This window comes from Sorex araneus, chromosome 3 (assembly GCF_027595985.1).
Source record: "Sorex araneus isolate mSorAra2 chromosome 3, mSorAra2.pri, whole genome shotgun sequence".
NCBI classification, from domain to species: domain Eukaryota; kingdom Metazoa; phylum Chordata; class Mammalia; order Eulipotyphla; family Soricidae; genus Sorex; species Sorex araneus.
In genome coordinates this window covers 95,351,225-95,480,049 of record NC_073304.1, presented here as the reverse complement: position 1 = coordinate 95,480,049, position 128,825 = coordinate 95,351,225, and the positions used below count along the sequence as shown (strand labels likewise).

The 128,825-nt window shown below is 42.8% G+C and overlaps 1 protein-coding gene across 1 annotated transcript; it reads right to left on the bottom strand.

Moving 5' to 3' along the window:
- Positions 1-25,214: 25,214 nt before the first annotated feature.
- AP4E1 (adaptor related protein complex 4 subunit epsilon 1) lies at positions 25,215-100,699 on the bottom strand. The gene is made up of 21 exons (XM_004611772.2): positions 100,481-100,699; positions 98,481-98,552; positions 93,703-93,826; positions 88,438-88,511; positions 84,215-84,336; positions 78,221-78,380; positions 76,359-76,525; positions 71,055-71,128; positions 67,919-68,041; positions 67,714-67,823; positions 63,672-63,811; positions 61,699-61,811; positions 61,472-61,590; positions 58,941-59,243; positions 55,006-55,120; positions 50,232-50,355; positions 46,352-46,604; positions 38,030-38,587; positions 32,252-32,442; positions 29,075-29,232; positions 25,215-27,557 (listed from the first exon to the last, which is right to left on the bottom strand). Exons 1-21 carry the CDS (start codon positions 100,628-100,630, stop codon positions 27,397-27,399), a joined length of 3,411 nt encoding a protein of 1,136 aa, XP_004611829.2. The 5' UTR covers positions 100,631-100,699; the 3' UTR covers positions 25,215-27,396.
- Between the last annotated feature and the right edge of the window lie 28,126 nt (positions 100,700-128,825).

Sequence of the window (128,825 nt, the reverse complement as noted above, 5' to 3'; positions counted from 1 at the left end):
AATTTGCTCGACTGGGCATCAGTAATGTCTCCATTGTGAGACTTGTTGTTACTGTTTTTGGCATATCGAATATGCCACAGGGAGCTTGCCAGGCTCTGCCGTGTGGGTGGGATACTCTTGGTAGCTTGCCGGGCTCTCCAAGAGGGGTGGAGGAATCAAACCCAGGTCCCAGGTCGGTCACATGCAAGGCAAATGCCCTACCCGCTGTGCTATCGCTCCAGTCCAAACTATCAGAATTACTGTAAAACATAGACTCAACACATGGAACATTTAATGACATTCTCAGAACCCCACTTCTCCCCTCCCCCCATCAGTCACTGTGTGTAACGTGATTCATACATGCATGCCCCTTTACCTCGGGCATTCCGTTCATCTCAGTGTGAACACAGACTCACTGGAACCGCATCACCCCCAAGCACTGTACACTAGCAGGCTTTAAAAAAGCTTCTCAGGGGGCTGGAGCGATAGCACAGTGGGTAGGGCGTTTGCCTTGCACACGGCCAACCCGAGTTTGTATTCCTAGTATCCCACATGGTCCCCCGAGCACCGCCAGGAGTAATTCCTGAGTGCAGAGCCAGGAGTAACCCCTGTGCATCGCCAGGTGTGACCCAAAAAGAAAAAAAAAATAAAAACAGCTTCTAAGTTGAATGTTGTTTTCTGAGTATCCCAGAGTTGTGAACTGACCTTTCCTCTTAAAACAAACAAGTTTTGAGGTAAAATTTCATATATAAAGAGAAAATAAAGTGAATTTTATCAGCTACACAGGCGGAGTGGGGGGCTGGGGGGTGGAGGCGTGGGGGGAGGTTTACTGTGGTTCTTGGTGGTGGAATATGTGCACTGGTGAAGGGATGGTTGTTCAAACATTGTGTAACTGAGACTTAAGCCTGAAAGCTTTGTAACTTTCCACATGGTGATTCAATAAAAGAAAAAAAAAGTATAAATTTGATAGATCTGGTACATATACAACAAGGACCACAATAATAATTTTTTTAGCTTTTTTTTTTTTTTTTGCAATGCTCAGGCACTCCTGGCATGGCACTCAGGAATTACTCCTGGCAGTGCTTCGGGAACCATATGGGATGCTAGGAATCAAACTTGGGTCGGCCACATGCAAGGCAAATGCCCTACCCACTGTACTATCCCTCTGGCCCAACAATAAATGTTAGAACATTGTCATCACCTGGTATTCTTTAGCTATTGATCTCCCTGCCCTCACTCACACTCAGCAGCAATAAAGAAGCTGTTCCTTGGGCTCCAATAGCTCAGGGATCCAGGCACGTGGCTGCATGCAGGTGGTGCCAGGCCCAACGCCAGCACCGCACACCCCACCCTAGTCTTTCAAATGTAGCCCCAGAGGCACCAACCTCTTTTTGAAAAACCAACTACTTTTTGAAGAATCCAGCCTGGTTGGCTGAATATCCCATGAAGTGACTCCCTCGGGCACTTGGGAGTCCCCCTCCCACAAAAAACAAATATGTACTAGAACTGCACACCAGCAAGGAAATGCCAGAGACATGAGTGTACCAGGCTGAGCCTGAGTTGTTCCAGCAAGGAGAGGAGGAGACACCTGAGCAGCCTCTGGGGCTTTTGAGTTTGACAGCTCCTTCATGACGCTGTTGTCCTGTCCCAGGCTGCAGTGAAAGGCCCTGCACCAGGGTGCCACCGCAGGAGTCCAGATTCCCTCCAAGGAACACAGGGCTCCAACCCTGCAGGGAATTCCCAGGGGTGGGGAATTCCCAGGGGCAGGGGATGGGTCTGTTCAAAATGCAGAATCTGGGGTTAGGCCCCAAACAATCTGACCTAATCTCTAGAGATAATGCTTGGGAATCTGCACGATAAAAAAGCTGATTGGTAAACTTTAGACAAGGTAATTTTTTTTTGAAAATTTAAAATTTTTGCTGATTTGAAATATTTGGCATCTTTAGTTCTGCACTTCTCAGATGATTTAAATCCCTTAGATCCCTTGTCAATCGATTTATTTTCCTACCTTTTCCAAATGTGCAGTGAAATAATCCAGAGTTGAAACCAAGTCCAGAACACACAGACATACACACACACACACACCCTCAGGAATATATTTCATCGCATGCACAGTAGAAACACACACACACACACACACACACACACACACACACCTCAGGAATATATTTTATCACATGCACAGTAGAAACACACACACACAAACACATACACAACCTCAGGAATATATTTCATTGCATGCACAGTAGAAACTCACACACACACATCCTCAGGAATATATTTTGTCACTTGCACAGTAGAAATTCACACACACACACACACACACACACACACACCCTTCAGGAATATATTTCATCACATGCACAGTAGAAACTCACACATACACACAAACACACACACACACACCCTCAGGAATATATCCCACCATATGCACAGTTGAAATTGAATCCAACACGCACACACCCTGTCCTCAGGAATGTATCCCATCACCTGGGGTTGTCACAGCCCTGTCTGTGGGATTCTGAGCACAGGGCAGGACTTATGACTTTCGCATATAGGCCCTTCTTGACACCAGTGAGGAAGATTCTGCTAAGTGGGGAACTGGGTCCCACTTCCACTCTAATCTCACAATGGCAGCTGTTTTCTGGTGAGAGTAGCTCATGGTTCAGGATATGAAGTCATACCATCGATCATCATAGTTGTGCCATCTAACCCCTTTCATTGTGTAAAACTGACTCTATGCCCACTGAACAATAACCACGTACAGCCTATCCCCATAGCGCCCAAGAGCCATTACTCCATTTTGTCTCTACAGTGCCGATGTATTCTTAGGGGGAATCACAGGATTTGTCTTTTGTGACATTTCACATATAATAATATCCTCAATAGTCATCCAGGCTGGAGAATTTCCATGTATCAGAATTTTCCTCTTTTTTAAGGTTCAATAATATTCCACTGTATGCAGAGACCACACTTTCTTACTCATTGGTCAGTGTGCACTTGGGTTGCTTCTATGTTAGTTATTGTGAATGACACTGAACACTCCAAGGTAATGCAGGGATTTCAGGTCTTTGAGGTATATGTCCAGATGGAACTGTTGAATTGTAAGGTAATTACATTACAAAAAAAATTAATATTGTTACTGAATTTTGAAAATTACCCTTCAAATTAAAACAAAAATTTTAAATACTGTTTTCTACAGCAGCTGTTCCATTTTACAACCCACCAACAGTGCACATGGACTCTGATGTTACCATCCTTGCCAATATTTGTATTTTCTGGATTGTGATGGTAGTACTCATACTACGGGTGTGAGATAGTCGCATTGTGGTTCTGACGTACTTCTCTTGATGATTTGGGATGCTGGGTCTCTTCTCATGTCTCATAGGCCATCTTCTTGGAGATGTGTATATCTTCTTGGAGAAATGTCTATTCAAGTCCCTTGTCCAGATTTTAAGCTTCGTTTGTTGTTTATTGTTGCTATGTTTTAGAAATTATATATTCTGAATTTAATCCTGAGTAGAAAACCTGTAATTGGAGAATGTTCTCCAATTCTGTGAGTTGCCTTTTTACTCGGATAGTCTTTTGATGCACATCTAAGGCCAATTTTTCTATCTCTGTTGTTGCCAGCGGGTAGGGCGTTTGTCTTGCACGCAGCCTACCCGGGTTCAATTCCTCTGCCCCTCTCAGAGAGCCTGGCAAGCTACCAAGAGTATCCTGCTGGCACGGCAGAGCCTGGCAAGCTACCCGTGGCATATTTGATATGCAAAAAACAGTAACAAGTCTCACAATGGAGGCGTTATAGGTGCCCGCTCGAGCAAATTGATGAACAACAGGATGACAGTGCTACAGTTGTTGCCTGTGATGTTGATGTTATATCAAGAAATTGTTGCCAAGACCTGTCATGAAGGTTTTTATTTAATCATTTGCTCTTTATGATCTTTACCTTTAGTTCTTTGAATCATGAATTTATTTTGCTAGCTGTAGTTTTCATGTGACAAGACACTCATCTCTTTGATTTCTAATTACTTATACTTTTCGATGCTATGAGGAACTGTTTTTTATAATTTCATATGGTATAAATATACAACTGATTTTTATGTGTTCACTTGGAATTTTATAACTACTGCACTCATCTACAAGTTCTAACAGGTTATGCAATTGCTAGGATTCTCTGCACATAAATCATACTTGTACTTTTTCTTATTTTAGACATCTTCTATTTGTCTGGTATAAGGATTTGCAGCAGTAAGGCTGGAGTGATAGCACAGCGGGTAAGGTGTTTGCCTTGCACATGGCCGACCCGGGTTCGATTCCCAGCATCCCATATGGTCCCCTGAGCACCACCAGGAGTAATTCCTGAGTACAGAGCTGGGAGTAACCCCTGTGCATTGCTGGGTATAACCCAAAAAGAAAAGGGGGGAAAAAAAGAATGTCCAGCACTATGCTGATTAGAAGTGGCAAGATCAGACATTTCTGACTTCATCTTCAGTTCTTCATCTTAAACTAAAAAAAAAAAAAAATCTTTCAGGTGTTCACCTGTGACTATAATATTTGTTTTGTGGTGCCAAAGGTTGGGCCTCACACATGAAAGGCAAGAATGCCACTTCCCAGCTTCTGTGGCCTTTGCTAAGCATTGTTTTCTTTTGCTTTTGTTTTTGTTGTTCTTTCATGGGCATGGGGCCACACTCAGTGCTCAGAAGTGACCCCAAGCAGTGCTCAGGGTCTAGTACCCTTATGATTATATTGTTAACTCTGAGTTTATCAGATTTTTTGTTTGGGTTTGGGTTTGGGCCACACCCAGCAGTGCTCAATCCTGGTGGTACTTGTGGGGTCAGATGTAGTGCTGGGGGTCAAATGAGAGTCGGCTGCACACAAGGGAAGCATTCCATTCCCTGTGTACAGCTCACCCTCCTCACAGATTATTTATGTTGAAATAGTTTCCTTCTATTCCTCGTTTGTAAAGTGTTTCTACTATGAAAGTCTCAAGTTTGGCCAATGCTTTTTCTGCATCAGTTAAGGTGATGGGTGTGTCCGTTGCTTTATTCTGTTAATGCAGTCCATTACAATGATTTTCATGTTGGACTATTCCTGCATTCCAGGAATAAGGCAACCTACTTAGTCGTGATGTATAATCCTTTTAGTATGCTACTGTGAAATTCAGTTTGCAAGTATTATTTTGGAGAATTTTTTTACACTGACTTCATGCGGTACATTGGCCGGCCATTCTTTAGTTTTCCTTTCCTTGTAGAGTCATTATGTATGCATGTATGGACGGATTCTAAACAGTGATGATTTTGCTTCTTCATTTTCCATCTAAATTATTTTTCTGACTCAATTGTTCTGGCTAGATTTCTAAAACTATGTTGAAAAGTAGAGTGTGGGCGGGGTTCTAAGTGTGACTCCCTTAGCTGGATCAACACAGTGGAGGTGAGGATGGTGGTAAGAATGAACATCCTGAAAATGAATCTCGGAAGAGAGCAACTCACTGCAGAGATGTCTCTGGACCTTGCACCAGGCTGATTTCACGGGGGCATTTCAGATGGGAGCGGCTATTGTCCTTCCATCCACCCCTAATGAACCTCAGTAGTGGCAAACCTCCAGAACTCAATCACCGCCACCTTCACAGCCGATCTTCACAGCCTCATCCTGAGCCCCACTCCCATAAGAATGAATCCACTGAAAAGCCCAGGAATGCGGGGCCAGTGACTGAAAACTCCAGGCCTCATGGGATCAGGAATGAGCCACCTCTTCCCATCTCCCCACCTACTACTGGGTCCTGACGCTCACACCCCGAGCTGCCTCCAGGCGCCATTTAAATGCATTAATGGCCATGATCCAGAGGCTCACAAATGAATCTCAGAAGAGAGCAGCTTGCTGCAAAGATGTCTCCGGACCCCAATTACTTAAAATTTTAGAATTCCAGGAGCGTGCAGCCGCTTTTGCGGCCACGTGACTGACATCTCATACTATTCATAACAAGCAATACAAAATAAATTATTTTGCATCTGCCTATGGGTTAGGCTTCAGTGGTTGTGAGAAAATTCAAAATAATGGTGGTTGGAAGGTGTCTTGGTGGTGGGATTGGTGTTGAAATAGTGAATATAATCAATTATTGTAAACAAACTTTATGAAAATAAAATTTAAATTTAAAAAAAAAGAACATCCTTGCCTTTTTCCAGAATTTATGGGAAAAGCTTTCAGTTTTTACAACTGAATATAAAGTTAATTGTGGTTTGGTGCACACGTGTGCACGCACACACACACACAGACACATATGTAATATGCTGAAGAATGTTCCTCCTATCTATTCCTAATTTACTGAGCATTGTTACAGTAGATATAGAATACTGTCAAATGCTTTCTCAGCATCAATTGATTTTTCCCCCTTCATTTCCCCTTCAGAATCTGGACCACATCCTGGCAGTGCTCAGGCTTACTTCTGGCTCCTATGCCAAGAGATCACTCCTGAAGATGCTCAAGGGCTCAAACAAGTTTGGCCATATGCCAGGCAAGAACCTTAACCTCTATACTATCTCTTTGTACTATCTCTCCTTGATATGATCTTTTTTTCAAAAAAATCCTCTCCCTTCCTTTTTGTTACTGTACTTGTTCTAATAGTGAGGGGTAGCATACTTGGCCATGGTGTTCACTGGAGGTGACACTGCATTTGAAATCTGAGTGTTCTATCCACCTCCTGGATATGTAGATCTTCCCTTAGATTTGGAAGTTCTCAATGCTTATTTCTTTGGTTATTTGCCTGTTCCCTTCTCCACTTCTAGTATTCCCGATAATATTCCCAATATTCTCTCTTCTAATGGAGTCCAATCATTTCTCAAAGGGTGTCTTCATTGTCCTAAATCTTATTTCTGTGTCAGAGATAGTCCAGTGGGTTACGTGCTTGTCCTGTCAGGCCTATGTTCAATCCCCAGAACCCCATGTTATTGCTCAAGCCCCCCTGAGCACAGAGCCAGGAGTAATCCCTGAGCACCACTGGCTGTGGCCTCCCCTTGGCCCCCCTAAACACCCCCACCAAATCTAAATCTTATTTCTCCTTTTTCAATTTATTACTGGAATTTAAAATTCAGTTCCTGTGTGTGTGTGTGTGTGTGTGTGTGTGTGTGTGCTTTCCACGAAGTTTTCATTTCATTGTGCTTCTCATACCCAGCATCTGGTTGAAATGTTTTTATAGTTTCAATCTCTTAGAAGAACTACCCCTGCAGCCACATATCCTTACTTCACGAGTTTCCCAACTCGGTATTAGTACGTACTAGTCAGCAAATATTCAGTGTATTTCAGGTTTTCTTCATAAATGTTATTTCAGGGAGAAGTAAGCCAGTAGTATTTGGGGGTCACTCTCAATGATGCTCCAGGGCCCATGTGGGGCTGAGGAATAAAACTTGGGCTTCCACATGCAAATCACTCAGGCTCTTTGAGTCATCTCCCCGAGAGCTCATAATTATTACTTTTAATTCTTTATCTGTAAGACACCCGTTTCCATGACAATGATTGATTTCTCAAGAAATTTCTTTCTCATTCATTGAATTTAATCTTTTCTGCTTTTTCTTTTGCAATGAAGCAAGCACTGTGCCCTAGTTTGAAGATGCTTTGTTTTTCCAAGATTTCTGGAAAAAATCTGGAAAAAAAAATTGTATGTGGAGAGGAATCAGTCTGTCAGGGTTGCCCTTCAACCACTGTCCTGGCTGGATATGAAAAGACAGCCTGGGTATGAAATCCATTCTCGTTCCCTGTCCTTGTGTGACTAGACCAGTTCTGTCTGAGCTCAACAGAGCCTCCCTCTAGACCCAGCTGAGGGTGTCTCCAGACCCTGTGAAATACTCTGGTGACAGACTTACATGAATTCTAATAAAGGAGGTGCAGGGCTCAGCTTTCTAAACCAAGCCAGATCTTCTCTGTGGGACCTGAGTTACAGGATGTTTTTTTTTGTCAATACGGTTCCAGGAACCGAAGTGGTTAGTCACCTGCAGGGCAAGTGCCTTACCCATTTTATTCTCTCTGGCCCTGTAATGTTGATTTTGTTTTTAACATTGCAATTTTTGTGTGTTTGTAAACATGACCCCGTAATTTAAAAAAAAAATTTTATTAGTGAATCACCATGAGGTACAGTTACAGACTTACAAACTTTCGTGCTTGCATTTTAGTCATACAATGCTCAGTACCCATCCCTCCACCAGTGCCCATTCTCCACCACCAATGATCCCAGTGTGCCTCCCCTCACCCCCACCTCATTCCTCCCACCCCGCCCCACTTCTGTAGCAGGGCCTACCCTTTTGTGCTCTCTCTCTCTCTCTCTCTCTCTCTCTCTCTCTCTCTCTCTCTCTCTCTCTCTCTCTCTCTCTCTCATTTAGGGTGTTGTGGTTTGCAATAGAGGTATTGAGTGGCGATCATGTTCGGACATGACCCCATAATTTTAAAACTGGCTTTTTCTGTATATGATTTCTGGAGAGCGTAATAGAAATAAACCACCACACTTCTTCACTGAATGATGCTAATATGAATATAAAACCAAAGCCCAACCTGCTACTAAGCAAGAACTCTTACTAGAGTTGAGCATTTTAGAGTACCTGATGGTCGTAGAGGGTTATTAGTGATATGGAGGGGGAAAGGAGCCTTGTCCTGCCATGCAATGTCAATGAAAACATTGATTTTTTTTCCAGTGTATCTCAACAGTCACATGTACCCTCCTCATCTCTGCGGAGGAGCCCGAGGTATCCCAGACAGCTTGCATTTTCCCATGCCCAGGCAGTTTTTACTCCTTGAATTAAAACTCATAGTCAAGATTCCCACTCTGGGATGGCAGGAGGGAAACTGGGGACAATGGTGTTGGGAAATGAATATTGGTAAAGGAACAAGTGTTGGAACATTGTATGACTGAAACCCAATCATGAACAACTTTATAACCATGTATCTTATGATGATTCACTTAAAAAAAGAAAATTGGCCTTGACTTACTGTTACTTGCAAACCACAGTGGGGGGGGAGGGGGGGAGAGGGAGAGAGAGAGGAAGGGAGGGAGGTAGAGAGATGGAGACAGGAGGGTCGGGGAGAGAGGGAGAGAGAGAGAGAGAGCGTGCCTCTGCTATAGGGTCAGGCTGGGAAGGGGAGTTGGGGGGACAGGGAAACAGGAAACACTAGTGCTGGGAAATGTTCACTGGTGGGGAAATGGGTGTTGGAACACTGCATGGCTGAAACCTGATCAGGAACAGCTTTGTAATGGTCCATCTCAAATGGTCCATCTTAAATTTTCTTTAATTAAAAAAAAAAAAGATTCCCCCTCTGCTGGACTCTGACTTGTAGGGTCAGCACTGATGATGTAATGATGTGGTGAGAAGTCCTCGGCCTGTCTGGCACCGAGAGACCAATCTCAGCATCCATCCTGGGACAGCTGAATGGCCCATCCCTTCTTAGGATCCCACTGGGTTCAAGAGCACAGGGGAGATGGTCACCCAAAGTCTTGCCCCTCCCCCTGCTTGGTCCTCTACATCACATCACATGACTTTATTTTTTCAGGCAGCAACAAAAGTTCAGACCTTCCTCTTCCTCTTCTACAAGAGAAGCTATTAGCTATTCCCCCACAAAAATGCAGACACACCGATCAACCCAATGTTCTCTGTAGTGATGAGTTGTTCAACGTAGTTGATCTGAAGTGTTTCTCAAAGGGATTTGCTCCTGAGATCTATTCCTCCAAGTTCTGTGGGAATCCATTTTTAACAATGATTTTAACTTTCTTAATAGTTACAAGTCTAATCAGATTTTCTATTTCTTCTTGATTTAGTCTTGGTAGGCTTAGTATTTCTAGGAACTTCTCCATTTCACCTAAACTATCCACTTTTTTTTAATTTAATAGTTTATTTTTAATTAGTGAGTCAACGTGAGGGTACAGTTACAGATTTATACATTTTTGTGCTCATGTTTCTCCCTTACAAAGTTTGATAACCCATCCCTTCACCAGTGCCCATTCTCCACCACCAGTAAACCCAACATCCCTCCCCAGTCCTGTCTCCCCCCACCCCACACTGCCACTATGTCAGAGTATTCCCTTTTGTTCACTCTTTCTGATTAGGTGTTGTGGTTTGCAATAAAGGTGTTGAGTGGCCATTGTGTTCAGTCTCTAGTCTATATTGGGCCCGCATCATCTTTCCCCCACATGACCTCCAATCACATTTTACTTGGTGTTCCCTTCTCTGAGTTGCCCAGAATGAGAGACCAGCCTCCAAGTCATGGAGACAACCTCCTGGTACTTATTTCTACTATTCTTGGGTGTTAGTCTTATAGTCTGTTATTCTATACTCCACAGATGAGTGCAATCTTCCTATGTCTGTCTCTTTCTGACTCATTTCACTTAGCATAATACTTTCCATGCTGATCCACTTATATGCAAACGTCATGACCTCATTCTTTCTAACAGCTGCATAGTATTCCATTGTATAGATGTACCAGAGTTTCTTCAACCAGTCATCTGTTCTAGGGCACTCGGGTTTTTTCCAGATTCTGGCTATTGTAAACAGTGCTGCGGTGAACATATAAGTGCATATGTCACTTCGACTATACTTTTTGGCTTTTCTGGGATATATTCCCAGCAGTGGTATTGCTGGGTCAAATGGGAGCTCAACCTCTAGTTTTTTGAGAATCGTCCATACTGTTTTCCAAAAGGGCTGAACTAGCCGGCATTCCCACCAGCAGTGTAGAAGGGTCCCTTTCTCCCCACATCCTCTCCAACAGCGGTTGCTTTTGTTCTTTTGGATGTGTGCTAGCCTCTGTGGTGTGAGGTGGTATCTCATGGTTGTTTTGATCTGCATCTCTCTGATGATTAGTGATGTAGAGCAGTTTTTCATGTGCCTTTTGGCCATTCGTATCTCTTCCTTGGTAAAGTTTCTGTTCATTTCTTCGCCCCATTTTTTGATGGGGTTGGATGTTTTCTTCTTGTAGAGTTCAACCAGTGCTTTATATACCCTTGATATCAACCCCTTATCTGATGGGTATTGTTAAACTATCCAATTTTTAAATGATTAGCTTTCATAGTACTTTTATAATTCTTTATATTTCTACAGAATTGGTAATGTTCTCCATTTTCATTTGATTTTAGTGGTGTCATTTTTTAAATATAAAAGACTTGTCAATTTTATTGATATCTTCAAGTAAAGTTTTTGTTTCATTGGCTTTCCCTATTACTTATCTACACTCTTATTTCTGCTTTGATTTTGATTGTTCTTTTCCTTTTGCAAGTTTTGGGTTTTGCTTTTTTTTTTCCTTTTTCTAGTTCCTTGGATTGTAAAGTTAGGTTGTATTTTTTGTTTGTTTTAATGTAAGCATTTGTAGCTATACCTTTCTCTCTTAGCACTATTTTTGCTGCACCTCATAAATCTTGTCATGCTGCTTTTGTTTTCATCATTTTTAGGTATCTTCTAGTTTCCTTTGTGAGTTTGTTGATCCATTGGTTGGTGACTGTGTGCTGCCTATTTTTGAGGACTTGTCCACTGTCCTATTTTCAAGTTCACTGATACTTTTGCCCTCTTCATGATGCTTTTGAATCACTCTGATGAATCTGGAATTTCAGTTACTGAACTTTGCAGCTCTAGAAATTCTTTTGGGTTTACATTTAGATTTTCCTATCTACTTGGTAAGTAGGTAGTTCCATTTTGCCCATGCATCATTTTCTTGACTTTCTTTACATCTTCCTTTAGTCCTCTGAACTTTTTCGGGGAAATTTTCTTTGAATTTATTGTTTTTTTCCCCCTCCTTTAATATAGTCATGCAACATTTACCACCAGTGGCAAATACTTGGATGTGGCTCAATTAACACAAATTGCAGCACCCAAGTCAATGTGTTAAATGGGCCATACTGAAGACAGTTGCTTTGAAGACATGAGTTTGCCATCTTCCAACTACCCGGTTTTTGCCAATGAAGCTTTCTTAACCCATCAAAAATATTATAATGGGCCACACCTTTCTGTTTCATTATATGCCCTGTGATTTTTTAGATGAAACCCAGACATTTCAATCTCCTAATGTAGTCACTCTGGCTGCCAGGTTCTCTCCATCCCCACAGCTGTCTGGTTTTGTTCTTATTTTTATTGCTTTTTTAAATTTCATCATTGTTACAGGCTGTCTCTGTGCCAAAGATCAGCCCAAGTCATTGGGTCTTTCCAGGTCTCCTCTTTCCCAGTTATACACAGTCACTTATTCTCCATGAAAAATGCTTTTTCATATGAATGTTGTACTTTTTCATATGAATTCTCAAGAGGAAAAAGGTATGTGAAGGGAGGAATGCAGACCCTTTCGGTACCCCAGGAGTCAATGGTGTGAAAAGGGAGGCGACAATGATCAGGTTGGATCATGAGTCTCTTTATCAGAACCAGGATGACCAGATGCAGCAATGGGTGATCTGAGCAGAGGTTCCTCCCACTGCTTGGATGGGGTACTTTTTGCCCCCTGCTTCATGCTAGCTTGCACAAGCCGCTTCAGAACACACGCACAGCTGACTGACATGCGGCTGGGAATGGGCACTGGGTAGTTGCTACTATGCTCAGAAATAAAATTGACCCAAATTAACCACTCAGACCTCCCCTGGAAATGATAGCCTTAGTCAACAGATGACAATATTTTTAAAATAGTTGTATCTGACAGATTCTGCTAGTGGAGTGGTTTTTTTTTCCTAGCTGGGGAGACAGAGAGAATCCTGGTACTTCCTACTCCGTCCGTCTTCTCAAGAGTTCTCTCTGGTACATCATTCAATCTTGGGTGTCTGCCTATGTCTTATCATGCTTACTTAGGTAGGACATCCAGCTTTCCTGCGTGCATGAGAGAGAGAGAGAGAGAGGTGGGGGGGGGGCACTGACAGGCTGTAAATGCTGCTCAGAAACAGGTAGGCCTGAAGCCAGGATTTATCAGTCTAGAATTAGGGGTTTACCTTTTTAATACCCCCTCATCTTTTCACAATAAAGTACTCTATCACATTTTTTTTTAACCCAAATTTTCTAAATATGTGACGAAAATCCCAGAGAAAGCAGAGGGGGCCTTCGTGCTGTGTGTATATCTAAGCAAGGGTGTGTATGTTCAACCACACTTCTTTTCTAATTCTCCTAATTACCAGCTCTATTTCTTTCCTTTTTTAAGATCAAATCTAGTTAACAATTCCCCGAACTTTCTTAGTGTGGTAGCAACAACAAACAAGAGGTTCGCAGGAGTCTTGGTAAAACTGAACATCTCCAAGAACTGCAGCAGGGAAAACCAGCCCATGAGCTCGCATGAGTGCTGTGCTGACCCTGGGTGGGTCCTCCACCATCAGCAGAGAATGGAGAAGTGCTAGTATTTGGCCTCCCTCTCCTTCTCGCTCCCCTTCTCATCCTCTGAGTGATGTCGATCTCCTCTGTGGACTAATTAATGCTGGGGGATGTGAGGTGTGAGTGTATGCCCCTTCACCCAGAAAAGAACTGCAACTGGATTGAGCTGCTGAACTAGGCCTTTTCAGGGCACAAGTTTTCCGTTTTCTTCCCCCACCTTATAAATACTCGGGGAATAAAGGCCCACGGGGAGAGGGTGACCCTCACAGTTGTGCTGGCCAACTCTTCACTTGCTGTGGGTTCCCAGAGGAAATGCAAACAAATCAGACCACTCTTGGCTGCTGGCCAATGCATCTTTGAACTTCTTCAATAAAAAGTCTTTAAAACTTTGGTTCTGACCCCAATCTTTTGCTCCAGCATAAAAACTGCTGGGCCTCCAGTTTCTCTGTTTAGGGAAACAGTGTGTCTGCGGCATTTGAATAAGGGTGTTTATCTCAGAAATGGTTGAGTTCCAAGCAGGTTCTATAATAAGCTCACTGTGCCTCACCTTCAGAGTCCAACCCCCCAGAAAATGCAGCGTGTCTGCCCACATCCCTTTGAGCGCTATTGGATGTACTTTTTTTGTGAATATTTCTAACTCTTGTCTTCTTTCTTTGTTAGTCCAATTGTGCATTATAAAAGGGCCCAGAAATTGCTCAGTTTCAACTGGTACTGGGACGAGAGGAAAAATCTTCCCAGAAAAGGCATTTAAAAGATGTTGGTCACGGGTATTCACTACCCAAAGTGGTCCTGGAGCTATTACCACTGGGGGTGGAGGGGTAGGAGTGTGGGGAAAAAGGAACATGTTTTAAGGTTTAAGAAACAGATAAGATATAAGGGATATATATATATAGGTTTTGTTTTGTTTGATTTTTTTTTTTTTAAAGATTAAATGTTGGGGCCGGAGCGATAGCACAGCGGGTAGGGCGTTTGCCTTGCACGTGGCTGACCCGGGTTCGATTCCCACATCCCATGTGGTCCCCCAAGCACCACCAGGAGTAATTCCTGAGTGTAGAGCCAGGAGTGACCCCTGAGCATCGCTGGGTTGTGACCCAAAAAGCAAAAAAAAAAAAAAAAAAAAAATTAAATGTCACAGAGCCTGGGGATGTAGCTCAGCAGTAGAGTACTTGCCTTTTATGTCTGAGGCCCTGGCTTCAGTTCCTGGCACCACAACACACACACACACAGCAACGCACGCACGCACACATGCACATACAGAGTATCACAGATAAAATGGTACATTAGATTAGACTTATTAGAAAAATATCTAAAACGTCTCACAGGGTTAGAGAGATTGAACAGTGGGTAAGGCGTTTGTCCCGTACGCCACTGACCCCAGCTCGATTCCCAGTACCACATAGGGGACCCCCCCAAGCACCACAGAGCCAAGAGCAGCTCCTGATCAGCTCTGAATGTGAACCAAATCTTGTCCCTACCCCCCCAATGTGCTAGAGACCCAGGGAGACGGCACAAGGTGCACAGAGGGTGTGTTCCCCTTACCCACCAACCCCTAACACAAGTGAAGTTCCCCCAGAGAATCCCAAATAGTTGAAAAAATTCCTGGAGGCCATATGGGAAAGATTTCAGACTCAGCGAAAGAGAAAAATCACAGAAAACACCCTGTCATATTTTTGATGGGGTTACACCTGGCACAATGAACGGGATCATTCCCAATGGTGCTCTGGGAACAATGTGCCCCCGAGGGTCAAACCTGGACCCCCCAGGAACAGAATGAATTCCAGTCCTTTGAGCTATCTCTCCAGCCCGTAGGCAGATTTTTTTTTTCTTCCCCAAATGAAATGGGAGGGAAGAGCAACTGTTAACTTATTTCCATAAATAGGTCATTTACACCTTCACTGAACCAGAGCCAAACCTCTTATTTTTACAGAAATGACTTTCAGTGACAGTAGGAGGAACAACACCACAGCAGAATTAATTTCTTTTATGGCACAGGCCTAAAAGTGTCACTGGGGACTGAGTGTTGGGAAATGCCATATTTTTATTAGTCTTAAAGTGCCAGTATAAATCTGCATTATTTATAAATGTGCCTGGTCTAGTATTTCAGGATGCCAACCTAATCATTTATAAAAACAGACGCCATTAACTAGAGGCGTAAAGAAGTTCTAACTCTGTCTGCTCCTGGCATTCCATCTTTAGGCACCCTTTCTTTTTCAGACTGGTGACAATAAAGACATCATCATACTCACAAAGGGTTCGCTCTGGCCACTCATTAAAATTTCATATACTATCATAATATTTGTGGAATAAATGTTAATACTTGACCTCATTTTGTTCTGTTTCCATTTTTCTCTACAAATATATTCATGTATTTACATGAGAACTTCTAAAATTGGGCAGATGTCTGTTGGAAGAGACAACCAGAAGAGCAGATAAAATAACATTTATAGATATTTATGATGTTGCAAGTTTCTAAGACTCAAACAACTCCCCATCCGAAGATAATATTACTGGAGCCGGTATTTATGGCAAGTCATAAATGAACATGTTGGATACCTATTTTGGGTAATAGCTGCTTTTAGAGCTTTGGAAGAATCCTTCATTGTAAGTCACTTTGTGTGCCATTACTCTTCCTCTTGGGAGCTTCTGTCTAAAAGAGAAGGTTTAAAAAGAAAAGGGAACAGCTGTTTTACAAAGAGGATGCTCCTGGCTGGAAACAGCCCAGGCTGCGTGTAAAGGGGTATGTTACTGTCACCTGCAGGTAGAGTGGTCCCAGGTATCCTAGCACAGACTTCCTGGAGACACCCGCAGACTCACACCATCAAGCCTAAGCCTTTTTTTCCTTCCTCACCTGTCTCATCCAGGCTTAGCCTTCCCTATGCCTTAGGGATCAAACACACTTACCTGCATTATCTCTCTGGCCTCTATAAATTCTGTTTTAGTAAAAAAAATACTAAAAGTTGTAAGATATATTATGGTCGGGCTGTCTGGAGTGATAGCGCAGCGGGTAGGGCGTTTGCCTTGCACGTGGCCGACCCGGGTTCGATTCCTCCACCCCTCTCGGAGAGCCCGGTAAGCTACCGAGAGTATCTCGCCCACACGGCAGAGTCTGGCAAGCTACCCATGGCGTATTTGATATGCCAAAAACAGTAACAATGAATCTTATAATGGAGACATTACTGGTGCCTGCTCGAGCAAATCGGTGAGCAATGCGATGGCAGTGCTACAGTGATGGTCGGGGCTGGAGCAATAGCACAGCGGGTAGGGCATTTTCCTTGCACGCGGCTGACTGGGGTTCAGTTCCCAGCATCCCATATGGTCCCCTGAGCACTGCCAGGAGTAATTCCTGAGTGCAGAGCCAGGAGTAACCCCTGTGCATCGCCGGGTGTTACCCAAAAAGAAAAAAAAAAAGATATATTATGGTCTTCATAGATTAATATCAATGATTTCTTTCTTTTTTTTTTTTTTTTTTTTTGCTTTTTGGGTCACACCCAGCAATGCTCAGGGGTTACTCCTGGCTTTGCACTCAGGAATTACTCCTGGCGGTGCTCAGGGGACCATATGGGATGCCGGGGATCGAACCCGGGTCGGCCGTGTGCAAGGCAAACGCCCTACCCGCTGTGCTATCACTCCGGCCCCTGATTTCTAATTAATTAACTATAAAATGCAACTTTAAAGAATGCAGGTAATTTTAAGGAAAAAAATTAAACTTTTGAACGCATTCTTCAGGGAACAAAACCACTTGTGATGTATTTGAATACAGAAAATATGTAACAGATGTGAATGAGTCAAGAAAAAATAATCATGCTTCTGTTTTTTTTTCAATGATCAGATAATCCATATAACAATGTTATTTTTTGCTTTGGGGTATATGGATTTGATTTTTCCTCAAACTTGCTAGAAATAGCCTTTTACAACAGCAAGTTATTAATCCATCAAAATAGAAAGGCAATCTATTGGTCAATATGTGAGCACTTTTTAAGGTAAAGGATTCATATTATATTTAAATCTCTTTTAACTTCCAAAAGTCTTTAATTTCTTATGGAGGCTGTAATCATATAATGCATACAGCCACCCCATGAAGAAACAGCCCTGAGTAGCAGGTAACAGCCAGCTCCCTGCACCCAGCGGAAGCAGAGTCAAGCACACCCTGATGAGAACAGCCCCTCTAAACGCTGGGCCAGCAGCCAAGGCCACCTGTGTCTCCACTTCGAGGTACTCTGCCATCCTGTGCTGCCGCCTGACAGCACTGGCCCTGGCACTGCCCGTGCTGTCAGAAAGCTACGTAAATGACCGAAGGGACGAAATAGGGAGGAAGAGATCAATCCCATTTGGTGCTCTGATGCTCCACTTCTGTAGCTCGGTCTCTCTCAGGGCTCCTGAAACTGGCGACGTGCACCACCTTCAACAGCATAACCTCACGAAGAGAGCGGGCCCTGCCCTGGGGAGAGACATGCATGCCCTCGGCTCTCTGCCAAGCAACTGCCCCAATGGTTTCACACCAGGTCTCGCTGGGAACTGGCATGGCACACTGGGTGAGAAATTCAAAGACTATATTTAAAGGGTCTCAAGTTAGTGCTGTTAAAAGAACTCACTAGGAAAATATTTCACCTGTTTAAGTTCATCATTTCAAACTTATTAATATGACCATATTAATTAAACAATTATATAGGTACCATATGAATATGTGTAGCTGTGTATATGCTGGATTAATCTATTCCTAATTTTCTATGATGACTGTTCTCTAGTACAAAGCAACAAAAATACCAGTGAATCAATATCATCAATTAGCTTGAAAATAGTTTTCCTCTGGCTTCACAATTACCTGCTTCAATCAAGTAAAATAATCACATTTCATTTTCTGACCCAACTACCAAATTAATCTAAAATGAAAAGCAAGCCATTGTAACCTCTCAATTTTCTACAGACTCACTGGATTTTTGGCATTCAGAGTGCTTCAAATCTGAAAGCAATCAAGAGAAGAAAAAGCAAAATGTGCCTCTCTCCAGTAGAAAAAGAAAACCTCCACTGACAGGCCTGCCAATCTGCGCACAGAAGTGATGGCACCCCTAGCTGGCAGGACGCCCAAAGGGCCAGCTGCTCCGCGCCAAAGCCAAGAGGTGTGGAAAGAAAAGAATACAAAGAGGAAATAATTGGCAAAGGATATTCAAGGATAATCATAAAATCTCCATCTACTGCTAGGTGACTGTATGATCTCAGGCAAAGCACCTTTATCTCTGAGCCTCAATTTCTTTATCAATGAAGTTGGAAAATCCTATCTGAATTCAGGGGTGTAGGGAAACTAAGCACGTGACAGCGTGCTTTGGAACAGCTTCTGGCCCAGTGCCATCAGGAAATGCTTCCTTGTGTCATAGTGACAATTACTTCTCCTTGGAGCTCTTTTGGGGTTAATTAGTGACAACGGTCACTGTAAACAGTCAGAGAATATGTACAGAGAGGTAAGGCTGAAAGGTACTTGCCATTTACAAGTCAGAAACCCCTGAACATGGGGGCTGCTGAGTATAAGCCAATTATATGCTACGTAAGGCAGATAGGACCAAGAAGTTCCATTGTGAGCGGCACGGAAGACTCACGGTGAGCAGACGCCTGGATGTGATGGTAGGAAGGATTCTGACGCCAAGTCCTGAATCACAGCAGCAAGGAAATGAGAGATTAGGAAGAGATTAGGAAGAGGAGGAGGAAGTGATTCTTCCATGCCTGACTGTCTATACACAAAGGACAACCTACAAATGAGTTTCTTTATCAGCCAGTTTCACAAGGGAAATGTAGGAAAAAAATCCTTTGGAAAGCCAGAGACATGGCACAGAGGTGAAGGCACATGCCTTGCACGTGGTTGTTGCTGCAGTAGTTCAAATCCTGCCACTGCACATGGCGTCCCAAACACCTCCAGGTGTAGCTCCTGAGCAACACCAGGTATGCCCTCTGCCCCCAAATAAAGAGTTCTTCAGTTATTTTGGTGTGTGTGTGGGGGGGGGGAGGGTCCGTAATCAGGGTCACACAGCATGTTTGGCATATTATACTCTACCACTTGAACCACATTCCAGCCCCCAAACTACCCAAAATGTACTTAGAATCACTTCTTTAAAAATATGTATATAATATGTATTTTTAAATGTTAGTCATGGTTAAAGTCCACACCATCTTAGGGCCAATGCTTCAGGGATATCCTACTTTACTAACTCAAGCTCTTAAAACCTAAGAGTGAGAGTCTGTTGGATAATCCAGGAGCAGATAATATTTTCAACAAGTCTGATGTCCACGGAAGGATACTATTTAAGGACACTGTTTAATAATCATCGCCATGGACCACTGACCAGTTCCCTGCCCCCGTCAAGCAAACAAACAAAGTGACTTTGTGTATGTACAAATAAATCAGTGCTACATTCCCAAATACCATTCCCAATACTGGGGAGATGTCAGCTTGGACTAGCCCACAGGGTTCTTATTCTACTTCTATTTCCGTCCCAAATTTTAGCCATCCTGGCTTCTGAGTACCCTTGGGAGTCTTTGTCTCTCTTCCTCTGTCCCCCAAAAACTGTGTCCAGGCAGTAAACTGGGGCAGTCCCAGGGGGACTATAAAATGAGAACTTAGTTAAAAAATAAATCCAATCTAGCACTACCCAATAGAAACATAATATAGTCACATCTATAAGCTTAGCTTTACTGGAAGTCACGATAAAGAGGGCCTGGGGCACTGCAGTGACTAAAAGTACCTGCCCTGCAAGCATGAGGCCCTGAGTTTGACCCCCAGTGCCACTCACACGTATCAACTGTGATTCCAGCAACACTGCTGTGTGGGACCCTGGAATAGCAACAGAGTGTGCAATCCTCAACACATAACCAGATGTGTGCAAGCACCACGACTGAAAATGGGAGAGCAGGGACCAGAGCGAGAGTACAGCATCCCTGGCATCCCATATGGTCCCCTGAGCTCTACCAGGAGTCATTCCTGAGTGCAGAACCAGAAATGAACCCTGAGCATTTCCTAGTATGGCCAAAAAAAAAAAGAAAAAAGAAAAAGGACAGGAGAGTGCTCTGGCCAGACGTGCAACCCCCAGGGAGCCCAACGAGAATGTGCACAAGCTCCATGACTAAAAAAATGCCACCCCCAGTGAGCACGGGGTGCTAAAACACTAAATCTACAGTATGTGAGCCCCACAAATACTGTGGGTGAATGTAGAAGCACCACAACTAGGTGTGTGACCTCCCCCAGCAAGTACCACAACCAAACCTGTGACCTCTGATCATCACAACAGCAGCAGGTGGGGGGGGGGGACGCGTAGAGGAGAATAAAATCATGATGAGAAGTTTGTAATATATATAAACAATGTCTAAAATGCAAAATTTACTAGTATTTTACTCTTTTGTACTGTCTATGAAGGACTGGAGTGATAATGTAGCGGATAGGGTGTTTGCCTTGCATGCAGCCAACCCAGGTTCAATTTCTCCGCCCCTCTCAGAGAGCCTGGCAAGCTACCCGTGGCATATTCAATATGCCAAAATCAGTAACAACAAGTCTCACAATGGAGACGTTACTGGTGCCGCTCGAACAAATCGATGAACAACGGGTGACAGTGCTACTGTCTATGAAATCCCACGTTTATTTGATACTAAATATTCAACCTGACTACCCCATTTCAAGAGCAATGATGTATATGAGAGCAACGTCTGGAAGGGCCTCAAACTCAGGAACTTCTGTTGTTCCCTTGCAACCATGTCACTGCCTCACCTCTAAGCCTCCCTTTCCTTTTCCCTTTTTCCAGAGGTCAGTAGGTGAAAAATCCCAATCTGCTAGTCACTTGGTCTTTATGTCCCCAGAGCTATCCAAGGCTCTACAGGGCTTCTACTCTAAGTTTCCCTCACTTGAATATGCCCTCGGGGTACTCTGTGAAGTTTACAAGACACTCATCACTTCTGTGTCTGAAAGCTGAGCTCAGTATGTGATTCTGATCCTTTCCTTTGGGGAACAGTTCAACAGGCCGGAGCACTTATTTTGCTCAGATTTGATCCCCAGCACTGCATGGGCTCCAAGCACCACCAGGAGACACCCCCCTCCCCCACACCCCCACAGCCAGGACTGAACTTGCAGGAATCCTTCAGCATTGCTGAGTGTGGCCCCCAAACCAAAGCATTTCATCTTTACCACAGCTCACAGTTAACTCTTCAAGTCTATTAATCAGTCAACCAAGATAAAAAAAAAATTAAATCCTCATACCTTGATATCTCTCATCAGCGTGGACCAGCTTATTCTAGTCATCACTTCCTTTCATTAAATGATGTGGTAGCAATTCAAAGTAGATTCCCCTCTCCCATCCAAGAATATAAACCCCTGGCCTCTGTTTGCCATGTAAAGGATGGAGATAGGGAGTCAGCACTGAATCCCGGAAGACAGCAGATTTCTCCAGATTCGCCAGATTTCTCCAGATCCCTTGCCAAACCAATTTCACTGGGGCACCTCAGATGGAGCGAGTGTCCTCTCTCCGCCCACTCTAAATGAACCCCCAAGGGCCACAAACTTCCAGAAAAAAAACCAAGGTACATGAAACCAGGGACTGAAGACTCCAGGCCACAGGGTAGCAGTGGGGATGGGCGGTCCCTTCTCTCTCCCTGCCGCTTTGGGGTCCTCGCTGTCATGAACTGCCTCAAGGTGCCTTCTAAGCCCATTACTTGCCTTAACCCAGAGACTCCCAAATGAATCTCAGAATGGATTGGCTCCCTACAGAGATGTCTCCGGACCCCAATCATTTACAGTTTTAGAATTCGGCCTATGACCTCTCATGACATTCACAGTAAGCAACAGAAAATAAATTATCTAGCATCAGCCTGTGGCAGGCAGGCTTGAGTGGTGGTGGAAAAATTCAAAATTATGGTGGTGGGAAGGTGTGATGGTGGTGGGATTGGTGTTGAAATACTGAATGTAATAAATTAATGTGAACAACCTAGTGAAAATAAAATTTAAAAATTAAATTAAAAAAGGATGGAAATATGTACTAGAACACATTTCTTAGTACTTTTCTTACTGAACTATAAATGATACTTGGGCTCGTGCCTCTACCATTCGGCCTATGGCCTGCCTGCTCCATCAGGGAAAAACTCTCTCGGGTCAGCCACTTAGTGGTACTGCCAATTTAATATTGTGAGGAAGGAAAAGTACCCATCCACTTAGGAAAGTGGTTTAAAATAACCAAAGGAAATTGATTTTTCTCCTTGGAAAGACGCCCACAGTCTAGCCATAACCATTTAAGCTTCATAGCTGCTCCAGGAAACTCCTGCTGTTTGGGATCATCTGACTTTACCCACTCCAAGGTCAATCTTCTCTGAACCCAGTTCTCAGATGGGGATGGGGCAGAGAGGGTGGGCAATACCACTCTGTGCTCAAGGAATATATGTGGTGCCAGGGATCCAACTGAGGTTGGCCCCTCGAAAGAAAATCACCTTACCCCTGTCCTATCTCTCCAGGCTCCCAGGCCGCATTTTAAAGTACACAGGGTTTTCCGGACTTTCTTTGGGTGCCCTCCTATCATGAGTCAAACTCCTACCACAGAATTTCTGCATGATGCATACGAGATACATTTCCTCTTAAATAACTCCTTTTCCTGCTGCTGCACTGAAGAGGATGTTCTCCAACACTTCTGATGCTGCTGAGTTTATTAATGCCCCTCATTATCACAGGAATCACTTTTTTTAAAAAAAAAGAAAGAGGTGTGGTTAACTTAACATATAAATCTTAACAGACTTGATAAACTACTTACCTTTAACTTACCTTAATAGATGCCCACTGCTTCTTTCTAAGAACAATAACTTTTATTTTTATTATTGCTTTTTGGGTCACATCCGGCGATATACAAGTGTTGCTCCTGGCACATGCACTCAGGAATTACTTCTGGCAGTGCTCGGAGGACCATATGGGATGCTGGGAATCAAACTTGGGTCGCGGCGTGCAAGGCAAACACCCTACCCGCAGTGCTATTGCTCCAGCCCTGAGAACAAGGGCTTTTAGATCGATAAATTTTATTAACTTCTGCCATAATATAAAAAGGTGCCCCACCTCCAAGTTGTCATTTCTATCTGGAACCACTCTGCATTTGCAGAGATCTCAAGTACCTGGGCAAGTTCCCAGAGGCTAACAAGAGTCACATCAAGCTCTTATGCGTCATCTCTCCCACATTTTGTCAAGTAAAAGCTGACAAAAGCTATTTAAAAAAAAAAATTCAGAATCCTACTCTGCTGATCTATATTTACAAATCAGATCAGATCACTTTTCAATACTTCTGGGGGAGTCACAAGGTTGCTAAACTCAATCCTTGGAGAGCACCTGGCCTCAGGTTACAAGTTTAAGAAGTCGGGTATGCTTAACCATCCATTCAGTAAACCAGGCAACTGCTGCTGAGTGCCAAGCAGAACGACTATAAAATATGCACAGGGTTCCAGACAGCACAAGTCCATGCTCTCCAGTTAGGCACACATAAACATGGAACTTTCACACAACCACAGCCCCTCCCCTTTTGGCTACAGGTCACCCCTCCTTTAAGGAGGCCACTTCTTTTTAATTACTCCAGTGGGAGTGATGCATTTAATCCCCCCTTTTATTCATAACCTCAAAGATGAAGCTTCCTTCATGTCTCAGAACACTTGTCTTCTATACGTTATAGTGAACAAGTGGTATAAATCAGGAAGATTAAACCATTTCTGATATGTGCTTTAAGATAGTAACACAGATGGAGATGTAGTCACTAAGCCTCTAATTGACTTATCGTGTTGTCACCAGACAACTGTATGAGGGAGGGATTATAGAAACATCACATTATGCCGTGTGTGCTCCGGCCAAGTAGGAATGAAGGAGGGTCAATTCAGACACCAACCTGCCTGAAATCCATAGTTCCCTCTGAGGTTCAAGCGGAAATACCAGTATGTACTTACCAATCAGACCAGATTCTTTAGGGCTGTAAAGACCAAAGTGCTATTCGTCCCATTCTAATTTGTCTTGCTCTTTTTAGCAAAAACCTACAAGATTACTAAGGGTACCAATCATTCTTCAACTATTTTGGTAATAAAGAATATATAGACCAAAGAACAATAAAGATCACTTTGTGTTTATTACATATTTAACCATTTTTTTAAATTACAGAACTGCAAAATAAGGTGATTAATGCCCGATGTTATTCACTTGCAACTCTCTCTCCTAAAATTTCAATACAGCAAAAACATTGAAGAACAGGTTCAGTGCACTTTCAGTAACTCACAATCAGGAGACAAAGATCACATTTATCCATAAAACCTTAAGACAAAAAAGCTCAACGTTTTAAAATACTACCAACAAAAAATGAAAAAGAAATACTGCACTTAAAGTACAATGGCCTCCACAGCTAACAGCGGAACATTGTTTAAAACAATGCCGCTCTGTGGAGCATCTGTGCGTGGCTGGTGTGGCACTTTAGGACTCCGTGACTGCTTGGTTCTCTTAGAGAGGGACCTGACTCTGAGCCCGCTGCTCCTGGGCCTGTGCTGCCGGGAGCCTGCCTTCTCCCTCCGCCTGCCCCGAGGGCAGTCCTCTCATCCCTTTCCTCTCCCCCACAAGCATACTTGCTACTACCTCCACCCTCAGGCAGGCGCCTGGCCCACTACTCACATGGCGAGTATGCCCTGCACATCTCTCACTCCAGATGTTGCTCCTTCAGTTGACTAAGTTATGGCTATAATGTAAAATCACTCTCCAACTTTATTTTATTTATTTTTTTTTTTTTGCTTTTTGGGTCACACCTGGCGATGCACAGGGGTTACTCCTGGCTCTGCACTCAGGAATTACCCCTGGCCATGCTCAGGGGACCATATGGGATGCTGGGATTTGAACCCGGGTCGGCCGCGTGCAAGGCAAACGCCCTACCCGCTGTGCTATCTCTCCAGCCCCACTCTCCAACTTTAAAGCCGCATCTCCGACAATGCAAAAAAAAAGAGTTGGTGATGCCTGATTTAGAACTTAAAGCACTGCATTGTCTGAGCAGAATAATACTACCCCAAAGTTAGTAAAATCTACTTTCTTCTTATTATTCTGTGTTCTTAAAATCATAAAAATATAAAAGTTGTAAACACTCTACTAAACATTTCAGTAGAAACGCTGTTAATGTACTTTGTAATGTGTCCAGAAAGAGCAGAAGTGACACCAGGTTCCCTTAGGCAGACCCAAAAATCATGCATCCACATCTACAAGTCGCCCACGAACACCAGCTCTGCGGGTCAAGCTTGTCTCTGAGGAGAACTGCTACTGCCCCTTCTGAACACCCTGAGGACAACGCAGAACAGCTCACCACAAGCTCTCCCGGACAGCTGTGCATCTACACGCTGGGCACCTCACTCAACCCCGTCTGTGTGGCCATGCAAACACAGGCAAGTGAGCCCACCCCAAACTCGAGAAGTTCCTCTGCTCTCATTAGGCTGCACTCCTTTGCAAAGTAAGAGGGCACATGCTATTCCTTTGTCAGAGTAGCAGCAGAATCAGGTGGGTGGGTGGAGCTGCTGACAGAGGTAGGAATAAAGAGGAAGCTGATAAGGCTAGCCACCAGTGTCCACCACTGCCACCGAGAAAGCACATTCCCGTCATCAGGACACTGCTGGGAACTTGAGGATGGAGTCTTCCAAACAAGAGGAAACAGTCACTACCTCGCTCTTATGGCAAGTTTTACTGTGTGTTATTTAGAAGCATGACATTAACAAGGCATTATATATCTTGCAATGAGTAACTTAAAAAAATTAGTTTTTTAAATACTGCTTTTGTTTTTACAGATGAACAGTCTAAACACATATTACCAGAGAAATCTATCAGCTCCAGAGGACTTCCTTTGCATCTTGATGAGTGGTAATTAATGAGACCACCTAAAACTAGAACCCCACACCTGCATTATTAACTGTACCAATGATCCACAGCACTAACTGCAATGACTAAAAACGGTATTACCTGAATAGTCTCCAAGGTGAGGTTTCAGAAAAAGTGAAATAATAAATATTTTTCCACAGCACCATTAAGGTTTTATAAAATACTATCTTCAGATTTTAACACTAATGTATAATTTCAAAATTATGGTCCATCATTCATAATTAATTTAACCTCTTCTTTTACTGATAACAATTTTAATAGAGCCACAGAAGCACTACCATGAGAGTATCTTTCACTGCAGAACCTCTCTGGTATGCATCAACAGTTACTGCTTCAGCTGTAGCTGGGTACTGCTACCAAGGCCAAGAAAGATGGTTTGCCATTTATACTCTATTCAGAACTTGAATTTTCCAAAATCAGTGGCAACTGACTAAAAGATCTCCCAGAATTAAAAAGATCCCTTCTACCTGTTTTTAGTACTGTGTGCTTTTAAGGGTTTTGTTTCTCTATGACAATATTTGTAAATGGCTCTGAGCTTCTAAAATAACTTCTACAGTAACTCACTTTGAATTTTAAAATAAATGCAAAGAGAAAATGGTCAATTTTGGGGGCCAAATTATCTGCAGTGGTATTACAAGTTAGAGTAAAAACTGTATCATAGATTGGACCCCCCCGCCCGTCCCACCCCTGCCAATATACAACATGCTTAGAGATTCGCTTAACTCTTAGTGTGTACTCCACAATGATCTAAGCAAAACATAATTGAAAGTAATGATTTGCCTAGCAAAAAACATTCCAAAACCAAACATGAATTAGGTTTGGGATTATCAACTCCACGTCTCTCCTCCTTTAATGTAGAGAATTGAGACTAGGTTTTAAGACAAATTCAACTAGCACTAGAGTACATTTGCTATAAAATTATTTATAACAAAATAAATATTTTCAGTCACTCTACACTAAGAGATATATAAATCATTAGCAGTTTATAACATTAGCTCAGGTCACTTTTGGGGGACCCAAACAAACTGTACAATCCTGAGTAAAAGATAAGAGATATAGCTTCTTGGGGATCATTCTTGATCAGAAATCAAAGACACATAAAATCAGAACTTATACTTATCCCCATTTTAATTACAAGTACCATGAGTTCTTTTTACTTTGGTAAATAAGTTTATCTGTGTAAACCATTTACTTGGACAGAATAAAACCCAAGCCGAGCTTGTGCTAGGATCCCTCCATCACCTTCTGACACTGATACAGTAGGTAGTCGGGGAGAGCCGAGCAGGAGGATCTGAACCACAGAGTCATCGTCTCAGCATGAACTCGAAAGTGCAACAAGCAGGGGACGGATGGGAGCAGTTGACAGGCCAAAAGTCCTTCACTGCCTACAACAAAACAGATTTTATATGTCATAATACAAAAGGGCGGCAACACACATTCCTTGGAAGATACAAGAGGCACAGACAGGCATATTCCCCATCACTGATGATCAAGGAAATGCAAATCAAAAGCATCGTGAAATCCTCCCTCTGCATCCATTAGGGTGGCAATTATCTACACACCTGAACAAGTACTGGTGGCCTTACACAGAAACTGGAACCCCTGTGCATTGCTAGCAGGATGGTAAATGGGATAGCTTTTTTGTTTTGTTTTGTTTTGTTTTGCTTTTTGGGTCACACCCGGCAATGCACAGAAGTTACTCCTGGCTCTGCACTCAGGAATCACCCCTGGTGGTGCTCAGGGGACCATATGGGATGCTGGGAATCAAACCTGGGTCGGCCACATGCAAGGCAAACGCCCTACCCGCTGTGCTATTGCTCCAGCCCCGGTAAATGGGATAGTTGCTTTGGAAAACAACATAACAGCGTCTCAAAAATTTAAATATCAAATTACCAGATGATCTGGCAATTCTACTTCTGGATTTATAATAAAAGAATGTTTGTACACCTACAAGATAGTCAAAACCTACAGAATAGTCAAAAGGTGGAAGCTACCAAGTGTCCACTGTGAGACAATCAGATAAAAGTCAGTATGTTCATATGTTTATTTAAGTAGTATTTGGACTTAAAAAAGAAGAAAATTCTAACACAATACAATATAGGTGATGCAGATATATATATATATATATATATATATATACTAAGTGAAATAAGCTAGTTACAAAAGAACAAGTACTGGGAACCGGAGCTATAATAGGACAGTGGGTAGGGCATTTATTTGCCTTGCAAACAACCAAACTAGATTTGATCTCCAAAACCCCAAATGGTCCCCCCTGCACCACCAGGAGTGACCCCTGAGCACAAAGCCAGGAATAAGCCTTTATTCCTGCCTTTATTCCTTTATTCCTGCCCAAGCCCCCCTTCCCCCCAAAAGAACAATTACTGTATGATTCCACTTATACTAGGTACCTGAGTAGCCAAACTGATAGAAAAAATGAAGAGCAATGGTCAAGGACTAGAATAGGAGAGGTCATGGGGAGGAAGTATTTAATAGATACAGTTTCAGCTAGAAATGATGAAAAAGTTTTGAAGATGACACAGTGATGCCAACACAACATTAATGTACTTAATGCCACTAAACTTTACATTTAAAAATGATTAAAGCATTCCACTCAGTAACAGCCTATATCCCATGTTGGGGTTACAATTCTTCTCTTTTACGGTATGGATTTCCCTCTCTCTCTTCTCTATTTCCTAAGTAAAACTATTTTACTACCCCCAAAGAATGTTCTAAAAGGTAAACTTTGTTCTACTTACCACCAAAACATTTTTGGTAATACAAGTCTCAACAACTCTCATCTGAAATACACTTATAACAAAATATAGCTCTCAGACATTTGCAAGAGCCAATTGTGAGAAAGCCCTATCAACACACAGTATTGCCTTTTCGTAACTTTACGGACCTATAACTTCAACAACATGAAGTCTCAGCTTCTGTTGCAGGGTCTTTAGGGCAGAAGGCAGAGCAGCTTGAGATTCTGACATTTTTATATTTTGCTTCACGTCATTTGCAAAGGATAACCAGAGTTTGCCAAAGTCTTCTGTTGAGATTTGTAAAGGTCTGAAAAGAATTTTTAAAGTTAGATTTAGTCCAAGAAAATGAAATTATTATAAATGAATACAAAGGATTTCAAGTTATATATGAGAATCAACATAATTATCTGAAGTCCCAGAAAATTTATGTTTTTAAACTCAATGTCATTAGACTGCATCATTCACCAACCCCAAAATACCGAAAGCATAAAATATTATTAAACTGCAAATGTCTTATTTACATAGCTGGAAATAACCGAAGTGCCTCTCACTGGATGACTGAATAAAGATTTATATAATGGAGAACTATGCAGCCAAAAAAAAAAATGTAGTGAAGTTTTGGTATCCAAAATAAGTGAAGCAAGACAGTTAGAATAAAAACATAGGTATTGGATGATTTTTTACTTATGTAAGTGATCTAAGGATATGAAACTGATAACAGACAAGACAAAAAGACAAGCGAGTTGACATAACAGAATTTAAGTTTATCTGAGGACAATTGAGGGAGACAGAAATAAGATGGGAAAAATGAGAGAAAAAATGTTTTTAATTGCAAAAAAAACAATTGCAAAAAAAACCTGATTTATCTTTTCAGTAAATCAGTTCCCTCTCTCTTCTTGAGTATCAGTCATTTCAGTACAATTTCACCAAGTAATTCATGAGTAAAATGTACCATTTTTTCTTTCATGTACAGCTCAGATTTGGGGATAAGGAAACACTCGCTACCCACATCATATACAATTAAGTGCTCTCTAATGCCACCTCATTAAGCTCCTGAAAAAGGGCAATATTAATCAAAACAGTTAATGAAAGCAGAATGATACAATTTGAATAACATCATTTCTTTCAACATCAGCAGGGATTTTTTTCCTTCTCAATGGTATATAGAACACTACTGAATAAAACTTTACTCAAGGACCTATAACACACACACAAAAAAACCCAAACCATAAGAGCTTAAAAATGCATGCACTGGTATTGGGATAAAAACAGACCTGTAGACCAATGGAACAGAGTTGAATATCCTGTCACACACCCCCAAATATATGGCCACTTAATCTTTGACAAAGGAGCAAGAAATGCAAAGTGGAACAAGGAAAGCCTCTTCAACAAGTGGGGCTGGGAAAACCTGCAAAAACCTGAACTCTGACCTCTGTCTATTGCCAGGCACAAAAGTCAGATCAAAGTGGATTAAAGACCGCAATATCAGACATGAATCTATAAGGCACATAGAAGAAAATGTAGGCAGAACTCCCTATGACATTGAAGCTAAAAGCATCTTTAAAAATGAAACAGCACTGACCATGCAAGTGGAAGCAAACATAAACAAATGGGACTACATCAAACTAAGAAGCTTCTGCACTTCAAAAGAAACAGTGACCAAAATACAGAAAGAGCCCACAGAATGGGAAAGAATATTTACCCAATACCCATCTGATAATTAATATCCAGAATATACAAGATACTTGTAGAACTGTATAAGAAAAAAACCTCCAACCCCATCAAAAAATGGGGAAAAGAAATGAACAGAAGTTTCCTCAAAAAAGAAATACAGGGGCTGGAGCGATAGCACAGCGGGTAGGGCATTTGCCTTGCACGCGGCCAACCCGGGTTCGATTCCCAGCAACCCATATGGTCCCCTGAGCACCGCCCGGAGTGATTCCTGAGTGCAGAGCCAGGAGTAACCCCTGTGCATCACCAGGTGTGACCCAAAATGCAAAAAAAAAAAAAAAAAAGAAATACAAATGGCCAAAAGACACATGAAAAAATGTTCCACATTGCTAGTCATCAGGGAGATGCAAATCAAAACAACAATGAGATATCATCTCACACCACAGAAACTGGCACACATTCAAAAGAACAAAAGCAACCAATGCTGGCGTGGATGTGGGGAAAAAGGGACGCTCCTTCACTGTTGGTGGGAATGCCGACTGTCCAGCCTTTCTGGAAAACAATATGGACAGTCCTTCAAAAACTAGAAACTGAGCTTCCATATGACTCCGCAATACCACTTCTGGGAATATATCCCGAGGATTCCAAAGAGCACAGTAGAAATGTACTACATATTCAGCACTGTTCACAATAGTCAAAATTCTGGAAACAATCTGAGTGTCTTAAAACAGATGACTGGTTAAAGAAACTTTGGTACATCTACACAATGGAATACTATGCAGCTGTTAGGAGGGATGAACTCATGAAATTTGCTTATAAATGGATAAACATGGAGAGTATCATGCTAAGTGAAATGAGTCAGAAAGAGAGGGACAGACATAGAGGGACTGCACTCATTTGTGGAGTGTGAGGTAGCATCACATGAGGCTGACACCCAAGGACGGTAGATACAATGGCCAAGGGGATTGCCCCATAGCTGGAAGACTGCTTCATGAGCGGAGGGGAGAAGGCAGATGGAATAGAGAAGGGATCACTAAGAAAATGATGGCTGGAGGAACCAGATGGGATGGGAGATGCATGCCGAAAGTAGATAATGGACCAAACATGATGACCTCTCAGTGTCTGTGTTGTAAGCATTATATAATGCCCAAAAGTAGAGAGTATAGGGAATATTGTCTGCCTTAGAGGCAGGGGGAGAGTGGGAAAGGGGGGGTATACCCGGGATATTGGTGGTGGGGAATGTGCACTGGTGGAGGGATGGGTGTTTGATCATTGTGAGACTGTAATCCAAACATGAACGCTTATAACTATCTCACGGTGATACAATAAAATTTTTTAAAAAATGCATGCACAATCTCTGAAGTTATTTCAGTTTTTCAAGATCAGTTACCAACTCCAACTCAAATGGGGTCCTGTATTATAACCCATATATTGTAGCCTCTCATTGCATCTTTTACTTTTGCTTCATAGCACAATTGTGTAGCACTTATGTGATTATTTAAAGTTTTCTATTAGAAAAGAGATTCTTAGAGGTAGGAACTGTGTCTAGTTTTGAACCATTATATCCCTAGCACACAGCACCATGACTCTGTTCAGAGGCCTAATAAATATTTGCTGAATGAATAACTTGAATTAAAATTTCAGAAAATATTTACCTAATAAAATCTAGCATTAATAAGTTTAATGAAAATTCAAGCTGAACAGGATCAGTATCCGTCATCTGGTAATTTATGAAGCCAGAAAGGTTCTCATCTGTAAAAGCCTTTTCCATTTGTATACTATATTGGAAGCTTGTGATACTTTCTGTCTCTCTTACGGGCAAGCAGCATCCAGGTTGTTCAGTGATCTGCAAATAAAAGAAAAGAATCGAAGAAGGACATTAATACAGACTATCCTATGAAATCCAACACTTCATTTTTTAAATTTTTATGAAGTAGTTCACAATATTTGATTACATTTAATATTCAAATACCATTCCCACCACCCTAACACCTTCCCACCACCATATTTGGTATATTTCCATCCCGAGCCCTAACCCCTACCCTAAAGCAGAACAGAAGTAATTTATTTCGTATTGTTTGTTATGAATGAACCACTAAAAGTGATCAAAAAAAGTTCCTTTAGAGGAATGTGTGTGAAGATGAAATCCAACATTTCATTTAATTGAAGGATACAGAAACAAACTATTGTGATGTGTTAATAACAAACCCCATTATGAAGGTGACTTTCCTTGAGAAAAATTCTCTAGCACAAATAATGAGGAAATAATAGTACAGGGATCAAAAGTTTAAAAATTAATTAAATTTTAAATGTTGAAGTATGGACAAGTGATATTATAATAAAATCTCTGTAAAGTGAAGAATAATGAAAAAGGATAATTAATTTTTTTTTTTTTTTTTTTTTGCTTTTTGGGTCACACCCAGCGATGCTCAGGGGTTACTCCTGGCTTTGCACTCAGGAATTACTCCTGGCGGTGCTTGGGGGACCATATGGGATGCCGGGGATCGAACCCGGGTTGGCCGCGTGCAAGGCAAACGCCCTACCCGCTGTGCTATGACTCCGGCCCCCCCCAAACTCCCTAAAGCATTATACAGATTCAATGCGATCCCTATAAGTATACCCATGACATTCTTCAAAGAAATGGATCAAGCAATCCTAAAATTCATATGGAATAACAAACGTCCAAGGATAGCTAAAACAATTCTTGGGAAAAAGATGATGGGAGGCATCACCCTCCACAACCTCAATCTTTACTACAAAGCAGTAACAATTAAAACAGCATGGTACTGGAACAAAGGCAGAGCCGTAGACCAATGGAACAGGGTGGAATATCCCTACACACAACCCCAAATGTATGATCATCTAATCTTTGATAAGGGAGCAAGAGATGTGAAGTGGAGCAAGGAAAGCCTCTTTAACAGATGGTGCTGGCACAACTGGGCAACCACATGCAAAAAAATGGGTTTAGACCTTGACCTGACACCATGCACAAAAGTCAGATCAAAATGGATTAAAGACCTCAACATTCGACCACAAACCATAAGGTACATTGAAGACAAGGTCGGCAAAACCCTCCACGATATTGAAGATAAAGGTATCTTCAAACGTGACACGGAACTAAGCAATCTAGTAAAAACAGAGATCAACAAATGGGACTACATTAAACTAAAAAGCTTCTGCACCGCAAGATATACAGTGACCAGAATACAAAGACTATCCACAGAATGGGAAAGGATATTTACACAATACCCATCAGATAAGGGGTTGATATCAATGGTATATAAAGCACTGGTTGAACTCTACAAGAAGAAAACATCCAACCCCATCAAAAAATGGGGCGAAGAAATGAACAGAAACTTTACCAAGGAAGAAATACGAATGGCCAAAAGGCACATGAAAAAGTGCTCTGCATCACTAATCATCAGAGAGATGCAGATCAAAACAACCATGAGATACCACCTCACACCACAGAGACTAGCACACATCCAAAAGAACAAAAGCAACCGCTGTTGGAGAGGATGTGGGGAGAAAGGGACCCTTCTTCACTGCTGGTGGGAATGCCGACTGGTTCAGCCCTTCTGGAAAACAATTTGGACGACTCTCAAAAAATTAGATATTGAATTCCCATTTGACCCAGCAATACCACTGCTGGGAATATATCCCAGAGAGGCAAAAAAGTACAATCGAAACAACATCTGCTCATGTATGTTCATCACAGCACTGTTTACAATAGCCAGAATCTGGAAAAAACCCGAATGCCCCAAAACGGATGACTGGTTGAGGAAACTTTGGTACATCTATACAATGGAATACTATGCAGCTGTTAGAAAAAAGGAAGTCAAGAATTTTGTAGTTAAGTGGATGGGCATGAAAAGTTTCATGCTGAGTGAAATGAGTCAGAAAGAGAGAGACAGACATAGAAAGACTGCACTCATCTATGGTATATAGAATATCAGAGTGGGAGACTAATACCCAAGAACTGTAGAAATAAGTACCAGGAGGTTGACCCCATGGCTTCGAGGCTGGCCTCATGTTCCGGGGAAAGGGCAACTCAGAGAAGCGATCACCAACTACATTGTAGTTGAAGGCCATGTGGGGGAAGGGAGTTGCGGGCTGAATGAGGGCTAGAGACTGAGCACAGAGGCCACTCAACACCTTTATTGCAAACCACAACAGCTAATTAGAGAGAGAACAGAAGGGAATGCCCTGCCACAGTGGCAGGGTGGGGTGGGGGGTAGATGGGATTGGGGAGGGTGGGAGGGACGCCGGGTTTACGGGTGGTGGAGAATGGGCACTGGTGAAGGGATGGGTTCCCGAACTTTGTATGAGGGAAGTATAAGCACAAAAGTGTATAAATCTGTAACTATACCCTCACGGTGATTCTCTAATTAAAAATAAATAAATTATAAAAAAAAATAAAATAAAATAAAATAAAATAAATTCCTGTCACTACAGTATCCTGAAATCATAAACTCTAACATTTTTATCATTTAAATTAATTATTAATAGTAATTGTTATATAATGAAAATACTTTTATTATACATTTAAAAAAAAAAAAAGGATAATTAAATTTTTAACTCTCAACATTGGAAAGCACCAGACTTTTAAAGCTAGAAGAGTTAAAAAAATAAATACAGGCATCCTCCCTTTGTTTTCCACCTTGACTTTAATTAACTCTAGTGATAGAGCTCAAAAACTGGGCAAGGTCTTGTGTTGTTTTGTAAGTTCCACAATGATTTTAATGGATATCTGAGCAGAGATTCCCACACTTCGTCTATCTCCCCCTTCTGAGAGAAAAAAAAATCACAAGATGTCCCCTTGGAAATCTATCTTCCTTTAAATAATCAAATCGAAAGTTTCCTCTCCCACTGTATCTACCTCCACTGGGTCATTTTATTTTGACCAACCCCACTGATCATTCCAGCATCCCATGGGGTGCAGTATCTTCCACTCTGGGGAATGCTAATTTAGAATAAGGAAATTCTTCCCAGCTCAGAGGCCCAGGTAATACAATAACTAACACATTATTTCCCACAGAAAAAAAAGGATCAATTTTGTGGAATACTGATCTACTGGTCAAGTCTCATTATAAATTCATCTAGGACCTTCATACAATAATTCAACTAAATATGCTTTCAGAAATCACAAAAGCAAGCTCTTAAAATGGAAAGAAAAACCTAGAATTTGTTTTACCACAATATAGAATGACAAGTCAATGAAAGAAAAGGGAAGTACAGAACACACACATTTATCTTTCAATCTTCTTACTCCCTCATGTTCTGCTTTGTTAAGTTTTGGTCTCAGTGTTTGTGACAGCCTGAATGAGACATTTAAAGGGTGCAGAAAAAGAGATCACAAAATACACACTGAAAATAATAACACCATAACATTTACCATATGCCATGCACTGCACTATTTTAAAGATACTAACTTGGTACAGCAACACATACACTACACTTTTCATTTTAACATGAAGCAATAGTCATAAACCAGTTATGTAACTTGACCTTATTAAATTTTTGTTTCTTTTTTTTTTGTGGTGGTGGTGGTGGCACCAAAAACTGAATCCAGAGACTCATGCAATGCAAACACTCTACCCAAGTAACATCTCTAGTCCACCTTTTATAAATAAAAAAAACAATAATAATAAATAAAATTGGAGGCCATACCCATTAGTGCTCAGGAGCTACTCCTGGCTCCATGGCCAGATTTTACTTATGGTGGTGCTTTTGGGACCCGCAGTGTCGGGGATCAAACCCTGACCTCCTGCATGTAAAGCATCTACTCTTGTCCACTGAACTCTCTCTAGACTTGTTATGGACTGGGGAAAGGTTTTGTTTCGGTTTCAGAGCCACACCCAGCAGTGCTCAGGTATTATTCTTGGCTCTGCACTCAGAGATCACATACGGGAATCATTTGTGGTGCCAAGGATCAAATCCAGGTCAGCCATGTACAAGGAAGCACCCTACTCGCTACTACTTCTTTTGGCCAAAGAAGGGTTTGTTTGTTTGTTTGTTTGTTTGTTTGTTTGTTTGTTTGCATTGCTGGAGATTGAACCCAAGGTCTCACATGTGTTTTGCTAAGCTCCATCCCTGCCCTTTATAAGGTGACCCTGCCATAAAATGAGTAAGCTGCAGAAGCAAGATTCAAAGCCCAGCGTCTGAGTCAAGAGCCTACATACAATCTTGGGACAGGCTCCAGTCTTGCATGGAAGCCAACCCCAGTTCAATCCTCTGGAATCATACAGGGTCCCCTGAGTACCTCCAGGAATGATGCCTGAAAACAGAGCCAGGAGTAAGCCCTGAACACTACAGGGTGTGGGCCCCCCACAATGGGGAAGACAGAGAAAGCAAGTCTGCACTCTTCCCCAGACCCCCAGTGCTGGGGATTGAACCCAGGACCTCACACATGCAAAGCAATTACTTAACCACTGAGTCATATCTCCAGGCCCAAAGCCTACATTCTTTTTTTTTTTAATTAAAAATTTTTTTTTATTAGAGAATCACTGTGATGTACAGTTACAAACTTATGAACTTTTTTGTTTGCATTTCACTAATACAGTGATCATTTACCCATCCCTCCATCAGTGCCCATTCACCTCCGCCAATGATCCCAGTATCCCTCTCACCACCCCCACCTCATCCCCCACACACACCCTGCCTCTGCAGCAGGGCATTCGCTTTTGTTCTCTCTCCTTTTGGGTGTTGCAGTTTGCAATTGAGGTATTGAGTGGCCTTCATGTTTGGTCTATAATCTATTTTCAGTTCACATCTTCCAACCTGAATGGGTCCTCCCAACATCCACCCAACATCTACTTCCTGTTCCCTTCTCTATCTGAGCTGCCTTTTCCCCCAGCATGTGAGACCACTTTCCAAGCTGTGGGGCAGACCTCCTGGTCCTTATCTCTACTACTCTTGGGTATTAGTCTCCCACTCTGTTATTTTATACTCCACAGATGAGTGCAATCTTTCTATGTCTGTCTCTCTCTCTCTCTGACTCATTTCACATGGTACTTTCCATGTTGATCCACTTATATGCAAATTTCATGACTTCAACTTTTCTAACAGCTGCATAATATTCCATTGTGTAGATGTACCAAAGTTTCTTTAAACAGTCATCTGGTTTTGGGCACTCCGGTTTTTTCCAGATTTTGCAAAGCCTGTGTTCTTAACTAGCATGATCTACAGAAACTCATTTTATATTTTTAGCTTTCTCCAACTCAACCTTTGTTACATTTCCTTGTAACAAAGGTTCAATGATTCTGCCCCACTCAAAATAATAAAATTCTGTCATAACTTTTACCTTCTGATGGTGTTGTTTAACAAGAAAGAATATGAAAGAAATGTATAAAACATCAGAAGATCCAACAGCAGAAACATTCAATAACCATTGTTCACTTACGGTAGGAATAATGAAGCATTCATTGTCTTACCTTGAAATTTTCAGCAGGAGCAATTTCTAAGTTAGCACTTTCCAATTCCAAATCACTCTTATTAGAAACTGTCCAAATTACCAATAAACAATCATCTTTCCAAATTTTGTAAGAAGACACTGATATGGTTTCATTACTACAGACCTCCGTAAGATCTGAATACATGACATCAGTTGTTTCTTCCAACAAAGAAGACACTAAAGAGGTTTCATTGGCACCCACGGACACAGTGGATTCAGGGGTGTGAAAGACTTCCATGTTGCTATCGGCAAACAAAGAAGGTGCAGAGAGCCTGCAGTCGGAGAGTTTCTCAACCAAGGGGAGTTCTGCAAGTGAGTCAGAATCCAGAAGTTCTGAACTGAGAGATAATTTTTTTATATCTTTGTCTCCTGTACCAGGCAAGGCATCCAAATAATAATCTTCTTCGTAAGTCACATTTGATGAAGAACTAAAGGAAGAACAGGTCATATCCTGAGCACTGGTGCTTTCTCCACTTCTGGGGTCCTTGGCCTTTGGTTTCCTTCTGAATTTGTGAGAGACAGTATCTGCTTTTCCTAGCTGTAAAAATAAAATACAATAATATGAAAGGGCTGGAGCGATAGCACAGCAGTAGGGCGTTCGCCTTTCACGCGTCCAACCTCTGTTAGATTCCTCCGCCCCTCTCGGAGAGCCCGGCAAGCTACCGAGAGTATCGCGCCCACACGTCAGAGCCTTGCAAGCTACCCATGGCGTATTGGATATGCCAAAAACAGTAACAATAAGTCTCACAATGAGAGATGTTACTGGTGCCCGCTCGAGCAAATCAATAAGCAACGGGATGACAGTTGACTCCAGTGAATGATATGAAAAGAAACTATTGTACTCATCATGTTTCAAACACATTGCCGTAATCTCAAATGAGCACATTATCTACATATTAACATTTTATCTATAGAGTATAGGTTAACAAGAATCAGAGCTGAATAAAATGCTAAGCCATCAGAATCTAACAGCTACAGAACTTTGAACTCTTACCTACATCTTTATTTCTCATTAAAAAAACATAAAACTGGAAAAAAGATACAAGGTTGGAAAAGTTAATTATGAACAATTCTAAAAACTTGTGGTATATCAGAATACAAGAGGACAGAACTGCTTCATGAACCTAGCCATTTATTTTGTTTGCGTCCAGAGTTATGCGTAGATACTAAGCAAACCTCCAATACAGAAATGGCCCGCTCTGGGCCAGTAATCTGTAACTATCATTACTTTGTAACCAAGAAGGAAAACTTTTACCTCAAGTCAACTGATAGTGGCTAATTAGAACACTCAGTAGGAAAAACCTCTGGCTGATGTTAGCTCCTGTCAGGAGACAAGAGGCAATTCTTAAGTGAACTTCTCTGAGGAACAGTCCGTTAATCTATGTAGGAAGAGGTCCCTCAGAGTTTCACCTGGAAGCAGTGCACCACAGTAGCACTAGTCTCAGTTCACGCCTCCATCCACATGGCGGTTTCAATGCTCTGACCCCCACATGGTCCCAGTAACCAGAATTCTAATTCTCCTTTCATGCCACCTCCATTCCCTCAAGCAAGACTCTTCATCCAACTCTCCATAGCTGAGTTTCAGTTTCAGAACTACCTCACAATTCGGAACTCATCAAACAAGAGCATTCTATTAACATTTAAAAAAAAAAAAACGGGAAAAAGGTAGGAGTGCAAAGAATTTCCATTCCCAGCAGTCATGGAATTTGAAGTAGGCACATGATGCACTGCTCAGTATTGTCTCCAGGTCACTGAGGCTCTGGGTTGGCCTTGTTTTGTTTTGTTTTAATGCCCTTGTCCTTTTCTTAATGCTCTTGTCATTATCTTCAAGTTGAATGATCTCTCCGATACGGTCTAATTATCTGTCAATCAGGTACTACATTAGACTGGAGACACTTTTATGACATTTCTGTTAAAATACTTAAGAGTACAGCCAACTAATAATTCACTATGTAGAGAAAATGGTCTTTGAAAAATGAGAGCAAAATTAAAAGCAAAGTAGGAAGTAAAAAAAAATTTTTAACATAGTTTGAGCTATGTAAAATGGACACAAACCTAAAAATAAATACAAATGGACAACAAACCTAAAAATAAATACATCGGTATAGTCTTAATCTATGTGAGATCTTGAACATTAGAAAAATCAGGAAGAAAATGGCTAGAGAAAAGAAGCCACTCAAAGCTAGCCATGAGCACAAATGAAACATAACTAGTCAGTACCAACCCTTCTTGCTTCACTCTCATATCAGAGGAGAGGCTGGGATCAAGGGTGAGAGAATATATTCGAATGTCATCTTAGTTACCATTTAGCCGAATCCAGAGTACTGTAAAACAAGGAAATACACACTTTTTCCTTTGGACTATTCTGAGGGGGTAAAGAAAATATAAAGAGTAACCTGGAAAGGATTTAGCATAACTTGAATTTCTGATTCCTCAGCTAATTATAATCTGAGTGCAAATTTCTGATTTAAAAAAAAATTCCTTCTCCTGAGTATGATTAACTGAAAATGAACTAAACATGCCCAGTGATAAGAACAACACTGGGCTCATGTAGGGCTCCTTAGCCTGACTGCACTTGGACCTGAGAGTTTCCCACTGGTGACAGAGCACTCACTGGTACTTGCACCACAGCCTACGCCTCAGATTAGTCACTTTGCTTCTAATGCACGTTTTAACCGACAACATTAAGTTCCATTTCTTATTGACACTTTTAGGTTATATTTGCTTCTTCCTAGGACAAAATGTCAAATCTGACAGAATTGGGTCTGGGAGAGGGAGAATGTAGTACAGAGTATGGAGAATGTAGCAAGGTGCACCATTTAGCCTAGTGTCGACAGGGAAAAGTCAATCAATGGAAGAGAATGAAAGAACTGCATGCCACAGAACTGGGAAAAAAAAAATGTAGGCCTCATTGTAGTTTCACACTAGGTAAATTCACCAGCCCACAAAATGACAGGTTACAAGGAATTTCAAGAAGCTCCAAAACTGTGCCTCACATTGATTTTTTTTTTTCTATAAAAATACACCACTATTACTGTAACACTGTCATCTCATTGATCACTGATTTGCTTGAGCAGGCCCAGTAACGTCTCCATTCACCCTACCCCTGAGATTTAAGCAGCCTCTCTTTACTCATCCGTCCCAATGGTGCCGCATTAGAGGCTTTTCAGGGTCAGGGGAATGAGGCCCATTATTGTTGCCGTATTTGGCATATAAATACTCCACCGGGAGCTTGCCAGGCTCTCCCCCATGTGGGCAGTAAACTCTTGGTAGCTTGCCAGGTTCTCCAAGAGGGAGAACTAGGCTATCAGATGTCGTGCGGCCGGGAGCTTGTTTTTATAGTCTCTGGATGTTGGCTACTGATGGGATTACATGGTGCCAGGAGCAGTTTGTGGGTGTGACTACATAGCTACTGGAAAATGGGGAATCTGGGAGGAAGAGGTCCAGTCCTGATTCAAGCAACCTTGGAGATCTTGGCCCCAGGTCCCGCACACCTGGGTTCCTCTACCAGTTCCTTCATGCGTGAGGCTCATCCGAACATGAGGAGAGGGGCCTTGAGCATGGCTGTGGCTGGGTTCAGAGGTCTTCAACTGCTGGGGCTCTGCTCGGGGTGGGGAGGGAAACTCAACCCACCCAATCCGAGGGGCCCCGGTGAAAACAGCCAGGCGTGGGGGCAAGAGACTGCACTGCTCTCTTCCGGGAGCTTGGTTTTACAGTCTCTGGATGTTGGCTGTTGATGGAGTGTGACCGCACTGGGGGCAGTTTCTGGGTGTGACCGCCTAGCTACTGGAAATGGGGAATCTGGGCAAAAGAGGCTCAGTCCTGATCCGAGCAGGCTTGGAGATCTTGGCCATGGATCCCGCACACCTGGGTTCCTTTGCTGGTTCCTTCATGCGTGAGGCTTTTCCGAATGTTGAAAGTGGCCATGAGCATGTCTGTAGCTGGGTTTCGGAGGTCTTCACCAGCATAGGATTCTAAAAATCATCTCATGGGCTGGGAAGATATTATAGTGGGTAGGACATTTGCTTTGCGTGCAGCTGATCCAAGTTCGATCCCTGGCACCCCATGTGATCTCCCAAGCCCTGCCAGGAGTGATCCCTGAGCACAGAGTCAGAGCCAGGCATTAGCCCTGAACACAGCAAAGAGTGGTCTAAAACCAGGGGGGAAAACACTTTTATTTTTGTATATATTCCTTTTTGTTTCAATATATTTTTATGCTTTTTTAAAAAATGTAATCATATATGCCATAGATGTGCTTCCAGACTCTGCGCCAGGCTGTTTCACTTGGGGCAACCCGGTAGGGGGCGGGTAAGTTCCCCTTCTCACCCCAACAGAGCCACCCCTCGCAGCCGAAAACCTCCAGAACTCAACCGCCACCATACTCATGGCTGCTCTCCACACGCTCAGACGAGCCTCAGCCACTCGGCTGCGACGCTTTACATCTCATACTTTACACCACTGATATACCAAGAGTAGCAAACCACATTTGACGGGATGTAAAGTAGAAGGCAAGCAATCTTAGGGGGAATTATACATATACATATACATGTGTGTGTGTGTGTGTGTGTGTGTGTGTGTGTGTGTGTGTGTGTGTGTATGCTCACTAGGCTCAACCTTTAACATGTTACTAATTTCTTATAGAAAAGCTTAATGGCTCCTGGATGATACAAAACAATCTTCACACTCTTTCCTCTAAGAATTTTTTTTGGATCATTTTTAGCAGATTATTCATTACAAGAATTATTCATTACAGAGAATCTCTTGCCTACACGCCTGGCTGTCTTCCCCGGGGCCCCTCGGGGGGGATGGGCTCCAGTTTCCCTCCCTACCCCGAGGAGAGCTTCCGACCGCCAAAGACCACCGGAACCTAGCTACAGCTATGTTGGAGGCCCCCTCCACACGTTCGGACAGGCCTCATGCATGAAGGTACCGGCAGAGGAACCCAGGTGTGTGTAATCCCATCAATGGCCAACAACCAGAGAGAGACTTAAAAGCAAGCTCCCAGAAGAGCTTGTAGCCTGCTTCCCCCTCTGGGAGAAACTGGCAATCTTCTGAGAGTTTCCTACCCACACTGGACAGCCTTGCAAGCTTCCCATGGTGTATTCATATGCTAAATCCAGTAACAAGCTGGACCTCATTCCCCTGACCCTGAAAGAGCCCCCAGTGCGACATCATTGGGAAGGCCCATGTCGAGTCAAGATAGCCTTCTAAGATCTCGGGGAAAGGACGAAATGAGAGGTTATTGAGCCCGCCTGAGAAATTGGTGATTAACGGGATTTTCGTGATTTGTGATTCATTACAAGCAATACAAAATAAATTATTTTGGTTCTGCTTTGGAGGCAGAGTTTGGGGTTTAGGATGGAAACACTTGAAATATGCTGAAGTGGGAAGTGGGAAGGTATAATGGTGGTGGGACTGGTGTTTGAATATTAAATGTAATTAAATATTGTGAACAACTTCAAAAAAATAAAATTATTTTTTAAAAATGTAATCATATTGGGCTGGAGCAATAGCACAGCGGGTAGGGCGTTTGCCTTACACGTGGCCAACCCAGGTTCGATTCCCAGCATACCATATGGTCCCCTGAGCACTGCCAGGAGTAATTCCTGAGTGCAGAGCCAGGAGTAACCCCTGTGCATCGCCAGGTGTGACCCAAAAAGAAAAAAAAAATGTAATCATAGACTTTGCTGGCAGAGAAACAGCTCATCATTGTATCTTCAAAAGAACATGATTTCACTAAATCTTCCCAAGTAGACTGGTCTGGGCTGAGAACACTGGGGGTCTTCTCAAAATGGGGGCAGGCACACGCCCCTTCTGTGTGCAAGCACAGCAGCCCACAGCTAGCCACGCCTGACATCTTCTGACATAGAAATGGCCTCGATCCACAACTGACCCTCATCAAACTGCCAAGACAGTAAACAGGCCAGCTTTCTAGCTCCTGGACCATGTGAAAAGGTACCTCTACATTTCACAGTACTGTCAGCACTGAAGGACAGAGCAAATCTGATAAATGCTCTACAGAAAACCACCAGGATAACTGAGCCTAAACAGTAACACAGAAGCCTCAATTAGCACCAATCAGATCCTCAGACAATGACTTTAAAAACATCACTGTGGGATATAACAATTATCACAAATTGACTCATATGGATCTATTCTATTTGCCTTTGGGTTGTAACAAACAATATGAAGTAAGTTTGATTGTGCCTGATAGGGGGCAAGTTGGGGTGGAGGGTGGGAAGGGACACTGGTGAAGGGAAGGGTACACTAATGGTGGGATTGTTGGTGTTGGAACATTTAATGCCACAACGACTGTATTATGAACTTGGTATATCAGGGATTTATCACTGTCATCCCGTTGCTCATCAATTTGCTCAAGTGGGCACCAGTAACATCTCCATTGTGAGACTTGTTGTTACTGTTTTTGGCATATCGAATACGCCACAAGGAGCTTGCCAGGCTCTGCTGTGCAGGCGGGATGCTCTTGGTAGCTTGCCAGGCTCTCTGAGAGGGCCGGAGGAATCGAACCCAGGTCAGCAGCATGCAAGGCAAATGCCCTACCCGCTGTGCTATGGCTCCAGCCCTCACGGACTTATAATTTAATTTTTTTAATAAAATACAATTATAATATTTTTATAAAAACCTCACATGATGGTTCTCTGGGCGATCAGGTAATACCCAACAATGTTAGGAGTGTGTGTGAGGGGGGCGTAGGCATGAGGAGGGGATTTGGTGTAGAAAGTTAAACCCAGGGCGTCCCACAGGAGAGGCATATGCTCTGCCACTTCCTGATTCCCATATGTATCTTCTTAAAACAAGTTGCAACTTCTGCATTTTTGGTTAAGTTTAAGTTTTAAACTTTACAGTGCAAGTTTTTATTTGCAATGGTTAAGAAATATTCTGAATTAATATTCCTCTATTAGACCTCTAAACTCATTCCTAATTTTACTTTCTAAAAATGTCATTTTAAGAAGTAATTTTTCTGGGGGTATGGTGCCATCAACAGGTCACCTTGTACCCATGGGGAAGTGCATCAGCAGCCTGATGGTGCCTTCAGGCTTTTTGACACCCCAAAATTTCTGCTGTGCCTTTGTCCGGGCCCCAACAACTTGGGACCAAGTTTACCAAGAAATTAAACAGTCAAAAGTTAGGTATGTGGGAGCCACACCCACAAACCACCTCCAGTTCAGCTATACAAGCTCATTTATTGACCTTTTCTCAGAGACCCATAGATAAATCTTGAAAGAGATAAAAAAAAAAAAACGCAGTTAATCTCGGACCTGAGCATGGCAGAACAGACTGGGGTAAATCGGAGGGGGGGTGGGCAGGTTGGCCTGGTGGCCTGCCCAAGCAGAGCCCCCAGCAGCCGCTTGCTTCCACAATCCAAAATCACCGCCATACCCACGGCCTGACTCCATGGTCTCAGGACGGACCTCACCAAGATATAATCTGCTGAAAATTCTGATATGCAGGTTTTGTGACTGAAATCTCCAGGCTTTCACAGAGTCGGGGTGGGCTACCCCCCCCCCCACCTCCCTGTACTTCCAGAAGCTTCGGCAGTCACATCCACACCCCAAAGTGGCCACCCAATTGAAAAGCTACTCCAGCCTTACTGTCCTGATAAAAATACCGAATGCCCTGAACAAACACCAGGACCTCTTAGCACCTGTATTGCAAACCACAATGCAGAAAAGGAAAAGGAGCAGGAGAGCAAGAAGGAAAGTGCCTCCCATAGAGGGAGGCTGGGGGTAGAGGTGGGGGCTTGGGGGATGGTGGTGGGAAGATGGGGGACATTGGTGGTAGGAAATGTGCACTGGTGAAGGGATGGGTGCTGGATCATTGTATGACTGAAATCCAATTATGAATAGCTTTGTAGTGGTCTATCTCAAGGTATCCAATTAAAAAAATTTCAAAAGAAAAGTGGAGTTCAGGCCCAGCTCAATCAGTTTAATCAATGGCTGAATAAATAGCAATACATTTTTTAAAAAAGTAACTTCCATAATAACATAAATATTATGAACTATGGGCAGTATTTCTTTCAAGCCCTTTCAAACCATTAAGGTCTGTCCTTTCTGTTCACGGAGGCAATACTCAGATGGCCTTTGTCACTGTATGTGAGCCCTGATCTTTGCCCCAGCTGACTGGCCTACAGAGAACACCAGACTGAGCTAAGACGAGGCATATGCAATATTTCAGGAATTTTGTAAAACGTGGCTTTGGTGCTGAGGCAGCCACTTCCTACTATACAGAGCCTTCGTGGAGCCAGTTTTAAAACAGGAAATAAGGGGTACAGGATACTTACCAGATTGACTGTACTTTCTGACCCTAACCCAACAAATAATGATGATGCCAGTAGCTGCTTTTCTTTCTCCTCTTTAGACTGGGTAAGGTCTTGAGTCTTCTTGGTTCCAGTTTGGTCTATGTTTTCCATTATTATACCCTCTTGAGAAATAGGTGGAGTGTCAATTTCATCACCAGATTTGCTTTCTTTCTTGGGAAGATAGCCCTCCTTCCCCCACAATTTCTTTATACCTTCCATCTTCAAGCTATTTGTCCTAAGAAGATTAATAATGAAATAAAGGCAATTAACGTACTTCTCAATAGATACATTCTTGAGGCATTTTTAAAAACACATCATTGCCAGAACCTTTTAGGAAAGTTTTCATGTCAGAGTCAATCTGCAAGAAGCAAAGAGCAGATCTGTAGATTTTACTTAGCTACAGCAACTTTTGACCACCCTACAGCCAAAGATTTAGGCAACAAACTCTAGACTTAAAACTTAAAACAAGGGGGCTGGAGCAATAGCACAGTGGGTAGGGCGTTTGCCTTGCACGCGGCCGAGCCGGGTTCGATTCCCAGCATACCATATGATCCCCCGAGCACTGCCAGGAGTAATTCCTGAATGCATGAGCCAGGAGGAACCCCTGTGCATTGCCAGGTGTGACCCAAAAACCAAAAACCAAAAAAAAAAAAAAAACCTTAAAACAAAACTCTATAGACATAAATTTTGGATCATTTCATTTTCATGTAATTGCCTGAGTAACTTGAACAAATGTATTTTATAGTAGAGAAGTATTATAAAATTAGTTTCCCGATTCAAAAAAATCTTACATTCTGATTAGACATCAAAAATTATTCTCTACAATCAGTTTTATCTTTTTTCTACACTTTTATTTAGTTTTAGGGCCACACCCAGTGTTGCTCAGGGCTTACTCCTGGCTCTACACTCAGAGATTACTCCTGGCAAGGCTCAGGGGACCATATGGGATGCCAAGATTAAATCCTGAGCAGCTGTGTGCAAGGCAAGCACCTTACCACTGCACTATCACTCAACCCTACATCAGTTTTTCATATTTATTGGTTTTAGAACCATGCTCAGAAGGACTTAGGGCTTACTCCTGGCTCTGTGCTCAGGGATCATTCCTGTAGGTACTCAGAAGACCACATGCAATGTTGGGGATTGACCTTGGGTTGGCTACGTGCAAAGCAAAGAGTCTCCAGTCCCAGAAATGATTTAGTTTATTACTTACAGTCAATCAAAGGAAGAGTTAACCCTACATAAATTTGCAAATTAAAATTCTGTTGGAAGTAAAAAATGCAATCACTCAAGTCCACTTTCATTTGTAAACTAAGCTTTAATCCAAAAGGTTTTCTGATAGTGAACACTATCTACATTGTCCACAATTTTATTTTATTTTATTTTATTTTGCTTTTTGGGTCACACCCGGCAATGCACAGGGGTTACTCCTGGTTCTACACTCAGGAATTACTCCTAGCGGTGCTCAGGGGACCATATGGGATGCTGGGATTCGAACTCGGGTCAGCCCTGTGCAAGGCAAACGCCCTACCCGCTGTGCTATCGCTCCCAGCCCATTGTCCACAATTTTAAAGATAACTTTATTTAAAAAACAAAATAAAATATGAGTTTATCTCTAAAACAAAAAAGCATAATTTTTTGAAAAAATATTAATGATAGCTGCTGTTAATACCTGAGTTGAAGAAGACTTAAAGTAATGATACAAGTCAAATGGCTATCCCAGAAAGCCAACCATAATGTATCTACATAAAAAAGTCCTGGGCCAAGTTAAGAATTTGGACTCACCCACTATTGTTCCCAAAGTTACAGTTATGAATCTTGACAGACTAATAAAATCACAAAAGAAGACTGATACACCCTTTACTGTTTTCATACAAGAACTATGTGTACTTGGCACTGGCTTATTTGAATATCCCTGTCATGGTCTAAAAGAACATTTTAAAAAATTGTACTGCTATGTGCTAGCGAGACAGTACAGTGGGTAGGGCATTTGCCTTGCTGACAGGAGACCTGGGTTCAATCCCTGTCACCACATATAGTTCCCCAAGCACCACAGGAGTGATCCCACAGCAATGCTAGGCATGGCCACCAAACCCAAATAAATGGATAAATAAATAAAAGAGCAACTACTGGGACCAGTATGTAATCAGTGATATGATACATGTTTCATATGTATGAAGCCTTGTGTTAGAATATCAATACCAAAAAAAGTATGCTTTGCTTTTTTTCTACATCTTACATTTTAAAATGATTTAAATAATACTTTAACAAGAATGTCAATAGAATAAGGGGAAAAAGTATAAGAAAGGGAATTTGAATCTATGCAATTTCATTCAGCATACCATTCTATATTCCTATAATCCATGTGTCATTCTTCTGATTGTTCCTATAACAATCTCACTGGAAGACTGACAAATGCAAAGATGAACACAAAATGACTGACTTCCTAATGAATATAAAAACTCAAAATTCAAATGTCATCTTTCAAAGCCTTCACCTTCAAGATTTTATCATTGATTCCAACAGTGCTATCATTATTCAAAAAGCATTTTAACTTTTGACAACACTCTCTCACAGACAAGAAGTCCATTTTTTTTCACTTTATATCACATCAGTATATTGACCGAAATTATTCAAAATAATGACTAATTTGGTAAACTCAGCTTTTAGATCATGATAATGGCAATGATAATTGCTATTAATAATAGCAGTTATGATTTATCAACCACCGACTATGCCCTGAGTTATACAAGGTACTTTATACATCATTTTACTAACTTAATCATACTCTAAAAGTAATTTATTTCTAAAATCAAATGCTACCAACAAAAGACAAAGATCCCACTCTATGTAAGACATTTAGAAAGAGGCAGCACCAATTTTTGAGGCCACTTTGAGCAAAGCATACAACTCTTGTCAAATGAAATTGGCTACCTTATTTTATGTTCATCTGTCAATTTTCTAGTGAGATGGTATAAGAGGTATCCATTAGAAGAATGACACGAACATATTATAATATTGAAACTCATGCTGAATATGCACATGGATAAGTTCTGATGTGCTTCTTTAAAGTGTATATTAATTTATAAATATATAGGGGGAGGCTAGAGAGATAGTACAGTGTGTAGGGCACTTACTTGCCTTGCACAAGGCCAACCCAAATTTGATCTCCAGCATCCCACATGGTCCCTGGTGCACCAACAGGAGTAATTCCTGAGTGCAGAGCCAGAACTAATCCCTGAGCATCTCCAGGTATGGCCCCAAAATTAAATCTCTCCCTCTCTCTCTCTCCCTCCCCCACTCCCTCCCTCCCTCTCCTATTTCTCTTTCTCCCTCCCTCTCTCTCTTTCTCTTTAAATATATGTATCTATAATGTATAGCAGTAACACACTATTACTGTGTGTACAGCTATATATATATCCTATATTTTGCTTTTCTCAGACCTGCTGGTGTTTAATTTTTATACACCAGGGACTGCTCCCTTCTCAGTCTATGGGGCCACTCCTGACAGTGCTCAGTGGAACATGTGATCCTGGAATCAAACCTGGGGCTTTCACATGCAAAGCATGTGCTTCAGTCCTTGGAGGCATCTCCCTAGCTTCTATCCTATATTTGAAGGTAAATAAGCTCTGAAATAAAAGGACATTACTAAACTAACCGTCCATGGAGAATTTAGCTAAGGCATTATACTAAAATAAATTGTGACAAATATGCCTCTCTCTTTGAAAATTATTTAAAGACAACTGAAACAATAAAATTCTTGAAAGTCATGTTAAAACAAGAAAATTATCATAATGGTTTCAAATGGAAAATTAAAGACATTTAAACACCCATATTGTCAATTTTTATAAGGAAAGGAACTTACTCTTTCAGTCCTGTCTCTGCACTGTTGCCAGAGATATCCGAACCAAGAGACACGCCAGCAGGAGACTCCCGTCCAGTCATGCCGGATGAAGAAAATGAGGGTCCATATGGTTCAAAATTAAGAACTGAAATTTTAACACAGTTAACAAAGGATGAAATTTAAAGCAAAGCAAAAATTATGAAAAAAGTTATCAAAGTTACTGAAATAACTGAAAACTGGAGTTCAGTAATGATTGTCAAGTTTGGAAATGATGTAACTAAATATTTATAGGGATAATGATAAAGCAGCTACAATTTACTAAAGTCTACCGTAAGTCTTAGTACTACCAACTGATCATAGACAAATCATCCCTGATTTTAATATTTTCGCTCTCATTTGAAACTAAAAAAGGATTCAATTAGGAAAGATAACTGATAAATGAGTTCTAATAAAAACTTGCTACTCTAATGCAAAAATGTATAAAGACCCATCAGTGAGAAGACGACAGTGTTTTCTCTTAATAAGACATCTTGGGCATATTCCAGTGCAAAAAGGTCTGATGGAGTCCGCAATGTGAAATCTTTCTCACTGGCAAAGAACAAGGTTTATTTGGGTTCAGATTCCTTAGAGTCTGCATAACCCAGAGTCATGAAAACGAACACTGGCACTATGGTAGAGCAAATGCCAAAAGACATTCTCCTTCCTTCAGAACAGAATCCCTGACCGTTAGCTACAGAAGTGACCACTCAGAAAAGAGATGACATTTCTAGACACCTCTGTCGTATGACTGAATTCCAGTCAATAAAATCATGCATACATTTTCTGGGCAACTTCTGGCAGAAACTCTCCCAAAAGAAAAAAACGAAAGGGGGAAGCCACGGTCAATGGACGGGCAGTGGGAGTGCGGCACATGCACATGCTTGGTGGGCCCTGGGTTCCAGGCCCAGGGGTCCAGTGTGGCCCGAGTGGAACCCACAACCGCCGGGTCTGAGTGACACCCCTTGCCTCAGTGGACTCTCAGGCCAGGGACCAGGCAAGGAACCTCTGGAAGTGGTCCCATGCCTCTGTGTATTGCTTGGGGACCCAAAGTAGAAAATGGGGGAAAAAGGAAAATGCCAACTTTCTGCTCTACGTTCCCCTTCCACCTTCCGGAAGCTACCATCCATCTGCATTTCTCTGATGGGAAGGAGCAGAAGCCCCAATTTGTTTATTCGTTTGCCAATGTGCTATTTCGTTAAGTCACATAGTCACATTTCCCTTTTAGGAACCTGAGTTATAATACAAAGGTCTTTATTAAATAATAAAATGAATCTTAAAAATATATGAAGTTCCACAACTATTATTCTAATTTTACAGCAGAAGAAACTGGCAAAAAAATGTTCCTTGAGTAGGAACTAGTAATAAACTCTCTTCCCACCATTATTATTTTTGCCAATTCTTGTCATCTTCTATTTCCTAAGGCTTATTCTTATAAATTTGGCATCTTTCTATCCAAGCAGGTTAAATATAAGTCATACAAGTGACATATAAACACTACTCTTGGCAAATCATTTACAAAAATCTCAAAATCATCAGCAGAATTGATACCTGAAAGATTCAGAATTAACAACCTTTAGGCAAAAGTTTCCCCCTATGGTTTTCTACTTTACATCCAGGCCACGTCTAAAATACATAATTTTGTAAGTTATTCTTCAAGTATTTTTTAAGCACTTCTATCTCCTAACTCCTAACCTTTTTCTTTCCATGCTATTACAGTCTGAGGCCTTCACCTGGGCAGTCGTTGGGGGTATGACTGGTGGATGCTTTCTTTTTGTTCACTTAAAGCAGCCAGATTTCCAAGAAGAAATTAAGTAAAAAAAAAAAAAAAATTTCCTGACAAGGGAGCAGTAAGTCAAGTAAATCTGGGATCTAAGATCAATGACATTTCAATTTAACTTTAGAAAACTTTTGAAAAATAGATGAGAGGAAGAACCTAATTCGAGAGCTTAACCCCATTATAGTCATAGTTCTAAGGGAGTGAGGGGATACACTGGGCAAAGGATTTCATTAACACGAGGAATCCTGGAACTGTCTATTTTGTTTTTGTCAATCATTTAACATATTTTAAGAAAGAAGACATGCCAGACCAGGAATTAGGCTCCTCATCCTATATTCTCTGCTCTTCCCCAGCCCTGAATCACAGGAAAGGTAACTAATAATCCCCAAACATGTTAAAATAAGGAAATATGGCAAGTGGGCTGTGTCTCTCACTGTGAACTTCAATCTTCATTCCATGCCCAGTCATAATGTCTCTATATGTACTAGAGTCTCAGATACACAAACTATGATTTAAAACATAATCCTCCCTTCTCCTCAATACTCTACCAATACACATGAGCTGAATGGGAAAGAAACATTATCTTTTGAAAGTGAATTGAATTTTCTATCATTAGTTATCATGGTGCTAAATAATGTACCTAAAGTCTTAACAAAGCAAATACTTCTGCATAAAAAGATAATTTAGGCCTATAACTAGAGTCATAGTTTATGATCATTTAGTTCCACTGTGAACTGTACTGAGATTTCTCAAGACAGAAATATTCAACTAAATCATTAAATGATCAAGAGGGGGAAAGACCTTTTAGCACTGAACTTTTCAATATTGACATTCTGAACTTTATAAAAATAACCTCAAAAATGTAATCTCATCAACCGCCAAGATCCAGAGACTATAAAGCAAAACTCTTGGAATCTCCTGCCCACTGTGCCAGGCTGTCTTTGGGGCCCCCTGGAGGGGGACAGGTTGAATCTCCCTTCCCTGCCCCAAGCAGAAGCCCGGCAGCCGAAAACCTCTAGAACCCAATCACAGCCATGCTCAAAGCCTCTCTCCACACGGTCAGACAAACCTCACGCATGAAGGAACTAGCAGAGGAACCCAGGTATGCGGGACCCGTGGCTGAGATCTTCAAGCCTGCTTGAATGAGGAGTGGGCCTCCTCCACCCAGATCCCCAGTTTTCCAGTAGCTTGGCACTCACACCCACAAACTGCCCCCAGCGCCATGTAATCTCATGAACGGCCAAGATCCAGAGACTATAAAACAAAGCTCCCGAAAGAGAGCGATGCAGAATCTCACATGGCAGAGCCTGGCAAGCTACCCATGGTATATCTGATATGCCAAAAACAGTAACAATAATGGGCCTCATTCCCCTGACCCTGAACGAGACAGGGATGAATGGAGATGTCACTGGCGCCTGCTCGAGCAAATCAATGAGCAACGAAATGACAGTGATAGAGTGATAAAAAATAACCAGGGGGTGTGTGCTTCCTTTTTTTTACTTCGTGGGAATCTTTCCTCTCTGGAGAAACCTGTCCTTTATCTCCACGTGTTAACTTTTCTTTCCTCTCCTTTAATAATTTTCTTACTTCAAAATAAAGAAGGTAATGTTTAGTATTTTTCCTTTATTAATACTGCCCATCTATTATCTGAGTAATTTAAAGATTTCCCCATTAACCCCCCCCCCAAAAAAAGGGGCAGAAATCTATCCCTGGTGAGCTACATTTCTTAAATCTAAAGTTATTTTTTTCATTTTTCCACTATTCTAATTTTCTTGCCAGATATTTCGCTGGAGGAAGCAATCCAAAACACAGCCATAATAAGACTGCTCAGAATTAAAATGAGGCTCACTAGGGTGGTCTCTTATGGTGCGTAGGGCTCTTGCCTTGCATGTGGCAGATCTTGGCTCGGATCCCCAGCATCCCATCCCGGAATAATTCCTGAGTACAGAGCCAGGGGTAAACTGTGAGCATCGGGGATGTGGCCCCAACACGAACAAGCATACAGTGAAACTCACTGGTCCACGGTGGCTACAGTGTTTACTGGAACTTTTCTCCAAGTGCATTCGTGTCCAGCCTCCAGCACACTGAGCAACTCTAATTCCGACCCTCGAGTTTTTTCAAATTTCCAGGACAGATGGCATATCTTAGGCTCTAACGTTCACGGAGGTTTGTTTTTCTTCACATTTCTTTAAATTTAAGCACCGTGATTTATAAAGTTATTCACAGCTGAGTTTTTAAATACAATACTGAGGCACGAGCCCACCTCCAGTGTCACCTCCCCTCTGCCAGTGTCCCCAGGTTCCCGCCCATAGTCACTCCCTACCACCAGGCAGACTGCCCTTGTGACAGACCCTTACTAATTTTTTAAAAATTTTATTTTCATAATGTTGTTCACATTAATTGATTACATTAAATATTTCAACACCAAACTTACCACCATGATTTCGAATTTTCCACCACCATTCAAGTCTGGGTGACAGGCTCCTTGCTAAGTTCGACTGTCAAAATTTTGGGTTCCTTGACTTCAGTGTTGTTGACTGTGGTTTGGATACTTGGCTCTATCTTTTTTTTTTTCTTTTTGGGTCACACCCGGCAATGCACAGGGGTTACTCTCCTGGCTCATGCACTCAGGAATCACCCTTGGCGGTGCTCAGGGGACCATATGGGATGCTGGGAATCGAACCAAGGTCGACCGCGTGCAAGGCAAATACCCTACCCGCTGTGCTATCGATCCAGTCCCAGGCTCTATCATTTCTTAATACCACCTTTGTACCTGACCCTCCTGACCTGGCCCTGGGAATAACTGCAGGCTAACATTTTTCCTGGATTCCAAAATCTTAGAGTAAACAAATTACAAGCAGATATAAGGAAAGGCAACATAAAGTACATATTCTCAATTATTTATTTACAAACTGATACTCATTGCATAAAAATATTATATCCCTATGATTTAAATTCCTACAAACCAAGAAAAATTACCTTTCTCTTGAGAAAACTTTTCTTCCTGTCTCTGGTGGTGAGGTTTATAAGGCAATGCCCCCTGACTCAGTTCTTCAGCCACAAAACCATCCAGAAAAGATAAGGAAGCATCTACCTATATTAAAATGAAGCAACATTTAGAATTACAAAAACCGTATTCTAAACTGGAAGCAGAGCCAAAGAAATAACTTCATTGCATACATCCTGAAAATAAAGTTTAAGTGCAAAAAATAACACTTCAGGGATACCCTTGACATTCTTCAAAGAAATGGAGCAAGCGCTCCTGAAATTCATATGGAACAATAAGCCCCCACGAATAGCTAAAGCAATCCTTGGGAAAAAGAAAATGGGAGGAATCAACCTCCCCAACTTCCAACTCTACTACAAAGCGGTAGTCATTAAAACAGCATGGTACTGGAACAAAGGCAGAGCGGCAGACCAATGGAACAGGGTTGAATACTCTGACATACACCCCCAAATATATGATCATCTAATCTTTGATAAGGGAGCAAGAAATGTGAAGTGGAGCAAGGAAAGCATGTTTAACAAATTGTGCTGGCAAAACTGGACGGCTACATGCAAAAAAATGGGCTTAGACCTCCATCTATCACCATGTACAAAAATCAGATCAAAATGGATTAAAGACCTCAACATCAGACCAGAATCCCTAAGGTACATTGAAGATAAGGTCGGCAAAACCCTCCACGACATTGAAGCCAAAGGTATCTTCAAAGCTGACATGCCACTGGCTAAGCTAGTGAAAACAAAGATAAATAAATGGGACTATCTCAAACTAAGAAGCTTCTGCAACTCAAAAGAAACAGTGACCAAAATACAAAGACAGTCTACAGAATGGGAAAGGATATTTATGCAGTACCCATCCGATAAAGGGTTGATAACAAGGATATACAATGCACTGGTTGAACTCCACAAGAAGAAAACTGCCAACCCGATCAAAAAATGGGCTGATGAAATGAACAGAAACTTTTCCAAAGAAGAAATCCAAATGGCTAAGAGGCACATGAGAAAATGTTCAACATCACTAATCATCAGGGAGATGCAGATCAAAACAACAATGAGATATCATCTCACACCACAGAGACTGGCCCACATCCCCAAAAACAAAAGCAACCGGTGTTGGCGTGGATGTGGGGAGAAAGGGACTCTCCTTCACTGTTGGTGGGAATGCCGACTGGTTCAGCCCTTTTGGAAAACAATATGGACGATTCTCAAAAAGTTAGAAATTGAGCTCCCATTTGACCCAGCAATACCACTCCTGGGAATATATCCCGGAGAGGCAAAAAGGTGTAGTAGAGATGACATCTGCATTTCCATGTTCATTGCCGCTCTGTTCACAATAGCCACAATATGGAAAAAACCAGAGTGCCCGAAAACAGATGATTGGCTAAAGAAACTCTGGTATATTTACACAATGGAATACTATGTAGCTGTCAGGAAACATGAAGTCATGAAATTTGCATATAAGTGGATCAACATGGAAAGTATCATGTTGAGTGAAATGAGTCAGAAAGAAAGAGACAGACATAGAAAGATTGCACTCATATGTGGAATATAATGTAACTGAGAAGTACAAGTTGGCAACGATGCAACTTCTGGCAGATATCTCTCTGGACTTAGTTACTAAAATACTAAATTACAGAAACCCAAAACTGAGAGTCCGCTAAGTGTGGTCACTCGACCTCATACTTCTTCATCCTCAGCAATGGAAAACAAATTATCTAATGCTTCCTTTTCAGCAGGTCTGACTTTAGGGGAGAGACTCTCCAAACAATAATAGTGAGTTTTGTTGAAATATTGTATGCAATCAAAGTGAAAGTAAAGTGAAATTTATTAGTTACACAGGCGGGGGTGGGGGCTAAGGGTGGGGGGGCTAGGGGCGAGGGGGGGGTTGGGGTGTGAGGGGGCGGGGTGGAGCTATACTGGGATACTTGGTGGTGGAATATGAGCACTGGTGAAGGGATGGGTATTCGAGCATTGTATAACTGAGATTTAAACCTGAAAACTTTGTAACTTTGTAACTTTCCACAATAAAAAATTAAAAAAAAAATAACACTTCAGTCCTAAAAGTGCTACCTAGTGTCCAGTTTTCTGAAATTTCTATAAACAACAAACAACTGACCTAACATAGACTTACAGCAACTGCTACTTAAGTACACTGTATTGTTGAGTAATCTTTTTAGCAACCAATAGGCTCGGGCATCATGTTAGATGACATAGCTAAGACAAAGATCGTTCATGCTACCAAAACCCCTGTAAGCTCCCAGAGAAGAAGACACACAGACCAGAGTAGTATCTATAGTATCTGTATTAGTTTCTTACTGCAGGGGGAGAAAATCAAGGTGTTGGTAAGGCCCAACAAAACCTGTAACTGAATCACATGTCAGAGGTCTCTTTACCTGTTTCAGGGGCTAAGACATCTTTGGAAGACCATTACTCATCCTTCCATAGTGCCTTTGATTTAACTACTCCTTTCTAACTAAAAATACTTTTTCAGAAATGAATAGAAAATTACTCAGCTTCAATAGGAATAAATACAGAAGAACAATTAAATGAAGAAATAAGGGGCTGAGGCGATAGCACAGCAGTTAGGGCGTTTGCCTCACACGAGGCCAACCCAGGTTCGATTCCCAGAATCCCTGATGGTCCCCCGAGCACCGCCAGGAGTAATTCCTGAGTTGCATGAGCCAGGAGTAACCCCTGTGCATCGCTGGGTGTGACCCAAACAGCAAAAAAAGTAAATAAATAAGATATAAAGGAAGTATAAAGGATTAGATAGGAAAAAGTGAGGTGAAAAAGAAAAATACACGTGAGCATATGTAATAGTATCCTCAGAAACCACAGACCAGCTTCTCTTGATTTAGCTGGCATATGCACACAGCTCAACATTTAGAACAATAGGTAATTCTGAAATGTTTAACTGGTATTTCACAAAAGAGTTAGAAAGGTTTAATTCATTTGGTTTTGAAAAAGATTCAATTTTGGTTTTGCTTTGGGGTCACACCAAGTGGTGCTCAGGGCTTACGCTGCCTCGGAGCTAAGGGATCACTCCTGGAAGTGGCTGGGGGGGAACAATACACAGTGCCAGAAATCAAACCCAGGTCAGCTATGTGGAACACAAGCGCCTTATCAACCGTATGTCTCCAACTCCCTCCTCTATTCCTATAAAATCACTAACCAGAAACTCTTGGCTTTCAGGGCTGAAGTGATAATACAGTAGGTAGGGCTCTTACCTTGCTCACGGCTGACCCGGATACGATGCCCCACATTCCATACTGACCCCCCCCCCCACCAAAGCCCTACCAGGAGTGATACCTGGGCACAGAGCCAGAAGTAACCTCTGAGCGCTGATAGGTATGGCCAGAAAAATAAAATAAATAAATTCTTAGGGCCAAAGTGACAGCAGGTAGGTACTAGCCTTGCACAAGACTGACCCATTCTGATCCCTGGCCCCCCATGCAGCCCCCGAACCCACCAGGAGTGATCCCTGTGTGCAGAGCTAGGAGTCAGCCCTGAGCACAGCTGGGTGTAGCCCAAATCACCCCCATCCACCAAGAAAAAGAGAGAAAGAAAGAAAAGAAATTCTCAACCTCTCTCATACTAATGTGAGAAAAATTCCAACTTAGGCAATTAAAAAAAAAAACCCGGTATTTTTATATATTCCAGTGTTATTGCAAATGTTAGAATTATTTTGTTTTAAAACAATGCAATTTTCAGCCTAAGAGATAGCACAAGGAGGTACTTGTCTTGCAAGGAGAAGACTTGGAATTAAAACCTAGTACCACACATATTGAACCCGACCGAGCACTGCAAGGAGTGATTCCTGAGCACAGAAACACAGCACTGCCAGAGGTGGCCCAAAAACTAGTTAAATGAAACAATACCATTTCTCAAAAGATGGAGCACAGATTTCTTACCACCATGTCTTCATAACTCTTATCAGTTGGAAGCAAGGTCTTCATAAGTTCCATATTTTCATGCATATGTTTCAATTCAAATGCATGCTGTCTCATGCACGTGTCTAAAGATACGGTGAATTCCTGGATTAACCTCTCAACTATATCAGAAGATTGTGCTTGGGATGCCAACTTGGTTACAGCAGCAATTAACCAGGCTTTTGTTTCTGAAGAAACGGAGTCGTTCACAAGTAATTTATATAGCTTGGCTATAATTTCCTCTGGTGTTTCTTTATCTAAGAGGTAGGAATATTCCCCTAATACCTGTGAATAAAATAAAGAGGTGTTTATAGACACATTATCAAGTTTTATGGCAAATTATACCTGAAAATGTAAACAGAGTGCACAGAGATGGAAGGTGGTTCTAGAAGAGGGAGTAACCTAAGTCCTATTTCAAAAATCCATGAATTAGAACTGCTTCTGGAAAAATGGCATCTGTATCTTTCCCTACTCTTCCAAAGTACAATCTAAAACCTCCCAGTAAAATAATTATTTTATTTTTATTGTTATTTTCTGTTATTTTTCTTTTTTATTATTTATATAATATATAATTGTTATATAAATAACAACTTATTATTGTTATTTTAAAGTAGCAATAAAAATTAATTAGTGTTATTTTATTATTATTAGATATTATTAAATGTTCCTTATTGTTATTAAATTATATATAATACTACATATATTATATACAGCATAATATATAATATATTATTGCATGTTAAATTATTATATTATTAAATATTTAAAATATGTAAAAAATACATATAACTCTGAGAAAAAAATTTTTTCAGTGTAACTCCCTCAGGCTCTTGGAGCCCATGGAATATCTCTAAGCCTGAAGCTGTACAGTGAGAGTCAACAATGGGACATGCACGCTAAAACGATAATAATGACAATAAAAAGCCCCAAGAAAAGCCTGCCCTCTAGCCAAAGAGCCATGAAAAAAGGAACAATATTCAGCCCCATCCAGCATGGCAAAGGCAGAATGGAGAGGAGAGCCAGGGCTGCCGCACCCAGCAGACGGGAGCAGAAGCCCAACTCTCCCCAAAGGTCTGCCAGAGAAGGCGGAGAGGAGAAGCATCCACCCCCGCAACGCTGGAAAGAGGCTAACTCGTCCAGCGTCAGTGAACATCAACACATTTACACTTAGGCTTAAAGGGCCACCCTGCCATGTGGAGGGTGCTGTGGAGAGCCTAATGGAGAGGGTCAGTGCTGGCCTCAGTGCTCAGCGCCAACGAGACCACCCCTCGACAGCGCTGGTGAGGCCAAGCGGAAGTCTCCACACCGCTGTCCCCAAAACTGCACAACATGGCAACGAATCCGGAGGCACACAAAGAACTCAACACCAGCACAGTCTACAGAGCATGAAGCATCCCCGACGGCAGGAGAACAGCCATTCCTTTCCTGGGCCAAGAAACCCATTGTGAAAGTCTAGGCAGAAGACAAGTCACCCTGCGGAAATTTGAGAAAACTACAAAATCGCAAAACTACTTGTGATGCAGTAAGTGCATGTCTCCAAATCGCCCCCTAAAGTAACACTCACCCATGTGCAAAAGAAGACATACACAAAGCTGATGGGGGTTCTGCAATTACACATCAATGTATCACTGTCATCCCATTGTTCATCGATTTACTCGAGTGGGCACCAGTAATGTCTCTATTACACTCAGCCCTGATATTTTTGCAGCCTCTCCTTACTCATCTTTCCCAACGATTGGAGGCCCGTATAGAGTCAGAGGAATGAGACCTACTGTTACTGTTTTTGGCATATTGAATACACCATGGGTAGCTTGCCAGGCTCTGCAATTACATATATCTGGAACAGATGAAATCGTAAGCTATTTGCAAAGAGATAGTCTCCAGGGTGCTGAACTGGACGTGGTAAGCAGCCAGCCAGGAGGCCTGCACCACGTGAAACTGGGGGCAGCCACAGAAGCTTCCAGGCCACCTACAGTCAACAGCATGAGACTCCAGCCCTCGGCCCAACAGCTGCAAGAAACTGAATTCTGCCAACAAGCACAAGTGAATTAAAAGTAGATTCTTGACCATCCCATCTGAGAGAGCAGCCCCAGAGACTCGGAGCCCTGGAGCAGGCACCAGCTACGCCACGCGGGGACCTCTTGCCCACAGGAAACAGGTAAGAAATATGTACTATTTTTAGCAGTGACTCTGAGGTAACACCATTATAGAACCATAGAAAAATAATGTAACAAAGATACAAATATTCACAGATTCAAGTGTTAGATTCACAGAGAAAAACACAATAAATATATCAGAAACACATCGAAGTGTCTCAGTGAGGACTCATGTTTGGAAGACTCGACAACCGAGATGGCAGAGGAGAAAGACAATCATTTAGGCCACAAAAGGGAGTCACTGAGAAAGAAAGAGGATAGCGGAAGGAGTTAGCTCAGGAGACCTGCAAGATTTCTGAAGGAAACATACTGCCACAATAATGCTACCAACTTTTGGATTCAATGTACTTTGCTCACCCAACTCATCACTTGAAGAAATCTCTGAGGATAGAATGCATTTTCTACATCCAACAAAGTAAGATAAGACTGAACTGCATAAAGTCTTAACTGCTGATTTTCTGTTTCATCATCAAAACCTACAAAAAAAAAGTTGACATATTATCTTAATTTCCAAAAAAATTTCTAAGGGCTCTAATAGTGAAAAACAAACTGCAAACACTTGACAGAATGCAAGCGTTACTCACCTTCTGCTAGTAGTCGTAGGAAGTTATTGGGGATATCAGGGTGCATGACATCCCCTCCCACTGAAAACACAGCATTCATGGTCTGAATGAACCACGCGTTATCCGGAGCATATGTGTCCACAGTGTTAAGAACAAGTACACTTCCAAGTGCTATTTATTATAACTGTCCTTTCTGCTTGAACCTTTTAAAGAGGAGAACCAGGACTGGAGAGATCATAAGGGGGCTAGGGTGCTTGCTGGGTGCTAGAGTTTGATCCCTAGCACCGTATGTTCCCCAGAGCACAGCTGAGATACCCAAGCAAAGGGCTGAGAGTAGCCCAAGCACCAGTGGGAGGTGGCACATAGTCCCAAGAAAAGCAATAATAAAAGTTTAAATAGCCTGAATTACTCTAATGTATTTTTACCCTTAATCTCAGCCAATATTGTCCTATGCTCCAGTTTTGTATAAAAATAGGTGCTCAACTGGGACTTGTGTAGGAAAGCAGGCAGAGCTTGTCTTGAATATAGCCAAACCAGGTTCAACCCTGGTTCCATATGATCCCCAAGCACTGCCAGGAGTAATTCCTGAGTGCAGAGCCAGGCAGAGCCCTGAGCATCTCCCCAAACCATAAAGGAATAAAGTGTTCAATGAAAGTTTATTTTAAAAAACTGAGCTCATATCATTCCACCCAACACAATACTTACACACATTCAATAAGAATATCCCAGTTAAGTAAAAACAAATAAATTCTAGGAAACCAAACATTCTTGAGAAAGGCTAATTGCTGTAGTGTCTCTACCTGAACAGGGTGATTGACCTCTTTTCTAGTCTGTTCCCTCTGTGGTTCTAAAATGCTCTCATTTTTCTGGCGTTAGCATGGTTAGGACAAAAGTCCCGTAAGGTTTCTGGGGGCAGAGAAGAATGCACGGGATCCAAAGTGCAAGAAATTACAGAAAGGCCCAGTCACCCTGCCTGTGGCCCCACAGAAGCACACAGGAGTGACCGGCAAAGCCCTCACTCTGTGAGATTTTTCCTGGTAGGAAGCTCAAAAAAGTAAAAAGTTTGAGCTTCACAGCCCACAGATGGAGGAGGAACAAAACAGATGCACAGAGAGTGGACGGAGAACACAGTGGGCTGGAAACCCACCCACAGCCTTCTGATCTCCGGCCACAGAGGGTCTGAGTGAAAGGCTGAACGTGGGCTTGGCAGGGTCACAGGCTGGTATTTAAGGCTCATCTGTGGTCATCTGCGGCCCCAAGCAAGAAGGCCACTCACCAACTGTCCAGGCTGATTTGTGGGCAGACAGCCCGCTGCAGGAGGTTAAGACAAGAAACTTTAACTCAGAAAAGAAACTGCGTAGGAAGGTCAAGTCAAAGACAAGGAGAGATGGAAAGAAAAAGCAGGCAGAAGTTTCTATATTTTCCTGCTTTTAATACCAAATGAAAAGAAAGAGAAAAAAACCCATCCCATAATACATAAATTCTTATTTTTGCTAAGAAACTTGAAGATCAGGAATAGATGGTCAGAGCAACAGGACAATGGATAGGGCACTTGCCTTGCAGGCAGGAGACCCGTGTACTGTCCCCAGTTACCCATTTGGTCCCCTGAGCCTCGCCAGGGATCCATCCCTGAGCACCGCTGGGTATGCCCAAAAGCCAAAATTTAAAAAAAAAAAAAAAAAATCAGGAATAGACACTATTACTGGATTACTAAACTCATCTTGCAAGTAACAATGTCTATAATCATTTTACTTTCTTTTTTTTTTTCTTTTTGGGTCACACCCAGCGATGCTCAGGGGTTACTCCTGGCTTTGCACTCAGGAATTACTCCTGGTGGTGCTTGGGGGACCATATGGGATGCCGGGGATCGAACCCGGGTCGGCCGCGTGCAAAGCAAACGCCCTACCCGCTGTGCTATCGATCCAGCCCCACTATAATCATTTTAAAGTCACTGTGAATTACAGGTATTTAATAACTCATGGTTCAAAGGATATTTCTCAGCCAGTTCAGCTATTTTGCCAACCAAATTGACGATAATATACTCTTCTTTGCTCTGCTGTAAATATTCAAGCATCTTCTGAACAATCACTGTTATATTCTGTTCATTAGTAATTCTGTAAAGAAGTTCCAGAGTCTATTTGAGAAAGAAAAAAAAAAGAATATAATACAAATGCGTAACAGTACATACTGCAACAATAGGTTTATAAGTTTGGTTCTTCCACTTTTATAATGATCTACTGGGAAATCAGTTAATAGGTGCTCTAGGAATCCATGTTTTTAAGTGAAATAGAACTTAAGGAAGTGAAACTACTATCAAAAAAATGTATTTCAATCAATGCTGAAGTCTAAAAGCCTTCAACTAATTTCGATAATTATAATCTGACATTTGTACATGACAGGGCATGCAAAGATAAAAATGTTAAAAGGTTTATAATCTAGATTCTCAAACTATGACAGCCTCTCCAGCCTATACTACTTACTACTGGGTATGCACGCACATGGTGTACATACAAATATGCATATGAAGGTTCAGCCCTGCAAACTGGATTTTCTATACTATGAAAACAACAGAAAACAAAAGTGAAGTGGATTTGTCAGCTAACAGTAAATGGACTCTAGCCAATGGCTAAGGTAAGTGGCTCAAGCACTCCAGGCCTACAGAACTTATGTTTGAAATCTCAGGTAAAGAGACACCTTACAGTTACTTTCTCAAGGCTGAGGAATACATCTCTTGTTACTTCAAGTATGGTAAGAAAGACTAGTACCAGAGAATGCAGCCATTTGGTTTGCACTGTAAGGCTACATTAAGGCTCTAAAAATAGAGCTCCCAGAAATCTATACAAGAGGAAGAGCCATACTGAGAACTGCTTACTGGTATTTTAGAATCAATAATATTAGGGAGTTTCCACAGATGCTGAGCTGGGGGAATAGCTCCGAAAGCTGGGATGCATGTTCTGTACTAAGGAACGCTGGGCTCCGTCCCAGGCACGGCATGGTCCCCAAGCACTCCTGAGAGTGACCCACTAACACCAAGCTGGGAAGAGCCACCAGTAAACTAGGATGTGCTCTCCATTTCAAAAAAAAGGGTTTTTTTTCCCCCTATATAGCCTATTTTTCAAACTGGCTCAAAGTATCTTTAGGGATCTTTCTAATTTTTCAAAATTTAAAGCCAGGACTAGAAGTAGAGATTGAAAAAGAAGTTTTTAAAACAAACAAACAAAAAACCTGCTTCAGTTAATCCTATTTCTCTTCAAAACCTATGGCTCCCCCATTAACAGCTTTCAATTTATGGGAGCTTCGTCAGATATGCTTCCTGAGGGCTCAAACTATATGCTATATAGATAGTACCATAGCACTGTAGCACTGTCATCCCATTGTTCACTGATTTGTTCAAGTGGGCACAGTAACATCTCCATTGTGGACTGGAGTGATAGCACATCAGGTAGGGTGTCTGCCTTGCACGCGGCAGACCCGGGTTCAATTCCTTCCTCCCTCCCTCTCGGAGAGCCTGGCAAGCTACCAAGAGTATCCCACCCGCATGGCAAAGCCTGGCAAGCTACCAACAAGTCTCGCTGTATAGATAATCTACACCAAATTTGTTACCTATACTAAGGCCATGAAGTTTCACATTTCCAGCATTCATTCATCCCACAAATAAAATGGTATTAGAAAATGCAAGCTGAGAGGTCTTCCCTGTTCATTTGGTTTTTGTTTCTTTCTCTTTTATTCTTTTTGGTCTGAGGACCAAAACCAAGTGGTTGTCTGGACTGACTTCTGGCTCTGTGCTCAGGAATCCCACCTGGTGGGGTTCAGGGGAATATATGCGATGCCAGGAATTGAGCCTAGTCAATGACACACAATGCAAGCACCCTACTCGTGGTACTAGGTTCCCTTATACCTTTTTATTTTATTTTTGGTAATGCCAGGATTCTAACCCAGGGCCCCAAATATTCAAGGCAAGTGCTCTACCACTGAGCTTTTACCTGATTTTTTTCTTCCAAAGAGGGAGGTTTTGTCACTTGGAGGGGCTGCAGGGAGAGAGGAGGGTCCTAACTGACAGTGCTGGGGCCATTCCTGTTGGTGTTTGGTGGACCAAACAAAGCAGTACCAGGGATCAAGCTCCACATGCAAAGCATGTACTCCAGCCCTTTGTGCTACCTCCCAGCCCCATAGATTAATTTAAATAAAAGTACCATACATATTTTTTACATAAGAATTAAGAGAAATATTTATATCCCAGCAGACACTAAAGCAATTTTACAAAAGGAAAAATTCAAACGAGATTAGGAAAGAGAGTAGAGCTGGTAAGGTGTTTCCTTGTATGGACTGACCGAGATCCCATCCCCGGCATCACATATGGACCCCCAAGCACCTCCAAAAGTGATCCCTGAGTGCAGAGCCAGGAGTAAGCCCTAAGCACTGCCTGGTGTGTGCCTCCCCCAAAAAGGATCACCAAGCCAGCAGTAGGCCCTGAGCATCACCAGGATGGTACAAACAAAAATAAAACAAAGAAATCAAGTAAATAAAACTTTTTTTTTAATGCCCAAAAAACAAAAGTGAGAACGGAGCAAAAAAAAATGGGATCAGAGAGTAAGCAATAGGCCCTGAGCATTGCAAGCTATGGTATAAAAACAAAAGTTAAAAAAAAGAAATTAAGTAAATAATAAATCTTTCCTTTTAAGAACTGCAAATCATTTAGATTCATCATCAATAATTCTTTCAACATTCCTACATATTTAATAAAAGATGTATTAGAATATTTTATAAGTAAAGACAATAAAAATTTATCACCATTAATTCCATCTTAAAACTATAGCAATAGTAAGCCCAGGGAAATAGTTTTTGTTTGTTTTTTGTCTTTTTGATGCTCAAGGGTTACTTCTGGCTCTGCACTCAGGAATTACTCCTGGGGCTGGAGCAATAGCACAGCGGGTAGGGCGTTTGTCTTGCTCTCGGCCAACCCAGGTTTAATTCCCAGATCCCATATGGTCCCCTGAGCACCGTCAGGGGTAATTCCTGAGTGCAGAGCCAGGAGTGACCCCTGTGCATTGCTGGGAGTGACCAAAAAAGAAAAAAAAAACAAACTAACTAAGGAATTGCTCCTAATGGTGCTCGGGAATCAACTCCGGGTTGGCCACGTGCAAGGCAAATGCCCTACCCATGGTACTATCACTCCAGCCCCAGGAAAGTAGATTTTTTTTTTCTTTTTGGGTCACACCCAGCAATGTACAGGGGTCACTCCTGGCTCATGCACTCAGGAATCACCCCTGGCGGTGCTCAGGGGACCATATGGGATGCTGGGATTTGAACCTGGGTCGGCCGCTTGCAAGGCAAACACCGTACCCGCTGTGCTATCACTCCAGCCCCAGGAAAGTAGATTTTTATTGATACAATTCTTTAGCCAAAAAGGACCTAACTCCTCCAGCCTCTACTTTAAACCATCCTTATAGATCACTATATTACTGTATCACTGTCATCCCATTGTTCATCAATTTGCTCTAGCCAGTAATGTCTCCATTCATCCTTGTCACGTGCTAGTGTAGCCCGATGGCGTACTGGGGCCTCTTTCAGGATCAGGGGAATGAGGACCGTCGTACTGGGGCGTACTGGGGCCTCTTTCAGGATCAGGGGAATGAGGACCGTTGTTACTATTTTGGGCATATCAAGTATGCCACGGGTAGCTTGCTAATGTCACAAATTCTTAAATTTAAAAAAAATTTTTTTTTCCTTTTTGGGCACACCCAGCGATGCTCAGGAGTTACTCCTGACTCTGCGCTCAGGAATTACTGGTGGTGCTCAGGGGACCATATGAGATGCTGGGAAATAAACCTGGGTTGGCCATGCGCAAGACTGTACTATCGCTTCGGCCCCAACAAATTCTTTTTAGAAAAGTTCCCTAAACTTTAGTAGAAAGAATAAAATGTTGTTAAAAGTCAGAATACACATGTGTGTACACATGTGATACCACAATACTGAAATTGTGGTTTAAAAATTGAATACTTCATTATACATTAATAAAAAATTAGAAGAGTTTACCTCTCTTTTAATAATGGGATCGGGATGGTCTAAGCATTCAATTATTGTCATCTGGTGCTGAAGGGCCAGAGTCGGATCCTGCTGGATAACATAGGTAAGAGCCTTCAGTCCTAGAAACAAAGATACATTTTACAAAGTAACTTGAAATGAATACCCAGAAAACTTCAAGTCTTGTCATTTCTGTTAAGAGAACCAATCATCTTACCTAAATATTTAAGGTTTATTTTAGGTGACAGAACAAATTTTCCAATGCACTTGGCAGCCTTCTCAAGTAATTCTGCTTTAGGATAAATAGAATATACTGTATGCACACATTCAAACAGAATAGCTAGAGAAAGAAAATATATGAAGGTCAGGGACTGTGTCCAGGCATAATAAACAGGCATATTTGTATAGAACACAATAAAACAACAAAACTAACTTGCCCCTGGCTTGTTATTCAGGAGGTGACTTCTGAGAACCCAGAGCCAGGGCCAAAATGGACTCAGGTAGTAGTCTCTAAGGATGGGCTGTGAAACTCGCTCCAGAATGGGCCATGCTAATTTCTGCACAGAGTAAGCTCTAAAAAGATGTAATGTGGGTGACCTGATAGATTTGCCCGTTGTGGTTAAAAACCAACGAATCAGTCCTGGACAGGGTATTTTGAAGAATGAGGTAACAAGTGAAGAAGTAGTAGTAAGAGCACAAGAAAGTATTCCCTTTGTGTTTTTTGGAGAAAAATACCCATTTTATAACCTGGGAGATCAGAGCCAAACCAGGAGAGGGGTCTGAGAAGTCATTTGGTAGAGTGCTGACGTAATGAAGATGATGTGAGAAACCTTGAATCAGATCATGAATTTTACTGTGCACTGGAGTTATTAGCCTGGGCAGTGCAACCTACAAATGTACAATGTACTGTCTAGAAAAGCCTGTGTAAGGGACTGAAGCGATAGCACAGCGGGTAGGGCGTTTGTCTTGCACGTGGCCAACCCGGGTTCGATTCCCAGCATCCCATATGGTCCCCTGAGCACCGCCAGGAGTAATTCCTGAGTGCAGAGCCAGGAGTAACCCCTGTGCAACGCCGGGTGTGACCCAAAGAGGCAAAAAAAAAAAAAAAAAAAGCCTGTGTGGACTGTCCTTTCCTTAGGAACCAATAAAGATCTACAAACCCTCTGAAAGAGAGGAATGTGGGAAAACCTGCAGCTGTGTTTCACAAGACACTCACATAGAAACTTGTTACAGAGAAACTTATGAAAGGCAGGGACTAGCTAAGTACCGTATTTCACCATGTAAGTGTCACAGATTTAATGTTCAATTTTTTGCAAAAATTATCAAATTCAACCATTATATAAAGCTTTTTATAAAAAAAACTGTGCAGCTGTAACTCGAAAAAAATAGTTCAATGATTATGTGGTAGCAATAGTTATACAATGAAATAGTGTCTAAGATACCCCTGAAAAACCTCAAAAGCAGGAAATTTAGTAATTTTAAGGTATGTGGAAAAATTCTGATCTGTCCTTTGTCCTCACGGGGCCATATGAGAGGAGCCTATGTAAATTTGGGGGCTGGCTTTAGTTTGGCAGTAGCGGGGGTCAAACACAGGAGAGCTCTACGACTCAGCCTCATCCCGGGCTGCTGAGAGATTACTGTGAACAAAAGTTCATGCCAGCAAACTACATGGGGAAACCTGCATGGATAACTAACACTTTATGAGTCATGTGAAAAAGTCACACTGATGAAGAGCTGTGCATGTGAGAAATGTGGCCGAGCCTTCAGTGATCCCAAATCCTCACAAGAAGATAGGAGAGTGCAGAGTGGAGGTAAACCTGTGAATGAAAGTGTTGACTTGAAGTTTCAGTCACACTGTGAGAATGTGGAAGAAGTGTAGCAAGGTCTACAGAATCCCCTCATTCCTGGGATGAGGACTGTAGCACTGTTGTTCCATTGTTCACCGATTTGCTCAAGCAGGCACCAGTAACATCTCCACTGTGAGGTGTTGTTACTGTTTTTGGCATTTCAAATACGCCACGGGTAGCTTGCCAGGCTCTCCGAGAAGGACAGAGGAATTGAACCGGGGTCAGCCACGTGCAAACGCCCTACCGCTGTGCTATCACTCCAGCCCACACAGAGGAAAGAAACCCTAGGAACATAAACAGTGTGGCAAAGGCCTCAGGTCCCCTGGGTCCCTGCAAAGACCACGAGACAGGCATTCATTCACTTGATGAATATAAGGAACGCCTGGCTACGCCTTCACGGATCCCACAAACGTACAAGATCAGGCAAGAATGCACAGTGGACAGAAACTGTGAAGCAGAGCTGTGTTTTTGTAAAGCCTTTAGTGTTTCCCCATCCCGGTGAGTCCACAGGAGTGCACAGTAAAAGGGAAACCCTACAAAAGTCAGCAGCATGGGTACCCCACGATCCTCTGAGTGCATGTAAGGACACATGCACTGAAGAGACACACTTTGGGAAAGTCTTAATGCTTCCCCAAAACCTATCAAAATTTCAGAGGACACATACTAGGGAAAAACTCTGAATCCAAGGAAGGCTGTTGAAAGCCTTCTTGCCTTAAAACCTTGCTGGAAATGTGAGTAAGACAGTGGAAAGAAAGTGTCTGGATGGAAATATGTGGAAATACCTTATATGATATAAAGACAACTTTGTTTTGTAGTGCTTTGCCCTAATTTTCTTAGGCATTCTGACCAAATAAACCCCTGTTCAAGTAGCTGATGTGATAATAAATATATCTCTACAATCTCTTAGTAATAAAAGGATCAGGAATGGGATTCACTGGTAGAACATATACCTTGCATGTGCAAGGCCCAGGGTTTGATCCCCAGCACAGCCAAAAGAAAGAAATTAATTTTAATAATAATAACAATAAATCATAAAGTCAGTTTTAGTCAGATCTTATTCATGGGCTAGAGAAATCAATTGGTAGGTAGGGCACTTGTCTTGCATGCAGCTGACCTGAGTTACATCCCCGGCACCCCATATGCTTCCCAAGCCCCACCGGGAAGGATCCCTGAGTACAGAGCCAAGAGCAAGCCCTTAGAAGAGCTAAGTATGGCCCTCCCCATCCAAAATGTCATTTATGGGAACTCCAATTTTATTAATTTTCAGGATTTTATTGTTATTAAGTGAGGCTATCACAACTTCAAGGTAATTATGTTTATCAACAGGTTAAGAATAGTAATTCATCCATACAGTATTTAATCAATAGCACAGATTCATTATCCTGAAAATGGCAATTTGAAGAACCGTCTTAAAAATAACATATAAATCTCAATTAAAATTTACAGCATTTTAACACAGATCAAGCTATAAAATATTGTTAGTTGTGAGAGTAATACATTACCTACCATATGTGACATTGTGATTTAACTCAGCTCTTCGTAAGGATTCGTCAAGAACATCATACATTAATTCACTTGTCCTGTTTAAAAAATATTTTATTTGCAGTAGAATTATAGTATATAACCCAACAAAACAGTTTTTCAAACTTCTGTCTGTAAAACTGAGGATCTACAGAAAAGAAGTGAAAGAAATTCATTTTATGAAGTTATGGAAATTTCACTTCTTCAAGATTCCATTTGCTCTTTTTTCATAAGTTTAACACCCCATTTTACCAAAGCTGACTACTCAATAAAAAGATACATATGTGCCAATTAACTCTTTCCTCAACCTGCCCCCTACTTTATTAATCTAGTTTTGCCAATTTACTCTGTTCTCAACCTGCTCCTAGTTTATAAATCTGGTTTTGGCGTGGTTAAAAACTATCTTTTATGATTTTCTTTGAAACAGCATATTTCCACATGTCTGAAAAAATTATAGTAACATCCTACAGATTCACATTATTCCAGACAATGTATTAGCTCTATTCTAACCACATATTTTTGAAAATCAAATACTAACCTTTTAGCAGCACTAAGGTTATTAAGAATAAAATTTCTGACTTTGTATTAATGTAGAGAAATAACATTTAATGGACATTAACAAATTTTGCATCATTCCTGTATCTTTATGTGCACTACTATACACAAACTGTATAGAATATCAACTATACTAACTACACAGTAAGGAAGCCGTACTGAGCAGGTACTGTAAAAACATGCAGTGCTTTCTAGGGACTTAGAATTCAGTCCCTAAGAGGAGAAAGGTCTCTCCAAGAAGCCTATGTGAAAACTATGGTTTCTGAGCTGGTATCTTTGAATGCTTTACAAATCAGCAAGTTTTAACACAGGAAACCACCAGCTATGAAGAGCACACACAGTAGTTTAGCAGAGAAACTGCACTATAAGAAAGGCAGAGTGATCTGCAGGAATACAAATTAGATTAGCAAATATCTCTCTTTCAGAAAAGACAATTTTCCCTATTCATTCAACTTGAAGTGCGCATACTTTTATTATGTTTCTTAGATTATAAATATCTAGTGAAGATCCAGAACTATTATTCCAAAACCCCTAACTTATTGTATAAGTATTTCTTCCAGAGAAAATAATCATTACAAAACAAAATAATAATAACCATTACAAATTCTCATCCCCTACCACCACAACCAAAATTCAGTAATACCACATCTAGATTATAGTCAGTTACTCAATTTTTAAACCAATGTCTAGCACAAAGAGTTATAATTAAACAACATAAAGTGTGGAAAGACTTGCAGACATTATGAGGCTAAATGTTAAGAACCTAAAATGTCAAATACTATAAAATGTAAGAAAATATTTAAATAAAATATACATGATATATTTAAACAAGATTAAATATAAAAGGGTTTTTTCCAGTAAATTCTTTCAACTATTATCAAATCCTTTTGTAAAATAGTATTTTTACTTTGTCACATTGAACTAATCATGGCTTAAGAAATATATTTTAGGGGCTGGAGTGATAGCACAGCGGGTAGGGCATTTGCCTTGCACGCGACCAACCTGGGTTCGATTCCCAGCATCCCATATGGTCCCCTGAGCACCGCCAGGGGTGATTTCTGAGTGCAGAACCAGAAATATCTCCTGTGCATCACCAGGTGTGACTCAAAAAAAAAAAAAAAAAGAAGAAGAAATACATTTTTGGGGGGCCTGAGAGATATTAGTGTCTCTGGCATCACATATGGTCCCCAAGTCCTGCCAGGAATGATCCCTGAGCACTACTAGGTATGACAAAAAAAATACGTTTTTTATATTAACATAAATATTAACATAAAATCTCACTAAAGCTGATACTACCAGAAAAAACTGTTCTAAAATTCTATAATGTGATGAGTTCCAAACTTTACTCAATGAGTTAAGCTTCATTATTGAACTCTATGAAGGAAGAACTATTTACTCATTTTCCATATTCTCCAAATTCATCTATGATGGACTGCAGAAAGACACTGAGCTAATAAAAGTAGTGAATCACTAAACCTCTCCAGTTAATTACTGACAACAAATAATGACGTTAAGTCCTTTCACACCAATGAGACTGGATGCACTACTATGAAATTTGTGTTGGTGCTTTTTGTTTGTTGTGGGGTCCATACCCAGCGGTACTCTGGCCCAAAATTAATTTTTTTTTTTTTTTTTTTTTGCTTTTTGGATCACACCTGGCGATGCACAGGCGTTACTCCTGGCTCTGCACTCAGGAATCTGGTGGTGCTCAGGAGACCATATGGGATGCTGGGAATTGAACCCAGGTCGGCAGCGTGCAAGGCAAACACCCTACCCGCTGTGCTATCGCTCCAGCTCCGCAAAATTAATTTTAAAACAAAATTTCAGCATAAAAAGTCAAACTAACAGTATGGTAAATCCTATAAAAAATAGTAAAACAAAACAGAAGAAAAAAGAAAACCTAATTTCAGTGAACTCCAGCTAGAGGTTCCAAACAAGAGAGAACGGGTTACATAAAACAGAAGCAATACAAACATTCCCAAAGCATGTGCAGTGTGTCTGCTCCACTGCCTCCAGAATTTTACCCATTCCAATCAGGGAACAAGTAACAGAGTATAACAGATAAATGCACACCAGGAAGTCTAGGTAGCTGGATGCTGACAGGATGCTGAGGAGGCATTTGAAAAGCCTAGAAGATAGTCCCTTTGTAAAGTGAGACTAAAGAATTGGGGTTAATGTACGACAAACCATGACACCCAAAAGGACAGAGAGAGGGGCCTGAGCAATAGTACAGTGGGTAGGGCATTTACCTTGCACGTGGAGGACCCAGGTTCGTTCCCTGGCATCCCATATGGTCCCCCAGCACCGCCAGGAGTAATTCCTGAGTGCAGAGCCAGGAGTAACCCCTGAGCATCGCTGGGTGTGACCCAAAAAGTAAAAAAAAAATAAAAATGAAAAAAGAGAGAGAGTGAAAGGGAATGTGCCTACCAAAGAGGCAGGGAAGCGGTGGAAGGGGGTGGCAGGACAGATACTGGGAACATTGGTGGTGGAGAATGGGCACTGGTGGAGGGACGGGCACTCGATCATTGTATGACTGAAATGTAATCATGAAAGTTTGTAAATCTGTAACTGTACCTCACGGTGATTCATTAAAAAAATTAGAAAAAAAGGGGCTAGAGAGATAGCACAGCGGGTAGGGTGTTTGCCTTGCACACAGCCAACCCAGGTTCAATTCCCAGCATCCCATATGGTCACGCAAGCACTGCCAGGAGTAATTCCTGAGTGTATGAGCCAGGAGTAACCCCTGTGCATCGCTGGGTGTGACCCAAAAAGCAAAAAAAAAAAAAAAAAAGAAAGAAAGAAAAAAAGATAATAGTAAAGAAAAAAAACTTTAAAAAAAAAAAAGAATTAGGGTTTAAAATGCATTAAAAAAAAAAAGAACCTCTTCTCATAAAGTCAGACCATTGATTAGCAAATATTTTCTTTTTTTCTTTTTGAGCAATAGCCAGCAATACTCAGGGCTTACTCCTAGCTCTGCACTTAGGAATCACTCCCAGCAGCCCTCGGGAGACTATATGAGATGCTGGGGATCAAAACTCAGTAGATCGCACACAAGGTAATCACCCTACCCACTGTACTACTTCTCCTGGCCCCTCGCAAATATTTCCTTAAGACAGGAAAATATCAGGGACTTGAGTCACTCAAGGGAAATAGAATCTAGCTGACCTGTCCTCTATTTTAAAACGTAATGTGTGTGTATAGTGACCTGTCCTCTAGTTTTAAAAAGTAATATGTGTATAGTGCCCCAAAAGAAAGAATTAGAAAATAAATGCAAATAACTGATGAACTGAGGTAATAGTATAAGGTAAACTACTTGTAGTATTTCTGAAACTTTCCTCTAAGTTAAGAAAAACTATGGCAAAATTTACAAGAAATAAAAAATGGCAGGAAAGATACCATGAAGCGTTTAATATATATGCTACTGGCAAAAAGATCAATCCAAGAAAAAAAATTAAGGCGATCAATTCATGTAAAAAAAATTAAGGTGACATATTACCATCCAGCATAAGGGTCCATGAACAGTAGTTAATGTGCCTAATCAGGCTGTGTATTCAGTCTGTTTTTTTGTGAGACTTCAGGCTAAGAATAATTTCTACGCTTTTTTGACTGGGGGGAAATTCGGTATTTCTATCTTTTCTTCTTCTCAGGGCTAATCTCTGAACCCAGTGCTTCATACATACAAGGCATATGGTTTCTGGGTTTTTTTGTTTTCTGTTTTTTGTTTTGTTTTGTGGGGTTTTTTTTTGTTGTTGTTGTTGTTGTTGTTTGCTTTTTGGGTCACACCCGGCGATGCACAGGAGTTACTTCTGGCTCATGCACTCAGGAATCACTCCTGGCAGTGCTTGAGGAACCATATGGGATGCTGGGAATCAAACGTGGGTCGGCTGCATGCAAGGCAAATGCCCTACCCGCTGTGCCCTCTCGCCAGCCCCAAGACATAAGTTTTACTGTTAAACCACATCCCAGATGCAAAGACCCTTGAGTATTCATAACGATTTTTTTGTGGGTTTTGGGGATATTGGGTGAAGTGTGGGAGGCGGGAGAGGCTGGCTGCCGAGATCACTCAATGGGATGGAGACGTGCTTTGCAAGCAGGCGTCCTGGAACAATCTTCAGCATTGCATGGCACTGGGCACTGCTGGGAGTGCCCCCAAGCCATGCCCACTGGGGTCCCAAAACAACGTTTTCTAAAAGTGACTATGCTAATTTAGTTATATACACGCATGGCTACTCTCCTATTCGGGGAGGCTGGGGTCAGGGGGAGTTGGGCCCCAATCTGCTGTGCTCCAGACTTACTCCTAGCTCTGTTATTTAGGGATGACTCCTGCCAGTGCTGCGAAGTACATGTGGTTCCACGAACTGAGAATCGAACCAAGGTCAGCCTTCTATGAGGCAAGTGAGGCTTCGAGCTTGAGTAGCAAAGTGCAAGTGAATGGCAGCAATGGACATAACATAGCCCACATATTCAAAACTATTTATCTGGACTTTACACACAAGTTTCCCAGTCCCTAAGCAAGAATGACTCAGAAAGCTCCACTTTAGAGAGAAACCGTCCACTAAGTGTAGGATTTAGATAAGCCAAAGGCCAGGATTATCTGAGCAACCTGGATTTATGTACCTCCTATAGTGTTTTTATCTATCACTATTAAGTTAATGAAACATTGGGAAAATTAGCTTAGCATAAAACCTAAGTGACTAAAACCTAAAACTATCAAACTTACTTAGGCTAGTTTACCTTTGATCGTCTTTCCCTAGAAGTCCTAGTATTCTCAAGAGCTGAATTTGTAACCATGGTGCTGGCACACTGTGGTAATTGAAATCTACTGGGAGCTTGCCTCCAACTACTTGCTTCAAAATTGTTACAAAACTCCCCGTCAAGTCTTTATATCCAGATGAATTCTCCTACATCCAAAAACAAAACAAAACAAAATAAAAAGCTTTCTATTAATAATCTTATCAAATACAAAATAGATCTGACTGAGATGCCACACAGGATCTAAGTTAACACACGCTCACTTAGATGTTTCAAGTTCACATTTGAATGAAACAGTACTATATATTATTTCCTTCACGATGAAGCTTCTTTGTCTATCCCATCCAAGGCTGAATCACTCCCTCTGCAAAGATCTACCACTCTCTACTTGTCCCTACAATTACTCACATTTCACAAACTCTTAAATGCCAATACTTTTTATTGCACTTCACCTACTGAACTTCACAGGTGAACTTCGCAGGTCTTTAAAAAAATGTTTTACGTCACCTATTTTACTACACTTCATTATAGTATATTACCATATTTTGTAGATTTCAAGTATACAGGCATTTTTATACAAACTGAAAATGTTTCCATTACTTAAATTACAGCAAACCTGGTGAATCTTTTGGCTTCACTTCTCCAATAACACCTACCTTAATTAAAATTAGTACATGTTTTTTACAAACAACATTACTGCATTCTAACAAAACATTACAACAATGTGTAAGTGTAGTTCTTACATGCACCGGACAACTAAAAAAACTGGTCAAGTGACACTCTTTATTGCAATATTGGCATTTTCTGTGATGGTCTGAAACTGAACCTGAAAAGTGAAGAGCCTCTGAGTTGCTCCAGCAATGAAAGGAAAAGGTGAAAAGAACTGAGATGCTTAAAAAGGACAGGAGTCCTTCAACTTCTGATGAAAACCAAAGACTGAATTTTGTTTGCAAGTAATCATCTTATGTAAATATAGAAGAGTAGAAGGGCAGAAACAAGATTACTCAAACACCCAACCTCTAAGATCAGTGAAACCTGTTAAGAATAATCCTGTAGTATTTAAATTCATCTGTGTTTCTGAACGGCTCTGCCTTGATTATCTGACTAAACTTGTAGACAAAGAAAATTAAATAAACATTCTTCAAAATGAATTTTAATTCTACACTGTAATTTTATGTGTCAAGAGCAAATTTGCAAAAAAGGAAACAAGCGCTTTTAAAGCTTATTAAGTATTAAAGAAAGTAAAATTTGACATTACATTTCAACTTATACCTCAGTATAAAAATGAAGACAACCTTCAGTCCTATAGGTCTGAACTGCAGTAACTTTTCTATCTTCTATTTCACTATGAGATACTCATAAATCTCCCACAAATATAATTACAGACACAAAGGGTTTCAGCAATACACTGGGAATGAATTAGTATAAATCCATCATCACCACTTAGAAAATTTTTTTGCACTATTCATCAACTGACACATCTCATCTGTCACTATTTGGAGCTGAAAATGTAGTCTCATCTTTGTACAATACCTAGTAACTCCATTTCTGTTTCTATAGTTAAGCATCCCCTGAAGTTGAATAAGAGTCACTACTTAAAAAACCACAAATCTGCTCCTTGAAATAGTCTCCCCTAGCTAGCAATTTTTCTATGCTCCTTAAATCACATGAGAAAGTACTTTAGTTAAAAGAAATATTAATACTGTACTGTATCTACAATTCACATTATAAATAACAAAAATTACTATTAAAAATAACAGGTTTTGAAATTTTATGGAAAAATCTGAATTTTAATTCCATAGTTACGTTTTTCTCATAATGTACTGATGAAATCTCCAACTTACCTTTATCATCCTTAGGTATATGTGCAAGGAAGCAGCCATGACGCCAACATCTCTGTCGCAAAGTGCTTTCCTAAATTTAATATGTATATGCTGTACTTGATTTGGAGCAATGAGTAGAAATTTATGTAATGCCAAAACAGCCTTTCTTCTTACAATCTCCCTAGAGGTAGAAAAAATAAAATCTGAATTGTCAGGCATTTTGATTGAGGATTAGAGAAGAGATGGTTTCAAAATAAGTATTTTTCCCCCATGGAGAATAATATTGCATATACAGATTTAATTTGTAAAGTTGTGCCCCTGAAGCCTATTATAAGAAGCAAATGTTTTTCAATAAAAAGCTATAAGTCAGCTATTTAGTCTAAAATAGATAATTATATATTATTAATTAATTGGCCAAACTATAAAAAGTAGGGTTCATGGGCCCAGAAGATGGCACAGTGGCTTAAAGCATTTTCTGGCAAACACAAAGCCTCAAGTTCAAAGCCCGGTGCTGTGTGCAAGTGCTGAGACTCTCCTGACAATTCCGCTGTTAGGGGCCTCTAGCATAAGGGACCTGGATATTGGCTCAGTAACTACACCCAAGACAAGTCACGGACCGTGAGTTCAATCCCTAGTACCACGCATGAGATGAGGCAATCCTGACCACCTCATAGTCTGGGGTCCTTGACAAGGGCAAATAAGGGCGGAAAAAAGGAGTTTTCTTTAAGAATAAGACTTCAACAGACTTTGCCCGTATTTTATGTTCTCTAGGTTAATTTTTTTTAATAAGCATTTATATTATTTTTGAAAATAAAACCCAAAAAAAACCCCAAAACTCTTAATTCCATTTGTGAAGGCCATAATCTCTTAAAACTTAAGAATCAATAAAATTATGAATCCATGGTAAGTTTAAATCAAATAGGGTTACAGATTTGTAATGTCAAGCTGTCAAAATTGCAAGTTTCAAACATTCTCACTCAAAAATATAATATTTTTCCGTATTTTATTTTTTTTAAAAGCATACTCAAATATACATTTGTGTACCAAGAAGACTGTACAGGGATAAGGTGCTTGCCTTGCTCACAGTTGGTCCTGATCCCCCCACTTCCCCGCCTCCCCCCAGCACTGCATCTGGTCCCCCAAGCATAACCAGGAGTGATACCTGAGCAGAGAGCAAGGTAGCCTTCAACACCTCCAGGTATGGCCCAACACCAGTAAATAAAACTGTTGGGAGGTGAAAGTGAACAGACTCAGGGCTGGAGCATTAGTATCATGGGTCGGGTGTTTGCCTTACATGTGGCTGACTGGAGTTTGATCCCCAGCATCCATAGGGTCCCCTGTGGACCAACAGGAGTAATTCTTGGATTGAAAGCCAGGAGTAACCCCTGAGCATTGCCAGTTATGACCCCCAAAAAAGCACCCCCCCAAAAAAGGAAATAAAGTAAATGACTCATATGGAACTAAAATGTTACTGCTCCTGAAATAAATAAATAAAAAACCCAAAATGTTACCACTTGCCCTGCTCATCTGTTCCAAAAAACTTATAAGAGGCCGGAGCGATAGTATGGCACGTAGGGTGTTTGCCTTGCACGCAGACGACCCGGGTTCAATTCCCTTCATCCCATTTGGTCCCAAATACCGCCAGGAGTAATTCCTGAGTGCAGAGCCAAGAATAACCCCTGAGTATTTCTGGGTGTGACTGACCCCAAAAGCCAAAAAAAAAAAAAAAGAAGAAGATGAAAGTACATAAAAATACTGCACTTCATTTCTAACGAACATCTATAATATCTATAATATTAGCAGCAAAATGAAGAATTAATGCTACTCTGATCATAATGTAGTTTCCAAGGAAGTGTATTCCATGCCATCCAATTCCTATGTAGTTCTTTTCTGTAGCCTACGATGACTTTGCTCACAGCAGCAAAAGTCACAAAAGTGAATTACTTTAAGAACTCTTTAATAGGTGCTGGAGCGATAGCACAGCAAGTAGGGTTTTTACCTTGCATGAGGCCGACCCAGGTTCAATTCCCAGCAACCCATATGTTCCCCTAAGCACCGCTAGGAGTAATTCCTGAGTGCAGAGCCAGATGTAACCCCTGTACATTGCCAGGTGTGACCCAAAAAGAAAAAAAAAAAAAACCTCTTTAATATACATTCGTTATCTAAAATTCAGTTGCTCAATAAAAGTCTTTATGATCTACTGAATGCGTGTATGAATTGCTAGGGATCAAACCAAGGGCCTGAAACATGCTCTATGACTAAGCTGTAAATCTTGGCCCTAAAAAAAAAAAAAAAAAAACCTTTATAAGATTACTAATGATGGGGCCAGAGTACAGCTGATAAGGTGCTTGCCTTGCACACAGCTGACCCTGGTTTCATTTTTCAGCACCACCAGGAGTAATCACTGAGAACAGCCAGGTGTGTCTCAACCCTCTCCGCCACCCACCCCACTTCCCAGCCCTCGGCGTCCCCCCTACACAAAGAAAAAAGAGATCACTACGGAATGGTCACTAGGCTTCTACTAAAGTCTTAACTCACTATCTTCAGATGCAAACTATGCCATAATGCAATTAATTTCCCACACATAAAGCAGCGTAACAGATCTGCAACTAGCATTAATAATACGGTGACTGCAAATTATAACCCAATATACAGTTCTTGAATCAGTATCAGATCCGAGTCAGTAAAGCAGTAAGTAAGATGAGGAAAACAAAACAAACTCTGAACAGGCTCAGAATTCCCTCTTACAAAATGACACTGAGAGAGACGCAGCAGTGAATACCAGAAGACAGCAGCTCACCACAGAGCCGTGCCACACCGATTTCACCAGGGCTCCTCCAATGGAGCAGGTGTCCCCTCTCTGCCCACTCCAGATGAACCACCAGTGGCCACAAACTCTCAGAAGAAAAACCCAGGTACGCGGGACCAGGGTCTGAAGACTCCAGGCCACGTGGCCACAGAGACAGTTTGTCCCCGTCTCCCAGCCCGCCCGGCCAGGGTCCTGGCTGTCACGCCCACATTTGTGAGTCCAGAGACTCACAAATGAATTTCAAAATGGATTTGCTCCCTACAGAGATGTCTCTGGACCCAAATCATTTACATATTTAGAATTCCAGGAGCACATGGCTCCACATGACCTCTCATGATATTCATAATAAGCAACAGAAAATAAATTATCTAGAATCTGCCTGTGGTGGGAAAATTCAAAATAATGGTGGTGGGAAAGTATAACGGTGGTAGGATTAGTGTTAAAATATTGAATGTAATCAATTATTAATGTGAACAACCTTATGAAAATAAAATTTTTAAATAAAATACATAATTTTTTTTTAAAAAAGATACTGAGAAACCCAGATTTAGGTTCTAACTCTGGCATGCTGAAATATAGCCAGAGACTAAAAAGCCAAGTTCAAGCCCTGTCTCATCTCTTCTTGACTATTAGCCTACCTGGAGCTCTCTCCCATAATCTTTACCTTTCTGCTTCACAACATGAAGTTAGGTATGGACATAAATGCAGAAGCAGAGTTTCAAAAACTCTGAATTTGAATTACAAGACAAAAGCAGCCAGATGTCAACTTAAAAGAAGATGAGAAGAGAGGCTGGAATGGTAGTATAATGGGTAGGGCACTTGCCTTGCACATGGCTGACCCAAGTCAGATCGCCAGCACTTGGATCCCCTGAGCACTGCTAAGAGCACAGAACCAGGAGTTATGTCCTGAGCATTGTTGAAAAAAAGCCAAAAGAGTCGAAAGGAAGTAATAAGAAAAATATACTCATTTATCCAAAGAATGATATATAAAAGTGTCAGTAAATATAATTAACATGAAATGTGTAATGAAAAGAATTATACAAAAATGCTGTTATGGAGCTGGAGCGATAGCACAGCTGGTAGGGCGTTTGCCTTGCATACAGCCAACCCGGGTTCGGCTCCCAGCATCCCATATGGTCCCCTGAACACCGCCAGGGGTAATTCCTGAGTGTAGAGCCAGGAGTAACCCCTGAGCATTGCCAGGTGTGACCCCCCAAAAAAAAATGCTGTTATGATTAAATCAACCTATAAATATGTAAGAAAAGCTTATATTTTTCCCAGTAATAAATTGTACATATCCATCATTTGCTCTGAGCAAATGTGACATTAATAAAACATTATAAAAAGACTAAAAAATTCTGAAGCAAATCTATGATTTTCAGTCAAGAAGATTCACAGTGCAAGATTTCTAAACAAATCATAAAGAAACATTATATGATCTTGGAATATTAAGGGGGGAGGGACTAGGGAGATAGAACAGCAGGTAAGGTGCTTGCTCACACATAACTGACCAGGGTTCTATCCTTGGCACCACATATGATCCCCAAGCCCCACCATGAATGATCCCTGAGTGCAGGGAGGAGTAACCCTTGAGCACCACAGGATGTAGCCCCCCAAACGAAACAGACTGCAGGAAGCAAGGAGACAGAGAGCTGGTACAGGCTGCTCGCCTTAAGAACAGCCCATTCCAATTCGATCCCCGGTATCACATGGTCCCCCAAGCAGTACCAGGAAAGACCCACAGTGCCAGCAGTGTAGCCACAGCAACACCAGGTGTAGCCCAAAGCAAATGAAACAAAAATAGAGAAAGACTTTAGTGAATGAAGTAAATATTGTAAGAAAATTTTTTTCATCAAGAATGACTATGTAGGGGCTGGAGCGATAGCACAGCGGGTAGAGCGTTTGCCTTGCACGCGGCCGACCCGGGTTCTAATCCCAGCATCCCATATGGTCCCCTGAGCACCGCCAGGGGTAATTCCTGAGTGAAGAGCCAGGAGTAACCCCTGTGCATGGCCGGGTGTGACCCAAAAACAACAACAAAAAAAAATGACTATGTATAAGATACTGTGATCACAATAAAATGAATGCAATTTTTCCCCTTAGCCTTAAAAATTATGAAGCTAAGGGCTAGGTCGAAAACGAATTAATTCTGAGTATAGTGAAAAAAGTTGTCAAGCTGATAAGGAGAGAAATAAGAAATCTGTAAAATCTGTAAGCAATGGAATACTACGATTGCAGCCACCAAGAAAAATGAAGTCATGAAATGTGCTTGTAAATGTATGGACATGCAGAGTATCATGCTGAGTGAAATGAGTTAAAGGGGTGAGATAGACATAGAATGATTGCACTCATCTGTGGCATATAAAAAAACATATTATTAGACTAATACCCACACACAGTAAAAACAAGGGCCAGGATGATTGGTCTAAAGCTTGCCGCAAGTGGAAGGGCCAGAGAGTGCAGCTAGGATAGAGAAGGGACCCGTAAGACAATGATAGTTGGAAATGATCACTCTGGATAAGAACTGAGTGCTGCAAGTAGGTAAAGGTATATACATGATAATTCTCATATATCAAATCATAATCCTGAAGGAAAGAAAGAGGGGGAGGGAGAAAGATGAAAAGTACCCACATTAGAGGCAGGATGGGGCCAGGGAGAGGGAGAAGCAAGGGGGAGGGTGGCAGGAGGGAAACTGGGGACACTGGTGGTGGGAAACGTGCAATAGTAAAGGGATGGGTACTTGAACATTGTATGATGGAAACCCAATGATGAACAACCTTGTAACTGTGTATCTCAAGGTGATCCAATTTAAAAAAAAAAAGTCTTGTTAGATTCCCAACTATTATAAGCTAAGGAGCTAAGGTTTATTTCAATATATCCTGCTATAAAATATTTCACTTTATCACCAAAACAACCTCATATCATGAAAGCCATGAAGCCAAAGGAAAGGTGTGAAAACTGCTGTTAGTGACATAGGAGGTAAGAGAAAAGTCCTGCCGGAGTCTCACTTTCCCTGTTTAACTTGAGAGAGTAGCCCAGCATTTTTTAAGTCCCACGTAAAAATAAAGGCATATCCTACTGGGGATGTTTGTGTAATATCTCACAAAGTGTAACTTCTACTCTGGTAGCACTGAGTTACAAGAAAGAGAGTAGTAGAAATTTCTGTTTTAAAATATACATGGCATGCACAGGAAGAATTTACTTACTTAGAATGTTGAAGCTTATCCTCTACCAATGGCAGCACAGCCGGGATCATCTCCCGAGGGAAGATCTGGCTGACGACAGTGAGTGCCATGCACACCTCCACCAGGTTGGTGCTCTGCAAGTCCTGCCCGAATTACAAGCCAAGGAAACAGGGCAAAGTGTTAAACAAAGGAGGCAAACTAAAACTGCAGTAGATCTGTATCACTTTCCTAATAAATTCTAATTAATTTGTATATTCAGCTACTAAGACTCCAGCCTCCCATCTGAACATTATTGATCCATGGAGACTAACTCCTGAGAAAGAAAAATAACAAAACTCCTGAGTCCAGAGACACCATTTAAACTTAGTCTGGGGCTGGAGCGATAGTACAGCGGGTGGGGCGTTTGCCTTGCACGTGGCTGACCCAGGTTCGATGCCCAGCATCCCATATGGTCCCCAAGCACCACCAGGAGTAATTCCTGAGTACATGAGCCAAGAGTAACCCCTGTGCATCGCCGGGTGTGACCCAAAAAGCCCCCCCCCAAAAAAAAATTTAAAAATTAAACAGTCTAAAATTGCAGGTGAATGGCCTCTTTTCTTGCTAGCCCCAATTGATAGAAGTAAACTTAATCTGCTACTATAATAATTGAGTAGCTCCTCAGTGAAGGTGGAGAAGAAGATTTATTTTAGTTAACATGTCTTTTGAGGGAACTCAGCTTCTGTTCTTGGCTTTTTTTAAATTTTGCCTGTAAGTTGGAATAAGTCGTAATTTCTCCCTCCCAATACCTGAACAAGTGTTAGACTAGCTGACCTGCACTTAAGAACAACTCAGACAGTCTTCTAAAGATGATGCAAGCTGGAGATGGAGAACTGGATACAAATGGCAGAGATGTTATCACAGTGACTGCCATCTTTCCTAAGTGCCAGAGGACATAGAGATCAAGTAAAACTAGGGAAACAGTCATCTGGAGATGTGGGAACTGAGATCTAGAACCTGCAGCTCTAAAGCTCTTGCCTGGGTTTCCAATTTACTTCCATGTTAATGTTCTGTTTTGTTTTTCCTTTGCCAAGGGCACAGACACAGCTCCTTACAAGGACTGATGGACTCTCAGGACTGAGGCTGACTAAAACAAAACAAATTCTGACTTACAGAACATCACAAGAAGTCCCAAAGACAGGATCACAAAACACCTAAACTCTGTCTCTCCAAAATAGGCTGTGGGTAAAAGGTTACTTTCACGGACAGGGCACTGAAAGTAGAATATAATTTGCTTTGTAGGAATATTTTTCCAACAGATCACTTTGTTCTATTCCACCTATCCTTCCACCCGCATGATGACACTATTGGAAAGAAATGGTTAGACCCAAGTGCAGAAGCCCATTACTTTTAAACTGACAGTGGGGACTCAAAGAACTATAATAAAAGGGAAGAATAATAAAAGCTATGGAGAATAGCTCCCCTTCATGTTAGAACCCTCAAGAAAAAGAATAAAGGGTTATTTCAGCAGAAAAGAGTCATGACTCAAGGTCCCAAATTCCACAGAAGTGGAAGAGATGGCAGTGGAATTGAAACCAGGACAAGGATCATATTAGACAAGGACAACTGTCTGCTCCAAAAAAGGGTAAGAACGGCTTATCCTCAGTTACCCTTTTCCCCAACAACCCAACCCTTACTTTCTCGAGATCTGTAGACAAGATGGAGTGTGCTTGGGGGACCAGACCACAGCAGAGCGTTATTACTCATCCTACCCCCCACTCATCTGCAGTCCACTCTTTCTCCCTGGTCTTTCCCTACAAAAAACTTCTCGTGACCATGCAGACAATTGCTCTGAGGACATAAGTCCCCCATCTTCAAGCTCAAATTATGTTGCCATAAAGCTTCCTGACCCACTCAAAAATAAATAATAAACTGGGGCCGGAGCGATAGCACAGCGGGTAGGGCGTTTGCCTTGCACGCGGCCGACCCGGGTTCGATCTCCGGCATCCCATATGGTCCTCCAAGCACCGCCAGGAGTAATTCCTGAGTGCAAAGCCAGGAGTAACCCCTGAGCATCACTGGGTGTGACCCAAAAAAAGCAAATAAATAAATAATAAACTGTATATTCAGCCTTATCTTTTACATGAATATCCCTATTTTGCCTTAATAGAATAAATAAGTAAATAAATACAAATCTAACCCTCCCTGTAGCACTGTGGTCCTGTTGTTCATCGATTTGCTTGAGCGGCACCAGTAACATCTCCCTTGTGAGACTTGTTGTTACTGTTTTTGGCATATCGAATACGCCACGGGCATATTGCCAGGCTCTGTCGTGCAGCTGGGATACTCTTGGTAGCTTGCCAGGCTCTCCGAGAGGGACAGAAGAATTGAACCCGGGTCAGCCGTGTGCAAGGCAAATGCCCTACTTGCTATACTATCGCTCCAATCCATCCCTCCCTAACTAAATTAATTAATAACCTATCCAAAGGAGTTTGTCTTCCCACTTTTTTTGGTTGGTATTTCTGTGGTGCCAGGAATTGAACCCAGAGTCTTGAGTGCAAGGCTCTGCTTCTGAGTCCTTTCCCAGGCCTGCATTTCTGTTCTGACCCATCCTTAGGATTGAGAAACTGACTATACCAGTTTGACTATACCAAAACAACTTCTAAGTTATACAACTTCTCAAGTTCCAAATACAGGATTATAAAATAGCAAGACTACTGCCTACAAACAGGTCATGGGTGAAAGGTTACTCTTATAGACAGGGATCTGAAAGCAGAACAGAGTTTAGTTTGTAGGAATATTTTTCCACCAGGTCAGTTTGTACTGGCCAAAGTAGTCTCCTTTATGGCAGCCTTTAACAGTTACAAGCCAATTTATAATTTTTATTGTTAATAACACTTATGGAAGTTTTGGGGGTCAGAGAGACAGTACAGCTGGTAGGGCTCTTTTGTCTAGCACATGGACAAGCAGGGTTTGATTCCCATACCCCACATGATCCCTTAAGCACTGCCAGAAGTAATTCCTGAGTGCAGAAAGAGAAGTAATCTGAGCATCACTGGGTTTGGCCCCAAAACTAAACAAACAACAAATTTCATATATAAATATATATATTACTGGAAGTTTTAAAGTCATTCTCCAATACATACAATAAAATATATACATATAATACATACATTGGTGTAAAGGTGGCCAACTGTTCTAATTAAACTTGAAATGTATTTTAAAGTTTAGAAAATTTTAAGCTATTGGTAACCTTTAGTAGAGTACATAACTAAAAATTCAGAAATTACTATACAAACATAAAATATTGACACAAGATAAAGATAAAGAGCTCAACCATTTGATTACATTTCATTAACAATTTTACTTAAAAGTTTAACAGGTGGGGGCTGGAGCGATAGCACAGTGGGTAGGGCGTTTGCTTTGCATGCGGCCGACCCAGGTTCAATTCCCAGCATCCCATATGGTCCCCTGAGCACCACCAGGAGTAGTTCCTGAATGCAGAGCCAGGAGTAACCCCTGTGCATCGCCGGGTGGGACCCAAAAAGAAAAAAAAAAGTTTAACAGGTGTGGCCAGAGAGATAATACAGGGGATAAAATGCTTGTTTTTTGAACAGCTGACACTGGTTCAATCCGGGCACCTCATATAATCCCCTGAGCACACAGCCAGGAATGATCCCTAAAGGTAGAGCCAAGAGTAAGCCCTGAGCACCACCAGTTGTGGCCCACTTCAAGTCAAGAATATTTATAATTCTTGGGGCTGGAGCAACAGCACAGCAGGTGGGGTGTTTGCCTTGCACATGGTAGACCCGGGTTCGATTCCCAGCATCCCATATGGTTCCCTGAGCACCACTCTGAGTGCAGCGTCAGGAGTAACCCCTGTGCATCCCTGGGTGTGACCCAAAAAGCAAATAAGAGAAAAAATCAGATTATTTATAATTCTAACTCCACACTTTTTAAAATAAAATAGGATGTGGCTCAATGGAAGAATGTACATCTCACATGTGTGAGGCCCTAGGTTTGATCCCCAGCACCAATGAATGAATGAATAACAGTAGCAGTAGCAACTACTGCTTTACTTAGTGTGTAATTAACCTTACAACTCAGTTAAGTTCTATTATCTTCATTTTACGGATGCAGAAAATGATCTGATTTTTATAAGCTCATTCTTAAGCCTACATTTTTCTAAAACTATCTACTTCAGTATGATGAAAATACTTGCAGGAATAATTTAAGATTTCAAATTAACCAACATTATAATATGATACCTTTACAACTGTATTCACAAGGAGAAGCAACAGTTCGTGACTTTCATGTAGAAATAAAGAAACAGCCAAATAACCTAAAAAAGTTAAGAGAGAAAAATCTCATTATTACCTTCTAAAAATTAATTTTTCCCTGGGCCAGGGATATAGCTCACTGGTAGAACACTTTAATCCCTGGGATACCATTCCTCAAAAACTGTTTTCCAAGAAATAATGCAAAAGAATAATACATACCAAAATTTAATTAGCAGAGATAACACTTAAAGGTAGAATTACAAACAAACTGCAAAATATAAGGCTCAACGTCTTTAGTTGGAAAGATTTCAGGTGGAATATTTTAATTTAATTTAAATAATTTAATGATTTAATCTAAATAATTTAATTTAGAATAATTTGATTTCTTTAAATCTTTCAGAATTACCTGTTTCACACGCTATGCCTACAATGGATAAAACTCCAGGTCAGACCTGAAAAGTGTCCAACAATGAGTTTTCAGGCCCTCAGAGAACCACTGTTCCCACAACCAAGATTCCCCGAGAAGGGTCCCCAGTCTCCTAAGCATTGTTTTTTCTCTCATGCCCCCAAAGAATTCTTTAAGCAACTTCCACTCCTCATACAAAGAATACCTGGTACCCACAGACAATATATCTCAAAAGAAGATGTGAGTGCCAATAAGTGATTGAGGACTCCTTTAAAGTAAGCCTCCGGAGCTGGGAGACTGCACAGCAGCTGAGCCGTGCTTCCCAGGCAGGAGACTTGATCTGCTCAATACCCAACCCCGTGAACCCCTGGGCACCTGCAGAAGTCCCTGGGCATTGCCCATATGCAGTCTAAAAACCAACCCCCAAAAACATAGGCCTTCACCATGACATTGGGTAACTTAAGTACAAGATTATTCACTATAACGTTATAATGTAGACTAAAACAAATCAAACGTGATCCTTTCCTCCCATCAATAAGGACTTAAATAATACGTATAACCATCTGAACAAATCCACAAAAGTAGGATGATGTCAAAAACTAAGTATAAAATCATCTATACAGGGGCTGGAGCAATAACACAGCAGGTACAGCGTTTGCCTCACACATGGCTGACCCGGGTTCAATTCCCACCATCCCATATGGTCCCCTGAGCACCACCAGGAGTAATTCCTGAGTGCAGAGTCAGGAGTAACCCCTGTGCATCGCCAGGTATGATCCAAAAAGCAAAAAATAAACAAATAAAATCATGTATACAGTACGCTATCTTTTGTGAAAGGAAATATAGTATGAGAAAGGATAGAGAATATGCTGCCTTGTGCATAAGCGAATGGTTGGCTTTTTAAAGAGAATAATGGAAAGAGTTGTCAGAACTAAAAACATGTTTGAACCATGTATCACTTTACATATTTTTAAAATAAATTTTTAAAAAGTTTTAATACATGAAAATCTAAGCAAAAGGCTGTAACAACATTTACAGAAGACTGCAACAACAATTATATATAATAATTATACCATAATCATTAAAATTTGTTGACAATCTTTTTTTCCTCATGTTTTCCTGCTTTTAGGAATCTGAGAATTAGTTCAGTAACTGAAACATGAATACATGAGAAGACAATCCCATGATGCTACAGATTATGCATGTCATGGATAATGACCAAGGTGTTAAATGGGATTTGGAATATGAAAGAGGGGAGATGGGATGCTAAAAGACAGTCTACCTGAGGAAAGAATACAGCACACAGAAGAGACTGGGGGCCCTGGAGACGTGACTAACTGGTTGAATACTCCCTTGTGTGGGTGAGGCCTAATTCAGTTCCCGGGCTGTAATCAAACATACAATACACATATACTCTTCAAAATAACAACAAAGAGGAGTGATTTTTGTTTGTTTGTTTTTAAAGAGTATTCTGAATGGAGTAAGCTTTAGTAAGTGGAGTATACTGGCCTTATCATCTCAGAATCCATACACCAAAACATTTCCTGCTCTACCCAAACTGACACTTTGGTCAATATGTATAGCACTATCAACTTCTTTGAATAAAACCATGTTTTTATTCACCACCAAGAGACAGCAGATAGCACAGCGGGTAGGGCATTTGCCTTGCACACGGCCGACCCAGATTCGATTCCTCTGTCCCTCTTGGAGAGGCTGGTAAGCTACCGAGAGTATCCCGCCCGCACAGCAGAGCCTGGCAAGCTACTCGTGGCATATTCGATATGCCAAAAACAGTAACAAGTCTCACAATGGAGACGTTACTGGTGCCCGCTCAAGCAAATTGATGAACAATGGGACGACAGTGCTACAGTGCTACCAAGAGACAACAGATAGGGCATGCAGATGCAGCTGACCCAAGTTCAATCCTCTAGTACCTCATATGGTCCCCGAGCGCTCCAGGAAGTAATCCCTGAGCACAGAGCTGGGAGTAAACCCTGAGCACCATCTGGTATGGGCCTCCTAACTCCCCACCCAAAAAAAGACCATATTCTCCATATTCCCTAATGGGCTTCCTTCTTGGGATTCTAATATAAGTTGAAACTAGAGAATTTAAGTCCTTGCAAGAATTTTTTTCCAAAAAACCCTGAAAGTTGATTTTAGGGGCAGTTTTGTTTTTTTTTTTCAAAAGTACCTTTAATTCTCAGGACTAATGCTTGTGTAACTTGAGTACAACCTTGTTTAAATTATTCAAGTCAATGTTAGTTCTACCAACATTTCTGATCACTGAGGTTAGACTGACTTTATAAGGGGACACAGTGGGAGAGAGAGTGCAGGAAGGAAGGCCTTGTGTTCGGTTGATCCCAGTTTAACCCAAGGCCTCGCCAAGAGCAACGCCCCAGCATGGAGCTGGAAGGAACCTCTAAGCAGAGCTGGAGGTTACTCGCTCAAACTCCCACCACCAATACCAAAAAAGAAAAGTCTGGAAATGGTAACACCCAGTGGTCCTGGGGTCACTCTCAGCAACGCTCAGCCCAGGCAGGATGGTCCAGCCTGATGGTCTGGTGCTCTGCCGGTGCTAGGGGAGTGTCGGGGGCATGTGCCATCAGAGCCAACTCACGACCCCGCATACACAGGCCGTTCGTTCTACAACCTCAGCCAGATTCCTGGTCCCAGTTGACCAGGGATCTGGCTTCACAGACTTGAAAATTCAGTGAAGGTGAGGGATAACAAAAATTTATTCAGTTTAAGTGAATACTGACAAATATATAGAATCATACCACCAATACAAAAATAGGCATGCTTTAATCTAGTAAAAACAGAGATCAACAAATGGGACTACATTAAACTAAAAAGCTTCTGCACCGCAAGAGATACAGTGACCAGAATACAAAGACTATCCACAGAATGGGAAAGGATATTTACACAATACCCATCAGATAAGGGGTTGATATCAATGGTATATAAAGCACTGGTTGAACTCTACAAGAAGAAAACATCCAACCCCATCAAAAAATGGGGCGAAGAAATGAACAGAAACTTTACCAAGGAAGAAATACGAATGGCCAAAAGGCACATGAAAAAGTGCTCTGCATCACTAATCATCAGAGAGATGCAGATCAAAACAACCATGAGATACCACCTCACACCACAGAGACTAGCACACATCCAAAAGAACAAAAGCAACCGCTGTTGGAGAGGATGTGGGGAGAAAGGGACCCTTCTTCACTGCTGGTGGGAATGCCGACTGGTTCAGCCCTTCTGGAAAACAATTTGGACGATTCTCAAAAAATTAGATATTGAATTCCCATTTGACCCAGCAATACCACTGCTGGGAATATATCCCAGAGAGGCAAAAAAGTACAATCGAAACAACATCTGCACATGTATGTTCATCGCAGCACTGTTTACAATAGCCAGAATCTGGAAAAAACCCGAATGCCCCAAAACGGATGACTGGTTGAGGAAACTTTGGTACATCTATACAATGGAATACTATGCAGCTGTTAGAAAAAAGGAAGTCAAGAATTTTGTAGTTAAGTGGATGGGCATGAAAAGTTTCATGCTGAGTAAAATGAGTCAGAAAGAGAGAGAGACAGACATAGAAAGATTGCACTCATCTATGGTATATAGAATATCAGAGTGGGAGACTAATACCCAAGAACTGTAGAAATAAGTACCAGGAGGTTGACCCCATGGCTTCGAGGCTGGCCTCACGTTCCGGGGAAAGGGCAACTCAGAGAAGCGATCACCAACTACATTGTAGTCGAAGGCCATGTGGGGGAAGGGAGTTGCGGGCTGAATGAGGGCTAGAGACTGAGCACAGCGGCCACTCAACACCTTTATTGCAAACCACAACAGCTAATTAGAGAGAGAGAACAGAAGGGAATGCCCTGCCACAGTGGCAGGGTGGGGTGGGGGGGAGATGGGATTGGGGAGGGTGGGAGGGACGCTGGGTTTACGGGTGGTGGAGAATGGGCACTGGTGAAGGGATGGGTTCCCGAACTTTGTATGAGGGAAGTATAAGCACAAAAGTATATAAATCTGTAACTGTACCCTCACGGTGATTCTCTAATTAAAAATAAATAAATTATTAAAAAAAAAAAAAGGCATGCTTTTTTGTTGTTTTTTCCTTTCACTTTTACTTTTTTTAAATTAAGATTTAATCAATTTTATCTTTGATTTACAAAACTATAAATTAAAATGTAAATTCCAGTGGTACACTTCACATCTCTCTGTGACTATAAGCCTTACTGAACCTACCACCAAAGTTCTAGTACCTCTCACCTCTATTGTAATTTTACATATGACGAGGCATAATGGAAGGTAATGCTTTCTTAGGCATATTGATTTACAAGAGAGTTAAAAATTGGGCTTGGGGCTGGAGCGATAGCACAGCGGGTAGGGCGTTTGCCTTGCACGCGGCCGACCTGGGTTCGATCCCCGGCATCCCATATGGTCCCCCAAGCACCGCCAGGAGTAATTCCTGAGTGCAAAGCCAGGAGCAACCCCTGAGCATCGCTGGGTGTGACCCAAAAAGCAAAAGAAATAATAATAAAATAAAATAAATAAAAATAAAAATTGGGCTTTATGCATACAATGATCCAATACCACATCCTCCACCAGAACATAAATTTTTTATCTTCTCTATAATTTCACACTATTACAAATCAGGAAAATTTATTTCCTCTATAGGCTTTTAACTTTTAAAGTGTAATCTTTTAAAGCTTTAAAAATTACAAGGCAGTATTCTAAAAACATACTACATACCTGCATTATTCATTTCATATGGTGGCTAGAATTTAAAGAATTTAAACATTTAAGTAAAAAAGTCTTAAACGTATACATACCTACTCTTTTTTCTAAAAGGTTTCCTTGTTGTGCCAATTTGATTGCATGTATATACCCAAAGGAAGCGTCATACCCAAGCATTTCACAATATATAAGTCTCACCATACATTCTTTCATCATTCTCTGAAATGCAAAATGCAAATATAATGGGTTAATTTTTTTTCTTATGTTGTAATCATTTTACAGGAAAATCATTTAATCTTGACATTGAAAAGATAACATGTAAATAAATTCTTAATTCTACATCACCCTAGCTATTTCTAATTCTCTGTGAGCCTAGTGTAAACTTTGGTTATAATGTAAGAAACATGTTCCTCAATAAAATTTCACCCATGAAAATCTTACATGACTTCTGAAATTTGGCACACGGTACTTTAATACTTTGCCATATGAAAACATTAATAAAATTCCTTCAAGTTGATAATTTCTGTAATGAAAATATCACAGTCAAAAACCAAACTGCACCTGGACTTCCTTTAGAATTACTATGCTGAATAAGCAAGTTTGCTTTATAGATATTTATTTCCAACAACTATAGTGATTATGATGACCTGAGGGAAACCTTCAAGAATAGTACAGCCATTCCTATATTTAAATAGGGGGAGGCTGTTCTGCACCACACCAAGCAGTGCTCAGGGCTTACTCCTGGTTCTGTGCTCCGGGATCACTCCTGGCAGTGCTCGGGGTGTGACATGCAGTGCTGGGATTAAACTAGGGTCAGTCTCGGTATGGTAAGCACCTTCACAAATGTAGTCTTTTCAGGCTCCCAATATTTAAATTTTAAGTGTCTTTTAATATTTATATCTGTCACTCTCACTGTCGTCCCATTGCTCATCGATTTGCTCGAGCGAGCGCCAGTTACGTCTCCATTGTGAGACTTGTTGTTACTGTTTTTGGCATATCGAATATGCCACGGGTAGCTTTCCAGGTTCTGCTGTGCAGGCAGGATACTCTTGGTAGCTTACTGGGCTCTCCAAGACAGATGGAGGAAATTGAACCTGGGTCGACTGCGTGCAAGGCAAACGTCCAACCCACTGTGCTATCACTTAATTTTTAGTCTGTTAAATTTCAAGGGTTGGAGTGATAGCATAGCACGTAGGGCGTTTGCCTTGCATGTGGCCAACTTGGGTTCGATTCCCAGCATCCCATATGGTCCCCTGAGCACCGCCAGTAGTGATTCCTGAGTGTAGAGCCAGGAGTAACCCCTGAGCATCACCTGGTGTGACCCAAAAAGCAAAATAAATAAATAAATAAATTTCAAAATAAGAAAAGGGGCCAGAGTAATTTAGGACAGTGGGTAGGATGCACACAGCTGACCCCAGTTTGATCCCTGGCATCCCATATAGTCCCCAGAACACCCTCAGAAGTGATTCCTGAGTGCAAAGCCAGAAGTAAGCCTGAGTATTGCTGAGTACGACCCCAAGCCCCACCAAAAAACCCAAAACTATTTTAAACTATTTTAATATGTACAACTTAACTATGGCTAGTATACTACAGAATTACCGTATCATAAAATGCCTGGCAAAAAAGTAAATTTTTATAACAATACTACTAGTTGGGCCGGGGAGAGAGAGTGAGTCTATCAAGGGTTCACAACCAACTCTGGGTCTATCCCTGACATCCCAGATGGTTCCCCACACACTGCCAGAAGTAACACCCCAGCATATTGCCAGGCGAGGCACTAAAATGGGGGAGGGGAAATTCCACACAGAGCTGGAGACAGAACTCAGGCACAACTCCGGGTGTTTGCACATGCCAGGAAAGTGTTCTTTACTATTCTCTACTATTTCCTTGCCCCGGGGAAGGGTTTTCTTTTGTTTTGTTTTTTCTTTTTTTAATTGAACAACTGTGAGATACAAGTTGTTCATGCCTGGGTTTCAGTCATACAATGTTTCAACATCCAGCCCTTCACCAGTGCAATTCCGCCCCCCACACACACACACACACCAGCCTACCTTCTCTTTCTTTCTCTCTCTCTCTCTCTCTCTCTCTCTCTCTCTCTCTCTCTCTCTCTCTCTCTTTCCCCTCCTCTCTCTTGCTTTCTCGCACTCTCTCGCTCTCTCTCACTTGCTCGCTCTCGCTCTCTCACTCTTGCTCTCGATCACGCTCTTTCGCTCTTGCTTGCTCTCGCTCTCACTCTCTCTTTCTTTTTGGGTATTATGGTATTTCACGTATATACCTTTACCACCTTTCAGCACCCAGTTCTTGCAAAATATTTTAAAGGACAGTAATGTTTAATGTTCAATAGATGCACACACATCCATACATCTATATTTATATACATGTAAATGTAAACAGTCTTAAGAGGCATTGGAAAATCTTAGGGGATTAAAATTTAATTCAGGTCACTTGTGTTTAAGGTAATACAGGTTAATTTATTAATGCATTAATTAAAGTTGCTAAATTCTGAGAACCTAAGTTTCAAAGATGCCAAACCTCCTCAGAGGTTTCTACCATTTGAGAAGAAAAGTGTTCCGTTAAGCCATTGAAGTAATAACCCCAAACAGTCTATCTCGAAATAGAACAAGGAAAAGGATTTTTGCAAGCCATTCTAAACTTTGAGTGAAACTGTATTGATTATATTATAGGGAGAAGGGGCTGTCTCCCAAGTGGTGTTCAAAAGATTCCTGAGCCCTACCAGCGACTCCCAGACAACCTGCCTAGTAGTGGCCTGTGTCACACAAGAACAGAGGATGCGGTGCTCCTCGGCCTTGTGGTGCCAGGGATTACCCAGGCCACCTTAGAGGGGTGGGCAAGGGCCTCCAGGCAGCACGTGCTAGGCATGTGTTCTCACCATTCAACTCTCCCCCAGCTCCAGGCCTCTCCTGCTCTACACTCTCTCTAACAAACTATCTTTGCACCTCTCCATGACCCTCTCAGGGAAAAACTACTCTGAGAGGTATACCCAGCACTCACAATGGCAAAGTCTTCCTTTCAACTCTAGCTCCTAAAGTCTATGTATTTTTCTTATAAGCCTACCCATACTAGGTTTATAGCAAGAAAAATTGTATTACTGATGCCAATGATAAAGAATAGAAACCTAAGAAAGAAGATAAATCAGATCTGCTGAACAGTCTATCAAGTATCAACAAGCACGATGATTTTATACACATACACAGACATATATCTAGACATGTAAACAGACACATGTAGATGAGTAGGTTAACTAGGCTTTGAGCTTCATCTGTCCTCATGCTATTACAATTATAAAAGGAAATACGTATTCTTTAAGACTTTAAAGTGTTACTCATATGTGGTCATTACGCCCGCCAAATGATCACCCTGATATTTTTATTAGAGGAGGAGGAAAAACATTCCCAAAGACTCACACACAGAAGACACGATTTGCTGAGCAAATGCTACTTGGAAAATACTCATAGATGAAACTTCACTTATTAATCCAAAAAATTCAAAATAAAACTAGGTTTAAATCTAGGTAGGGGCAGCCACACAGATATAGTACCCACACCTTAAACAGCTACTGAATGAATGGTGTTAGATCTGAGCTGACATGGAACTGAGTTTAAAACACTGACTTGGAGGTAGAGAGCTCAACAGTCCAAGCACAAGCTCTGCATGCCGTGGGCCCTTATTACACCCCCTGCACAGCACGGTCCCCCACATACCACAGGGAACAACTCCCAAGCATACAGCTGAGAGAGCAAGGTGTGACCCAAAAACAAAACAAAAAACACTAGACTTGTGCTTAACTTAGTTTAAAAGCAAAGTTTAAAAGCCTGATTGATAGTATAGCCTTGCAGGCAGCCAACCAGGGTTCGGTCCTAATTCCCGACATCCCATAAGGTCAAGCATCTGAGCACCGCCAGGAGTAATTCCTAAGTGCAGAGCCAGGACTCACCCATGAGCATCACTGGGTGTGATCCAAAAAGGCAAAAAAAAAAATTTTTTTTTTAAAAGCAAGAAAACCGCATTTCTATATTTCTCTATCTTATCTTGTAGGTCTAGAAGAATATGTGTAATAGTAAAATTATATGTAAAAAATTGTATCGGGGCTGAAACGATAGCACAGCAGGTAGAGCATTGCCTTGCATGCAGCTGACCCGGGTTCGATTCCCAGCATCCCATACAGTCTCCCAAGCACCTCCAGGAGTAATTCCTGAGTGCATGAGCCAGGAGTAACCCCTGTGCATCGCCGGGTGTGACCCCAAAAACAACAACAACAAAAATTGTATCGCAAGGGCCAGAGCAATAGTCCAGCGGGTAGGGTGCTTCCCTTGCCCACCACTGACCCAGGTTTCATCCCTGGCATCCCATATAGTTCTCCAGGCCCCACTGGGGGTTGAGTCAGATGTAAGCCCTGAGTACTACTGACCTTACTTCTAAACCCCTCACCCCAATAAAAACAAAAAAAATTTTCGTATTGATACCTAATGCATGCACATACTACATAATATATAGTTACTATAAAAGATGTATAATAATTAAATATCTGAAATATATCAATTCAGGCCTGAAATTAGCATGAAACCTTTTCCTGTGGCCATCTCAGAAGCAGAAGATCAGCACTGAGGCCCTAGGCCAGTCTCCACCTAGATGAAACCATGTTTGATTGAGCACTGACTTGCCAGCATTCAAGCAAATCTTGCTTCAGTGCAGTGAGCAACAAAGCTAAAGGTCATGTCTGACGCGATACCATCCAGAACGGATTTTGGCTGTGACATATCAGATTTGAGCAATCAGCCAGATACTACTCGCTAGCCCATAGTAGCCCAGATTTCAGATGCGACGGGCACATATGCTGGCAGAAACCCCTTACCAGTGTGGTAGCAGGAGCAGACACTGTCGCCTTCAGATTGCTCAGCTCCTGCTGAATCAACTTCTCTTCCTCCTGAAAGGGTGACATCATTAAAGACTTGAATAACAAACTTCTAAGCTGCAACAACCTTTCCCAAGGGAAAATATGACCTACAAAATAAAATTCCTTTAAAGGAGTCATAAAAGAAAATCTACATTTGCCCAGAGTAGGGGACTAGAGAGATAATACAGCGGGGAAGGCAGCTGCCTTGCATGCTACCAACCCTGATTTGATCCCCTGCACCACGTATGGTCGGGTCCCTAAGTCAGGAGTCATCCTTGAGCATCAGGTGTGGCCCAAAGTTCCACCTCCTCCCCTCCACCCCCCCCAAACAGAGTACCTGCAGGCTAACCCAGAGTTCCTCTCTGCATTGTTACTGTTCCCTTAGGAATTGTCCAGCAGCCTCACCCTTTCCTTTTTTTGGGGGGGAGGGGCGGAATTCAGTGGAAGCAGGTAGAGGGGGAACTCCCAACAACGCTGCAGGCGTGCAGAGAGCAGGGACTGAACTAGGGCTCTCGCAGGCAGAGCATGTGCTCCAGCCCCTTGTGCCACTCCTCTGGGTCCAGCAAACGCTTTTTCACATGAGCAGTAGAAAAGGGCCAGGAGTAAGAGTCCACACCTGTCCTGAGGATACAAGAGGGCTTCCTGGAATGGGGAAATCGACTGCGGAAACAGGGCCCATCTTCCACCCGCCCTCCCACCCTGTAACTGTCTTCCCCCCACCTTTCTTGCTTTTCCTTTGCTTGTTTCTCACATCCTCCCCCTCCCTCCTTCCCCCCCCCCCCACCTCTCTTTCACATACACGCGCACAGCAACTGATGCTAAAAGTGCATCTACCCACAGGGACTTTCGCACAGCCAGTCTGCCAGAGCTCTGTAACGTCCTTGGGACCTACGGGACTCGGGTTTCCAGTGCTCACTCGCCCGGCCCGGATGGGGCAGCGCCTTTGTGGGCAGTTGTTACATGGGTGACATTTAGGGGTTCTCTGTCGGGGCAGCCCAAGTGGTCTTGAATCCCAGAACCGTAAGCTCTTCCCCGACCTGCCCAAGACACAGGTGTGAACAGCACGGGGGCAGGTGCGTGTGCGCAGGGTCAGAGAGAAAAGAAACTTGCACACTGGGAGAAAACTCTCCGGAAACTAACTGGAAACCCACTGGAAACCCACAGGCAGAGGGCCCTGGGAGGGGAAGCTCGGTGGACCGGGAAGATACGTTTCCAGCGCGCGTTCACCACTGGGACGTCTCGGCTCATCACGCGACAACCAACCTAGGGACAACCAACCTAGGGACAACCAATCTAGGGACTGTGCACCCGCTGTGCTGCCACCCCGGGGACTCCTGGGGCAGACGCAGAGGAAGCACCAGCGCAGGGAAAGAGCCGTAGACAGCCAGGGCCCGCCCTGGCATCACCCAGACAACTGGCTGCCCCGACACCACACGCGCAGGCACACCCCCAATGTACACATACACACACATGCATGCATGCAAACACACACCTATGCGCACACACGTATACACACACGCATGGGCACACAGGCACATGGACACGCACACGCATACACACGTACACGCACACACATGCACTCAAACACACGCACCCACACACGCACTCACACACACGGACACACACATACACGCACATGCACGGGCACACACGCACACACAAACACAGACACACACAAACACGCACGCACACACGTGGGCACACACACACAAACACGCATATACACAGGCACACAAGCACACTCACACGCACGCGCGCGCACACACACACACGCGCACAAACACTGACACACACAAACACGCACACACACACAAACACAGATACAAACACGCGCACACACAAACACGCAGACACGCACACTCACACATGCTCACTCACACCCGCACACACGCGCGCGCGCAGCCCGTCTCCCCCCCGCTGCGGCTCCCCGACCCCAGCCCGGCCCGGGCGCCACCTACGTGCTTGGAGGTGAGCGCGGTGATGCCGCGGACCAGGCCGCCCAGCCGGGAGGAGAAGGACGGCCGGGAGGCCGCGGAGCCGCCCGCCGGCGGGTTCTGCAGGAAGAGCCCCGGCAGCGCCGTCAGCGTCTTCTCCACGATGTCGCTCATCGCCGCCCGCGCTGCCGTGGCCGCCCGGCGTCATGCCCGGCCGGGGCCCCCCGCCGCCGCCGCCGCCGCCGCCGCCCGGCCTCCGTAGGCACTTCCTGTTTGTTTGAAGGCGAAATCTTTATTCGGGCACGGGCCGCGGACACACAGCCCGCGCCGCGGAGCGGGCCGTGTCGTTCGGAGAGCGGCCGCCGGGGGGCGCAAGAGTCCGCGCCGGAAGAGCCGCGGGCCCGACCGGGCGCGCGGAGTGGGTGGGGCTGCAGCTGGGCGGGCTGGGTTTCCAGGGATCTGGGGTCCTGTGCATCTCCGGGCTCTCCCATCCCTTGTAGCCCCCTCCGCGCTGCCCGAAACGTCCCCCTGGAGGCGCACAATCGCGTCCCCTATGGAGCATAGGTGCCGAGGGCGGATTTTTTGCATTTCTGCACTGATCGCCCTTGTCCACTCTGTCTAGCTGCCTGGAGTCCGGGCCCCTTACTGCACTTGCCCCCGGTCCTCCCTAGCACAGGGGTTCACAAAACTCAAGACGGTTGGATTCTCATGCACCACGAGGCCTCTTCCAGGGCATCCACTAAACACAAACTGTTTTTTCTAACATTTCTCAGGTGATGCTTGGCCATTTGTTTTCTTTGCCGTTCATGCATGAATAACTTAGAATCGCTCTGCTCACCAGGGAAATGTGAGCAGGAGTATTCTTGTGTTTTCTAGAATTTTCTTAAATTCGGGTATAAATACGTGTTTCAGTGGTGAACTCTTACCCTTTTTTTGTTTCTTCCTTTGGGGGCCACACCCAGGGGTGCTCAGGATTTACTCCTGGTTTCGCGCTCAGGGACCACTCCTAGCAGTGCCTGGCGACCATATGTGGGCATTGACTAGGGTCGGCCATGCCTTCAGCTCCTGCAGCCCTTTTTCAGTAGAATTGGGAGGAATTACACCTGCTAGCGCCTGGGGACTATGGAGTGCCCAGATGAAACCCGCCTCCAACATGCAAGGTTTGCATCTGCCCATTGAGCTTTCTCTGGCCCTCATCATCAGTACATTTTAGTTTGTGCTTACAGGTTATCGTCACCTGGTCTCATCTCTGTAACCTATCAGCCAATAAAAAAAATACATCCCTAAACTGCCGTCTGATGTAGAAACCCATGAAATAAAGTTCATCAACTTGTTTTGCAAAAGCCTTATTAATTTTGTGAGGCCGGAGTGATAATACAGAGGGTAGGACAGGGTGCTGGCCTTGCAAGCAGTGGACTGGGGTTTGATCCCTGGCATCCCCTATGGTCCCCGGAGCATTGCCAGGACTCATTCCTGAGTGCAGAGCCAGGAGTATCCTCTGAGCATCGCCAGGTGTGACCCAAAAAGCTAAAAAACAAAACAAAAAAAACCTTTGTTAATTTTGTGAAATTTTCTAATTATTTAAAATTTATTAGATATTGTTAGATATTTTATTTTAAAACAAAATTTAGTTCATGTGTGAACACCCCATCCCGTCATCAGGATAACATTAACCACAGCCACCAGGAAAGTGGGGAGGAAGAAAATCACTGTTGTTGATATTTTTAATTTAGCTCCTTTGAATTGTTGACAAAAGGGAAATTAGAAGACTTATTTTCTCAGCAGTTTTATGTTTTAAAGTATGATTTTAAAAATTGTCATATAACAAAAGGATATCTGACTCAACGGAAACAAAAAATATGAGCAAAGTCATGAATCAGAAAGTATGACAAGATCTCTCTCTTGACTTTAGAGATGTTATTAACTTGCCTGATGTTGCCTTATTCAAAAGAATATTTTCAAAGAGGGGCCAGAGCAATAGTACAGCAGGGAGGGCATCTGCCTTGCACACGGCCGACCATGTTTGATCTCCCACATCCCATATGGTCCCCCCAAGCACTGCCTGGAGTAATACCTGGGTGTAGAGCTGAGTGTGACCCAAAATAGGAAAAAAAATGAACGTTGTCAATGGATTATAGCCCCATATGGTCCCCCAAACCCTGCCAGGAGTGATTGCTGAGCACAGAGCCAGGAGTAAGCCCCATGTGTGCCCCAAAACAACACAAAACAAAACCCAAAAAATTAGGTATTATTTTAAGACCCAAATTTAAATGAAAGAGACCTGATCTTGTCAACAGAGACATGATAAACTTTTTAAAAATCAAACATGTTTGTTACCACTTTTCAAACGGAAAATGTAAAATACCACCAACCCAGAGCCAAAGATATAGTATAGCAGGAAAGGCTCTTGCCTGGCACATGGCTGACCTGGGTTCAATCCCTGGCACCCCGCTATGGTTGCCTGAGCCCAGCCAGGAGTAAGGCCTGAGTCAGGTGTAGCCCCCAAACCAAACTTTAAAAGCAAAGCAAAAACACCAAACCTTCTTACAGGTTAAATGGTTGTACGGCACTGTCTGGGAAGGACATGCAATAGCTGGGTGAATTATGAAGCATATTACTGAGCAATGTAACATGAAAAATCGAATAAATCCCAAGAGTACTACCTCTCCAGATGCATAACTCATCAAATTAGGAATTTGGGGTGGTGGGGGGCCTGAGAAGATAACTCAAAAATTAGAACCTGAATGCAAAAGGTCCCAAATCTAATGCCCAGTATCATATAGGCCCCCAAATGCCCAGCTTTAGAAGCCACTCAGCACCAGCAACGATGGCCCTGATGGCCCTAGAACTACCTAGCGTGAGTGTCATGGCATTCCTGGGCTCCACACTGAATCCATCCACTGAGAATTAGAGTGCAGCTGAGAGTCACCTCTGACCCCCCCTGAACATTGCTCAGAAGTTCTGCCCTATACCTCCCACCCAAAACAAACAAACACACAAATAAAAAAACCTACTTTGTGTGTTTTTGTTTGTTTGTTTTTGCTTTTTGGGTCATACCTGCGATCCCTAGGAATTATTCCTGGCTTTGCACTCAGGAATTACTCCTAGTGGTGCTTGTGAAACCATATGACATGCTGGAAATAGAACCCAGGTCCACGGCGTGCCCTACCCACTGTGCTATTGTTCCAGAACCCCTACTTTATGTTAAGTATAGTGTGGTATCAAGTAAAAACCTTGTAGGACCAGAGATGTGGCTCAACAGCAGAGTCTAAGGTCCTCAATCCGATCCCCAGTACCAAAAGGAAAAACATCTATTAAAGTACTCTCCCTAAGGGAATGCCCTGCCCCAGAGGCGGATGGGGTGGTGGGGAATGGGGTGGGGGTGGTGGGAGGGATGCTGGGAACATTGGTGGTGGAGAATGGGCACTGGTGGAGGAATGGTAAATAATCACTGCAAATCACTGAAATGCAAACACGAAAGTTCATAAGTTTATAACTGTACCTCACGGTGATTCACTAATAAAAAATAATAATAAAAAAAATAAAGTACTCTCCCTGTGCAACCTCCACCCTACCCCCGTCAATCTCTGTGAAACCAGGGTGTTGGTTTTTTGGGGTTGTTTTGTTTTGTTTTTGTTTTTATAAACTTCAGGGCTGGGGATGTAGGTTTCGATAGAGCATAGTCCTTATAGTCCTTACGGTGTTAGGTTCATCCCTGGCATCTCATACTCACACATAAAATAACAAGTTGTTGGTAAGCTGTGACTGACTTAAATGCTATTTCTACGTCATGAATCCTTGGAATTTGTGTTACCTTCTATAGTAAAAATAATTTTTCAGAAGTGAGTAGGATCTTTGCGCTGAAGTGAGAGTTTTCCGGATGGGGTATTTGCCTTGCACACAGCCGACCAGGGTTCAATCTCCAGCCCCCTATATAGTCCCCAGATCACCACCAGGAGTGAGTCCTGGAAGCAGAACCAGGAACAACCCCTGAGCACTACCTGGGGTGGCCCAAACAAACAAACGAACAAAAAAAAAGTTATTAGAGTCTTTGATAAAGAAATTACCCCTGTGCACAAAGAGAGAATAGAGGGTTAAGACACTTAAGGATCTATAGCACAGTGGGTAGGGCCTTTGCCTTGCACACAGCCAACCCAGGTTCGATTCCCAGCATCCCATATGGTCCCCCAAGCACCGCCAGGAGTCATTCCTGAGTGCAGAGCCAGGAGTAACCCCTGGGCATTGCCAGGTGTGACCCAAGAAGAAAAACAAAATAGACACTTAAGGGTCTCGAATGCAGCTAATACTCGTTCCAATCCTTGGCACAGCATGTGGTCTCCCAGCCCCACTAGGAGCGACCCATGAGCACAAAACCAGAAATAGTCTCTGGGCATCCGGGAGTAGTTCAAACTTCAGTTCCCTCCCCCACCCCCCCGAAACACACACACATTATCCGAGTGGGACCTAAATGCCATCACAAGTGGCCTTAGAAAGGAGAGGCAGAGATATTCGCCATTAAACACAACCACAATGGTAGAGGCAGGTGTTGGGACAATTTAGTCACAAACCAAAGAACGTCTTGCTCACACCCTTGGCTCTGGTATTGAATTCTTATCTCTAGAACTACAAAACCCAAGCTATATCTGAACAACTTTCCGCTCTGCTTTCTTTTATCCGCTAGTCAGTTGATCAATTGATCAATTATCCACTTGATCAATTGGTGTGTAAAGAAAAACATGCCAGGTAAACACAAGGGCATCCCCTGAAACAACCCCCTTCAGCTTGTTTAGGCTTGCAGCATCTCTCCCTGCCCACTGTCTTCCCCCCATACACACACACTCTTCATTTAAGAAATGGAAAACGAGTGCTTATTAAGCATCTGGCATTGAGCCAGGCCCCCTTGAGAACCGCCTTTCTCTATGGTTGGAAGAGGAGACAGAGCAAGGGCAGCTGTAGAAGGTTTAATTTCCTAGAGTCCCTCCTGGTGATAATATGTCATTCTGAGTGAAATTACCTGGGACTGAGGTGGGGACGGGAAAAAAAGGAGACCCATATTTAGGAGTGGGATATAAAAAAAAAGGCTTAGTCTAAAATTATAAGCTTAAAAGAGAAAATCTGCATCCCCTTCATTTCTGGGCTGAACTTGGAACCAGAATTTCCAAGGAACAGGAAGCTGTGGGCAACATACTCAAATCCACTGGGTCATCAGCACAAAAGTGCAGGGGAAACAGCCCAGACTCCAAGTCTAGGGTGAGGGCTGCGATTTTAGTTCCAGCCCTAAGGATGTGTGATCTTGGTTGATTAGGTAGCTCCCACAGTCGAAATCTCAAGTATCCTTGATTACAAAAGGAGGTGAGCACAGGTGTGAATGACATCCCCATTTTTTTTCCAGTTCCCATATTCTAGAATTTAAAATCTTTTTTTTTTCTTTTTGGGTCACACCCAGCAATGCACAGGGGTTACTCCTGGCTGTGCACTCAGGAATTACTCCTGGCGATGCTCGGGGGACCACATGGGATGCTGGGAATCGAACTCAGGTTGGCCGCATGCAAGGCAAACGCCCTACCCGCTGTGCTATCGCTCCAGCCCCTAGAATTAAAAATCTTAAGAGGTCCTACTAGATATAACATCCCATGAATTTCACCTCTGGACTTTAGGCATTTGTTTTTCGGCTTGAGCTTTAATGCTACCTTTTCTAGGGATAGGATATAGAGGACGGCTGGTAGGAGCTGGTGAGGAGGCAGAGATGTTTACCTGGATCACAGGGAGAAAAGCTCTAGACAGTGAGTCTCTTCTCTGCTCACTCCTGGCCAGCCGGAAGCTCTCTGGACCTCCTTAACTCTCTATGGAGACCTGCAATACCTGTTGGAAAGTAAAAATTGAGGCTGGAGAGATAGTGCAGTGGGTAGGATGCTTGCCTTGTAAGCAGCCAAGCTGGGTTCAACCCCAGCTTATAAGAGCCCATTTTATATGGGCCCAAAAGCACCACCAGGAGTGATGCCTGGACACAGAGCCAAGAGTAACCCCTGAATATTGCCAGGTTGGGCAAAAAAAAAAAAAAGTTACACAACTTGAAAATTGCCTAAAGTTGGGCACCCCCTACCCCTGCACACACATATACACCCCACACTTATCCTTACTGAACAATAATCTGTCATTGTCATCCTGTTACTCATTGGGCACCAGTTTGCTTGAGCGGGCACTAGTAATGTCTCCATTGTGAGACTTGTTGTTACTGTTTTTGGCATATCGAATACGCCACGTGGAGCTTGCCAGCCTCTGCCATGCGGGCAGGATACTCTCAGTAGTGTGCCGGGCTCTTCGAGAGGGGCGAAGGAATCTAACCCGGGTTGGCTGCGTGCAATCGCTCCAGTCCATTGAACAATAAAAAAAATTCTTTCTGCTCCTGGGTGTTTGAGACCTCCAATGTCCAACCACTCACTGGCTGACCTTTAAGCTCCAAATGCAAGTGGGGATAGGGGCGAGGGAGGAGGGGAGCGAGGGGAGGGAGGGGGGAGGATGACTCAGAAGCCGCAGACTGTGAGCGGTGCAAAAGTATAGGAACATAGACTCTACACTCAAGGAAGAAAGTTCATCTAAACTATTTCTGAGTGGGCCAGATGTTAGATTTAGCAGAGAAAAACGTCAGAGCAGTTAATATAGCAATAGTCAAAGAATCAAAGAAACTCACGGGTTTTTTGGCGGGGGCATGCTTTGTTTGGGGGCCACACCTGGCAGTGCTCAGGGCTTACTCCTGGTTCTGTGCTTAGAGATCACTCCTGTCAGGGCTCGGGGAATCATATGTGGTGCCAGGGATTTGAACCAGAGTCACCACAACTGCTGCTCCCTGCAAGACAAGCACCTCACTTTCTATACTATCTCTGACCCAAAAGTCATATGGAAAGGGCTGGGGACATGCTAAAGAGGCAGAGCGCATGCCCAGTATGGTCAATTCCCTTCGCCTCCTCCTATCCTGGTAGCCACCAAGCACCACCAGGCCTGAACACCTCTGAGTGAGGCCCTTATTTTAATTTTATTTCACTTCTGTTTTTTAGCTTTTTTTTTTTTTTTACAACATCTGGCAATGCTCAGTGCTAACTCCCAGCTCTGCACTTAATTATTCTTGGTGGTGCTTGGGGGACCCTATGAGATATGAGGGATCAATCATGGGTTGACCGAAAGCAAGGCAAGCACCCTATTCTCTGTACTCTCTCTCTCTCTCTGGCCCCAAATCCCTTATTACAAAATTAAAAAGGGTCGCAGAGGCAGCAGGGAATCAGGGAAGGCACTTGCCTTGCACACGTCCAGTCTTGTTCAATCAAGCCTTAGCACTCCAGGTGGTCCCCTAAGCTCTGCCAAGAGTGATTCCTGAATACAGAGCCAGGAACAGGTCATAAACACAGGAAATAAAGCTATAAAAATTCAAGAAGGAAATACAGGATACAATCTTAAGACCTTGGGCTAGCTGCACTCTTAACTATGGCATTAAAGCACCATTCACAGGCAAGGTTAGTTAATTGGACTTGATCAAAATGAAACCATTTATGCTTCAAAAGATACTCTCATCAAAAAATCTTTCAAGCTAGACAAGGGGTTGCAGAAATAGTTGCATGGACTGGAATATGTGCTTTGTACGCAGAAGACCCGGCAAGCATGATCCCAGGAACACTGCCTGGTGTGACCCCTGAGCGCAGAGCTGCTGTGACCCCAAAACAAAAAGACAGAACACAGAATGAGAAAACAAGGCTCTGGTCCATGAAGTGTAGCTGAGGTGCAAATACAAAGTAAAAAGAGCCCATTAGAAAGCACCACGTGGAGGGGGCTGGAGCGATATAGCACAGCGATATAGCACAGCGGGTAGCGATATTGCACTCGGTTGACCCGGGTTTGATTCCCAGCATCCCATATGATCCCCTGAGCACCGCCAGGAGTGATTCCTGAGTGCAGAGCCAGGAGTAACCCCTGTGCATCGCCAGGTGTGACCCAAAAAAGCAAAAAAAAAAAAAAGGAAAGAAAGAAAGAAAGAAAGAAAGAAAGAAAGAAAGAAAGAAAGAAAGAAAGAAAGAAAGAAAGAAAGAAAGAAAAGAAAGAAAAGAAAAAGAAAAAAGAAAGCAAGAAAGCACCACATGTCATACAGGAACTGACCAGAAATAGTCAATCTGTCGAAACTGAAGCAGATTAGTAAGTGCCTGAAAATGGACGTGACATGACAGTGATCCATCGATTGAAATATGCATGAAGGAACTTTCTAGAATCAGATTGTGACCCCCCCTCCAAGGAGCCCTACAAGTTCAGTAAATATCATGAACTCTACACTTGCAATGGTGGCACTTTATGGTAGATGAGTTACATTTCAATAAAGCACTGTAGCACTGTCCTCCCATTGTTCATCAATTTACTCAAGTGGGCACCAGTAATGTCTTCAATGTGAGACTTGTTGTTACTATTTTTGGCATATTAAATACGTCATGGGTAGCTTGCCAGGCTGTGCCGTAAATCGACAAAAAAATTAGTTTTTAAGAAATGCTCCTCTGCCCCTCTTGGAGAGCCTGGCAAGAGAACTAGAGTATCTCACCTGCACAGCAGAGCCTGGCAAGCTATCTGTGGCGTATTGGATATGCCAAAAACAGTAACAACAAGTCTCCCAATGGAGGCATTACTGTTGCCTGCTCCAGCAAATCAATGTGCAACAGAATGACAGTGACAGTCATAAACAAAAGAAATGCTACTTTATTATTGATTTAACCTGTAATACAGCCTGAATATGTGACTTAGGCACCAGAGATTAATGAGGAAACGGGAAAAATTTTGTTTAGAAAAATTAATACATCAGGAAGGGTGTTTCAACCATAGAAAAACTCCCTGAGAATGGCAAGAAGCTGATCTTAAATCCGCAAACTCAGAGGCAAGGCTGCGGAAGGAGATAAGAGTTCTGCAGCTTAATGTAGTCCCATTTGTTTATCTTTGCTTCCAGTTGCTTGGTTAGTGGTGTTTCATCTTTAAAGATAACTTTCGCTTCATTGTCATGGAGGATTCTCCATATGTTTTCTTCCATGTACCTCATGGGTTTAGGTCTGATATTGAGGTATTTAATCCATTTTGATCTGACTTTTGTCAATGAATCTAAGAAGCTTCTGCATCTCAAAAGAAACAATGACCAAGATACAGAGACAGCCTGTATCTTGGAATGGGAAAAATTATTTACACAATATCCATCAGGTAAGGAGTTAATATTCAAGATATATAAGGCACTGGTAGAAATTTACAAGAAAAAAACTTTCTGGCTCCATCGAAAAATGAGAAGAAATAAACAGAAACTTCCTCAAATTGAAATACAAATGGCCAAAAGGCACATAAAAAAATGTTCTACATTGCTAATCATCAGGGAGCTGAAAACCAAAACAACAGTATAATTATCATCTTACACCACCGAAACTAGCACACATCAAGAACAATAATATCAACCAGTACTGGCAAAGATGTGCAGAGAAAGGGACTCTCATTTATCATTGGTGGGAATGCTGACTGGTCCAGCCTTTTTGGAAAATAGTATGGACATTCCTCAAGAAACTAGAAATTGGGGCCGGAGCGATAACACAGCGGGTAGGGCGTTTGCCTTGCATGCGGCCGACCTGGGTTCGATCCCCGGCATCCCATATGGTCCCCCAAGCACTGCCAGGAGCAATTCCTGAGTGCAAAGCCAGGAGTAACCCCTAAGCATCGCTGGGTGTGACCCAAAAAGCAAAAAAAAAAAAACAAAAACTAGAAATTGAGCTTCCATAAGACTCAGCAATATGACTTCTGGGAATATAACCCCGTGGTATAAAAACACACAGCAGAAATGACATCTGCCCAAATGACATCTGTATGTTCACTACAGCACCATTCACAATAGCCAGAATCTAGAAACAACCTGAGTGCCTGAGAACAGACGACTGGTTAAAGAAATGATGCTACATCTACACAATGGAATACTATGCAGCTGTTGTGGCGGGGCGGACATAGTATGAGACGAATATCCAAGGACAGTAGAAACAAGGGCCACGAGGATTGGTTCACGGTTTGAAGCCTGCCTCAAAGGGTGGGGGGAGAGGGCAGTTGGGATAGAGAAGGGACCATTATGACAATGATAGTTGGAAGGGATCGCTCTGGATGGGAGATAAGTGCCGAAAGTAGGTAAAGGATCAAACATGATGGCCTCTCAGCATCTGTGTTGCAGACCATAATGGCAAAAGGAGAGAGATAAAGAGAGAGAGAGAGAGAGAGAGAGAGAGAGAAGGAAAATGCTTGCCATAGAGGCAGGCTGCTTGAGAGAGGTAGAAGGAGGGAAACTGTGGACATTGATGGTGGGAAATGTACACTGGTGGAGGGATGGGTTTTGGAAATTTGTATGACTAAAACCCGACCGTGAAAGCTTTGTAGCTGTATCTCAGTGATTCAATTAAAAAAAGAGAGAGGAGGGGGCTGGAGTGATAGCACAGCGGGTAGGGCGTTTGCCTTGCATGCGGCCGACCCGGGTTCGAATCCCAGCATCCCATATGGTCCCCTGAGCACCACCAGGGATAATTCCTGAGTGCAGAGCCAGGAATGACCCCTGTGCATTGCCAGGTGTGACCCAAAAAGCAAAAAGAGAGAAAGAGAGAGAGAGAGAGAGAGAGAGAGAGAGAGAGAGAGAGAGAGAGAGAGAGAGAGAGAGAGAGAGAGAGAGAGAGAGAGAGAGAGAGAGAGAGAGAGAGAGAGAGAGAGAGAGAGAGAGAGAGAGAGAGAGTTCTGTTGGGTACAAGTCCTGGGGGCTGGAGCGATAGCACAGCAGGTAGGGCGTTTGCCTTGCACGCAGCCGGCCCAGGTTCGATTCCCAGCATCCCATATGGTCCCCTGAGCACTGCCAGGAGTGATTCCTGAGTGCAGAGCCAGGAGTAACCCCTGTGCATCGCGGGGTGAGACTCAGAAAAAGCAAAAATAAATTAAGTAAAAATTAAAACGCAGTTCCACCCTCAAGCTCCAGGGGGCGCCAGAGGCGCAGGGCCGGAGCTGGTCTGCCACTTGCTCAGCCCCTACCCGCAGCACGCGGCTCCGGGGCCCTTCAAAGCCTGACCTCGTCCTCAGGCACCAGGACTTCTCCGTGTCCTTTTTCTTTTCTTTCTCGGGGGGTAAGCGAATCCGCCTGAAGGTGGCTTCCTTTTAAGTCTGGGAATGTGGCAGGAAGAGCCCAGCGAGGCTTTGTGTTGTCTCCTGGGAGGGGGCGTGCGGTTAGGGACCCGCGCGCTGCCCGGGAGCAGCGTTTTTCAGAAAGACACGAGCTATTTTCTTCCTCTTCCTCCGTGACTCAGACTCCCATTTCACACAGCCCTTTCCTTGTGTTTTCTTGCCTCCCTCTTGACTGGCCGCCAGAAAACTCTTGTCCACAGCCTTTTTTTTTTTTTTTTCCCACTTGGGCGCCCCAGCCTGAAGGAGCCTGGCAAAAACATTAGCTGCAAAAGCTCTGTTTACCACGAAAATTCATTTCTCTAAAACAAACAGCTTTGCCACGAAAAAAAAATCTCCATTTTAACCCAGCGTCTGCCCAGCTTCAGCCTAACCCAATGCAAGCCACAATCAAGAGAACAAAATTCGAATGCAAGCTAGTCCCGCCGAGCTCACTTGTAAAACAGACTTGACCTGTAATTCTTTCTTTCCCTAAGGAGCTTGAGAAATAAAGTAGAGGCAAAAACAGAGCCCCCTCCGTCGGACTGCGAGGCTATTTTCCCACAGACCCTTGTTTTGAAAATGCAGTTCCCAGGAAATCTTTGTAAGGATTTTCCCAACAGTCTACCCAATCCTGGAAGAGAGAGAGAGAGAGAGCTCTTCGCTTTGACAAGCAGTGATTTCTCAGAAGGAAGCCCTGGGAACTTTCTCGATATTCTGCTCCAGTGCTCTGTAGAAAGTGATGGAGAGAGTCAAGTTCGAGGTGGTGGGGCTGCTGAGGCCCAGGGCGATACCATAGTACTGCTGAGGGTCTGTGGCAACTCCTCATGTGACAGGAGTCATGACATCAATCCTTCCTGCATATTGCCCATAGCAAGATGCTCTTCAAGGACCATTATTGTTGGGGGGGGGGGGAGAAGTTATTTTCTCCCTCCCAGTTCCATAAAAGAGGAAGTTCCACTTCTTCAAAGTGCTGAAGCGCATTTGCTTTCCTCTCTTCTCCTGGGGTTCTCCCCGAGGAAAGAATGACTCAGCTGACAGGGGCCCAGGACAGAATGCAGCATATCTGCCTCTCCCTGACCTCTTGGGTCTGTCCTGCCCGCCAGACAAGCCCACCCACCCATATTCAGGCTCACATCTATTCATGCCCACCCCAGAAAGTGTAGGGGACAAATTGTTTGCTCTGTGTGTGTGTGTGTGTGTGTATTGTTTGTTTTTATTTGGGGCCAGCTATGCTCTGGGCTTACTCCTGGCTCTATGCTGAGGGATTGCTCCTGGCAGTGCTTTGGGGGGCCAGACGCAGTGCCCCCCCCCCAGAGGTCCAATCCTGTCAGTACCATGCAAGGCAAGTTCCTTACCCGTTGCACTATATCACTCCAGGTCCTTACAGGCAAGTCATAGGAAGTCTGGCTCCAAACCTCAACCCATCCCTGGTCTTTCTCTCATAGAAGCTTATTTCCATGTGTCTGTTTCTCAAAATATCCTGGACTCAGAGCAGAAAAGAGCTGTGGAATTATAGGCTTCTTCAAAGCCCCTAAGACAAGCCTTTAAGTAACACTACGTCTGAAAAAAATGTGAAAAGCCAGTGAAAATCTGGAAGAAATGCTTCAGAAGGATTGTCAGTGTGCCTTTGGAAGAAGAGGATGCAGTCTCAAGGGCTCGCCAGGGCAAGGAGAAGAGAAGGTATCCCAGGAGGCTGGATGGGGAGACCAGCCTTACCTCAGGATTCCCACATGTCTGAAGGATGAGGCAGAGGGAAGAGCCCTGAACTGGCACCCAGGAACCCTGTGGTGAAGTGCCAGCTCTTTCCACACACACGCAGCCTTCACATCACAAGCTCGAGTTTCCTTATGACAAAAAAGCACAAATAAGTGTGGTTGGGGTTTCCCAGCAGGGTTGCTGAGGAGTCACCTCACATCTGGTATTGGAGTGTTCAGGTCTGCCTAACTACTTGACAGGATCCAAGGCTAGAGAGTCACAAGGAGATAGTTGGTAGAAGAGAACCAGGGGTAGACGGTAGGGGGGTGGGCTTGCTGGAAATTCTCTCTGTTCCTCCAGACTCACTTTCTCCTCCAAGTTGTGATTTGCACACTTTTTGAAGTGCTTCACTGGGCTTCCTCGCCTTGTGACCACTGGTGGCCAACCCCGGGGACGAAAGAGGAGGGCCAGGCAGACTGAATTAGATCCCCCGTGTCTTCACTGCTGGACCCTCAGGTTCTCACCCCTCCCTGCTACAAGCCCAGCCTCTCTTCCCAGACCAGCAGCACCCCGCCCCCTCCTGTGAACCGGACAAATCCTGTTGACCCTTGAGAGACAGGGATTTGAACTATGCAGGTCCACGTAGTTGTGGACATTTTTCAGTAAGTAACCTCAGATGTTGATGGAGGGGTTCTGCAGCTGCAGAGAGGGGGATTCAGGGGACCAACTCCAAGGAACTTGAGCATCTCCAGTTTTCAGTATCTGTGGACGACCTGACACCAATCCCCGACGTACACCAAGGAACAACAGAGCTCCAGCTCTACCCCAGACTTAACTGAACTATATCAACTCCTGGGTTTATAGTTTGAGAGGAATCATTTTTCTGTTTGTTCTTTTCGTTTTCCCGGTGCCTTTGTCTGGGCAAGAAGCCAAGCGAAGCACGTGCATTACCACAGAGCTGTATCCCTGCCCTCAACCCCGGCTCCAGTTAAACATGGCTTTCAGGTGACTCCAATTCACATTAAACTTTGAAAACAACATCGGAAATGGACCAGGAAGAGAGAGCACGTGTTCCTCAAGCACCAGCTAAAGTCAGCCCCCAGCATGGAGCTAGGATCAGCCTTTGAAGGCAAAAATCAAGAAAATGTTGGACTTTAGTGTCACTCCTAGCGACTAACCCTGGCTGCTTCCCTGAAACCCGTTTACCTCTGTAGATCATCTGTTACACTCTGTTCAAATTACTCACTTTGAATGTGTCACTGAGGCTTTGGGTGGATCTCAAAACTAAAGTAAATTAGGTTTTAGAGTCTACCAATGAAAGAGACAGAACCCCCAGCACAGTGGGAGAATGTGGCCAGTGAGACAGCCAAGAGTTGGAACCATTAGCGCCCCCCCCTCCACACACACACCTCCCCCCAGCTGTGAGACAACAGCTCCCAGTGGCCGGTTGATTCCGGAAATCACTCCCTTTGGTAAACTAAGAAATGATGTCACATCCTTTTGAGACAAATGACTCAAAGATGAGGGTTTTTGTGTGGGTTCTGGCTTCTGATGTTGATTTCCACGGAGGACTTTAGTCTGAAGAGGGCAACTGCTCGAATAAGCTGCCCCCTGCTCAAGGAGACCGCTACTATTTTTCCCTTGGCTATACTCAAAGCTGTAGCAAGTGAAATTCATACCAGCAGCTTTTCCTCTAACACAAATCTGCATGGGCCAAGATAATACATCGAGGCAGCTGGAGAGAATATACAGGTTCAAGGAGTCAGTGTGACTGGAGTGAAATATGTCCAACACAAAGAGAGACTGTTTCTCTGCACCTCTTTCCCCGGGACTTTTTTTTTCTTTTTGGGTCACACCTAGTGATGCACAAGGGTTATTCCTGGCTCATGCACTCAGGAATTACTCCTGGCGGTGCTCAGGGGACCATATGGGATACTGGGAATTGCACTCGGGTCTGCCGCGTGCAAGGCAAATGCCCTACCCGCTGTGCTATCTCTCCAGCCCAGCTGAGACTCTTGACATGGGGACTCCCCTTGTTTCTAGACCATAAATCCAAGGCAGAAATTCAACAGAGGCTGGGAAGGAAGCCCAGTGTGAAATGGAGAAGGGCCTCTTCAGAAAGTCCTTTGCTTTGGAAATTATAAGGGTTGAGAAACTGGAGTCAGGTTTTGAGAACTGGAATCGTATGTTTTGAGAAAACTACATCCAAAGTATTAAATTGGGGCCAGATACACAGTTCAGCAGTTGAACACTTGCCTTGCACGTGTCAAGTCCTGAGCCTGACTCCCTCCCCCATGCCACCCCCCCCAAAATCAAAATGCTAATCTGCCCCAGGTTTTCCCTGTCTTTGTCCACTGAATCGATGGCTTTTGCCTACAGCTGAAGATACTAGCTTTTGAAGTAGTTTGTGGCGTAGTGCAAAGTTGTTTATGCCTTATAATTTAACCAGCAAGAGCTGGACTTTGAAAAAAAAAAAGCCAAGACAGGTTCAGTTTGTCCTTAAATTTGCTCCCGAATTCACTTTTTAAATTATCCCCAGGGTCAGGCCTTCTACCCAGCAGACTTGCCTTCTACACAGTGGAGCCTGATTAAATCCCTGTTCCCCATAGGGTCCCCCCAGCCCCACCAAAAGTGATCCCTAAGCACAGACAGAGCCAGGAGCAAGCCCTGAGTACAGCCAGCCCAGAAGCCCACCCAAACCAACAGAAGAAAACACAACTGCTTTCTTGACCCTCCATCTTCTTTGGCACTTCGGTGGTGGTGAGTTGTGGTAACTCTAGAGCAAAACCATAAACGTTGACACGATTGTCAACATATGACCTACACTATAATAATGAAAGAAAAAAAAATGAAAGAAAAAAATTTTCCTCCCCTGCATCCCTCCCCACACACAGTGTGGGACTGTTTTCTCAAGAGGAAACCTGTCCTTCCAGACCACCCCGGGAAACACCTCCCCGGCCTTCCTCTCTTTGAACTTGCCCGAAGCACACTCGGGCTGGGAAGAACAGAGTTCTGACCCTCAGGGTCTACTGCTGAAGGAATCGTCTAATTAACCCTGATGGGCATCAGCTTGCCTCCGAGGCCGCCCTGTCTGAGGCAGTCCGAGAGCAAGAGCCTGATCATAAGGCCAGACAGCCTTGCCTATTAGCTGACAGACCTCGGGAGAACTACAAAGAACCATCAAGTCTCAGGCTTAAAAGGAACCAAGGCTTCAGTATGTCTATTCCCACACCTCTGTGGGGGATTATGTGCTGTCTATCTGGTTTTCTACTGATAATAACTCCTCCCATTAAGTGAGCAGCTCCTAGACACGAAAGTCTATGCTAGGTGGTTGTAGGCACTACCACCACTCCCAAAAGACACATGGTCAGCTTGTCAGCATTAGCCCCACTTACAAATGGGGAACATGGTGACTCCAACTATAGATCCCAGCTTCATTCCCAATTAATTACAAATGGCCCAGAAATTGGTTGTATATTCCCATTTGCGGTGTGATTTCCTATGAGATCCTGTTCAAACCCTGCGACTGAATCATGCTTTGTTTCTGGAATGAGCAATTCTGTCTTTCTCTCCCTTCTACCCACGCCCACCCCTCTGGGTGAACTAAGCCATTGGATTCCTCTTCTAACTGCTGCTCCTCCAAGTAGTCGGACACTACAAACTGCTTTCCAAGCCTGGAAAGGCTGGACCTTCCCTATGGAGGGGTGGAAGTCCTTTCCTGATCAGTCTAGGGCTGAAACCTCTCATGTGTGAGACCCAGAGTTCAATCCCTTCTTTGTTCTATCCCACAAACCGACAACATTAACAGAAACCTGAGGCTTAATACGTGTACAGATATAGCACAAGTCACAAGTGCAATCAATATTCACCAAGTGGTGGGGCTGGAGCGATAGCAAAGCGGGTAGGGCATTTGCCTTGCATGCAGCCAACCCAGGTTCGATTCCCAGCATCCCATATGGTCCCCTGAGCACCGCCAGGGGTAATCCCTGAGGGCAGAGCCAGGAGTAACCCCTGTGCATCGCCGGGTGTGACCCAAAAAGATATTCACCAAGTGGAGACACTTAGATCAGGAAGCTTGAGCGGTACTATGCAGCCAGGGGAGAAGGGTCAAAGTACCAGAGCACACGCCTGGCATGCTGAGGCCTGGTTCCATCTCTGGCACCGCTTGGTCTGCCAGCATTGTCCAGTATTGCTGGAACTGAGCAGCATCAGGTATCTCTGGGAGTAGCCCCAGAGCCCCCTGAGCACGACATGGAAGAAACCCATCTGCCCACCAAAAAGGAAGCATTACTAGACCCCAAAGAGACTCACGGATCTGCTCCCCCAGGTCTGAACTTCACTCTGGGTTTTAGCACGTGGGCTAAGTGTGTAGTCTATTAGATTGTAGCACTGTAGCACTGTCATCCCAGTTGTTCATCGATTTGCTCGAGCAGGCACCAGTAACATCTCCATGGTGAGACTTGTTGTTACTGTTTTTGGTTTATCGAATACACCACGGGCAGCTTTCCGGGCTCTGCTGTGAGGGTGGGATACTCTCGGTAGCTTACCGGGCTCTCCGAGAGAGGTGGAGGAATCAAACCCAGGTCAGCTGCGTGCAAGGCAAACACCCTACCCGCTGTGCTATTGCTCCAGTTCAGTCTATTAGATTATAACATTATAATATTATTAGATTATATACATTATATACATATACATGTCTGCATCCTTCTGTGTCTGGGCTCCTTTGCTCAATGTTGTGGAAGTGAGTTTCGTGTCATGTTGTACAGGTCAAGTTGACTCATTGTCATTACTTAAAAAATTAAAGTGGGGGCTGGAGAAATAGTACAGCAGTTAGGGCTCTTTGCTTGCACGTGGCTGACGGAGGTTCGATCCCCAGCGTCCCACCATATGGTCGTTTCCCTGTCCCCCAACCCCCACCCCCACCCCAGCACATACACACATGCCAGGAATAATTCCTAAGTGAATAGCCAGGAGCATCCACTGAGCATGGATGGGTGTGGCACTAAAATTAAAAGAAAAGCAAACAAAACCCAAAAAACGATGGCAAAGTACATAGGCCATAAGCGTACTGTCTTAATCATTGTTAAGTCTCCAGTTTGAATGTTAGGCACCTTCACACAATTGAGCAACCACCACCCATCTCCTGAACACTTTCATATTTCCAAACTGAAACTCTGTCCTCCCTTTGAAAGACTCCCCAGCTCCCTCTTTCCCAGCCACCAGCTTCCTGCCAGCCTGTTTTCTGTCTCCATGGCAGATACTGCACATTCGTGGAATCATAACATATTTGCCTTTTTTGTGATTGACATCACTGAGTGTGTCTTTCATATTCATCTGTATTTTATCAATTGTCAGCATTTCTTTCCTTTTCAAGGCTGGGTGCGGCTCATCATACAGAGGTTATGCACTTGCCTTGTTCTGTGCCCTGAGTTAAATGTGCCGCCGCGGAGAAGACCCAGCATCCTGGGCAGATCCTGCGCCCAGCCTCACCGCGACGCTCCCACTGGGTTTATCACTTGCCTCTGAGTCAGGCTCCCCCTAGAATTATGCCTGATCCATCTTTGTTTTCCCGGAGCCTCATCCCAAATAGAAATCCCAATGAGCAGTATCTGTTCACAACCGAATGAAAACATAAGGGCTGCATCAACTCCACCCTCTTTCCTTTCTCAGCCTCAGTTTCCTCACTCATTTTGTTTGTTGGCCACACCCGGTGGTGCTCAGGGGACCACATGCAGTGCTAAAACCCCAACCAGAGTCTCACCTACTGTTACATGTCAGGCCAATTCCTTAACCTTTGTACTCTCTCTCTCTCTCTCTCTCTCTCTCTCTCTCTCTCTCTCTCTCTCTCTCTCTCTCTCTCTCTCTCCCTGTGCCCAGCTGAATTCATTATATTTTTAGTTTTGGGGGGGACATCAGCAGCAGTGCTAAGGACATTACTCCTGCCTCTGTGTCAAGGATCACTCCTGCAATGTCAGGGACCAAACTAGTCAACTGTGTGCAAGACAAAAACATCACCCACTGTACTGTCTCTCTGGCCCCGCCGTTCTTGAAACAAAGGTTTGGATAATCAGTTTCTCAAGTCCTGTCACATTAACATCTCTAACTTTATGGCAGATTTGCACTAAATCATGCCCTTCGGTGACCTATTCCAAGAATTGACTAACAAAAACACCACTCGCTGTTCAAGTTCCATTTATGTGTGCCAGATGATTATTTAATTTCATTTTATCCTCTTGGTAACCCTGTGTTGTATTTAAGATTCTGTGAGATGCTCTGGGCAAGAACACGGACTTGCAAAGTCGATTCTTAGGCGGTGGGAGAGATGCCTGCCAACAGAATTTCCCCTTTTCCAGTGGAATCTGAATGGGAAAGTTTTCCCTGGCTGTAGGCGAGTTGCAATTCCCAGCGCAATCACTAGGGGGCCACTTAACTGCACCCAGGGGACTCCGAGGAGGAAAACAACTGGGCCTCAGAGCCAGGGTCATACCAAAGCGGCCATAAACCCAATTAGGAGTTTTCTAGGATCCTTTCCAGATATCAAATAGTTCTGAGGCACGGAGTAGTCCTAAATACTCTATCACTGGCATTCGGCTTTAAATCCTACTCACGCTGTTCCCGGGGAAGTTAAAATAGCATCATCATATTTATCGTCCATCTTATGACTTCTTGATTTTGTTCTTTCTTTCCTTCTTCCTGCCTCCTCCATTAGAATTTATGACCAAGACACGATGCCAGGTTATGTTGATCCCTGGCTGAAACATGCGGATTTAAAATATTTCAAAGGACAGGAAGTATATAAGCAGATCAGACGCTCTTCAACTGGAATCTTTAAAGGAGTCTGAACTTGTGCAAAAGAACACTCTCACACATGTTTATTTATTTGGGGAGTGGGGAATTGGGGCCACACACAGTGGAGCTCGGGGTTGTTCTTAGCTCTGTGCTCAGAGGTCACTGCTGGAGGTGCTCAGGGGAGCACTGCATACACATAAGGTCAGTGCCTTAACCCCTGTGAAAGCATCTTTTGAGCACCTCTCACACATATTTAAAGAATATTTGGAGGCCTGGGAGTTCAATTGGTCAAACACATGCCCATTATTTGCTGGGCCAAGTCTGATTCCCACATCACATGGCCTCCTCCTCAGTCCCTTGGGGTTGTTGACTCCTAAAAACATTTTAAAACTCTAGAGTATCCCGCCCGCATGGCAGAGCCTGGCAAGCTCCCCATGGTGTTTTCATATGCCAAAAACAGTAACAACAAGTCTCACAATGAAGACGTTACTGGTGCCCACTGGAGCAAATCGATGAACAACGGGAAGGGACGACACGACAGTGCTACAGTGCTACAGATAATAATAAAGAGCACTAGGAAACTTTGTATTATATCAAATATAAAAATTTCTATCCTATCAAAGCTTTGCTCATATTAAAATGATGTTATATCTCCAGATACTTTCTATTAAATACATCACTGTATCACTGTCACTGTCATACCGTTGCTCATTGATTTGCTCTAGGGGGCACCAGTAATGTCTCCATTGTGAGACTTGTTCCTGTTTTAGCATTTCAAATACGCCACCGGTAGCTTGCCAGGCTCTGCTGTGCGGGGCGAGATACTCTTGGTAGCTTGCCGGGCTTTCCGAGAGGGGCGGAGGAATAGAACCCGGGTCGGCTGTGTGCAAGGCGAACGTGCTACCCGCTGTGCTATAATACATACTAATATATTTTTTTATTTATAAAAATAATAAAACAAGGGCTAGAAAGATAACACAGTGGGTACAGTGCTTGCCCTGCTCGTGGCCCACCAAGGCTCTATCCCACCCGCATGGCAGAGCCTGGCAAGCTCCCTGTGGTGTATTCACTCCATTCCCAGGAGCCCACCAGGAGTAATTCCTGAGTGCAAAGCCAGGAGTAAGCTCTGAACATTGCCAGGCATGTATTTTTAAATACATAAAAATTTAAAGTGATGTTTTTTAAAAAATATTTAATATAAGAATGACTGGTGACAGGCTGGAACAATAGCACAGCAGGTAAGGGGGCTTGCATTATACACGGTCGACCCAGGTTCAATCCCTGGCACCCCATATGGTCTCCCAAGCCCTGCCAGGAATAATTCCTAAGTGCAGAGCCCAGAGTAACTCCTGAGCATTGTCAGGTGTGACCTCAAAACAAAATCAAATAAATCATGATCCCTAACTGGTAAGAGACTTTCCACATCCTCTAACTTTGGATATCCCTGGATTTGGGCAAAGCTTTATGATTTCTTATTTAATCTTTTAAGATAATTTGGTTTCTTTTACTTTGTTCTACTTCTCAATCCTGAAGTGTCACTGGCCTTTCTACTGCAAAGGTATTTTGACCAATTCCTACCGACTTTCTCTTCACCTTTTAAATTGCAAATGTGATTACTAAACCTACATTCTATTTTTAAGATTTTTTTCTTTTGGGGTTTTGGGCCAAACCCAGTAGTGCTCGATTGTTGCTCTTGGATTGGTGCTCCAGGGTTGCTCCTGGTGGTGATCTGGGCCAGTAGACTTCTCGAAGAATCACATGAGGCCCAGAATTAAGCTCAGGGCACCTGCGTGTCAGTCAAGCACGCTCCAGCCGTTTGCCCTACCCTTCAGCTCCCAAGATTGGTTCTGAACTTGAAAACACATGTCTCTGCTTTATTTTTGTTGCCTTACCTAATCTCAAACTGCACTTTCCGTGGGATCAGAGCCCTGTACTATACTCTCTAATCTTCTTGGCAGTCCTGCGACAATCCAGTGAATGTCTTGTACTTATTCTACAGCGTTTGTCAGGCCCTGAAAGGTTAAAGGACAGAAAACCCGAGACTAAATAAATAACTCGTTTTGGTGACCACAGAGTGCAATTTCAACCTACCTGTTTGTGTTGTATAAAGATAAAATGAAATGATGAACGTGAAAGTACTTTAAAAAAAGACACAATTATGCCTCACAAATGTAATATATGGCTTGACTTCAAGTGAAACCAAGAGCGGCTGAAATAATAACTTCTTAGGAGCTACCAGATGCCTGGGGTCACGGCACTCAGGAAGGAGCTTGCAAACACATCACGAGCATTGTCTCTTTACCTCCTTGAATGCAGTTTCCTTCAAAGTGTTCTGGCCCTGATTGTGACTTACATTTTAGAAACAGAGCAATGGGGGAATGAATGCATTATCTCAGTCACCTCAAGGGCCCAACGGGCATCAGGGGACATAAATCAGTACAGAGTCTTAAAAGGGGTTAGTCTGACAGGACGGAGTGTCTGTAATGTGGCTTTTCTATTAACTTGGCCATAAAGTTGGCTATTAACTTAGCGCTTAATTGGATCCTCCTACAGGGGGGATCATAAGAGCACTCAGTCCTGCAGGCTAGAGAACATGTTGTACCTGCCGAATAGTGTTTAAGGTACTTTAAAGGTCTGATTATAATTGAGTAATGACTAAACACAACTTCATTATATCAGACTGTTGGAGGGGGTGGGCTTGGAGTCGACGCAGATTTATGACCAAAGAGCTGGGTCTGAATCCCAATTTACCAACTGCAGCTTTGGTCCTGGGTTTGAGCCTTGAAGAGTCTCTTTTTTGTGGTTGCTATTGTTTGTTTTTCCATCTATCTAAAGAGGGTAGCAGTATCTGTTCTTATTCCACAGGCTTCTAAGAACAAAGTGGGACCATGCCTAAAAGAAATGTGCTTCACAGGCTTAATCCCAATCCACATCTCAGTTAGTTACTGCAAATTACCAACATCAAGCATGACACAGGCTCAGAGAGAAGGGAAAGAATTTGCCTCGAGGGTCAATGGTAGCAGTTAGGTACAGAAGCCAAAGTCTCTATTCTTTCACAGTAGACCATCAAAACTAGGCGGGTTGTTTTGTTTGGTTGTTGTACATACTTTATAAACTAAGATTTCCACCCATGACTCATTTACATAGAATATATTACCTGGCTATAAAAGGTCATTACATTTCACTTTAAAGTAAGCTGGAAGCTGGATTTAATTACTCCGTGTGTGCCCGTGCATTTCTGAACTTCCAGCTAGAGGCATAGTTAAGCCGGTCCCTGAAGGAAAAGAGTTTTGTTTTCATTTTACATGTCAGTGCTTGGCTAAAACTTCTGTTTTTATAAGAGTCACATGAGATAATCTAAACGCAAAATCTAATTATGAGGAAGAATCTAAAACACAAACTTAAACCTTGTATAAAAGCGAAAATTTTTACTGCACCCTGAGTCTTTGTAAGATAACTTCTATTCATTTTCACAGAAATGTATATTTCAAATTCGTACTGTTTCCATTTATGTTAGGAAGAACAGTTGTGGCCTCCAGGAGAACTTTTTCTAATATTTTCTTGTTTCAATAGATCCATTTTTAAAAAGCTTTTTTAGTAAAATATATCCATTTTTCAGACAACAATGTATGAGGGAAAATAGTTTTATGGATGCGCAAAGTTCTATTTTTATTTAAAATAAGATGATTCTGAGGTCTGCTATGTACTTAAAATTGTGATCATTTGGATTAGATAGTCTCAAAACTGTGCTTACAACTCTAATCCCTGAGGACCTAGAATTCAAAATTGCTATAAGAAGAAACTAAATCAATCTTTCTTTTTCTTGTTTTTGGTTAATTTAAGATTCATTTCTTTTCCACAGGAATAAATGTAGGGGGGCATGTTCTCTCTTAGCGGGGGGCATGAAAATTCTGAGTCCCTGTGCATCTAGGTTGTGTGATTTCATAGTGTTAAGGAGAGAGAACATACAGAATTTACATTTGAAGATTAGAGCTCATGATCTTATAAAATTTAAATCTGAGATCAGGGCAGACTCTGAGTTCACCTAACTCTCACACTTTTTTAATGGGGTAGTTTCAACAGAATATGCAAAATTTACATGATTGTTTACAGAAAGGGGGGGCGTTTAGTGGGAACTGAAAGAGCCTCCAAACTTATTGTTTTAAAGCTAGAGATCTTTCCTTTTAAAGAAGGTAACGAGGTAGAGAGGGTTGGAGATAATATAGCAGGTAAGATGCTGTCTTGCATGTAGCCAAACCCAGTTCAATCCCCAGCATTGCATATGGTTCCCTGAGCCCCACCAGGATGACCCAAGCACAGCCAGGAGTAAGGCCTGAGTATGGCTGAATAGCCCAAAAACTAAACAAGCAAACAGAGAGAGAGACAGAGACAGAGAGAGACAGAGAAAGAGATAAAGAGAGACAGAGACAGAAAAGAGATTAAAAAAAAAAATGTGTCTGTTCCTTCTCATTCCCCTTGTTACTACCACAATGACTCTACCAGGCCCTTTATGAATACCAAGCCCATAACCTCGTGGGGCATGGAGAGGAAATGGAGGCAGCCCTGAGGCAGCTTTACCTGGTTGAGAACCTAGCTCAGTATTTATTCTTCTGGGTAGCAATTGGGAGTTTCTAAACATGTGCTTTATCACTACTTGAATGTTGGCTTTTTTTTTTTTCTTTTTGGGTCACACCCGGCAATGCACAGGGGTCACTCCTGGCTCTGCACTCAGGAATCACCCCTGGCAGTGCTCAGGGGACCATATGGGATGCTGGGAATCAAACCTGGGTTGGCTGCATGCAAGGCAAATGCCCTACCCGCTGTGCTATTGCTCCAGCCCTGAATGTTGGCTTTTGAGGGAGAGGTGAAACTTTCCAAGGTCTCTGTTTTCTCTGCCTATGAATCTAAGTGCCTCAGGATAGCCCACTTGTGCTCGGAGAAAGGTGTGTTGGTGCCCCGCGGGGTCTGGCCAGCCCACTGAAGTCTGAGACAGCAGGTACTCACATCTAGAAACGGAGGACAGGAAGCCTGACCTGGGAACGCAGACTTGCACTGTAGGAATTCAGTGAGTTCTTGGGTGTAAGCCTCTGACACATAGCACACACACAACAAAGAGCAGCCGCCCCCTGAGCGCGCTCAGCTCTCTTTCCTGCACTCCTCTCCTGAACCTCTTTCAGGGCGCAGTAGGGAGGTGGCAGCTAGCAGGGAAGTACCCAGAGGGCAGCCCTGCACTCAAGCTGGCTTGAACGGTCCCACTCTACCCTGGAGACATCCACCCGTGCCCTGCCAAGGAGGCAGGCAAGGTTAACAGCACTGAGCGTCTGCAGCTGGCGCCGACCCCAGTGAGATGCGGGCCAGATGCCGCAGCAGGAACAGGCAGGGGACATGCCAGCAGGGCTGGAGTTTAGCCGGGAGTTCAGTTCAGTTCAAAAGTTGGAAGTGGCCATACCAGGCAGAGGGACCCTGGGAACCACAAAGCACTTGCGGGTCAGCTCCTTGTTGGAGCCCCCATGAGACAGGCTCTCCCTTTCAGGAAATGACAGCGCGGTGGAGCAGGGTGGTGATATTCAATAACGCTCAGCGCTGGCTGACACATGTGAGTCACACGGGAAGTGAGTAATGGGAGCACATGGAAGTTTCCTCTGATTATTTGCTGAAGGAAAGGGTAAGCACAGTGACCCACAGGGTCAGCCGGTGAACCCCCCAGCAAGGGGACTGGGCCAGGGGGTGGCATAGCCAGGGGGCAGAGAAGGCCACAGGCTCCATGGCTGTGAGCTTGAGTTGAGTCCAGAGGGCTGGAGAGATATTGGGGGAGGGGGAAGGGGGAAGATGCTTGCTTGCATTCCACAGATTCCAGTTTAATCCTCAGTAGCACATGACTTCCTGGGCGCCACTAGAAGTGACCCTGAGCACAGAGCCAGGAGTATAGCCCTAGAGCATTACCAGGTGTAACCCAAACAAAGAAACGGGAAACAAAATGGAAAAAAATGGCAAAGAAATAGAGCACAATCCACATGGTGGTGACTCTTCATGCAAAATTTGGTTTGTCATCTGGGGCCCACACCCAACAATGCTCAGGGCCTTTTTCAGGCTCAGTGCTGGGGTTTCATTTCCCTGTGTGCAGGATTAAGCACAAGCTTCCTGCAGCAAGGCATACATTCTAACCCTTTGAGCTTCCACCCCAGCTCAAATGAGTTTTCATTTGAATTGGGATTTTGCCAGGCAAGTACTAAGACAGGGATCAAGAGAAGGAGTATAAAGATGGAAGTTGGGGCAAGAGGGACATGAGGACACAGCAGAGGTGCAGGGCCATGAAGGGATGGTGTTGGTGGTTTCGGGACCTACCTGGTGGTGTTGAGGAAATTGTGCAAGCAAGTCTTGGCACTACAAGTCTTGGCATTACTTGGCACTTTCATGACGATGCTTGAGTGCAGCATTGTCTTCTCATTTTATCCTCTTTATTAACACTTTTTTTCTTCCTCTTAGTAAATTTAAATGTGCTTTGCTGAAAGAGAAGGAAGGCAAGAGGAAGAAAAAAAGGAAGAAAGTGTTTCCTGCTCCTTTGGAAGTGTGTTCACCTTAGCCAGAGTTGGCCATGAGATAGTCTTGTGCTGATGTTCCTTATTTTCTCAATTCACAAAGAGTTTTCACATCTCAGACATTCTGGGGCTCTGCTGGAATTTGCTAAGTAATGCAGCAAGTGAAAAAAAAAAGGGGGTTTTGTTTGTTTTTGTTTTCTGGAGAAGCCGCAGCCTGCCCCTTATGCAGGGACCAGATTTGAACAAGCACTGAAGTCTCCTGGCTGAAGCTTCTTGTTCAGGTTCCAAAAAGAAGCGGCTTCTTGGCATGAAGACAACAGGAGCTCAGCTGCTGGGTCAGTGCGTTGTGCAGGGTCCTCTTGCTGCAAGCATCTCTGAATGGCTGCTTTCCAAAGGCAATGCTACAGCTTCTGTTTTCCGCAGACCTGAAGTTCAGACAGCCCCTTGCCCAGAATGTTGGCCCTGGTTATTTCCAAAGTGCGCAGAAAGGACAAAAAAATAATAGAATCTGCGAGTTTTTGAAATCACAAAAAGTGAAAAGGACCCACTAATGAATCCACCATCTCTGTCTTGTAGGGAGGGGCCTTGAATGGTCCCATTGTTCTTTCTTCCTGCCTCTGAACAGGACTGTTCTGAAAAGGAACTTCTGTTCATTGGAAGTGAGGACCAGTGCTCTGTCACTTCTCTGAGGGGTTTTTAAAGGTTGACCTTCTAGGGCTGCAGAGATGGGTGGGTGGATAGATGGATGGATGGATGGATGGATGGATGGATGGATGGATGGAAGGATGGATGGATGGATGGATGAGTGGATACGTAGATGGTTGAATGGAGCTCAGGAGCTATCTCTGAGTACAGAGCACAGAGTAAACCCTGAATACTGCTGGGTGTGGACCAAGCCCATACCCCCAATAGTGTCGTATAGCTTTGTAAAAAAATATGATTTTTTAAATCAAATTTTTATACTTTCTCTTTAATCAGGTTTACATGTACATATTCCCACTCGATTTCCTGTTGTTACTAAAGGGTGAATTTGGAAAGCTGACACACCTTGTTGCTATAGCAAACAAACCCGAGTATTTAATTTTTATTATCCCATTGCTACAAGAAAAATGAATCATAATGATCCAGGACTGAAGTCTTTTTATTTTTTTTATTTTTTATTTATTTTTTTTTTTGCTTTTTGGGTCACACCTGGCGATGCACAGGGGTTACTCCTGGCTCTGCACTCAGGAATTACCCCTGGCCGTGCTCAGGGGACCATATGGGATGCTGGGATTTGAACCCGGGTCGGCCGCGTGCAAGGCAAATGCCTACCCGCTGTGCTATCTCTCCAGCCCCTAGGACTGAAGTCTTTTTAAAATTTTGTTTTTATAAAGTTGTTCACAATAATTTATTGCATTCAGTATTCCAACACTAATCCCACCACCATTACACCTTCCCACCACCATTATTTTAAATTTTCCCACCACTACCCAAGCCTGCTCCAAAGGCAGATCCTAAATAATCTATTTTGTATTTCTTGTTATAAATAATCTGCTAAAAATGATCCAGAAAGGTTTCCTTAGAGGAAAGTATATGAAAATTATTGTATCTCACCTTGGAGTCATTAAGCCCTTGTATAGAGATTGCTAACATATTGTTATAAAATGAGCCTTGTGTACTAATAAATATATTGATTCTTTGCTTTTTTTGGGGGGTCACACCTCGCGATGTACTCCTGGCTCCTACACTCAGAAATTACTCCTGGAGGTGCTCAGGGGACCATATGGGATGCTGGGAATTGAACCCAGGTCGGCCGCATGCAAGGCAAACGACCTACCCACTGTGCTATCGCTCCAGCCCCTATTTTTTTTTTTATAACGATCAGTTGCCTTCTACTTTACCCCATCAAATGCTACTTCTGGTATATCAGCGGTTTAGAGTATGAAATGTCATTCCAGGAGTATTAAAATTTTAAATAGGGTGATAGATCTGGAGTGAAATTTTTAACTGGATGGTGACTTTGGGGTACAAAGAAATCTCTGAAGCTTGTTGGTCTCTTCTGATATTTATTTTGAGTCTCTGGACCATGGCCATTAATGAGCTTAAAATGACGCCAGAGTCAGTTTGTGGGCATGGCTGCCAGGATCCTGGAAAAACACGGAGATGGGGGGAGGTTT

What these genes read in the sequence shown, in the direction of transcription:
- AP4E1 (XM_004611772.2), bottom strand. Translation starts at nt 100,630, where the DNA reads ATGAGCGACATCGTGGAGAAGACGCTGACGGCGCTGCCGGGGCTCTTC. An exon ending in TTCTTCAAGTGATGAGTTGG is followed by an intron (nt 59,244 to 61,471) that starts GTGAGCAAAGTA and finishes TTTTATTCACAG; the next exon opens with GTATTAGGGGAATATTCCTA. An exon ending in TCATGTTGTTGAAGTTATAG is followed by an intron (nt 27,558 to 29,074) that starts GTCCGTAAAGTT and finishes GTTTTGTTGTAG; the next exon opens with GCAGTGAAGGACTTTTGGCC.